General features: G+C 33.2%; 5 protein-coding genes and 4 long non-coding RNA genes across 13 annotated transcripts; all 9 read left to right on the forward strand.

Annotated features, from left to right (window-relative positions):
* Nucleotides 1-2,970: 2,970 nt before the first annotated feature.
* Nucleotides 2,971-5,185, forward strand: LOC131056127 (paired amphipathic helix protein Sin3-like 4). The gene is made up of 6 exons (XM_057990480.2): nt 2,971-3,328; nt 3,435-3,584; nt 3,682-3,967; nt 4,299-4,450; nt 4,688-4,794; nt 4,899-5,185. Exons 1-6 carry the CDS (start codon nt 3,279-3,281, stop codon nt 5,180-5,182), a joined length of 1,029 nt encoding a protein of 342 aa, XP_057846463.2. The 5' UTR covers nt 2,971-3,278; the 3' UTR covers nt 5,183-5,185.
* Nucleotides 5,186-14,038: 8,853 nt separating this feature from the next.
* LOC131054239 (uncharacterized) lies at nt 14,039-15,784 on the forward strand. 2 transcript variants are annotated; one of them, XR_009368445.1, is made up of 6 exons: nt 14,039-14,140; nt 14,250-14,413; nt 14,511-14,670; nt 14,961-15,032; nt 15,132-15,246; nt 15,352-15,784. It is a non-coding gene; the product is annotated as an uncharacterized LOC131054239 (long non-coding RNA). The 2 variants fall into 2 exon arrangements; XR_009368444.1 differs by lacking the exon at nt 14,039-14,140 and having other exon boundaries at nt 14,147-14,413.
* Nucleotides 15,785-21,663: 5,879 nt separating this feature from the next.
* LOC131058443 (paired amphipathic helix protein Sin3-like 4) lies at nt 21,664-23,959 on the forward strand. The gene is made up of 6 exons (XM_057992267.2): nt 21,664-22,021; nt 22,128-22,277; nt 22,375-22,660; nt 22,992-23,143; nt 23,381-23,487; nt 23,592-23,959. Exons 1-6 carry the CDS (start codon nt 21,972-21,974, stop codon nt 23,873-23,875), a joined length of 1,029 nt encoding a protein of 342 aa, XP_057848250.2. The 5' UTR covers nt 21,664-21,971; the 3' UTR covers nt 23,876-23,959.
* Nucleotides 23,960-47,908: 23,949 nt separating this feature from the next.
* Nucleotides 47,909-49,659, forward strand: LOC131054242 (uncharacterized). 2 transcript variants are annotated; one of them, XR_009368440.1, is made up of 6 exons: nt 47,909-48,009; nt 48,119-48,282; nt 48,380-48,539; nt 48,836-48,907; nt 49,007-49,121; nt 49,227-49,659. It is a non-coding gene; the product is annotated as an uncharacterized LOC131054242 (long non-coding RNA). The 2 variants fall into 2 exon arrangements; XR_009368439.1 differs by lacking the exon at nt 47,909-48,009 and having other exon boundaries at nt 48,019-48,282.
* A 5,897-nt stretch (nt 49,660-55,556) lies between these two features.
* Nucleotides 55,557-57,849, forward strand: LOC131870083 (paired amphipathic helix protein Sin3-like 4). The gene is made up of 6 exons (XM_059215789.1): nt 55,557-55,914; nt 56,021-56,170; nt 56,268-56,553; nt 56,885-57,036; nt 57,274-57,380; nt 57,485-57,849. Exons 1-6 carry the CDS (start codon nt 55,865-55,867, stop codon nt 57,766-57,768), a joined length of 1,029 nt encoding a protein of 342 aa, XP_059071772.1. The 5' UTR covers nt 55,557-55,864; the 3' UTR covers nt 57,769-57,849.
* Nucleotides 57,850-81,533: 23,684 nt separating this feature from the next.
* LOC131870084 (uncharacterized) lies at nt 81,534-83,284 on the forward strand. 2 transcript variants are annotated; one of them, XR_009368442.1, is made up of 6 exons: nt 81,534-81,634; nt 81,744-81,907; nt 82,005-82,164; nt 82,461-82,532; nt 82,632-82,746; nt 82,852-83,284. It is a non-coding gene; the product is annotated as an uncharacterized LOC131870084 (long non-coding RNA). The 2 variants fall into 2 exon arrangements; XR_009368441.1 differs by lacking the exon at nt 81,534-81,634 and having other exon boundaries at nt 81,644-81,907.
* A 6,164-nt stretch (nt 83,285-89,448) lies between these two features.
* Nucleotides 89,449-91,747, forward strand: LOC131870085 (paired amphipathic helix protein Sin3-like 4). The gene is made up of 6 exons (XM_059215790.1): nt 89,449-89,806; nt 89,913-90,062; nt 90,160-90,445; nt 90,777-90,928; nt 91,166-91,272; nt 91,377-91,747. Exons 1-6 carry the CDS (start codon nt 89,757-89,759, stop codon nt 91,658-91,660), a joined length of 1,029 nt encoding a protein of 342 aa, XP_059071773.1. The 5' UTR covers nt 89,449-89,756; the 3' UTR covers nt 91,661-91,747.
* A 23,940-nt stretch (nt 91,748-115,687) lies between these two features.
* Nucleotides 115,688-117,438, forward strand: LOC131054227 (uncharacterized). Of its 2 annotated transcripts, XR_009368443.1 has the most exons (6): nt 115,688-115,788; nt 115,898-116,061; nt 116,159-116,318; nt 116,615-116,686; nt 116,786-116,900; nt 117,006-117,438. It is a non-coding gene; the product is annotated as an uncharacterized LOC131054227 (long non-coding RNA). The 2 variants fall into 2 exon arrangements; XR_009107964.2 differs by lacking the exon at nt 115,688-115,788 and having other exon boundaries at nt 115,799-116,061.
* Nucleotides 117,439-123,623: 6,185 nt separating this feature from the next.
* LOC131870086 (paired amphipathic helix protein Sin3-like 4) lies at nt 123,624-125,913 on the forward strand. Its single transcript, XM_059215791.1, has 6 exons — nt 123,624-123,981; nt 124,088-124,237; nt 124,335-124,620; nt 124,952-125,103; nt 125,341-125,447; nt 125,552-125,913. Exons 1-6 carry the CDS (start codon nt 123,932-123,934, stop codon nt 125,833-125,835), a joined length of 1,029 nt encoding a protein of 342 aa, XP_059071774.1. The 5' UTR covers nt 123,624-123,931; the 3' UTR covers nt 125,836-125,913.
* The last annotated feature ends 18,266 nt before the right edge of the window (nt 125,914-144,179 follow it).

The raw sequence follows: 144,179 nt of genomic DNA on the forward strand, positions 1-144,179 counted from the left end.
GGTTGGATCAAAGCTAATTTTGATGGGGCAGCCAAGGGAAATCTGGGGCTGACTAGGTGTGGACAAGTGATAAGAAATGAAACACGCTATTGTATTGCGGCGGCAGCACTCCCCATGGGATCCCAGACCAACCACTTAGACAAGGCCATGGCAGCTTATCAAGCCCTTGCCCTTGCCAAATCTTTGGGATATAATAAAGTTTGGCTTGAGGGAGATTCTAATAACATTGTTAAATGCCTAAAGGGCCTATCCTCTCCATCAATGAACCTTCATTATAAGGTCATTTTTTTAACCTCTTCATTTTACCATTCATTCTTTTGATCATCCATGTTTTCAAAAAAAATTCTAAATTAGATATAGGAATTTAAAAATGTCACCATGAACCATAATTTACTTGATTGTATTTCTCATAAGAAACTTTTTAAAAAATATAGTATTTATTTTTTAATTTAATTATAATATTTATTTTCTATTTTCTATTAAACATATATTTTTTCTAAGCATGTAGAGCTCTAAATGAGCATGTGAAAAAATGGAAAAAATTTGTTAAAAACTAATCCTCTATCATACTGATGATCCTCTATATATATATATATACAAATAGAAACCCTCTTCACAAAGAAGAAAAGATAGTTAGTCACAATAAAATAAGTTGGAAAGAAGTTGTTAGTAACACATTACCCAAAGCAATAGGTAAAAAAAATTCCACCCAAGATATAATATATATTATTTATATTATATATATATAATTTATTATATAAAATAAATAATAAAAATTACATAGATTTCTTAATTATTGTTTTTATTGGTTTCTTAATTATTTATTTTATATTTTATATAATATAAAATAAAAATTATATATAAAAACAATGGATGCAAAGCATCATGTTCCTACCAATAGCTATGATAAAAGTAGATATGAAGATAAAGGGAAAGGGGGAGACAGAGAGATGATGTGAGAAATAGAGAGTTTTTATTTTAAATTTAAAAATATTTAAATACAAAAGATTAAGATTTTAAACATAATATTTAACAACAAGAGACGCAAGCGTAGAGTTCTTGCCGATTGTGAGTAAGGATAAGCAATGAGTGAAAAGAGACTTGTAGTAAGGGTGTAGATAGAATTAAGGAGTTTTGTGGAATTTGTTAGAGGCAGAAAGGTTTTATAATTGAAGAAAAAGATTTCAAAACTAGCAGCAATAGCATTGAAGATTGGTGACTACCCTTTAAAACAAAGAAGATTATTTGACAACAGAGAACCATTTTGCAAAGATTCAAATCTAATAGGCAAACATATGTGTCAATTAACACTCAACCATTAATGTCCATGACAAAGATGAAGCACTAGATTAAATACTTATGAATTAGATATACGAGATTAGCTCAATTCCACTCAAATAAATCATTTTTAAAATAAAGGCTCTGAATATTCCAAAATTGTAAAAAAATCAGTTTCACCATTTGAAAAAAAATAAAACATTAATCCCATCACTCTTTTCTACCAAAAATATATAGATCAAAATCTCCACTCAATGCCCCGTGGTACAATTTTTAACCCATACTTTTTTGTACCAAATTGGAACAGTTTTCTAAATAGATTTGTCATTTGAATGTACAGTTAGATATGTGTCAAACAATATCACGCGATCTAATCGAGCAAGAAAAGTAGTATAAAATTATAGATTGTGAAAATTTGATATCATTAATTTGATGAGTAGTTCAATTATTTTGAATATGGAAAACTATTTGTTGAAATGATTAAAGTTTTATTTTGTAAATGTTTATATTTGATCATCACACATATATTTGACTATATTATATTATATATTATATTTGATCATCCCAGCACAAACAATACGTGTACGTGTACACTCTTTAGCTTCTCCTTGAAGAAAGTAAGAAAGTACTAATGCGCTTATCATTGTGACCAAAGTATATAGTATATTAACTTTCAATAAATCAAGTTTATTTTTAATTACATTCTTTATTTTTTTTATGCAAATATATTTCAAATTATTTGATAATTAGTAATACTTGAAATTTTTCAAACTAAACAAATCGTTTACTATAAAAAAATACCATCCAAATGCTTCTCTATTTTCTGCTCTATGCTAACCACATTATTGGGAGGAACTTGATGCTTGAACTTGATGTTTTGTGTCTCTTGTATAATAAATATAAATATTCAAATTTAAAAGAATCATTTTATTCTCTATTTTATTTTGTTGTTCACATGGACTTTCTTTCTTTAATACATTTTCTTTATTTTTTTGCTTTTTAATAATGCATTGATCTATTAGAATAAAATAAGAAGATAAATAAACTAGCATGTAATTTATTTAATTTTAAATTAATAAATTATTTCATAATAAATGATTTTTTCTATTTTTTACAAAAATCTAAAATAGAGAATAATAAGATGTTAAAAGCACAATTTAATGTACCTAAAATTTATATTAAAAAAATAAATTATATTTCAAATATTATCAATATATATTTGGAAGAAATTAAATCTATCTAAAAAACAAATAAAATGTCTATTAGATTTACCAAACATTTACTGAGGAGTTAACACATGTGAGTAGATTTAATGTACATACTGATATTTTATTTAATGATTTGTATAAAAATTTAAATTTTTTTTTTTAGAAAAATTGAATTTTAGATTTATAGAAATCAGTAAGATCAAAGAGAAGTGACATTTCAGTAAAAATAGAAAATAAATTTAGACTATAATATTTTAGTTAATTTTTTAACTCTTTATAATCTATGATTAAATTAATTAAAGAATGAAATTTAATTAAAAAAACTAAAAATAAAAAAATGATATTTAATAAATAATATAAATATGTAATATAAGAAAATAAAAAATATGTGTCATAGTTTATGATATATAAAACAAAATAAAAACGATTTCATGCATTCACAGAAAACAATAGTGGGCGGCAAAAACTACACTTGATTTCCTCCGTTTTGTTAAAATGGATGTTATCAGATGTACGAGATGCCTGTTTTATCGGTTGGATAGCCGCGCATTACTGCACTTCACGTTAGTTCTAGTCTCAGCTTTTTGTCCCTCAAACTTGTAACGGCTAAAATGAGCATTTCGCGGGTAACTTCAGATTAGTTATTATTAGCGCAGATTTAAAACCAATCACAACTTACTCGACTCCGCGGGAGAAAAATAATTATATAATCGGATTTTATCGCCCATTTTTCATCATTTCTTGTGCGGGTTTGAATTCAAGGGAGAAATTATAGATTTTGAAGCTTATATAATGAAGAGAGCAGCGGAGAAGGAAAGATCAGAGATTCGGGGACCAAAACGGTAAGTTAGTTTTTATACTAAGCTGGAAATTAATTGCTTCTTTCAAGCTTGGGCAGAACATGAGATTTCTGACTATTTCTTGTCGTTTGTGCTGCGTTAATTTCAGTTGTAGGTTCGCCGAAGGTTATGAAGAGATGCCTTTGCCAACAGAGATAGACGCACAATCATATCTGATTTCAGTAAAAGAGCATTTCAAAGATGATATGGGAAAATTTGCAGAGTTTATTCAAATCCTCGATGATTTTAGGTCAAAGACGTATGTAATCCTTGCAAATCTTTACTTAGGGCTTCCGAATTTCTAATTGATAATGTATTTTACGCTCTTTGAACCGGCATTTTTGGTTAATTTGCAGATGTGATGCGATCAAGGTTATTGCCAGATTGAAACAGCTCGTTAAGAGCCATGAACTTCTTTTAGGTTTCAATAAATTTCTCCCAAAAGGCTTCGAAATCTTGCTCCCTTCCGAAGATTTTCTACGAGACGGACACAAGGATCAACATCACAAATCAAGGGCTATGTTGGGTAGCAATGCTTTGCCAGCTTCAAACAATGAGAAAATCACATACAAACCCAAATCAGAGATGGACCTTTCTCATTTGGAACAGTGTACTCCTAGATACCGTTTGATACCACAGAATGTAAGGAAAATCTCTCTTATTTTAATGGAAGAATCAATGTCTGGTGGGATTCATAAGCAAAGTTTAAACATGCATTATTACAATCCATCTGCATGAACTGCCGCTATTTTTTGCATACAATTATAAATCTTCAGTTGCAGTCTAAGCCACTATTTTGCATTCGAAATTCTTATTGTAAATACAATTCCTTTGTGCACTTCTTCTGAAGCTATCTACTGACCTCCCTAGATCTTGTTTCTTTTTTAGTTTATTTCATAATGTAGAGATGTATGATTGTTTTTTCTATTTAAAATTTGGCTGAAGAATCAACATTAATTTCATTATGTTGCAGTTCCTGAAACCCGTTGCCAGCTGTTCAACTGATCTTGACGCAGAGGTATTGAATGATATTTGTGTATCAGTAGCATCTGGTACAGAGGATTACCGAAGAAAAAGGCAATTTAACACTTATGAGCAGGCTATTCTCAATTGTGAGGATGACAGGTACCACATATATTGAAGTTAATCTTCTAGTTACATATAGGAGTACATTTTAAGGATTGTCAATTTGTAATTATTCGGTGGAAAATCATGAGTTTTCTGGAGTACTAATAAACTAACCAAGCATACTACATACAGAGAGCGAGAGCTTATCATTTGGTGTTAGGTGCTCCCTATCACTGAAGATAGTATACAGGTGTATTATTTTGTATTTAAGATTGTCAAATTTTGAATTTCCAGATTTGAGTTGGACATGCTCATAAAAAATTTAGAAGCTGCAATTGAGCGTGTACATGAGTTACTGGAAAAGCAACATGCTCATTTCAGAATTGAAGACCACCTGACAGGTAGCTTCTTTTTAAGAGTTTCTGTAATTATAGTCACAAGTTGGATATTTAGTTTGGTTGGTTGTAAATGTGACGAGTAATTTGTCAACATTTGGCCATTGCAGCTATGAATTTAAGGTGCATTGAGCTCATTTATGGAAATTGCGGGCTTCGTATAATAGATCTGCTGCTTGAAAAGCCAGATCGTTGTTTACCAGTAATTGTAAAACGTCTTCAACAGAAGCACGACGAATGGGTCGATTGTCGGACCAGATTCAACAAAGGCTGGGCAGATGTTTATACAAAGTACTATCAGAGATCTCTTGACCACCATAGCTCCCGCTTTAACCAAAGAGATGCAAAATGTTTGAGCCACTTGGAAAATATTATGGAGGATTGTTGTATATGATATTAATTTCTGACTTGTGAAAACAAGATTGAGGTTTTCCTCAATCGCTATGTGCTTCTTGACAATAGCCGTTATGTTGATTTTTTGTATTTAAACAGATGAAGATATTTTTTTGTTGATTGACAATAGCCGTTATGTTGTTTTTTTGTATTTATTTGAGATAACAAATATTGCATGACATCAAAACTATTGATTCCTATTTTAATGGGACACATTTTGTTTATTGGGTCGAACAAATTTTGCTTATTGCAATCCAAGAATGCAAAATTTGTTGAAATCTAAAGATTTAGGGCATATTATTAGTAATGGATATGAAGAACCTAAAAAATATTAATGCATTAACTCTAGAAAAATTCACAAAAAGACAATGAAGCTTTATTTCTAATTCAAGGTGCACTATGTCAATCAATTTTTCCTCAGATAAGTGATGTTGTACACATTCTAAAGAGGCATTGACTATTCTTGTAAATGCATATCAAAGTGTTCATATAGTTAAGTTACAAACACTATGGAAAAATTTTGAAAATGTTCAAATGGGTCAAAATGAATCAAATAACGAATTTCCAACAAAAGTTGAAGGGATGGTAAATCAAATAATCAACATGTGACACTACTACATAGAGTGAGGGTTTAAGACAAAAATTGAGTAAATTGTATTGACTTGAGACAAATAAATCTTAAGGAGAGATGTTTGAAAGCCATTCTTGCCCCCCAAAAAAGAGGTAAGATAAGATACAAAAATAGGCTATTATATTTCGATAGGTAAGCTACTAGTGTCACGTAATGAGGAGCAGTGTGATAGAAACTAATGTTATTTAAATATATGATATATTGGATGAAGAAATTGAATACAACATGTTAAATGATCTACAATCAATGAAAATAAAATCATACATAAAATGATAAGCATCAGAATGTCTTGATCAACATAATAGTCTCTAAAAGAATAATAGGCCTCTATGCCATGTTCCACTTTCACACAAACTTTCATATACATAAAAGAAACCTTAGGAAAGGGAAAAACATAATTCATTAGGGCCTCATTTCTATAAGTGAGGGTATTGGAATGAATAGAAGCTAAAGCCTCACAAATGGGATTGTCAGTCTTAATAACCACTAGGAAAGCCTCATAAAGGGACTTGTCAATCATCACCATTTCCTTATGAGTGTTGAGAGCTGAAGAGGATGATATAATTGAAATAAGGTCATCAAGGGTTTCATTTAACATAGCACAGTCATCACTGCTAAATATGGAATTCACATTGAGAGATGGTATTTTAGATGCTTCAGTGGGTTTTGAACTATTATATCCAAGTCTGAATGAGGTTTTACGTATCTTATTTTTTAAAGGAACTCTAATCCCTTGTCCACTTGTGCCACAACCATTTCCATTATAACTACTTTTAGCTAAAATGTGAAAACTCATACCATAAAGGGATTCCATATCGAAAAGAGATGGCATGGTCTCATAGGTCTCAATGTCATAATTAGATGAACTAGAAGAATATTTTGAAGAATACATTGAATTAGAAGAAGCCACAAAATTTTTACTAAGTTGTTTAGGCAAAGTTGATCGTTTATTAGGTTCCACCATATCATCACTATTTTTAGTCTTAGGCCCTATTGGGGTGATTTTATATTCTACTATAAAGGTAGGTGTAAAATCTAAGGACCCCCAATCATCATCTAAGAGTACCTCTTCGGATGAAGAAGTGTCTTTAGGAGGAGATGACGTTTAAACTTGAGTAGTAGAAGAATTAGAAAAATGTGAAGAAGATCTAGAATCAGATGAATTTTGCAAACAAACTTGTAATTTAGTATCAGTGTGCAAAGTATACATCTTGTTGTTATAAATAAATTTGACTTGATGATGAAGAGTGGAAGGGACAGATTGCATACGATGAATCTAAGGTCTCCCTAGAACAAGGTTGTAAGTAAGCTCATCAAGCATAATTTGAATAGGTGTAGCTAAAATAGCAAGTCCTATCTTAATGGGAAAGGTTACTGTACCTAAGGATGACCACAATAATATTATCCAACAGATCAATGCTACAAACATTAAGGCCAAATACATTGTCCACTGAGGTTCATCTTATAGAATTACCATTAATAGGGACAACTATCATAAAAGGATCATAATGATTTTGAATATCCTTAGAAGGTAACCCATCTTGAGAGAACACAATTTGAGCTTTAGGTAACTCATCTTGAAAATGTAATTGAAAAGATGTAAATTGAATGACAAACCTAGGGTAAGAAGGTAAATGCATGAAATAACAAGGTGGACTAATTATGCTAACTGATAATGAAACAAAAACATCGTGCAATAGGTAAAAAAATGGGAGGATAATCTGATTGTGTACCTATAATTGAAATTTGTAACCAAAGTGATAGGACCAGGGTGCTCAAACCAGAGCGCCTAGCGCCGATGTTTAAAAATATAGATTTTGAGATAATCCAAGAGACACCTATCAAATTTGAACCTGTTCTAGGAGGACCGGAGAACCTTGGTCCAGACACTTTCTATTGAAATTTGGTTGGATGCTCTATTTTTGGGTCATGATGTTGTTCTCATCTTCTTGGCTCCATTGGGTACTTGTAATTGTACACAAGAGGAAAGAAAGGGTTGTGGATAGGGGTTTGCCATAGGTCAAACATCGGGTTTGGAATTAAACCTAATTGAAATAAAAATAAAATTGTAACTAAATTGGAAAATATTACATTTTGAGGGAACAAATGAAATAATTGAAAGTAGATGATTGTACCTCCAATGGATGATGCAATGCTCTTAGGATAATTCCTTCATGTGTTGATTAAATAACATGAAAAATCACATAAAATTTATCATGAAATTATAATTGAAACATAATATGAAGATGCCTTGATGTATTTTTGCTCCTCCTTGACTCAGATTTGCTCTTGAGGAAGCATAATTGCTCTTGAGTTGATGATAACATTAGCATAAGGTGTAATTGTTGAAAATTAATTGAGAAGGATGCCTTATATAAGGATTTCATAATTAAAATCACCATTATGCTGACTTAGAATTGATATAGTCTTGCACAGAGCTAGATTTGAATAGGGTATGACCACCTTAATATTCTCTTGAAATTCAGGGAAAATGTTCAAGACCAAGTAGTATACTACCTGCTCCTATCAGCTTTTTTCCAATGTTCTAGGGATGTGAGATAGCATGATTCTAATCCTAAATCCAACTTGGTGTCTCAAAACAAAATGTGTAGATATGCAAAAATCTGCCTTGAAGATTGAAAATAGGGCAAGATTAGGATTAAATCGGGATTAAAAGAATAAAGGGCATGCGTATAATTAAGGCCTCAAATAAGAGTGTGATGATGTAATAAATTCAAAGAATAAGACCCTTAATATTAATTTAAGTCAATAAAGGTCCTATAATGCATAGAGGAAAGGGAAGTACTAAAATAGGTGCTAGGAGAGTGTGAAATTGAACATACTAATAAAGGTGTACAATTTGCGACCCTACATTTGGCCCCTACTTTATCAGAGTATGATCCCACGAGCATGCTCTTTAATAGGTAACTTTCAAGCATAAACAAAAGTAAACATCATTAGTACTAAAAGTTTCAAGTCAACTAGTTGAAGAGGCCTCGATAATCAAAATGCCTCAACCTCTAATATCATTATCGGCATGTTATTGCAAGAGAACAAGTGGACTTGTAGAAAGAACAAGAATGTACACCAATTTAAAGAACAATGAACCATGATCCAACACTAGCAAACTGTGTCATGCTATGGGTTCATGGGAGAGAAAGAAGGAACATGGATTCCACAGGCCAGCAAGTTGTGTTATGTTAGGTGATCCGTGGTGGGGAGGAGTGGCAGAATAGTCTAGCTATGTTTTGCTAATTCCACTCACCCTACTACATATGTCACTATCCGGTTTTAGAAGTTAAGCATCCCGTATAAGACATTGTTTTGTTTGGTTTTGAGCATGCAACAACCTGTATAGGACATGAAATAAAAATAGTATAAGACTTTTTTTTCTCTGGTTTAGAGCATGTCTACCCTATATAAGACATATTAAAAGGTTGTGTCTAGTTTCAGGCATGAAGCATCTCGTATAAGACTTCGTTTTGTCTTGTTTCAAGAATGAACGCCTCGTATAAGACATGCCAAATATAGAGCAAAAGTATAATATAAAAGGGGTGATATGTATGACCCCACTTAATATGTCAACATAGTCATATGTTGATGTCTTAAGGAATCTAGAAACAAGGTTGCACGCCTTCAACATAAAGGAGACCTCCTTTTGCCAACAATGTAGTGATTTCTTTAGTGGCTAATATTCGCCAATTCGCTATTTTTTAAAATTTGGAAATCAAAATTTGGCTAATAGTTCAAGTTTTAAGGTAACCTAAATCACCACATTTTTTACAAAATTTTATTTCAGTCTTATTTAAATCGCCAAATAATTTATTTTATTAAATTTTTGAACTCAAAGATTCGCCCAAATATTCGATACATGGTTGGATCAGATTCGCCAAAATTTTATTAGTTATTGTAAAAGATTAAATTAAATTGTCAATAATACATCATAATTATTAGTTACTTTAGGGTTCTACTAGCAATATTTAGTTGCCACCACTGATTCAAAATATAATCTAATGACCATCATTGCATTCCATGAGGTAAACTATACCTACAAGTTGTAATGCTCATGAGAGTTGAGTTTCTTTTCAATTGTTGGCCTCAATGGAAATCAATGGTATAAAAACAATTTTGGGACCCATGAGTATTACAAATTTTAAGTACATTTTATCTGACGAAATACAAAGATGGCTATTAGATTAATCTAAATTAATGCTAGTAACTAAATAAACTAGTGTTTACCCTTTAAACTCATTAATCATCTCCACCTTAAGCATCTACTTTTCTATAAGAATTTATTTTTCTAAATAAAATTATTTGAAATAGTAATTAATGCATACTTGTGTTATTTTCTAAGATTCGCCAAGATTTTCCACCAAAAAATTTTGACGTAAAAAAATTCGCTAATAAAATTAATATTTTTCTTTTAAAAAATGAAAGATTCGCCAATAAAAATTATTATTTGTATCCAAAATAGATAAAAATTTGCCAATATTTTATATCTTTCTTCGAGGGGGGGTTTCTTAAATTTATCACTTCAACAAAGTACATAATTTCAAGCCAAGGAGATTTAACTCATATAAGCGAGGAAAAGATAGTTGTAAAGAGATATCTTGTAACAAGGGTAAAGAAAATACTTGGAGGAGAAGAGATCTTTGGTCAAATACATCTACCTCCAATAGGGGATTTTTGAACAAAAATAACATCATCGGCCAAAAGAGAGGAAGGAAAACAAGAATGCATACCTTCCCCTTTTTACTAGGTGAAAAGAATTCTTGATAAGGATAACACACTTTTGACCAAAAGTGAAGGGTTTGTTTATAATAGATATACATCACCAAGTAAAGAAGAGGTTGTAGACAAGGATACACACCTCTTGCACAAGAGAGAATCCTTGAGTAAACAAACAACTTCACACAAGGAATGACATAACATCATAAGTAAACACCACTCAACAAAGAAAAAGTGGATCCTTATAATGGATAAGAGAAATCAATTCCCGCTAAGCATAGGGACAAATGTAAGGATTACAAAACCTCCAAACAGATATTATACGTAAAAGATATAATACTTCAAGAAAAGAAAGGTCCTAAATAAGGAACACACATGTACTCACATGAAAAAAGATCCAGTGCAAGAAAAGACATCAAGTTATGCAAGATAAAATTCAAAAGAAGAGGCAATATTCAAAAGAAGAGAAGGAGAATTGAAATATTATTCTTGCCCCACAAGCATGGAGACAAGGATACAAAAGACACACTCTTCTAAAATAAAGAAAAGACCCCCATTAGGAATTCATTTTCTTACAAGAGGGATGGGATCCTCAATAGGGATATGCATTTCCATAATATAGAAGACCTCATATTAAAGGAGACAATGTTGGAATCAATGAATACTTAGAGGGGGGGGTGGGGTGGGGGTGAATCAGTGTTCTATAATTTTTAACCTTGTTAACTTGTCCTTTAAACCACTTAATGCAAATGAATGGAAGATAGGTGCAGAGACATAAAGAAAACAACAACAACACCATAACACTAGGATTTTTACATTGAAACCCAGTTAAGGGAAAAAACACAGTGGGGATGAGACCCACAATATCAATATACTTTGCAGAAGTATAGAAATATTACATAAGGGGAATGCACATGGATTCAAGCACACTACCTAGAGCTCACTGTTCAAATTACAATAAGGGCTGCAACCCTAGAAGGCTCACTACCTTACAAAATGATTACAAATATAATTGGAATGTCTAAATAGATAAACAACACCTACAAATGCCAAAATACAGCTTCAGTTAAGCACAAAGTACACAATAGTACATTTCTATGCTATACTACATTGTTTTGTTGTATTCTGAAGCACAAATCCTTTACTTGTGCACATGAAACTATGCACAATCTCTTACAAACACTTTTCCAAATCAACTACACGTCTACAAGATTTCGGATTCGATAAGAAAGTGATTCAGCTGATTTCCCAACTGATCTCTACTCCCTCACTTTTAGGTATTGTCATTGGTTCTCCTACCCCCCTTTTCAAGTTGTCAAGAGGTCTGGGACAAGGGGATCCTATATCTCCTATTTTGTTTGTTATCTTGGCTGAAAGTCTGGCAGATATATCAGAAAATTTGTTTATGAATGTCAACCAAAAGGTTCCAAACCGTCGTCGGCTGAGAGGGTATGCTCCCATCAAAAATTTGTTGATGACATAGTGTTGATGGGCGCATCAACTATCAAGGAAGCCAGGACCCTTAAATCGATTCTGAATATCTACTGCCAAGCCTCGGGTCCCCTGATTAACTGGATGAAAAGTTCTCTCTTCTTCCTCAACACTCCTGAATATAGGTAGGGAAGAATTGCTAGAATTTTGGAATGTCAGATCAATTTGCTCCCCTCTATCTACTTGGGTCTCCCTCTATGCGAAAATCCTCCTGAGACATTTTGGAGTACCTTGGTGGACAGATTCCACAAAACAATTGCTGGCTGGAAAGAAGCCCTTATGAGCCAAGCGGGAAAAATCCAATTATTAAAATCCTCCCTCCAGAGCCTTCCTATGTATGCTTTAAGTCTATTTAGAATTCTGACCAATTTTGCTGAAGGTATTGAAAAGATTCAAAAGTCCTTCCTCTGGTTAGGGGTAGAGGAGAGGAAAAGGATTTCTCTAATATCCTGGGACAAAGTTTGTAGACCTAAAAAAATGGGTGGCGTTGGTCCGGATGGCTTCCCGATGTTATTCTTTCAATTGTTTTGGCACATTATTAGCCAGGACATTGTTAAGGGTGTTAAAGAATTTTTTTTTATCTAAGCTGATCTTGAAAGAGATAAATGCCACATTTTTTGTCCTTATCCCCAAGACTCCGAGCACTGACTCTATGGAGCTTTTCAGACCGATTAGTCTGTGCAATTCCTTTTATAAGATTATATCCCAGGTTCTCACCCTTAGATTTATTTCTATTCTTCCTGACATTATTTCTCCTCATCATACCAGCTTCATTCCTAAAAGGCATATTCTAGACTCCATCATCTCCATCCATGAGGTTATACACTCCCTGGAAGTCTCCAAAAACCAAGGTTTCCTGATGAAACTTGATTTGTCAAAGTCTTATGATCGGGTGGACTGGTGTTTTCTTCTCAGAATCCTTAAAGATTTTGGATTCGGTAAGAAAGTGATTCAGTTGATTTCCCAACTGATCTCTACTCCCTCGCTTTTAGTTATTGTTATTGGTTCTCCTACCCCCCTTTTCAAGTTGTCAAGAGGTCTGGGACAAGGGGATCCTATATCTCCTATTTTGTTTGTTATCTTGGCTGAAAGTCTGGAAGATATATCAGAAAACTTGTTTATGAATGTCAACTAAAAGGTCCCAAACCGTCGTTGGCTGAGAGGGTATGCTCCCATCAAAAATTTGTTGTTGACACGGTGTTGATGGGCACATCAACTATCAAGGAAGCCAGGACCCTTAAATCGATTCCGAATATCTGTTGCCAAGCCTTGGGTCACCTGATTAACTGGATGAAAAGTTCTCTCTTCTTCCTCAACACTCCTGAAGATAGGCAGGGAAGAATTGCTAGAATTTTGGAATGTCAGATCAGTTTGCTCCCCTCTATCTACTTGGGTCTCCCTCTATGCAAAAATCCTCTTGAGACGTTTTGGAGTACCTTGGTGGACAGATTCCACAAAACAATTGCTGGCTGGAAAGAAGCCCTTATGAGCCAAGCGGGGAAAATCCAATTATTAAAATCCTCCCTCTAGAGCCTTCCTATGTATGCTTTAAGTCTATTTAGAATTCCGACCAAGTTTGCTGAAGGTATTGAAAAGATTCAAAAGTCCTTCCTCTGGTTAGGGGTAGAGGAGAGGAAAAGGATTTCTCTGATATCCTAGGACAAAGTTTGTAGACCTAAAAAAATGGGTGGCCTTGGTTTGAGAAATATTAAAACTATTAATAAATCCCTTCTCGCTAAATAAATCCGAAGATTGTTTGGGAAAACCAGTGAATGGAATTCAATCTGGAAAGCCAAATAGATGCAACCTTAGATATCTCTTGCAGATTTTCTTAACTGCTATGAAGCCCCTTCTGGATCGGCAATTTGAAATAATGTTATCAAACGGATGTTATCAGTTGTACGAGATGCCGTTTCACGTTAGTTTTGGTCACGAGATGTTATCGAGATGCTTTTTGTCCCTCAAACAGCATTTCGCGGGTAAGTTGAGATTACCTAGTTATTAGCAAAAATCCAATTGACAAAATTAATTATATAATCGGATTTTGTCAAGCCCATCTTGCTTTAATTATATAATGAAGAGAGCAGCGGAGAAGGAGGGAACAAAACGGTAAGTTAGTTTTTATGCTAAGCTGGAAAATAATTAGTTTTTTAATCAAGCTTGTGCACTACATGAGATTTCTGACTATTTCTTGTCATTTGTGCTGCGTTAATGTCAGTTACGAAGAGATGCCTTTGCCAACAGAGATAGACGCACAATCGTATCTATTTCAGTAAAAGAGCATTTCAAGGATGATACAGGAGAATTTGCACAGTTTATTCAAATCTGCACAGAAGAATTTGCACAGTTTATTCAAATCCTCAATGATTTTGGGTCAAAGACGTATGTAATCATTTCAAATCTTTATTTAGGGCTTCCGAATTTTTAACTGATAATGTATTTTACGCTCTTTGAACGGGCATTTTTGCTTAATTTGCAGATGTGATGCGATTGGGGTTCAGCTGAGCCATGAACTTCTTTTAAGTTGCAATAAATTCCTCCCAAAAGGCTTCGAAATCTTGTGTCCTTCCAAAGATTGTCTACGAAACAAACAACGATTTCAGCTTAAGGAAACCCTAAGATATATTCAGAAGATTAAGGTAATTCTGAATATGATTTCTTCTCGTTTATTCATTTTGATGGTGGATTATAGAGTGGGGTGTGATTTGAAATGATATAAAGGAAAAATTATTGTGATATAGAAACTACATTGTCTTTAATTTTATTAAAAACTTTTTTTAACATTTGAAACCTACATTTTATATGCATTTCTTGTTTTGAATTGTTTGGATTTGTTCGAGTTATGATGAATTGGTATATAAGTGCTGAGTAAAATGTTCTTTTAACAATTGAAGATTCTGTAAGAGGATATTTTGATTTGTCATAGCAGACGCCCTTCCAAAATGAAGAATATATACGCAAGGGATTATTTGAAACAAATCAGGCATACTGGATACAGTGGGTGAGAGCTTATCATTCGGTGTTGGGTGCTCCCTATTTATGACAATAGTATACATGTTTATTATTTTGTATTTAACATTGTCAAATTGTGAATTTTCAGATTTGAGTTGGACATTCTCATAAAAAATTCAAGCGTGTACACGAGTTACTGGAAAAGCAACATGACTACGCAACTCAGACAAGTGCTCATTTCAGAATTGTAAACCACCTGACAGGTAGGTTCTTTGTAAGAGTTGTTGTACTTAGAGTCACAAGTTGGGTATTTAGTTTTGGTTGGTTGCAAATGTGATGAGTAATATGTCAACATTCGGCCATTGCAGCTATGAATTTAAGGTGCATTGAGCTCATTTATAGTAATTGCGGGCTTCGTATAATAGATCTGTTGCTTGAAAAGCCAGATCGTTGTTTACCAGTAATTGTGAAACGTCTTCAACAAAAGCATGAAGAATGGGTCAATTATCGGACCAGATTCAACAAAGGTTGGGCAGAAAGTACTATCAGAGATCTTTTGACCACCATAGTCCCTGCTTTAACCAAAGAGATGCAAAATGTTTGAGCAAAAAGAGGAGAACCCATTTCCATTTATGATTTGGAATATATTATGGGCAGATTGTTGTATATAATATTAATTTCTGACATCTGAATCTCTATGTGCTTCTTGTTGGAATATTTAATTTCTCTCATTTGGCATGAGAACAATTGTAACGAAATATTTATTTCTAAATTGTCAAACATGGTTGAGTTTTCTCTCAATCTCTATGTGATTCTTGCTGGAATATTTTATTTCTATCATTTAAAAAGAGAAGCATTGTAAGCGCAGTTTTTTTTTTTTAATAAGATTCGTAAATATACATTTTATACGTTAAGTTTGTAATTTATACGGACTTATATGATAAGTTTCTAGAATTTCTAAAATTTGTTGTTTATTAAAGACCTCTATTTATTGAGGTGATCGAAATGCATTCCTCATCTCTCATCGTTTGATCAATCAATCCTTGGTCATGATCAAGAACTTCCTATGATGTCTGAAATTGAATAAAAGAATCCTGTGCGTTAAAGAACGAAATTGAATAGAAGCATCTCTGCTGATGATCTGCAGATCATAATTAGTTCAGAACATTTATAACAGTATAATACCTTCAATTGGTATCGCACCTTAGAAAAAGACGAGAAGTTTTAGAAGAATAGAGAGAAGAATGAGAAGAACAGAGAAAAATATTAATGCATTAAATAATCAATTGAAACAAGAACTCAATTAAAATTAACAAAAAGACAATGAAACTGTATTTGTAATTCAAGACATGTCAATCAATTTCTCTTAGGATAAGTAGTGTTGTACGTGTTTTAAAGAGGCATGGACTATTCTTATAAATGCATATCAAAGTGTTCATATGGTTAGGTTGTAATCATTAAGGAATATTTTTGAAAACTTTCAAATGGGTCAAAATGAATCACTTAATGAGTTTGTAACAAAAGTTCAAGGAATGATAAATTAGATAATCAACATGTGATTGAGAAAATTTAATAAGTTATCATTCCAAATTTGATAATGTTGTTTCCATAATTGAAATTTCAAAAGAACTTACATCTATGAAAATTGATAAGTTGAGTGGCATTCTTTCCACTACAGAAGAACGAATGAAAAGTAGTGAAGAACCTATGTTATTCTTTCAATCGTTTTGGCACATTATTAGCCAAGACATTGTTAAGGGTGTTAAAGAATTTTTTTTATCTAAGCTGATCTTGAAAGAGATAAATGTCACATTTTCGGTCCTTATCCCCAAGACTCCGAGCGCTGACTCTATGGAGCTTTTCAGACCGATTAGTCCGTGCAATTCCTTTTATAAGATTATATCTCAGGTTCTCACCCTTAGATTTCTTTCTATTCTTCCTGACATTATTTCTCCTCATCGGACCAGCTTCATTCCTAAAAGGCATATTCTGGACTCCATCGTCTCCATCCACGAGGTTGTACACTCCCTGGAAGTCTCCAAAAACCAAGGTTTCCTATTGAAACTTGATTTATCGAAGTCTTATGATCGGGTGGACTGGTGTTTTCTTCTCAGAATCCTTAAAGATTTCGGATTCGGTAAGAAAGTGATTCAGCTGATTTCCCAACTGATCTCTACTCCCTCACTTTTAGGTATTGTCATTGGTTCTCCTACCCCCCTTTTCAAGTTGTCAAGAGGTTTGGGACAAGGGGATCCTATATCTCCTATTTTGTTTGTTATCAAAAAACTTGTTTATGAATGTCAACTAAAAGGTTCCAAACCGTCGTCGGTTGAGAGGGTATGCTCCCATCAAAAATTTGTTGATGACACGGTGTTGATGGGCGCATCAACTATCAAGGAAGCCAGGACCCTTAAATCGATTATAAATATCTATTGCCAAGCCTCGGGTCACCTGATTAACTGGATGAAAAGATTTCTCTTCTTCCTCAACACTCCTAAATATAGGCAGGGAAGAATTGCTAGAATTTTGGAATGTCAGATCAGTTTGCTCCCCTCTATCTACTTGGGTCTCCCTCTATGCAAAAATCCTCCTGAGACGTTTTGGAGTACCCTGGTGGACAGATTCCACAAAACAATTGTTGGCTGGAAAGAAGCCCTTATGAGCCAAGCAGGGAAAATCCAATTATTAAAATCCTCCCTTCTAGAGCCTTCCTATGTATGCTTTAAGTCTATTTAGAATTCCGACCAAGTTTGCTGAAGGTATTGAAAAGATTCAAAAGTCCTTCCTCTGGTTAGGGGTAGAGGAGAGGAAAAGGATTTCTCTGATATCATGGGACAAAGTTCGTAGACCTAAAAGAATGGGTGGCCTTGGTTTGAGAAACATTAAAACTCTTAATAAAGCCCTTCTCGCTAAATAAATCTGAAGATTGTTTGGGAAAACCAGTGAATGGGATTCAATTTGGAAAGCCAAATAGATGCAACCTCAGATATCTCTTGCAGATTTTCTTAATTGCTATGAAGCCCCTTCTGGATTGGCAATTTGAAATAATGTGGTCCAATCTAAAATGGTTGCTGGAAAAGGTAAAAGATGGATTATTGGTAATGGTAGAAAAGTCAATTTCTGGGAGGATACTTGGTTGATGGAGACCCCCCTCTCCAACAAGGTTTATTTTTACACCTTTATCTTTGTGTGCAAGGCCAGATTTTGTACTAAGATGGCTTACTGCTGGAGGGATAACCATTGGGTGAATCTGAGTGCCATAGACCCATCCATTAACCCTGTTATGATTCTGCTTAATTCTATTTTTTTGGACCCTTTGCTTGAAGATAAAATCTTTTGGGCGGGTACTTCCTCTGGTAGTTATTCGATGGTTTCTAATGTCCTCTTATTGTTCCACTCTCTTGAGCCTCCCCCTTGTTGGTCTAGAGCTTGGATTCGTGGTCTCATTCCCAAGATCAATATATTTTTTTGGATCATTCTGCAAAACAAAATCCGCACCATTGATAGTCTCTGCAAAAGAGGCTTCCATCTACCCAATAGGTGCTACCTTTTCCATAATGAGGAAGAAAATGTTAACCATATAACTATCCACTGCCCCTTCTCTCAAGCTATTTGGTCACAAATTTTGCAGCTTTGGAACATGAATTGGGTCTTTCCTGCTTCTATCCAAGAGTGTTTCACTTGTTGGAGATGCCCTTCCTTGAACGACTCTATCAACCTTCTATGGGACCTCATCCTGCCTCATGTGGTTTGGGGAATCTGGAAATAAAGGAACAACAGATTATTCAGAGAGTCCTTCTCCTCCCCTGAAGTGATGTTTACTAAAATTAAGTGGGCCATTGTGGAAAATTTGAAAGCTAATGGTAAGCCTCTTCTTTTCAGGAGCAAGGATGAATCGAAGCTCTTCAAAAACTGGAATGTTTCCTCTTCTATAGATATATGTGACGAAAAAAATAAGAGAGAAAGTAGTAGGTGGTTTTTTCCTTCGACTGGTTCGATCAAAGCTAATTTTGATGGGGCGGCCAAGGGAAATCTGGGGCTGACTAGGTGTGGACAAGTGTTAAGAAATGAAACACGCTATTGTATTGTGGCAGTGGCACTCCCCATGGGATCCCAGACCAACCACTTAGACGAGGCCATGGCAGCTTATCAAGCCCTTGCCCTTCCCAAATCTTTGGGATTTAATAAAGTTTGGCTTGAGGGAGATTCTAATAACATTGTTAAATGCCTAAAGGGCCTATCCTCTCCATCAACGAACCTTCATTATAAGGTCATTTTTTTAACCTCTTCATTTTACCATTCATTCTTTTGATCATCCATGTCTTCAAAAAAATTACTAAATTAGGTAAGTTTTGGGAATTTAAAAATGTCACCATGAACCATAATTTACTTGATTGTATTTCTCATAAGAAACTTTTTAAAAAATATAGTATTTATTTTTTTATTTAATTATAATATTTATTTTCTATTTTCTATTAAACATATATTTTTTCTAAGCATGTAGAGCTCTAAATGAGCATGTGAAAAAATGGAAAAAAATTGTTAAAAACTAATCCTCTATCATACTGATGATCCTATATATATATATATATATATATATATAGAAACCCTCTTCACAAAGAAGAAAAGATAGTTAGTCACAATAAAATAAGTTGGAAAGAAGTTGTTAGTAACACATTACCCAAAGCAATGGGTAAAAAAAATTCCACCCAAGATATAATATATATTATTTATATTATATATTTATATATAATTTATTATATAAAATAAATAATAAAAATTACATAGATTTCTTAATTATTGTTTTTATTGGTTTCTTAATTATTTATTTAATATTTTATATAATATAAAATAAAAATTATATATAAAAACAATGGATGCAAAGCATCATGTTCCTACCAATAGCTATGATAAAAGTAGATATGAAGATAAAGGGAAAGGGGGAGACAGAGAGATGATGTGAGAAATAGAGAGTTTTTATTTTAAATTTAAAAATATTTAAATACAAAAGATTAAGATTTTAAACATAATATTTAATAACAAGAGACGCAAGCGTAGAGTTCTTGCCAATTGTTAGTAAGGATAAGCAATGAGTGAAAAGAGACTTGTAGTAAGGGTGTAGATAGAATTAAGGAGTTTTGTGGAGCTCTGAATATTCCAAAATTGTAAAAATTCAATAAATCATTTTCAAAATAGCATGTGAATATTCCAAAATTGTAAAAAATCAGTTTCACCATTTGAAAAACAATAAAACATTAATCCCATCACTCTTTTCTACCAAAAATATATAGCTCAAAATCTCCACTCAATGCCCCATGGTACAATTTTTAACCCATACTTTTTTGTACCAAATTGGAACAGTTTTCTAAATAGATTTGTCATTTGAATGTACAATGTGAAAATTTGATATCATTAATTTGATGAGTAGTTCAATTATTTTGAATATGGAAAACTATTTGTTGAAATGATTAAAGTTTTATTTTGTAAATGTTTATATTTGATCATCACACATATATTTGACTATATTATATTATATATTATATTTGATCATCCCAGCACAAACAATACGTGTACGTGTACACTCTTTAGCTTCTCCTTGAAGAAAGTAAGAAAGTACTAATGCGCTTATCATTGTGACCAAAGTATATAGTATATTAACTTTCAATAAATCAAGTTTATTTTTAATTACATTCTTTATTTTTTTTATGCAAATATATTTCAAATTATTTGATAATTAGTAATACTTGAAATTTTTCAAACTAAACAAATCGTTTACTATAAAAAAATACCATCCAAATGCTTCTCTATTTTCTGCTCTATGCTAACCACATTATTGGGAGGAACTTGATGCTTGAACTTGATGTTTTGTGTCTCTTGTATAATAAATATAAATATTCAAATTTAAAAGAATCATTTTATTCTCTATTTTATTTTGTTGTTCACATGGACTTTCTTTCTTTAATACATTTTCTTTATTTTTTTGCTTTTTAATAATGCATTGATCTATTAGAATAAAATAAGAAGATAAATAAACTAGCATGTAATTTATTTAATTTTAAATTAATAAATTATTTCATAATAAATGATTTTTTCTATTTTTTACAAAAATCTAAAATAGAGAATAATAAGATGTTAAAAGCACAATTTAATGTACCTAAAATTTATATTAAAAAAATAAATTATATTTCAAATATTATCAATATATATTTGGAAGAAATTAAATCTATCTAAAAAACAAATAAAATGTCTATTAGATTTACCAAACATTTACTGAGGAGTTAACACATGTGAGTAGATTTAATGTACATACTGATATTTTATTTAATGATTTGTATAAAAATTTAAATTTTTTTTTTAAGAAAAATTGAATTTTAGATTTATAGAAATCAGTAAGATCAAAGAGAAGTGACATTTCAGTAAAAATAGAAAATAAATTTAGACTATAATATTTTAGTTAATTTTTTAACTCTTTATAATCTATGATTAAATTAATTAAAGAATGAAATTTAATTAAAAAAACTAAAAATAAAAAAATGATATTTAATAAATAATATAAATATGTAATATAAGAAAATAAAAAATATGTGTCATAGTTTATGATATATAAAACAAAATAAAAACGATTTCATGCATTCACAGAAAACAATAGTGGGCGGCAAAAACTACACTTGATTTCCTCCGTTTTGTTAAAATGGATGTTATCAGATGTACGAGATGCCTGTTTTATCGGTTGGATAGCCGCGCATTACTGCACTTCACGTTAGTTCTAGTCTCAGCTTTTTGTCCCTCAAACTTGTAACGGCTAAAATGAGCATTTCGCGGGTAACTTCAGATTAGTTATTATTAGCGCAGATTTAAAACCAATCACAACTTACTCGACTCCGCGGGAGAAAAATAATTATATAATCGGATTTTATCGCCCATTTTTCATCATTTCTTGTGCGGGTTTGAATTCAAGGGAGAAATTATAGATTTTGAAGCTTATATAATGAAGAGAGCAGCGGAGAAGGAAAGATCAGAGATTCGGGGACCAAAACGGTAAGTTAGTTTTTATACTAAGCTGGAAATTAATTGCTTCTTTCAAGCTTGGGCAGAACATGAGATTTCTGACTATTTCTTGTCGTTTGTGCTGCGTTAATTTCAGTTGTAGGTTCGCCGAAGGTTATGAAGAGATGCCTTTGCCAACAGAGATAGACGCACAATCATATCTGATTTCAGTAAAAGAGCATTTCAAAGATGATATGGGAAAATTCGCAGAGTTTATTCAAATCCTCGATGATTTTAGGTCAAAGACGTATGTAATCCTTGCAAATCTTTACTTAGGGCTTCCGAATTTCTAATTGATAATGTATTTTACGCTCTTTGAACCGGCATTTTTGGTTAATTTGCAGATGTGATGCGATCAAGGTTATTGCCAGATTGAAACAGCTCGTTAAGAGCCATGAACTTCTTTTAGGTTTCAATAAATTTCTCCCAAAAGGCTTCGAAATCTTGCTCCCTTCCGAAGATTTTCTACGAGACGGACACAAGGATCAACATCACAAATCAAGGGCTATGTTGGGTAGCAATGCTTTGCCAGCTTCAAACAATGAGAAAATCACATACAAACCCAAATCAGAGATGGACCTTTCTCATTTGGAACAGTGTACTCCTAGATACCGTTTGATACCACAGAATGTAAGGAAAATCTCTCTTATTTTAATGGAAGAATCAATGTCTGGTGGGATTCATAAGCAAAGTTTAAACATGCATTATTACAATCCATCTGCATGAACTGCCGCTATTTTTTGCATACAATTATAAATCTTCAGTTGCAGTCTAAGCCACTATTTTGCATTCGAAATTCTTATTGTAAATACAATTCCTTTGTGCACTTCTTCTGAAGCTATCTACTGACCTCCCTAGATCTTGTTTCTTTTTTAGTTTATTTCATAATGTAGAGATGTATGATTGTTTTTTCTATTTAAAATTTGGCTGAAGAATCAACATTAATTTCATTATGTTGCAGTTCCTGAAACCCGTTGCCAGCTGTTCAACTGATCTTGACGCAGAGGTATTGAATGATATTTGTGTATCAGTAGCATCTGGTACAGAGGATTACCGAAGAAAAAGGCAATTTAACACTTATGAGCAGGCTATTCTCAATTGTGAGGATGACAGGTACCACATATATTGAAGTTAATCTTCTAGTTACATATAGGAGTACTTTTTAAGGATTGTCAATTTGTAATTATTCGGTGGAAAATCATGAGTTTTCTGGAGTACTAATAAACTAACCAAGCATACTACATACAGAGAGCGAGAGCTTATCATTTGGTGTTAGGTGCTCCCTATCACTGAAGATAGTATACAGGTGTATTATTTTGTATTTAAGATTGTCAAATTTTGAATTTCCAGATTTGAGTTGGACATGCTCATAAAAAATTTAGAAGCTGCAATTGAGCGTGTACATGAGTTACTGGAAAAGCAACATGCTCATTTCAGAATTGAAGACCACCTGACAGGTAGCTTCTTTTTAAGAGTTTCTGTAATTATAGTCACAAGTTGGATATTTAGTTTGGTTGGTTGTAAATGTGACGAGTAATTTGTCAACATTTGGCCATTGCAGCTATGAATTTAAGGTGCATTGAGCTCATTTATGGAAATTGCGGGCTTCGTATAATAGATCTGCTGCTTGAAAAGCCAGATCGCTGTTTACCAGTAATTGTAAAACGTCTTCAACAGAAGCACGACGAATGGGTCGATTGTCGGACCAGATTCAACAAAGGCTGGGCAGATGTTTATACAAAGTACTATCAGAGATCTCTTGACCACCATAGCTCCCGCTTTAACCAAAGAGATGCAAAATGTTTGAGCCACTTGGAAAATATTATGGAGGATTGTTGTATATAATATTAATTTCTGACTTGTGAAAACAAGATTGAGGTTTTACTCAATCGCTATGTGCTTCTTGTTGGAATATTTAATCTCTCATTTGGCATGAGAAGAAATGTAATAAAATATTAATTTCTGACTTGTGAAAATATAATTGTGTTTTTTCTCAACCTATATGCTTCTTGTTGGAATATTTAATTTCTCTCATTTGGCATGAGAAGAATTGTATGCACAGTAATATTTTTTTTTTTTTTTTATTCTTTATTTTAATATGAAGCTAAAAATAAAATTAGATTATATATATTAAATTTGTCATAACCTTCTAGAATTTTAAAATCTGTTGTCCCTTAAAGTCTTCTATATTTACTGAGGTAATTTTAAAATTTGTTGTTTGTTAAAGGCCTCTATTCATTGAAGGGATTGTAATGCATTCCTCATTTCTGATAATTTGATCAATCAATCCTTGATCATATGAGCAAAAACTTCTTATAGCGTCTGATATTGAATAAAAGAATCTGTATCTCTTTATTGCTGTAGCAATTTCTGTATTTTCTGCTTTCTTCACTTCTACAGGAATAGCAGTGAAACATTGCTAGCTGATGTCAGTAAACCGTTTTGACTACTTAGTATTTGGTGTAACTAGTTGCTTGATTAGTTGGATTCAGTGGGTGAATTCTATAGTATTTTTTCTATGTGTCTTCCAATATTTTTGCATCTAATTAGTATTAGAATTGTATTTATAATAATTTAATACCTTCAATTGATATCAGAGCATAGAAAAAGACGAGATTATTATGTTTACAGAGTTGTTTTATAAGAGAAGAATAATAAGATCGCAATCACTCTTTTTCTTTAAAGGATCGCTGTTTTGAAGGAAGGTAATTGTATTTGTCCAGTCAAAAGAAAAGTTGTTGTTCCAAATAAAAGGAGGAAAGGAGACGGCTCTGAAGGTAAGTTTTATTGTTGTTTGTTCTTCACATTTCTATGTGAGACAGCAAGAGGAAAGATAATTTTTTCTTATGTTGTGGGCTGTAAGCTTTTTTTCAAATCATAACATAACGGCATTAAATCTAAAGATAAATATTTGTTGATTTTTTTTTTAAAATAAAAATTTTGGTTTATTTTTTTTATTTTTTTTTAAAGTGTCATATATTTAAACAGATGAAGATATTTTTTTGTTGATTGACAATAGCCGTTATGTTGTTTTTTTGTATTTATTTGAGATAACAAATATTGCATGACATCAAAACTATTGATTCCTATTTTAATGGGACACATTTTGTTTATTGGGTCGAACGAATTTTGCTTATTGCAATCCAAGAATGCAAAATTTGTTGAAATCTAAAGATTTAGGGCATATTATTAGTAATGGATATGAAGAACCTAAAAAATATTAATGCATTAACTCTAGAAAAATTCACAAAAAGACAATGAAGCTTTATTTCTAATTCAAGGTGCACTATGTCAATCAATTTTTCCTCAAATAAGTGATGTTGTACACATTCTAAAGAGGCATTGACTATTCTTGTAAATGCATATCAAAGTGTTCATATAGTTAAGTTACAAACACTGTGGAAAAATTTTGAAAATGTTCAAATGGGTCAAAATGAATCAAATAACGAATTTCCAACAAAAGTTGAAGGGATGATAAATCAGATAATCAACATGTGACACTACTACACAGAGTGAGGGTTTAAGACAAAAATTGAGTAAATTGTCTTGACTTGAGACAAATAAATCTTAAGGAGAGATGTTTGAAAGCCATTCTTGCCCCCCAAAAAAGAGGTAAGATGAGGTACAAAAATAGGCTATTATATTTCGATAGGTAAGCTACTAGTGTCACGTAATGAGGAGCATCATGCTAGAAACTAATGTTATTTAAATATATGATATATTGGATGAAGAAATGATCTACAATCAATGAAAATAAAATCATACATAAGATGATAAGCATCAGAATGTCTTGATCAACATAATAGTCTCTAAAAGAATAATAGGCCTCTATGTCATGTTCCACTTTCACACAAACTTTCATATACATAAAAGAAACCTTAGGAAAGGGAAAAACATAACTCATTAGGGCCTCATTTCTATAAGTGAGGGTATTGGAATGAATAGAAGCTAAAGCCTCACAAATGGGATTGTCAGTCTTAATAACCACTAGGAAAGCCTCATAAAGGGACTTGTCAATCATCACCATTTCCTTATGAGTGTTGAGAGCTGAAGAGGATGATATAATTGAAATAAGGTCATCAAGGGTTTCATTTAACATAGCACAGTCATCACTACTAAATATGGAATTCACATTGAGAGATGGTATTGTAGATGGTTCAGTGGGTTTTGAACTATTATATCCAAGTCTGAATGAGGTTTTACGTATCTTATTTTTTAAAGGAACTCTAATCCCTTGTCCACTTGTGCCACAACCATTTCCATTATAACTACTTTTAGCTAAAATGTGAAAACTCATACCATAAAGGGATTCCATATCGGAAAGAGATGGCATGGTCTCATAGGTCTCAATGTCATAGTTAGATGAACTAGAAGAATATTTTGAAGAATACATTGAATTAGAAGAAGCCACAAAATTTTTACTAAGTTGTTTAGGCAAAGTTGATCGTTTATTAGGTTCCACCATATCATCACTATTTTTAGTCTTAGGCCCTATTGGGGTGATTTTATATTCTACTATAAAGGTAGGTGTAAAATCTAAGCACCCCCAATCATCATCTAAGAGTACCTCTTCGGATGAAGAAGTGTATTTAGGAGGAGATGACGTTTAAACTTGAGTAGTAGGAGAATTAGAAAAAGCTGAAGAAGATCTAGAATCAGATGAATTTTGCAAACAAACTTGTAATTTAGTATCAGTGTGCAAAGTATACATCTTGTTGTTATAAATAAATTTGACTTGACGATGAAGAGTGGAAGGGACAGATTGCATACGATGAATCTAAGGTCTCCCTAGAACAAGGTTGTAAGTAAGCTTCTCAAGCATAATTTGAATAGGTGTAGCTAAAATAGCAAGTCCTATCTTAATGGGAAAGGTTACTGTACCTAAGGATGACCTATCAGCATTGTCAAAGCCATGAATAGAAAGAGATTCAAGTTGAATAAGAGAAGTGTCCACAATAATATTATCCAACAGATCAATGCTACAAACATTAAGGCCAAATACATTGTCCACTAAGGTTCGTCTTATAGAATTACCATTAATAGGGACAACTATCATACAAGGATCATAATGATTTTGAATATCCTTAGAAGGTAACCCATCTTGAGAGAACACAATTTGAGCTTTAGGTAACTCATCTTGAAATTGTAATTGAAAAGATGTAAATTGAATGACAAACCTAGGGTAAGAAGGTAAATGCATGAAATAACAAGGTGGACTAATTATGCTAACTGATAATGAAACAAAATCTTTGTGCAATAGGTAAAAAAATGGGAGGATAATCTGATTGTGTGCCTATAATTGAAATTTGTAACCAAACTGATAGGACCAGGGTGCTCAAACCAGAGCGCCTAGTGCCATTGTTTAAAAATATAGATTTTGAGATAATCCAAGAGACACCTATCAAATTTGAACCTATTCTAGGAGGACCGGAGAACCTTGGTCCAGACACTTTCTATTGAAATTTGGTTGGATGCTCTATTTTTGGGTCATGATGTTGTTCTCATCTTCTTGGCTCCATTGGGTACCTGTAGTTGTACACAAGAGGAAAGAAAGGGTTGTGGATAGGGGTTTGCCTTAGGTCAAACATCGGGTTTGGAATTAAACCTAATTGAAATAAAAATTAAATTGTAACTAAATTGGAAAATATTACATTTTGAGGGAACAAATGAAATAATTGAAAGTAGATGATTGTACCTCCAATAGATGATGCAATGCTCTTAGGATAATTCCTTCATGTGTTGATTAAATAACATGAAAAATCACATAAAATTTATCATGAAATTATAATTGAAACATAATATGAAGATGCCTTGATGTATTTTTGCTCCTCCTTGACTCAGATTTGCTCTTGAGGAAGAATAATTGCTCTTGAGTTGATGATAACATTAGCATAAGGTGTAATTGTTGAAAATGAATTGAGAAGGATGCCTTATATAAGGATTTCATAATTAAAATCACCATTATGCTGACTTAGAATTGATATATTTTTGCACAGAGCTAGATTTGAATAGGGTATGACCACCTTAATATTCTCTTGAAATTCAGGGAAAATGTTCAGGACCAAGTAGTATACTACCTGCTCCTATCAGCTTTTTTCCAATGTTCTAGGGATGTGAGATAGCATGATTCTAATCCTAAATCGATCTTGGTGTCTCAAAAAAAAATGTGTAGATATGCTAAAATCTGCCTTGAAGATTGAAAATAGGGCAAGATTAGGATTAAATTGGGATTAAAAGAATAAAGGGCATGCCTATAATTAAGGGCTCAAATAAGAGTGTGATGATGTAATAAATTCAAAGAATAAGACCCTTAATATTAATTTAAGTCAATAAAGGTCCTATAATGCATAGAGGAAAGGGAAGTACTAAAATAGGTGCTAGGAAAGTGTGAAATTGAACATACTAATAAAGGTGTACAATTTGCGACCCTACATTTGGCCCCTACTTTATCAAAGTATGATCTCATGAGCATGCTCCTTAATAAGTAACTTTCAAGCATAAACAAAAGTAAACATCATTAGAACTAAAAGTTTCAAGTCAACTAGTTGAAGAGGCCTCGATAATCAAAATGCCTCAACCTCTAATATCATTATCCGCATGTTATTGCAAGAGAACAAGTGGACTTGTAGAAAGAACAAAAATGTACACCAATTTAAAGAACAATGAACCATGATCCAACACTGGCAAAATGTGTCATGCTATGGGTTCATGGGAGAGAAAGAAGGAACATGGATTCCACAGGCCAGCAAGTTGTGTTATGTTAGGTGATCCATGGTGGGGAGGAGAGGCAGAATAGTCTAGCTATGTTTTGCTAATTCCACTCACCTTACTACATATGTCACTATCCGGTTTTAGAAGTTAAGCATCCCGTATAAGACATTGTTTTGTTTGGTTTTGAGCATGCAACAACCTGTATAGGACATGAAATAAAAATAGTATAAAACTTTTTTTTCTCTGGTTTAGAGCATGTCTACCCTATATAAGACATATTAAAAGGTTGTGTCTAGTTTCAGGCATGAAGCATCTCGTATAAGACTTCGTTTTGTCTTGTTTCAAGAATGAACGCCTCACATAAGACATGCCAAATATAGAGCAAAAGTATAATATAAAAGGGGTGATATGTATGGCCCCACTTAATATGTCAACATAGTCATATGTTGATGTCTTAAGGAATCTAGAAACAAGGTTACACGCCTTCAACATAAAGGAGACCTCCTTTCGCCAACAATGTAGTGATTTCTTTAGTGGCTAATATTCGCCAATTGGCTATTTTTTAAAATTTGGAAATCAAAATTTGGCTAATAGTTCAAGTTTTAAGGTAACCTAAATCACCACATTTTTTACAAAATTTTATTTCAGTCTTATTTAAATCGCCAGATAATTTATTTTATTAAATTTTTTAACTCAAAGATTCGCCCAAATATTCGATACATGGTTGGATCAGATTCGCCAAAATTTTATTAGTTATTGTAAAAGATTAAATTAATTTGTCAATAATACATCATAATTATTAGTTACTTTAGGGTTCTACCAGCAATATTTAGTTGCCACCACTGATTCAAAATATAATCTAATGACCATCATTGCATTCCATGAGGTAAACTATACCTACAAGTTGTAATGCTCATGAGAGTTGAGTTTCTTTTCAATTGTTGGCCTCAATGGAAATCAATGGTATAAAAACAATTTTGGGACCCATGAGTATTACAAATTTTAAGTACATTTTATCTGACGAAATACAAAGATGGCTATTAGATTAATCTAAATTAATGCTAGTAACTAAATAAACTAGTGTTTGCTCTCCACCTTAAGTATCAAGCACATAAGGGGAATGCACATGGATTCAAGCACACTACCTAGAGCTCACTGTTCAAATTACAATAAGGGTTGCAACCCTAGAAGGCTCACTACCTTACAAAATGATTACAAATATAATTGGAATGTCTAAACAGATAAACAACACCTACAAATGCCAAAATACAGCTTCAGTTAAGCATAAAGTACACAATATTACATTTCTATGCTATACTGCATTGTTTTGTTGTAATCTGAAGCACAAATCCTTTACTTGTGCACATGAAACTATGCACAATCTCTTACAAATACTTAACACACAATCATCGATATCCAAAATGATAATAGCAATCGCTCTTATATATCGACAACATCAAATTAGGCCATCTACATGTTGGCCCAAAAATGCATAACACACAAATGAAACGTGTTCTCCAAGTCGGCTCAATCCGAACTCCAATGCATATGCGGACGAAAAAGAATTGTCCACATGTTATCCATATGTCAGAAAATAATCCTCAAACACAATTACAGCCACCAAGATTAATCCGCATAATGAATATCCACATGTTACTGTTGATGAACATTGTTCTAACCAAAAACATGTAAATCGAATCTTTTATCTTACTCAAGAATCTTCACCAGAGCCCACAAACTTGGAATAAGGTAGATTACACATCCATAATGCTTCTCTGAGATCCACAACACAAAACATTCAACCAAAATGAACCGCTAATCAAAATACTACACACTCTATTGGATGTCTCGTTCTATCTCACCGGACCTCACCAAAGCTCAATCACACTTCCGATATGAACAAATCATGAACTGTGAATGGAATATTTGACATCATTTGTGTTACCCTCCTCATTCTCCTGAGGCATTTATGTTCTCATGTTATTTAAAAATAAGGAGTGTATATTTAGTCCGGGTTTGTGTGATTTTTGGTTTTTGTCTTATTAAATTTTATCTTGAACTGAGCCTCTCAATTGAACCTCATCTAAGTTCAAGGTTCAAGTTCAAGTGGAGCATGTTGTATCGCGGATTTGTTTTTAAAAAGAAAATTTAATGGTCTTAGTGTCAATTGTTATTGAACTTGAATTATTGAACATTTTCAAACGTTCAAGTTCAAAGTTGAGAAAGTCAAGTCTTGTCTGAGTCCCGTCCTTGTAACGCATAAGCTGCGGCATTTTGTTCTCTTTGTCTTAGTTTGTCCTTGTTATGTTCTTTTGAACTTGAACATTTGAACTACTTCTCAGAGGGTTCAAAGTTCAAAGTTCAAGGATTGAATAGCATTGGACATAAAAGTAGCGGACATAAAATTCACGAAGCATCACCATGGAGGGAGTATTCTAGATTTAAAAGGGTGAACTTCGAGGGAATGAGTCGAAAAGAAGATCCTACTTGAGAATAATTATTTCAGGGAAGGATGTGGAGGGAAAAGACTTGCAATTAATGAATTGTCAGAATTAAGTCTTTTCAGAATAATTTGGCATGGATAAGCATGCAGTTACAATCATATCAAATCCTGTGACCGATTTTTAAGCCTGTTCTCAAGTTTTGTTTTATTTAAAAAATAAAAAATAAATACTTGCCTTCTTCATTTGCCTAATTTGGTAAGTAAGGTATTTGCACAGGCGATATTTTTTGTTCTTGTCTCTTTGGATTTCGAGCTTTGCATAAAAGGTGAGTTCAAAATCTTCTTCTCATCTCTATGATTTCTTAAATTGGAAGCTTTTCTTGGTAGTTCAGTTGGTTTAGTTCGTCTCCCTTGCTGTATTTTTTTTTGTTGGCAAATTCAAAATCAGACCTAAATTGCCCAAGATAGACCAAAAGTCTTGGTTAGTTTGTACCTTGTCAGAGTTAGGGGACACTTTTATGTCGTCAGTAGACCTAGACGAATTCCATGAAAGGGCACGAAATCCCACTGGTCCTCCTTTAATGCAGAGGATTCTGGATAGTTGGTTAGTGGAAGCAGCAACTTTCCCTCCTGCGGTGTGATGTCCTGAGCTGGTTCTAGAATGCATGAATAGATATGACCCTATTGAGAGATGTGTAAGAAGCACAGATGGTGAGGTTCTGCTTAGGGTTAGTCAGGAGGTTGTTGTTGCCATTATGAAAAGACCTGAGAAGGAGCAATATGAGGATTGGACGGTGTGCAAGTCAAAAGGGATTTTCTCATAAAAGAAATCATTCTATAGGAATGTCATTGCAAGGAACTGGTTGTTAAAGTTTCAAAGAGGAGGTTCTTGACTGCCAAGTCCATTGACACAGGAACATCTAATCCAAGAAGTCAAGGCATAGTCATTTTGTTACATAGAGTAAGGGGGAACCAAATGGCCTTTTATTGGGAAGATTGGATGTACTTCTTCATACAAGTCATTTTTGGTGAGAAAAGATATATTGATTGGGAAAAATTAATTGCAGACAGGTTGCATGAAGGTTTGAGCTGCTTCGGTAAAAAAAACTTCTATATGTCATCATATCTTCTATATTGCTTGGCACATGTGTTAGACTGTGGCCTGGTTTGTACCATTAAGCGTAGGTGGACAATATGAGAATATTTGAATATCACCCGCATCTTCAACAACAAAGGTCCTGTGAAAATTATCATAAAGTGCATGGCATATTCCTAGGCAGGATGGTGTATGAATTGAAGGGAAACATTCATAAAAGATTGTCTAATGAATCTATGCAACTAATTGGTACTAATGGCAGCTTCTTCATACAGTTTCCCAAGTTTATCTACCTAAGGGTAGGGGGTTTTGAAGGAGAACCGTACAAGCTTCCTAGATATGCATTTGACAAACAGATTTTAATGGAAATATGCTGGCAGTTGGCCTATATTGATACAAAGTACAGAGCCAGACATCAACAAGTGTCTCATTTCTAATTGAATTAACTTATTTTATTTGTAGTAGTGTCTCTAATGAATTGAATTTGGAACTAGAATTTAAAAAATTGAATTTTCAATTATATGGTCCGTGAGCAAATTTTGATGCCAAAGGGTTTGTCGCCACCCATCTAAAATTAAGAAAAGATTTTATCCATGTGCCAAATATAGAGGATTTTTGGGCTGATTGATGTGATGAGTTTTAAGTTAGCAAGAGGACACACTAAAGGTTCACCCTACCGCAAGTCATGGCCTTTGAGTTGACAATGAATATTTCTAATGTCAAGGATGATGAGAGTGAACTGATGGATCCTTAGTTTGTGGATGATAGGAAGAAGGGAGTCATTCCAGAAGTGGACTAGGAAAAAGATGAAGAGGACCAGATTCAAACAAGGACATTCCCAGTTATCAAAATAATTGAAAGATGGCTAAGAGAGTGAAGAATCGGAAAGGTCTCTAAGAAAGATTCAACCTCATCCTCTGAAGTCCCATTGGCTAATTCCCATGTTACATCTTGTGTTGCAGGATCATCCAGAACAAAGACTAGAGTTAGTCAGAGTGCTAGGCCGATGGAAATAAAAAATGAACTAGCTCCTACTAGGATCATCAAGGCCATAACCAAAAGCGGAGCTAAGAAATCTCTTGTGTATTCAATGCTAGTTGATTTAGAAGCCTCTCCTAATATGGAAGATCCTTCAGCTCATCCAGACTTGGAGGTGCTAAATGTTGATGCTACAAATGACACTCAGCAAGTGGATAGTTTGGCAAACACTACTACCACATTGGTAGTAAGGAATGAAAAGGAAATTGTAGCTAGCTCTGATGAAACTTCTGTGCGCATTGAACCTCTAATGGTTAGAAAATACCCTAAATAGAAAGAAAAGGAATGTAGTTCCAGTTTTGGTCCCTTTGGAAGATATGGTGAACAAGTGCTTGGGGAAGACTCCCAAAGTGAAGAAACTGGAGACCATTTCAAGAATTGATTTTGATGCTGACAGTGGGAATTAGACTGTAGAGATAGCTTGCCCATTGACAGCTGAGAAAATAGAGGACCCTACAGTCATGTATTTTACTGTTGAAAAGGTGAATTTTGGTACTACTTCTCGGGCCACGGATGTTCTTCATCTTGAAGCTTCAATGAAAAAGATCATAACTAGGACTTGGAAAGATGAAAAGGATAAAAGGGAACTAAAATAAAACTTAAGAAAAATGGCGGAATATATTGACGCAATCCATGGACTAGATCCGGAACCACTATCTGCACAATGAGCATTCTTTGATCCCAAGTCCCCTAGCAATCAGAAGTTGCTCGTAGAAGTACAAAGGATTAAAATGGTACATGGTGTGGTCCTTGAATGGTTAGATATGATCATGAAATAGGGAAAAGAATACATTAGGTATTTGAGAAAGGTGTATGATGATGTTGCTTAAGTTATCCGAGAGTTGGGAAAGGAAAACACAACTTGGAAGAACAAAGAAGCCAAGTGGGCCCGAATAGTACCTCACATGGAAGAAGTTCAAAGAGATGGCGTAATGAAGTTCCTTGCAGAAAAGCCTTTATAGGGATTTAATAAAAATATTCTGTACATTTGCAAAAATAACATTGAATGGATAAATTCGGTAATAAAACTGGGCTATGAGGAATTTGTTAAACTTGAGCAAGAATCGTCTGAATTGTTACAAAACATGCTTAATGATCTAAAATGCATTGGAGTGAAATATATGAAAGAGGATGGAAAAACCGTTGACACTGGTGAAGCCATAAGAAAATATTCTGAAGTGCAAATTGATATGGTTAGGAGTGAAACGGTGGTCACCAAGAAAGATTTCTCCGCCATTGCTAAAACCGAATCCTTACTGTTTTTATGCATAGATCATTTGAACAACCATGTGGATAAAGTAAAACAGGTGCATAGTGATAAGGAGGTTTGGCAACAACGAATTTTACACGTAGTCATTCCGACTGAACCTGTCATCCAGTAATTAATGGAGGCATTCATGGAGTGGAAGACGGATCAAACTAGTCGCATGTTGCCATGAATTGGATAACCGTTCCTGTGTTTTTTTTACTTTCTGTTGTTTTTAGTCAGAAAATGGTTTTATAAGTTAGTTGTAAAAAAAACTATTTTACTTACCCTCAGGCAGAGCGATGTAACTCTGTGGTTACTGAGTGGTTAGGGTGGAAAGTTTAGCTATCCATAGCATGTTCATCTTCATCAAATGGGAGTCTTTTGCATCTGCACCTTGTCTGTATTACAGGTGGACATACATATAGGTAAACGCTCTTGATGATACTATGTCATCAACCTTCACCAGACTCCATCTCCAATCTCGTCATTCTCCTCTGACTCCCTCTGCTCAACCTTGCCTTCTCCCAGATCACCTTGGAACATATCTCAACCATTTTTTCAAAGAGACAAACCCATCCTTCTTCATCTGTATTGGCAACACAATATGCCTTCTCTGTCGGTCCAATGCATATCCCTGACCTTATGCACTTGAGGCATTCCTTTGATTTACCGGTAGTTCTAGTGTGAGCCTTTCAACACTTTCCTTTACCTCTTCTTCCTTATCTCTCAGAACTATGATGCACACTATGCATAATAGCTGATAATCTCCACTTGCCGATGGAGTGACACCTTGTCATCTGCATCATGTAATGCACTCATGTGACTTCCCTATTTGTGCAGCACATCTTCAAACAGGCACATGTGATCCGGTGTGGGCACATTCATTGTCAGTCATCTCTTCACATGGTGACTGCATCTTCATCCGGTGGGAGTCATGTTGTTCTACAACCACACAGCATACCAGTGACCAGCTCATTCTTCTCCTCTGGTGTTCATGTGATTTAGGTAACATTCTGCCTCTTCATCACAAACAACAGGTCAAGAACCTTGCCCATCCTGCTTGTACACTGGTCATGAGTTTTCCAATTGGCAACTACACACTATCAACACAACACTTATCCATTGACATCCATTCCTTATCAGTGATACACTGTACTGATAACCTTACCATTTCTTCCACACAAGTCAGGCACTAACTTGTGTACCGGTGACTCCAGTGATCATTCCTCTGAATGAAATTCTCTTCTTTACCTTAATGGTGCTCTGCAACACAAGGTGGTATCAAAGATATCTCATTTTGTACTCCTTCATGGCAGTGTTGCACATACATCTCTCATACCGGTTGACATCAATGACAACACAATGTCAACATTTCAGACTTCAAGGAGTAAGCCTGGGACAAGGTGGGCAGGATGTAGTGCCCCTCCTTGATTCATCTTTCCTTTTTGTGCATCGATAGACGACATGGTTATAACTTAGACTATTCTACAATGCTTTTGATAGATTTTATAGATTGATCTATGATTTGGATTCCCTATGGTTGATGACAGACGTGTCATATTTGCAGTTGACATTATGGTTTCATATGGAAGATGACATCCATGGATTATTATTATGATGGTCTATTATTTGCCGGTTTATATGCTTATGCAATATTCACATTTTATTTTGGTGATATGATGGTTGCATGCTATGTGCTAGCCTCACTTTATGATTACACTGGATGAGTTGATGCTATAATTCTCGTGACTATCTTATTTGTGTATTTGTGATAGAGACGATGTCATATCACTCATTGCGAGCACGATATGATCTTGTGATTCTCTTCACTTTCCTGATCATTTATGATATATGTTATTTCATATGTTGTCATCATCAACTCCACCTAGCTTGACAGGTCTAAGTGTGTCCATCACAATGGCAAGTTGATAGGAGGTAACATGAAATCGCATTCTACACTCTAGGTTTAGGTTGGTATTCTGTCAGTCGTGGTATTGTCGTTAGAGTTGTCTCGTGGTATTTTATGTTACCCTATGTTGGGTTGTCTTGAGGAGTTGTGATTATTGGTTAATTAAATTATTAAAAAATTAATTAGTTTATAATAATTAATTAAATCAATGATTGGCATTAATATTTAATATTAATGTGTGATAGCTATTATTAGGGATATTTTATTATCTATGCTTATTTTATGGATTTATATTTAATTGGTGATTTATATTGTTATTGTTATTTTGTTTAATGATTTATTATTTAATCCCTTTTGGATTTATTATTTATTTATATAGTTGTGGCTTTAATATTTGATTGGCCATTTATATCTTATTGTGCCTTGGTTTATTTACTTAATTGGTTGTTTATATTATTTTAATTCCTTTTACCCCTTTGGGTTATTTAATTAATTATTTATTCTACCTACCCTATTTTACTATTCCAGGTTGTGAGCTCGGTAAGTATAAATAATATTATTTTAATATATTTTGCCTCAAATTGAGGTAGGGGTTGGTATGAAATATATTTTATAGATTGCTTTCATTGGCCGACATATTTTCATGGTTTTTGTTTAATCCTCTACATATTGAGTTTCTGAGATTGTCGTGGGATTAGCCTGTGGTAGATTTTCTAGAAAACTATTGGTGATAAAATATTTCTATGAATTTGGATTGTGGAGTCTTGGCTTGGCTTGGATTTTGAATTGTTGCACTTCATCGAATTCATTTTCCATCACTTATATACTTCCAGGTTGGAGATATTACTCCCGTGTTATCTACATGTCAATTTTGAGACAAGCTTGTTTGCACTGTGTCTATGTAAAGATTGTTTGCAGGGGTTGGGAAAATTGATTATGTTGTAAGATTATTTACATGGTAAAGAAGAAATAAGTATATTGGGAATTATTGTTTATAATGGCTATACTTCTGGTGTTGTCGTCAATGGTTTTTGTATTTTTCACGGTGTGATATCATGCTTGGATTCTATATCCCTTGTGCGTATTTGTTGAGTTGTAAGAGTTGTCTTGTGTCTCTTCTAAGTCGAATTTATGTCATAATTAATAATTTAGTGTATCCTCAGCTGAGTCGTATCCTCTGATTTCCATATTTCTGAGTCTTGCTTTGCGTATACGCTTAACTATTGTACGAATACGTTGAAACTATATATTTTCTATTCTGGTAGGTGAATGCATTGTTTTAGTAAATATACGCGTTGCCAAAGTTTGCAAAGGCGTCATTATTTATGGTATATGTGCTATCATTATATTTTAATTCACCAGTCTAGGGGTCAAAGGCGCTCTTTGAAGCCTGAGTGTGTTGTTTCAGTTACCTAATGTGTTGATGTGGTTCACACAAGCATTGTTTCATTAGTCATATGTGCTAAAGTACCTTATGAAGGCATTGTTTTGGTTTCCATATGCACTACTTTGTTGAGAAAATGTATGAAACTGCTTTGCCTGGCTTTCTGAATCCTTTTTTATTTCTATATTTTGATTTTCAATATCCAAAGACTATCATTTTGGGTTTCCTGAGTTGTCCCAAGACTAGCTATTTGATCTAAATTGTGTATTTGTATTGTTGTATGGTTACAAGAAAGATGTTGTGCCTTGCATTTATTTTCTCTTGGGCTCATATTGAGTTTACTTTTGATATTATGATAATTGCATGATGTGTGCTCCATGTTGCTTGTGAGGTTGTGATTAAATGGCATATGGCATTCGTGTCTTTTGATTATAGCATATTGGTTGTTAAACCTCGGCTATCCAGTTATGCTGCATTGAGAGCCCTTGTTATGTGATATGTTACCCTAAGGTCTAGGTGCATGCTAGGGGGAGTGGGCTTCCAAGTGAGTGACTGGGGTCATGAGGATTAGACTACTAGGATTATTTATGTTTAGTACTACGGTCTAGACCACTAGGATAGCTCATTGAGAGTTTACCTTGTAATCAAACGATAACATAAGTAAACTAACCCTAGGTGGGATGGGTAGAGGTAAATCACCATAATAAGATAAGAGTTGACTTGTGGCCTCAAATCATATCCCTAGTGTAATTATATTAATCTGGGAATGGTTGGGAAGACCTTGGTTATTACAGGTAAGTCGAACTCCCTTGATATCCTCAAAGGTAGGGATGGCCTGGCATGTGTATCATGGATGTCGAGACATTTTCCCATTGGTTGCTTTATGGTGATAGTGTGTGATGGCACTCCTTCCCTACATGTAGGTCCTAGCACCTTAAGCCTTATTTATTGGAGAAGCCTCTGGAGATCTCATGCTTTTGATTTAGCCATATGGTGTGTTGGTGTATTGTTCTTGTGGATTTCACTTGAGGGAGTTTGGTTTCATCCTTTGGTTGTTAGGTTTCAGCCTAGATCTAGTGTGTGTGTGGGATCTTGTGTCATCTCCTAGCATGAGGGGTGGTTCCTTATGGTTCCACAAGTTCAGGTGGTTTGATGCCTTCTTCCATTAGGATGCTCTTCATTGGTTTCTCTTGTGCGTGGAAGTAGATTCCTTATCTCTTCAACTATTGGATGGATTCTCATAGTGGATTGATGTATTATGATACGTATGGCATTCATGATATAGTTGTATATGTAGATTGAGTATCATAAATTTGATATAATGGATATTTGATCCTTATGTAATATGTTATATTCATTGTTATATCTATGTTGTATCTTGGATATTGTTTAATTATGGAATATGGATCTAGATTCATGGTTGAATGAATTGCCATTTGATTAGGCTTAGTTGGGATAAAGTTAATTCTCTTCAATGTTCTAATCCTTATGAAATTAGTATTTGTTGGAGGTGTATATTTATTTAAGTAATGGTATCGAGATACCCTAGGGAATGTTACTGATGTATTGTATTTAATCTTGCTTGCATAATGTGATCTTATGTTCATGCTTAAGATGAATATGTGCATATTTAGTAGATAGATGTTTAATTCATATGTGCTCTTAGTTGATTATGTTGCATTAATAGATGAAGTTAAAAAATATTATTATCTCTGTTTGCATGTTACTTAGCTATGTTTTTCTAGGGTATTTTGGTAGGCATTACATGCTTTTACATTTTCTATCTCGGGAGACCCAACTTCTAGAGGTCATAACTTTTGACCTAGGTATCCAATTGACAAACCATTTGAATCTCCAAAAAGCTTGCAATGTGCTCTATCAAGAAAAAAAATTCTATTTTATTTATATACACTTTAGGACCACTTTGGAGCCTCTAAGACCTTCAAAATTGACTTCAAAAATTTAGTTGCCAATTAAAAAAAAACTTTAATATCTTTGAATATAGGCATGATCTTGCAACAAAAATTTATCAGCATGATTATCTAGACAATCCAAAGCTTCAAGGAAAATTTTGCATTAATTCATGCTCAAATGAAAAATCACTATAAATAGTAGCCTTATGTAAATGCAAGGTTGAGACACCATTTTCCTAACAAATTCTACCTACCAACTCATAAGATAGTTACTTGGATAATCGCAACACCCAAAATGAGGAGGAAAAAGAACATTAAAATTTAGATCTTGAGAGAATATGCAACTCCTGTGAAAAAGGATGGAAAAAGAGAGCAAAAAGTTGAAAACTAGAGGAATATGAAGAGGGCACCTTAGTTCCCAGACGGAGAGATTTAATATGAAAAAGTGTATAGCTTCAAATGTGAGGAGTTTCTTTTGTTTTTCTTGTATCGAATTTGTAGAGAATAAGTTTTTGTTGTAAGACAATTACAAAGCCTAAGAAAGTATGTTTTGATGTTTCTTATAACTAGTTGTTAAATGTAGGGATTTGTCTTAATTTATATAAAGTAGTCTCCAACAAGATTTCCTACAACAAATTGTTTCTTTGATTCATTTTTTATTCATTTAAGTGCTAATTTTTTCTTTAAAGTGTACTTCAAGTTAGGCAGATAGCTTCACTACTACAATGATTGACACCTATTGAGGATTATGAATTGTTCATATGCATCACAAAATCTATGACATTTGTGGTGGATTATATGACAATTGGCTATTCTTGGAGGTAGCATCCAATGCATGCAAGGGGTTTGCATGTATTTAAGCTCTCTACATGTTGACGGAAGTGTTTTCATGTAACATGGGTGCCCTAGTTGGAGATTTTGTGATGGGTATATAATCCTGATTCACATGCATGCAAGAATCGTGTAAGTCAGGAAAACACTTACAGTTGTTAGATTCTTGCCACATGGATCTTGGAATCTATCTTGGGCTCTTTCTCCTATGCAATGACAATAAAAATATTTTTTATATTTTATAGTTTGCATGAGACTATTTTCTATAGGTATTGTGATGATTCTAAGATCACTCTAGGATTTATGTGTTTGATTTAAAACTCTTGTGAAGAGTCTTGGTGCTTGGAATCTATTATAAACATGTGTATTTACTAAATACAAAGTATTGTTCTTTTGGAGTGTGTGGTTTTTTCCCAAAAGGGTTTTCCACAAGTATATTTGGAGTTCATGGTGTGATGATATTGTATGTTTATCCTTTGTTTCCATATGTGTTTTCTTCATATAATAACTAGTTAAATGTTTATACGAAAATTTGCATCATCTCTCCCACTAGATTAGTGTTTGGAAGCATTTTCCACACCTTTTCTTCCTTTTAGTGAAGTCATTTGATGCATTTACTATTCTCAAAAGACGCTCTCCAAGATGAGCATGGACTTTTTTGCATTATTTCGTGGTTTTTCTATTTATTATTTTGGTAAAATAATTTGTGGTTTTGGCCTCTCTTCTTTCATATAAATTGAAGGTATGAGATGGCGTTTTCATATCATTATTTACATATACATGGTTGTTGTTGTTTTTAGAGTTATTCAAAGTGCAAAGTGTTATTGTGTTGATATTATCTCATGTGCATTGAATATAAATACATATTTATCCTCTTTCTCTAGTGGACATTTTTTCCTCAAAAGGGTTTCCTCACATAAATCATCTGTTTATATTGTGTGTTATTTATTTATTTTAGTGTTTGTTTATGCATTTGCAAAATATTTTTTATGAAAATCATAAATAAATCATATTTTACATTTGGATTCACTTTATAGAGTATTTTATTATAGTAGTTTCACCTTGTTTCTCAACATTTGGTATTAGAGCTAATAGCTCTATATGGATTGGAACATATATTTTTAAAGTGTTCAAGGCTTTTTGGCTATATTAAAACCTTTTGCATTGTGTGGTTTTACAAATTTGGGTGGGATTGAAAAACATAGCCTTTGCCTCACTTTCATATATTGAGAATTTTGATGACATTGGATACAAGATATGAAATCTAAAGATTGAAGATGTTTCAGAGGAAAGAGATTTGTGGGTGCTAGTTGTAAATGAACCAAAACCATCCCAAAAGACACAATAAACCATTATTTTTGACATATATATCATTCTCTTGAATGTTTCTAAAGAGACTAGTACATACAAGCTATGGAAGAGGATAGATAATATTTACCAAACTCAAAGTCTAACAAATAAATTGTATCTCCAAAGATACTTATATTCTTAATAAGTAAAACATGGTGATTTGATTGTAGATCATTTAAATACTTCTAATTTAATTTTGATTCATCTTGTTCCAAAATATATTAAGTTGCAAATGGAAGATAAATGCATCTTATTGTTTAAAACCCTTGATAATATTTGTGTATTCCAATATTTTTGAGAAACTTACTTATTATATTAAAGTTGAATGATTCTAGTGTGCATCTAAAGTTTAACAAGTCTAGCTGCAAGTCGATGAGAGGAAACTTGAATTCCTCCACATTTTTAATTCTCCAATGTGACTAGATATTTTTTAAATGGATGTAATCATAGTACCAAATTTTGGATCACATAAGTGAAAATGTATTAGGGCCATTATTAATAAAAAAATAATTGATAACTTTTTATATTATTCTATTGAGAAAAATAACTTATAAATTGATGAGATTATAAGTTTATTGGTTTTTAGATCATTTATCCTATTATAGTGATACTTTAGTTTAACCTTTGTTCATATTCCTACCACTATTAGTATTATAAAATAAAAAATGCTTAATGTATTGAAAGAATAGAATATAGCCTTGGGGACGCTAATTCTCATGGTCACTTTTTATTAGGAAAGGAGAATAAAGTTCATCAAGTGGAAAAAGAAAATAAAAGTGGATGGTAGTTGAAGAAAGTTGTCCAGTTGTTTGCCATTTTATTGAAATGTTTAATATTAGCATATGTGGTTAAAACTAGAAATTTGAAAAGAGTGGTTACACATCAAACTCTTATTAATTGAATCCATGGATTTTGGTTATAAGCTATAAAGTAGTAACTCTTATATTTTTTGATAACTTGTTAAACAGAATGAATGGGTATATAAGTACAATCTGTGTATTATATAATATAGATAATGATATCTTAAAAATTCGATTAACAAGAGAAACGATTTATTTTGAACAATCTCTAAGAATCTTGTTTTCTCATTGGCAAATTAAAAGGAGGGCCACTCTTAGTAAATAGATATTTCATTTTGTTTATTATTTTCAATTTGCAGGTGTGTAGATTTCTAGATTTGATTAAATTTTTTTGTACCTTATTTGAGCTGATAATAATAATTATTTTGTGTTTAGATATTAGTAATAAACTCAAATTAATGTGCGTTGTAAATTGAGTTGATGATTATGAATTGAATTCTATTTTATTTTACAACAATGTGAACATACTTCATGTAGCCAAATTATAGTCTTTATAAGAATTCATGTAGCTAAGATTCTCAAGTCCTATCACCAATTTGTAATGTTTGTAATAGATTAGCATAAATCTAGTTATCTCAAATAGTAGATTTTATTTCATTAAGCTAATTGTCATTATGCCTTCGGCAAAGTTTACTCCCTAGAATTGAGATAGGATAAACTAAATCATAAACTAAAATATCAAAATATTGTTTAAATATAGAATGAATAATAGTTCCTTCAAATTGTTCCTAGCATTTTGGCATCGTTGCTCAAGAAAAGTGTTAAAGACGTGATATCCTAGCAAGTTTAGTTAGGACTAGGCAACTACCCTTAATTTGCATTATGCTAAATCATATAGATCCATTAATCAAATAAAAGATGAGAAACGTATATTTGTCAAACAAACTATAGTAAATAGTCTAATAACCCAAAAAAATTGAAACAAGAAGTGAGGCTACAATTAGTTAACAAACAAATGAAAAAAAAAAGATAATTAAACTTGATCTAAAGAAATCTGTGAATGAATCAATTACTATAAATCAACAAATGAACACAGAAAAATTATACCTTGAATCACCACCTAATATTCCATTAGTAAAACCAAAAATTCCAAAAACTTCAATTGTAGCCTCCAAGTGGTCTTTCAAAGACTATCACTTTTGAGTTTGCAAAACAATTTGAAGACTTATATAAATTACAAAGTGGTAGGATTTAAGAAAATAAAAAAAACAACATAACCTCACCTTCATCTTATTGGGTACCTTGAAAATTTGTAATTATGGTTGACGCATATAGAAAGAACAATAATTTAATGATCGATCCTTGGCCAATAATGATCTCATCTCATCCTATGCAGGAATCCCATTGAAGAATATAATTCATTTAGCTCTACCAATGTTTTGAGAACAATCTGTTGAAGATCTTGACATGTTCTTCTCTGACTTTGACGTTTTGTGTTGGAACTATAATTACCAAAGTGATGCTTAGAATCATAAGTTACTTCCAAAGATGTTGCATTAGACTTGGATGATACTCTATCTACACATGGGATATCAAGGAATGGTTTTTTATGAAATATATAGATTATAGAAAGACAAATGAATAAGGAGTATAAAATATCTAAAGAAATGTGTGAATGAATCAATTACTATAAATCAACAAATGAACACAGAAAAATTATACCTTGAATCACCACCTAATATTCCATTACTAAAACCAAAAATTCCAAAATCTTGAATTGTAGCCTCCAAGTGGTCTTTTAAAGACTATCACTTTTGAGTTTGCAAAACAATTCGAAGACTTATATAAATTACAAAGTGGTAGAATTTAAGAAAATAAAAAAAAAACATAACCTCACCTTCATCTTATTGGGTACCTTGAAAATTTGTAATTATGGTTTACGCATATAGAAAGAACAATAATTTAATGATCGATCCTTGGCCAATAATGATCTCATCTCATCCTATGCAGGAAGCCCATTGAAGAATATAATTCATTCAGCTCTACCAATGTTTTGAGAACAATATGTTGAAGATCTTGACATGTTCTTCTCTGACTTTGATGTTTTGTGTTGCAACTATAATTACCAAAGTGATGCTTAGAAGCATAAGTTACTTCCAAAGATGTTGGATATCAAGGAACGATTTTTTATGAAATATACAGATTATAGAAAGAAAAATGAATAAGGAGTATGAAATATAGATTATAGAAAGACAAATGAATGATGTTGGGAAGATAGGGAGAGCGAGGGAGAGATATTAATATAAAGAGGTAGAGATAGAGGGGGAAGAGTAAGAGAGGTAGGAGTAAGGAGATAGAGATAGGGGATAAAGTTAGAGAGGAAGATAGTTATGTATATATATAGGTAGAGATGGATATGGACATGAAGTGAGATATGAAGAGGAGAGGGGGAGATAAAAAGAGAGGAGAGAGTTTAAAAGAAGGATGGAGAGAGAGAATGAGAGAGGGAAGATATAGAAAAATAAAGATAGAGATAGGAAGTAATATATAGAGAGAGATGGAGAGAGGGAGATATATAAGAGGGGATAGAGATGGAGCGATAACAAGATATATATATATATATATATATATATATATATATATATAGAGAGAGAGAGAGAGAGAGAGAGAGAGAGAGAGAGAGAGAGGAAAAAAGAGAGGTAAAGATAGAAAGTTATGGAGATAGATAGGGAGAGATGAAGAAAGGTAAAATGATAGATAAAGATGGAGAGGTATGGATTTAAATAGGGAGAGATAGAGAGATGGAGATATAAGGAGATATAGAGAGAGGAATAGAGACATATAGAGAGATAAAAAGGTAGAAAGATCTACAAATAAAGAGAAGTAGAGATAGAGACATATAAGGAGAGAGAGAGAGAGAGAGAGAGAGAGAGAGAGAGAGAGAGAGAGAGAGAGAGATGATATGGAAAGATATACGTACAATAAAATATAATATTTAATGATAATATGTATAATAATAAAATAATTATATTATATATAATTTATTTTGTATCATTATAAATGTATATCATATATTGTATTATATTTATGTGTTAATTTAATTTGTACTTGGGGAAGGGGCCCAATTAACATTCATGTTCCACCAATGGTTCATTAGATTTCATTAATGAAGATAGTCCACTAAAAATCATCTAGTTGCCCACTAGTATACCCAATAAATTATTGGGGCATTTTTGCATAAATATTGGATAATTATACAATTTTTGTGGTGGTCAAAGCGAACAGTTAATGAGAAAATGTAAAATATGTATCAAGACCTCAACTTAAAATGAACACTTTCTTATCCTTGCATGCACAAATCCCATCACATTTTTCATAACTACCCAAAAGCCAAACAATAGCTATAAACACCTAAGTCTCATACTAAGAAAACAAAAAAAAAACATCTAAATTCAATGTATTGTTTAGAATCTTAAGGTGACTACTCGTACTCTTCCCCTCTATAAAAATATATTAACTATTAATTATAATAATTAACATACTTATATTTAATAGTTTTATTGTAAAATATAATATATATTAATATTTAATAATTTATAATATATATTAATAAATATAATTATAATATTATTTTTAATAATAAATAATACACTTATAAATTAATAAATAATTAAATTAAAAAATTAAACTATTCTCTTTATTAAAGCGGATAAGAGTAATATTTATATTATGACAATTTCATTAATAATAGGTAAATTTAATTTAAAAACATTTTTTTTATATTCACTATCGTGGAATCTTGAGGTGTCCTCGCCGAAGCGAGACTAATCTCCGCATGTGTACGACCCGCTCACAAGGTAGCAACACACACGACTCGAACTCAAGACCATGGGGAGCATACCCACACCTTAAGTTGCGATCCACGAAGGGGCGACCTAGGACCAAGCCCTTTTAAAAACAATTCATTAAAATTAATTATTAAAAAGGATAATAATATAACTTAAAAAATTAATATGTCCATTAATTTTTATAATTTTTATCCTTATTCTAATTAAGACCATTGGACTATTTGATATTCGTTCAACTATGAAATTTACAGTTAAGATAATTAATAGCAAAGAAAAAGAGGAACTCTTAGCTTCTGCCAAAAACTTTATACTGAAGCCGGGTGAAGGTTGAGGCCCTAACATTGCCATGATACAATCCCAAGAAAGTCCTATAACAACAGATATTAAATTATTTGAATTTGGAAGATTTCTATTTGTAATTAGACTTATGAACCCACTTCAATGTTATGTGGAGCAAATATCCAAATACGTATACAAGGCAGCAAAAATAATTTAAATGTCCTTAACTTCCATGTATATCATATCAGGCAGCAAAACTAATTTAAATGTCCTTAACTTCCACGTATACAAGATTTACATGACAAATTCACCTTCTTTTATTTTTCTCAGTTTTTAACAAATCGAGAATATTTAATACTCTCAAGTCAAATATCTTTTAACTCAGAAACTTATCCCACAGCCTTTTTGGCAAGCATAGTAAACAGATGGCAAAGAGACAGTTGGGAATGTTTGAAATTCGTGCCCTATCTTTTTATGAGTACGCTGAAAGACTCTTAGCATGCTCTGACAGAAGGCAAGGGGCTGACTGGACTTGAGGACCCACCATCACACAGATTTCAAAGGCAAATTGTTTTGGACCCGACAGTATTGGTAGAGTAATAACATCGATGGTACTAACGGCCCGGGGAAAATGTATCGGGTCGCCCACTGAGGCATCATTTATCCAGGAGTTAAACCGTCGAAGAAGATGAATTGACGGAAAGATGGACGATTGTGATTTATTGAATCATCTTCCATTCCGTGTAAAGAATTTTGTACCCTTGATATTTGAAGTGAGCTGCTCAACTTCATATAGAATACACCTTTCGTGTAAATAAAAATAAAAATTATCATAATGGGCGGCAAAAACTACAGTTAACATGTGAGAATTAAAAAGATTTCGTACACTTGGTTTTGTTCAAACGGATGTTATCAGTTGTACGAGATGCCGTTTCACGTTAGTTTTGGTCACGAGATGTTATCGAGATGCTTTTTGTCCCTCAAACAGCATTTCGCGGGTAAGTTGAGATTACCTAGTTATTAGCAAAAATCCAATTGACAAAATTAATTATATAATCGGATTTTGTCAAGCCCATCTTGCTTTAATTATATAATGAAGAGAGCAGCGGAGAAGGAGGGAACAAAACGGTAAGTTAGTTTTTATGCTAAGCTGGAAAATAATTAGTTTTTTAATCAAGCTTGTGCACTACATGAGATTTCTGACTATTTCTTGTCATTTGTGCTGCGTTAATGTCAGTTACGAAGAGATGCCTTTGCCAACAGAGATAGACGCACAATCGTATCTATTTCAGTAAAAGAGCATTTCAAGGATGATACAGGAGAATTTGCACAGTTTATTCAAATCTGCACAGAAGAATTTGCACAGTTTATTCAAATCCTCAATGATTTTGGGTCAAAGACGTATGTAATCATTTCAAATCTTTATTTAGGGCTTCCGAATTTTTAACTGATAATGTATTTTACGCTCTTTGAACGGGCATTTTTGCTTAATTTGCAGATGTGATGCGATTGGGGTTCAGCTGAGCCATGAACTTCTTTTAAGTTGCAATAAATTCCTCCCAAAAGGCTTCGAAATCTTGTGTCCTTCCAAAGATTGTCTACGAAACAAACAACGATTTCAGCTTAAGGAAACCCTAAGATATATTCAGAAGATTAAGGTAATTCTGAATATGATTTCTTCTCGTTTATTCATTTTGATGGTGGATTATAGAGTGGGGTGTGATTTGAAATGATATAAAGGAAAAATTATTGTGATATAGAAACTACATTGTCTTTAATTTTATTAAAAACTTTTTTTAACATTTGAAACCTACATTTTATATGCATTTCTTGTTTTGAATTGTTTGGATTTGTTCGAGTTATGATGAATTGGTATATAAGTGCTGAGTAAAATGTTCTTTTAACAATTGAAGATTCTGTAACTCCTCATTGATATTTTGATTTGTCATAGCAGACGCCCTTCCAAAATGAAGAATATATACGCAAGGGATTATTTGAAACAAATCAGGCATACTGGATACAGTGGGTGAGAGCTTATCATTCGGTGTTGGGTGCTCCCTATTTATGACAATAGTATACATGTTTATTATTTTGTATTTAACATTGTCAAATTGTGAATTTTCAGATTTGAGTTGGACATTCTCATAAAAAATTCAAGCGTGTACACGAGTTACTGGAAAAGCAACATGACTACGCAACTCAGACAAGTGCTCATTTCAGAATTGTAGACCACCTGACAGGTAGGTTCTTTGTAAGAGTTGTTGTACTTAGAGTCACAAGTTGGGTATTTAGTTTTGGTTGGTTGCAAATGTGATGAGTAATATGTCAACATTCGGCCATTGCAGCTATGAATTTAAGGTGCATTGAGCTCATTTATAGTAATTGCGGGCTTCGTATAATAGATCTGTTGCTTGAAAAGCCAGATCGTTGTTTACCAGTAATTGTGAAACGTCTTCAACAAAAGCATGAAGAATGGGTCAATTATCGGACCAGATTCAACAAAGGTTGGGCAGAAAGTACTATCAGAGATCTTTTGACCACCATAGTCCCTGCTTTAACCAAAGAGATGCAAAATGTTTGAGCAAAAAGAGGAGAACCCATTTCCATTTATGATTTGGAATATATTATGGGCAGATTGTTGTATATAATATTAATTTCTGACATCTGAATCTCTATGTGCTTCTTGTTGGAATATTTAATTTCTCTCATTTGGCATGAGAACAATTGTAACGAAATATTTATTTCTAAATTGTCAAACATGGTTGAGTTTTCTCTCAATCTCTATGTGATTCTTGCTGGAATATTTTATTTCTATCATTTAAAAAGAGAAGCATTGTAAGCGCAGTTTTTTTTTTTAAATAAGATTCGTAAATATACATTTTATACGTTAAGTTTGTAATTTATACGGACTTATATGATAAGTTTCTAGAATTTCTAAAATTTGTTGTTTATTAAAGACCTCTATTTATTGAGGTGATCGAAATGCATTCCTCATCTCTCATCGTTTGATCAATCAATCCTTGGTCATGATCAAGAACTTCCTATGATGTCTGAAATTGAATAAAAGAATCCTGTGCGTTAAAGAACGAAATTGAATAGAAGCATCTCTGCTGATGATCTGCAGATCATAATTAGTTCAGAACATTTATAACAGTATAATACCTTCAATTGGTATCGCACCTTAGAAAAAGACGAGAAGTTTTAGAAGAATAGAGAGAAGAATGAGAAGAACAGAGAAAAATATTAATGCATTAAATAATCAATTGAAACAAGAACTCAATTAAAATTAACAAAAAGACAATGAAACTGTATTTGTAATTCAAGACATGTCAATCAATTTCTCTTAGGATAAGTAGTGTTGTACGTGTTTTAAAGAGGCATGGACTATTCTTATAAATGCATATCAAAGTGTTCATATGGTTAGGTTGTAATCATTAAGGAATATTTTTGAAAACTTTCAAATGGGTCAAAATGAATCACTTAATGAGTTTGTAACAAAAGTTCAAGGAATGATAAATTAGATAATCAACATGTGATTGAGAAAATTTAATAAGTTATCATTCCAAATTTGATAATGTTGTTTCCATAATTGAAATTTCAAAAGAACTTACATCTATGAAAATTGATAAGTTGAGTGGCATTCTTTCCACTACAGAAGAACGAATGAAAATTAGTGAAGAACCTATGTTATTCTTTCAATCGTTTTGGCACATTATTAGCCAAGACATTGTTAAGGGTGTTAAAGAATTTTTTTTATCTAAGCTGATCTTGAAAGAGATAAATGTCACATTTTCGGTCCTTATCCCCAAGACTCCGAGCGCTGACTCTATGGAGCTTTTCAGACCGATTAGTCCGTGCAATTCCTTTTATAAGATTATATCTCAGGTTCTCACCCTTAGATTTCTTTCTATTCTTCCTGACATTATTTCTCCTCATCGGACCAGCTTCATTCCTAAAAGGCATATTCTGGACTCCATCGTCTCCATCCACGAGGTTGTACACTCCCTGGAAGTCTCCAAAAACCAAGGTTTCCTATTGAAACTTGATTTATCGAAGTCTTATGATCGGGTGGACTGGTGTTTTCTTCTCAGAATCCTTAAAGATTTCGGATTCGGTAAGAAAGTGATTCAGCTGATTTCCCGACTGATCTCTACTCCCTCACTTTTAGGTATTGTCATTGGTTCTCCTACCCCCCTTTTCAAGTTGTCAAGAGGTTTGGGACAAGGGGATCCTATATCTCCTATTTTGTTTGTTATCAAAAAACTTGTTTATGAATGTCAACTAAAAGGTTCCAAACCGTCGTCGGTTGAGAGGGTATGCTCCCATCAAAAATTTGTTGATGACACGGTGTTGATGGGCGCATCAACTATCAAGGAAGCCAGGACCCTTAAATCGATTATAAATATCTATTGCCAAGCCTCGGGTCACCTGATTAACTGGATGAAAAGTTTTCTCTTCTTCCTCAACACTCCTAAATATAGGCAGGGAAGAATTGCTAGAATTTTGGAATGTCAGATCAGTTTGCTCCCCTCTATCTACTTGGGTCTCCCTCTATGCAAAAATCCTCCTGAGACGTTTTGGAGTACCCTGGTGGACAGATTCCACAAAACAATTGTTGGCTGGAAAGAAGCCCTTATGAGCCAAGCAGGGAAAATCCAATTATTAAAATCCTCCCTTCTAGAGCCTTCCTATGTATGCTTTAAGTCTATTTAGAATTCTGACCAAGTTTGCTGAAGGTATTGAAAAGATTCAAAAGTCCTTCCTCTGGTTAGGGGTAGAGGAGAGGAAAAGGATTTCTCTGATATCATGGGACAAAGTTCGTAGACCTAAAAGAATGGGTGGCCTTGGTTTGAGAAACATTAAAACTCTTAATAAAGCCCTTCTCGCTAAATAAATCTGAAGATTGTTTGGGAAAACCAGTGAATGGGATTCAATTTGGAAAGCCAAATAGATGCAACCTCAGATATCTCTTGCAGATTTTCTTAATTGCTATGAAGCCCCTTCTGGATTGGCAATTTGAAATAATGTGGTCCAATCTAAAATGGTTGCTGGAAAAGGTAAAAGATGGATTATTGGTAATGGTAGAAAAGTCAATTTCTGGGAGGATACTTGGTTGATGGAGACCCCCCTCTCCAACAAGGTTTATTTTTACACCTTTATCTTTGTGTGCAAGGCCAGATTTTGTACTAAGATGGCTTACTGCTGGAGGGATAACCATTGGGTGAATCTGAGTGCCATAGACCCATCCATTAACCCTGTTATGATTCTGCTTAATTCTATTTTTTTGGACCCTTTGCTTGAAGATAAAATCTTTTGGGCGGGTACTTCCTCTGGTAGTTATTCGATGGTTTCTAATGTCCTCTTATTGTTCCACTCTCTTGAGCCTCCCCCTTGTTGGTCTAGAGCTTGGATTCGTGGTCTCATTCCCAAGATCAATATATTTTTTTGGATCATTCTGCAAAACAAAATCTGCACCATTGATAGTCTCTGCAAAAGAGGCTTCCATCTACCCAATAGGTGCTACCTTTTCCATAATGAGGAAGAAAATGTTAACCATATAACTATCCACTGCCCCTTCTCTCAAGCTATTTGGTCACAAATTTTGCAGCTTTGGAACATGAATTGGGTCTTTCCTGCTTCTATCCAAGAGTGTTTCACTTGTTGGAGATGCCCTTCCTTGAACGACTCTATCAACCTTCTATGGGACCTCATCCTGCCTCATGTGGTTTGGGGAATCTGGAAATAAAGGAACAACAGATTATTCAGAGAGTCCTTCTCCTCCCCTGAAGTGATGTTTACTAAAATTAAGTGGGCCATTGTGGAAAATTTGAAAGCTAATGGTAAGCCTCTTCTTTTCAGGAGCAAGGATGAATCGAAGCTCTTCAAAAACTGGAATGTTTCCTCTTCTATAGATATATGTGACCAAAAAAATAAGAGAGAAAGTAGTAGGTGGTTTTTTTCTTCGACTGGTTCGATCAAAGCTAATTTTGATGGGGCGGCCAAGGGAAATCTGGGGCTGACTAGGTGTGGACAAGTGTTAAGAAATGAAACACGCTATTGTATTGTGGCAGTGGCACTCCCCATGGGATCCCAGACCAACCACTTAGACGAGGCCATGGCAGCTTATCAAGCCCTTGCCCTTCCCAAATCTTTGGGATTTAATAAAGTTTGGCTTGAGGGAGATTCTAATAACATTGTTAAATGCCTAAAGGGCCTATCCTCTCCATCAACGAACCTTCATTATAAGGTCATTTTTTTAACCTCTTCATTTTACCATTCATTCTTTTGATCATCCATGTCTTCAAAAAAATTACTAAATTAGGTAAGTTTTGGGAATTTAAAAATGTCACCATGAACCATAATTTACTTGATTGTATTTCTCATAAGAAACTTTTTAAAAAATATAGTATTTATTTTTTTATTTAATTATAATATTTATTTTCTATTTTCTATTAAACATATATTTTTTCTAAGCATGTAGAGCTCTAAATGAGCATGTGAAAAAATGGAAAAAAATTGTTAAAAACTAATCCTCTATCATACTGATGATCCTATATATATATATATATATATATATATATATATATATATACAAATAGAAACCCTCTTCACAAAGAAGAAAAGATAGTTAGTCACAATAAAATAAGTTGGAAAGAAGTTGTTAGTAACACATTACCCAAAGTAATGGGTAAAAAAAATTCCACCCAAGATATAATATATATTATTTATATTATATATTTATATATAATTTATTATATAAAATAAATAATAAAAATTACATAGATTTCTTAATTATTGTTTTTATTGGTTTCTTAATTATTTATTTAATATTTTATATAATATAAAATAAAAATTATATATAAAAACAATGGATGCAAAGCATCATGTTCCTACCAATAGCTATGATAAAAGTAGATATGAAGATAAAGGGAAAGGGGGAGACAGAGAGATGATGTGAGAAATAGAGAGTTTTTATTTTAAATTTAAAAATATTTAAATACAAAAGATTAAGATTTTAAACATAATATTTAATAACAAGAGACGCAAGCGTAGAGTTCTTGCCAATTGTTAGTAAGGATAAGCAATGAGTGAAAAGAGACTTGTAGTAAGGGTGTAGATAGAATTAAGGAGTTTTGTGGAGCTCTGAATATTCCAAAATTGTAAAAATTCAATAAATCATTTTCAAAATAGCATGTGAATATTCCAAAATTGTAAAAAATCAGTTTCACCATTTGAAAAACAATAAAACATTAATCCCATCACTCTTTTCTACCAAAAATATATAGCTCAAAATCTCCACTCAATGCCCCATGGTACAATTTTTAACCCATACTTTTTTGTACCAAATTGGAACAGTTTTCTAAATAGATTTGTCATTTGAATGTACAATGTGAAAATTTGATATCATTAATTTGATGAGTAGTTCAATTATTTTGAATATGGAAAACTATTTGTTGAAATGATTAAAGTTTTATTTTGTAAATGTTTATATTTGATCATCACACATATATTTGACTATATTATATTATATATTATATTTGATCATCCCAGCACAAACAATACGTGTACGTGTACACTCTTTAGCTTCTCCTTGAAGAAAGTAAGAAAGTACTAATGCGCTTATCATTGTGACCAAAGTATATAGTATATTAACTTTCAATAAATCAAGTTTATTTTTAATTACATTCTTTATTTTTTTTATGCAAATATATTTCAAATTATTTGATAATTAGTAATACTTGAAATTTTTCAAACTAAACAAATCGTTTACTATAAAAAAATACCATCCAAATGCTTCTCTATTTTCTGCTCTATGCTAACCACATTATTGGGAGGAACTTGATGCTTGAACTTGATGTTTTGTGTCTCTTGTATAATAAATATAAATATTCAAATTTAAAAGAATCATTTTATTCTCTATTTTATTTTGTTGTTCACATGGACTTTCTTTCTTTAATACATTTTCTTTATTTTTTTGCTTTTTAATAATGCATTGATCTATTAGAATAAAATAAGAAGATAAATAAACTAGCATGTAATTTATTTAATTTTAAATTAATAAATTATTTCATAATAAATGATTTTTTCTATTTTTTACAAAAATCTAAAATAGAGAATAATAAGATGTTAAAAGCACAATTTAATGTACCTAAAATTTATATTAAAAAAATAAATTATATTTCAAATATTATCAATATATATTTGGAAGAAATTAAATCTATCTAAAAAACAAATAAAATGTCTATTAGATTTACCAAACATTTACTGAGGAGTTAACACATGTGAGTAGATTTAATGTACATACTGATATTTTATTTAATGATTTGTATAAAAATTTAAATTTTTTTTTTTAGAAAAATTGAATTTTAGATTTATAGAAATCAGTAAGATCAAAGAGAAGTGACATTTCAGTAAAAATAGAAAATAAATTTAGACTATAATATTTTAGTTAATTTTTTAACTCTTTATAATCTATGATTAAATTAATTAAAGAATGAAATTTAATTAAAAAAACTAAAAATAAAAAAATGATATTTAATAAATAATATAAATATGTAATATAAGAAAATAAAAAATATGTGTCATAGTTTATGATATATAAAACAAAATAAAAACGATTTCATGCATTCACAGAAAACAATAGTGGGCGGCAAAAACTACACTTGATTTCCTCCGTTTTGTTAAAATGGATGTTATCAGATGTACGAGATGCCTGTTTTATCGGTTGGATAGCCGCGCATTACTGCACTTCACGTTAGTTCTAGTCTCAGCTTTTTGTCCCTCAAACTTGTAACGGCTAAAATGAGCATTTCGCGGGTAACTTCAGATTAGTTATTATTAGCGCAGATTTAAAACCAATCACAACTTACTCGACTCCGCGGGAGAAAAATAATTATATAATCGGATTTTATCGCCCATTTTTCATCATTTCTTGTGCGGGTTTGAATTCAAGGGAGAAATTATAGATTTTGAAGCTTATATAATGAAGAGAGCAGCGGAGAAGGAAAGATCAGAGATTCGGGGACCAAAACGGTAAGTTAGTTTTTATACTAAGCTGGAAATTAATTGCTTCTTTCAAGCTTGGGCAGAACATGAGATTTCTGACTATTTCTTGTCGTTTGTGCTGCGTTAATTTCAGTTGTAGGTTCGCCGAAGGTTATGAAGAGATGCCTTTGCCAACAGAGATAGACGCACAATCATATCTGATTTCAGTAAAAGAGCATTTCAAAGATGATATGGGAAAATTCGCAGAGTTTATTCAAATCCTCGATGATTTTAGGTCAAAGACGTATGTAATCCTTGCAAATCTTTACTTAGGGCTTCCGAATTTCTAATTGATAATGTATTTTACGCTCTTTGAACCGGCATTTTTGGTTAATTTGCAGATGTGATGCGATCAAGGTTATTGCCAGATTGAAACAGCTCGTTAAGAGCCATGAACTTCTTTTAGGTTTCAATAAATTTCTCCCAAAAGGCTTCGAAATCTTGCTCCCTTCCGAAGATTTTCTACGAGACGGACACAAGGATCAACATCACAAATCAAGGGCTATGTTGGGTAGCAATGCTTTGCCAGCTTCAAACAATGAGAAAATCACATACAAACCCAAATCAGAGATGGACCTTTCTCATTTGGAACAGTGTACTCCTAGATACCGTTTGATACCACAGAATGTAAGGAAAATCTCTCTTATTTTAATGGAAGAATCAATGTCTGGTGGGATTCATAAGCAAAGTTTAAACATGCATTATTACAATCCATCTGCATGAACTGCCGCTATTTTTTGCATACAATTATAAATCTTCAGTTGCAGTCTAAGCCACTATTTTGCATTCGAAATTCTTATTGTAAATACAATTCCTTTGTGCACTTCTTCTGAAGCTATCTACTGACCTCCCTAGATCTTGTTTCTTTTTTAGTTTATTTCATAATGTAGAGATGTATGATTGTTTTTTCTATTTAAAATTTGGCTGAAGAATCAACATTAATTTCATTATGTTGCAGTTCCTGAAACCCGTTGCCAGCTGTTCAACTGATCTTGACGCAGAGGTATTGAATGATATTTGTGTATCAGTAGCATCTGGTACAGAGGATTACCGAAGAAAAAGGCAATTTAACACTTATGAGCAGGCTATTCTCAATTGTGAGGATGACAGGTACCACATATATTGAAGTTAATCTTCTAGTTACATATAGGAGTACTTTTTAAGGATTGTCAATTTGTAATTATTCGGTGGAAAATCATGAGTTTTCTGGAGTACTAATAAACTAACCAAGCATACTACATACAGAGAGCGAGAGCTTATCATTTGGTGTTAGGTGCTCCCTATCACTGAAGATAGTATACAGGTGTATTATTTTGTATTTAACATTGTCAAATTTTGAATTTCCAGATTTGAGTTGGACATGCTCATAAAAAATTTAGAAGCTGCAATTGAGCGTGTACATGAGTTACTGGAAAAGCAACATGCTCATTTCAGAATTGAAGACCACCTGACAGGTAGCTTCTTTTTAAGAGTTTCTGTAATTATAGTCACAAGTTGGATATTTAGTTTGGTTGGTTGTAAATGTGACGAGTAATTTGTCAACATTTGGCCATTGCAGCTATGAATTTAAGGTGCATTGAGCTCATTTATGGAAATTGCGGGCTTCGTATAATAGATCTGCTGCTTGAAAAGCCAGATCGCTGTTTACCAGTAATTGTAAAACGTCTTCAACAGAAGCACGACGAATGGGTCGATTGTCGGACCAGATTCAACAAAGGCTGGGCAGATGTTTATACAAAGTACTATCAGAGATCTCTTGACCACCATAGCTCCCGCTTTAACCAAAGAGATGCAAAATGTTTGAGCCACTTGGAAAATATTATGGAGGATTGTTGTATATAATATTAATTTCTGACTTGTGAAAACAAGATTGAGGTTTTACTCAATCGCTATGTGCTTCTTGTTGGAATATTTAATCTCTCATTTGGCATGAGAAGAAATGTAATAAAATATTAATTTCTGACTTGTGAAAATATAATTGTGTTTTTTCTCAACCTATATGCTTCTTGTTGGAATATTTAATTTCTCTCATTTGGCATGAGAAGAATTGTATGCACAGTAATATTTTTTTATTTTTTTTATTCTTTATTTTAATATGAAGCTAAAAATAAAATTAGATTATATATATTAAATTTGTCATAACCTTCTAGAATTTTAAAATCTGTTGTCCCTTAAAGTCTTCTATATTTACTGAGGTAATTTTAAAATTTGTTGTTTGTTAAAGGCCTCTATTCATTGAAGAGATTGTAATGCATTCCTCATTTCTGATAATTTGATCAATCAATCCTTGATCATATGAGCAAAAACTTCTTATAGCGTCTGATATTGAATAAAAGAATCTGTATCTCTTTATTGCTGTAGCAATTTCTGTATTTTCTGCTTTCTTCACTTCTACAGGAATAGCAGTGAAACATTGCTAGCTGATGTTAGTAAACCGTTTTGACTACTTAGTATTTGGTGTAACTAGTTGCTTGATTAGTTGGATTCAGTGGGTGAATTCTATAGTATTTTTTCTATGTGTCGTCCAATATTTTTGCATCTAATTAGTATTAGAATTGTATTTATAATAATTTAATACCTTCAATTGATATCAGAGCATAGAAAAAGACGAGATTATTATGTTTACAGAGTTGTTTTATAAGAGAAGAATAATAAGATCGCAATCACTCTTTTTCTTTAAAGGATCGCTGTTTTGAAGGAAGGTAATTGTATTTGTCCAGTCAAAAGAAAAGTTGTTGTTCCAAATAAAAGGAGGAAAGGAGACGGCTCTGAAGGTAAGTTTTATTGTTGTTTGTTCTTCACATTTCTATGTGAGACAGCAAGAGGAAAGATAATTTTTTCTTATGTTGTGGGCTGTAAGCTTTTTTTCAAATCAAAACATAACGGCATTAAATCTAAAGATAAATATTTGTTGATTTTTTTTTAAAAATAAAAATTTTGGTTTATTTTTTTTATTTTTTTTTAAAGTGTCATATATTTAAACAGATGAAGATATTTTTTTGTTGATTGACAATAGCCGTTATGTTGTTTTTTTGTATTTATTTGAGATAACAAATATTGCATGACATCAAAACTATTGATTCCTATTTTAATGGGACACATTTTGTTTATTGGGTCGAACGAATTTTGCTTATTGCAATCCAAGAATGCAAAATTTGTTGAAATCTAAAGATTTAGGGCATATTATTAGTAATGGATATGAAGAACCTAAAAAATATTAATGCATTAACTCTAGAAAAATTCACAAAAAGACAATGAAGCTTTATTTCTAATTCAAGGTGCACTATGTCAATCAATTTTTCCTCAAATAAGTGATGTTGTACACATTCTAAAGAGGCATTGACTATTCTTGTAAATGCATATCAAAGTGTTCATATAGTTAAGTTACAAACACTATGGAAAATTTTTGAAAATGTTCAAATGGGTCAAAATGAATCAAATAACGAATTTCCAAAAAAAGTTGAAGGGATGATAAATCAGATAATCAACATGTGACACTACTACACAGAGTGAGGGTTTAAGACAAAAATTGAGTAAATTGTCTTGACTTGAGACAAATAAATCTTAAGGAGAGATGTTTGAAAGCCATTCTTGCCCCCCAAAAAAGAGGTAAGATGAGGTACAAAAATAGGCTATTATATTTCGATAGGTAAGCTACTAGTGTCACGTAATGAGGAGCATCATGCTAGAAACTAATGTTATTTAAATATATGATATATTGGATGAAGAAATGATCTACAATCAATGAAAATAAAATCATACATAAGATGATAAGCATCAGAATGTCTTGATCAACATAATAGTCTCTAAAAGAATAATAGGCCTCTATGTCATGTTCCACTTTCACACAAACTTTCATATACATAAAAGAAACCTTAGGAAAGGGAAAAACATAACTCATTAGGGCCTCATTTCTATAAGTGAGGGTATTGGAATGAATAGAAGCTAAAGCCTCACAAATGGGATTGTCAGTCTTAATAACCACTAGGAAAGCCTCATAAAGGGACTTGTCAATCATCACCATTTCCTTATGAGTGTTGAGAGCTGAAGAGGATGATATAATTGAAATAAGGTCATCAAGGGTTTCATTTAACATAGCACAGTCATCACTACTAAATATGGAATTCACATTGAGAGATGGTATTGTAGATGGTTCAGTGGGTTTTGAACTATTATATCCAAGTCTGAATGAGGTTTTACGTATCTTATATTTTAAAGGAACTCTAATCCCTTGTCCACTTGTGCCACAACAATTTCCATTATAACTACTTTTAGCTAAAATGTGAAAACTCATACCATAAAGGGATTCCATATCGGAAAGAGATGGCATGGTCTCATAGGTCTCAATGTCATAGTTAGATGAACTAGAAGAATATTTTGAAGAATACATTGAATTAGAAGAAGCCACAAAATTTTTACTAAGTTGTTTAGGCAAAGTTGATCGTTTATTAGGTTCCACCATATCATCACTATTTTTAGTCTTAGGCCCTATTGGGGTGATTTTATATTCTACTATAAAGGTAGGTGTAAAATCTAAGCACCCCCAATCATCATCTAAGAGTACCTCTTCGGATGAAGAAGTGTATTTAGGAGGAGATGACGTTTAAACTTGAGTAGTAGAAGAATTAGAAAAATGTGAAGAAGATCTAGAATCAGATGAATTTTGCAAACAAACTTGTAATTTAGTATCAGTGTGCAAAGTATACATCTTGTTGTTATAAATAAATTTGACTTGACGATGAAGAGTGGAAGGGACAGATTGCATACGATGAATCTAAGGTCTCCCTAGAACAAGGTTGTAAGTAAGCTTCTCAAGCATAATTTGAATAGGTGTAGCTAAAATAGCAAGTCCTATCTTAATGGGAAAGGTTACTGTACCTAAGGATGACCTATCAGCATTGTCAAAGCCATGAATAGAAAGAGATTCAAGTTGAATAAGAGAAGTGTCCACAATAATATTATCCAAAAGATCAATGCTACAAACATTAAGGCCAAATACATTGTCCACTAAGGTTCGTCTTATAGAATTACCATTAATAGGGACAACTATCATACAAGGATCATAATGATTTTGAATATCCTTAGAAGGTAACCCATCTTGAGAGAACACAATTTGAGCTTTAGGTAACTCATCTTGAAATTGTAATTGAAAAGATGTAAATTGAATGACAAACCTAGGGTAAGAAGGTAAATGCATGAAATAACAAGGTGGACTAATTATGCTAACTGATAATGAAACAAAATCTTTGTGCAATAGGTAAAAAAATGGGAGGATAATCTGATTGTGTGCCTATAATTGAAATTTGTAACCAAACTGATAGGACCAGGGTGCTCAAACCAGAGCGCCTAGTGCCATTGTTTAAAAATATAGATTTTGAGATAATCCAAGAGACACCTATCAAATTTGAACCTATTCTAGGAGGACCGGAGAACCTTGGTCCAGACACTTTCTATTGAAATTTGGTTGGATGCTCTATTTTTGGGTCATGATGTTGTTCTCATCTTCTTGGCTCCATTGGGTACCTGTAGTTGTACACAAGAGGAAAGAAAGGGTTGTGGATAGGGGTTTGCCTTAGGTCAAACATCGGGTTTGGAATTAAACCTAATTGAAATAAAAATTAAATTGTAACTAAATTGGAAAATATTACATTTTGAGGGAACAAATGAAATAATTGAAAGTAGATGATTGTACCTCCAATAGATGATGCAATGCTCTTAGGATAATTCCTTCATGTGTTGATTAAATAACATGAAAAATCACATAAAATTTATCATGAAATTATAATTGAAACATAATATGAAGATGCCTTGATGTATTTTTGCTCCTCCTTGACTCAGATTTGCTCTTGAGGAAGAATAATTGCTCTTGAGTTGATGATAACATTAGCATAAGGTGTAATTGTTGAAAATGAATTGAGAAGGATGCCTTATATAAGGATTTCATAATTAAAATCACCATTATGCTGACTTAGAATTGATATATTTTTGCACAGAGCTAGATTTGAATAGGGTATGACCACCTTAATATTCTCTTGAAATTCAGGGAAAATGTTCAGGACCAAGTAGTATACTACCTGCTCCTATCAGCTTTTTTCCAATGTTCTAGGGATGTGAGATAGCATGATTCTAATCCTAAATCGATCTTGGTGTCTCAAAAAAAAATGTGTAGATATGCTAAAATCTGCCTTGAAGATTGAAAATAGGGCAAGATTAGGATTAAATTGGGATTAAAAGAATAAAGGGCATGCCTATAATTAAGGGCTCAAATAAGAGTGTGATGATGTAATAAATTCAAAGAATAAGACCCTTAATATTAATTTAAGTCAATAAAGGTCCTATAATGCATAGAGGAAAGGGAAGTACTAAAATAGGTGCTAGGAAAGTGTGAAATTGAACATACTAATAAAGGTGTACAATTTGCGACCCTACATTTGGCCCCTACTTTATCAGAGTATGATCTCATGAGCATGCTCCTTAATAAGTAACTTTCAAGCATAAACAAAAGTAAACATCATTAGAACTAAAAGTTTCAAGTCAACTAGTTGAAGAGGCCTCGATAATCAAAATGCCTCAACCTCTAATATCATTATCCGCATGTTATTGCAAGAGAACAAGTGGACTTGTAGAAAGAACAAAAATGTACACCAATTTAAAGAACAATGAACCATGATCCAACACTGGCAAAATGTGTCATGCTATGGGTTCATGGGAGAGAAAGAAGGAACATGGATTCCACAGGCCAGCAAGTTGTGTTATGTTAGGTGATCCATGGTGGGGAGGAGAGGCAGAATAGTCTAGCTATGTTTTGCTAATTCCACTCACCTTACTACATATGTCACTATCCGGTTTTAGAAGTTAAGCATCCCGTATAAGACATTGTTTTGTTTGGTTTTGAGCATGCAACAACCTGTATAGGACATGAAATAAAAATAGTATAAAACTTTTTTTTCTCTGGTTTAGAGCATGTCTACCCTATATAAGACATATTAAAAGGTTGTGTCTAGTTTCAGGCATGAAGCATCTCGTATAAGACTTCGTTTTGTCTTGTTTCAAGAATGAACGCCTCACATAAGACATGCCAAATATAGAGCAAAAGTATAATATAAAAGGGGTGATATGTATGGCCCCACTTAATATGTCAACATAGTCATATGTTGATGTCTTAAGGAATCTAGAAACAAGGTTACACGCCTTCAACATAAAGGAGACCTCCTTTCGCCAACAATGTAGTGATTTCTTTAGTGGCTAATATTCGCCAATTGGCTATTTTTTAAAATTTGGAAATCAAAATTTGGCTAATAGTTCAAGTTTTAAGGTAACCTAAATCACCACATTTTTTACAAAATTTTATTTCAGTCATATTTAAATCGCCAGATAATTTATTTTATTAAATTTTTTAACTCAAAGATTCGCCCAAATATTTGATACATGGTTGGATCAGATTCGCCAAAATTTTATTAGTTATTGTAAAAGATTAAATTAATTTGTCAATAATACATCATAATTATTAGTTACTTTAGGGTTCTACCAGCAATATTTAGTTGCCACCACTGATTCAAAATATAATCTAATGACCATCATTGCATTCCATGAGGTAAACTATACCTACAAGTTGTAATGCTCATGAGAGTTGAGTTTCTTTTCAATTGTTGGCCTCAATGGAAATCAATGGTATAAAAACAATTTTGGGACCCATGAGTATTACAAATTTTAAGTACATTTTATCTGACGAAATACAAAGATGGCTATTAGATTAATCTAAATTAATGCTAGTAACTAAATAAACTAGTGTTTGCTCTCCACCTTAAGTATCAAGCACATAAGGGGAATGCACATGGATTCAAGCACACTACCTAGAGCTCACTGTTCAAATTACAATAAGGGTTGCAACCCTAGAAGGCTCACTACCTTACAAAATGATTACAAATATAATTGGAATGTCTAAACAGATAAACAACACCTACAAATGCCAAAATACAGCTTCAGTTAAGCATAAAGTACACAATATTACATTTCTATGCTATACTGCATTGTTTTGTTGTAATCTGAAGCACAAATCCTTTACTTGTGCACATGAAACTATGCACAATCTCTTACAAATACTTAACACACAATCATCGATATCCAAAATGATAATAGCAATCGCTCTTATATATCGACAACATCAAATTAGGCCATCTACATGTTGGCCCAAAAATGCATAACACACAAATGAAACGTGTTCTCCAAGTCGGCTCAATCCGAACTCCAATGCATATGCGGACGAAAAAGAATTGTCCACATGTTATCCATATGTCAGAAAATAATCCTCAAACACAATTACAACCACCAAGATTAATCCGCATAATGAATATCCACATGTTACTGTTGATGAACATTGTTCTAACCAAAAACATGTAAATCGAATCTTTTATCTTACTCAAGAATCTTCACCAGAGCCCACAAACTTGGAATAAGGTAGATTACACATCCATAATGCTTCTCTGAGATCCACAACACAAAAAATTCAACCAAAATGAACCGCTAATCAAAATACTACACACTCTATTGGATGTCTCGTTCTATCTCACCGGACCTCACCAAAGCTCAATCACACTTCCGATATGAACAAATCATGAACTGTGAATGGAATATTTGACATCATTTGTGTTACCCTCCTCATTCTCCTGAGGCATTTATGTTCTCATGTTATTTAAAAATAAGGAGTGTATATTTAGTCCGGGTTTGTGTGATTTTTGGTTTTTGTCTTATTAAATTTTATCTTGAACTGAGCCTCTCAATTGAACCTCATCTAAGTTCAAGGTTCAAGTTCAAGTGGAGCATGTTGTATCGCGGATTTGTTTTTAAAAAGAAAATTTAATGGTCTTAGTGTCAATTGTTATTGAACTTGAATTATTGAACATTTTCAAACGTTCAAGTTCAAAGTTGAGAAAGTCAAGTCTTGTCTGAGTCCCGTCCTTGTAACGCATAAGCTGCGGCATTTTGTTCTCTTTGTCTTAGTTTGTCCTTGTTATGTTCTTTTGAACTTGAACATTTGAACTACTTCTCAGAGGGTTCAAAGTTCAAAGTTCAAGGATTGAATAGCATTGGACATAAAAGTAGCGGACATAAAAATCACGAAGCATCACCATGGAGGGAGTATTCTAGATTTAAAAGGGTGAACTTCGAGGGAATGAGTCGAAAAGAAGATCCTACTTGAGAATAATTATTTCAGGGAAGGATGTGGAGGGAAAAGACTTGCAATTAATGAATTGTCAGAATTAAGTCTTTTCAGAATAATTTGGCATGGATAAGCATGCAGTTACAATCATATCAAATCCTGTGACCGATTTTTAAGCCTGTTCTCAAGTTTTGTTTTATTTAAAAAATAAAAAATAAATACTTGCCTTCTTCATTTGCCTAATTTGGTAAGTAAGGTATTTGCACAGGCGATATTTTTTGTTCTTGTCTCTTTGGATTTCGAGCTTTGCATAAAAGGTGAGTTCAAAATCTTCTTCTCATCTCTATGATTTCTTAAATTGGAAGCTTTTCTTGGTAGTTCAGTTGGTTTAGTTCGTCTCCCTTGCTGTATTTTTTTTTGTTGGCAAATTCAAAATCAGACCTAAATTGCCCAAGATAGACCAAAAGTCTTGGTTAGTTTGTACCTTGTCAGAGTTAGGGGACACTTTTATGTCGTCAGTAGACCTAGATGAATTCCATGAAAGGGCACGAAATCCCACTGGTCCTCCTTTAATGCAGAGGATTCTGGATAGTTGGTTAGTGGAAGCAGCAACTTTCCCTCCTGCGGTGTCATGTCCTGAGCTGGTTCTAGAATGCATGAATAGATATGACCCTATTGAGAGATGTGTAAGAAGCACAGATGGTGAGGTTCTGCTTAGGGTTAGTCAGGAGGTTGTTGTTGCCATTATGAAAAGACCTGAGAAGGAGCAATATGAGGATTGGACGGTGTGCAAGTCAAAAGGGATTTTCTCATAAAAGAAATCATTCTATAGGAATGTCATTGCAAGGAACTGGTTGTTAAAGTTTCAAAGAGGAGGTTCTTGACTGCCAAGTCCATTGACACAGGAACATCTAATCCAAGAAGTCAAGGCATAGTCATTTTGTTACATAGAGTAAGGGGGAACCAAATGGCCTTTTATTGGGAAGATTGGATGTACTTCTTCATACAAGTCATTTTTGGCAGCTTCTTCATACAGTTTCCCAAGTTTATCTACCTAAGGGTAGGGGGTTTTGAAGGAGAACCGTACAAGCTTCCTAGATATGCATTTGACAAACAGATTTTAATGGAAATATGCTGGCAGTTGGCCTATATTGATACAAAGTACAGAGCCAGACATCAACAAGTGTCTCATTTCTAATTGAATTAACTTATTTTATTTGTAGTAGTGTCTCTAATGAATTGAATTTGGAACTAGAATTTAAAAAATTGAATTTTCAATTATATGGTCCGTGAGCAAATTTTGATGCCAAAGGGTTTGTCGCCACCCATCTAAAATTAAGAAAAGATTTTATCCATGTGCCAAATATAGAGGATTTTTGGGCTGATTGATGTGATGAGTTTTAAGTTAGCAAGAGGACACACTAAAGGTTCACCCTACCGCAAGTCATGGCCTTTGAGTTGACAATGAATATTTCTAATGTCAAGGATGATGAGAGTGAACTGATGGATCCTTAGTTTGTGGATGATAGGAAGAAGGGAGTCATTCCAGAAGTGGACTAGGAAAAAGATGAAGAGGACCAGATTCAAACAAGGACATTCCCAGTTATCAAAATAATTGAAAGATGGCTAAGAGAGTGAAGAATCGGAAAGGTCTCTAAGAAAGATTCAACCTCGTCCTCTGAAGTCCCATTGGCTAATTCCCATGTTACATCTTGTGTTGCAGGATCATCCAGAACAAAGACTAGAGTTAGTCAGAGTGCTAGGCCGATGGAAATAAAAAATGAACTAGCTCCTACTAGGATCATCAAGGCCATAACCAAAAGCGGAGCTAAGAAATCTCTTGTGTATTCAATGCTAGTTGATTTAGAAGCCTCTCCTAATATGGAAGATCCTTCAGCTCATCCAGACTTGGAGGTGCTAAATGTTGATGCTACAAATGACACTCAGCAAGTGGATAGTTTGGCAAACACTACTACCACATTGGTAGTAAGGAATGAAAAGGAAATTGTAGCTAGCTCTGATGAAACTTCTGTGCGCATTGAACCTCTAATGGTTAGAAAATACCCTAAATAGAAAGAAAAGGAATGTAGTTCCAGTTTTGGTCCCTTTGGAAGATATGGTGAACAAGTGCTTGGGGAAGACTCCCAAAGTGAAGAAACTGGAGACCATTTCAAGAATTGATTTTGATGCTGACAGTGGGAATTAGACTGTAGAGATAGCTTGCCCATTGACAGCTGAGAAAATAGAGGACCCTACAGTCATGTATTTTACTGTTGAAAAGGTGAATTTTGGTACTACTTCTCGGGCCACGAATGTTCTTCATCTTGAAGCTTCGATGAAAAAGATCATAACTAGGACTTGGAAAGATGAAAAGGATAAAAGGGAACTAAAATAAAACTTAAGAAAAATGGCGGAATATATTGACGCAATCCATGGACTAGATCCGGAACCACTATCTGCACAATGAGCATTCTTTGATCCCAAGTCCCCTAGCAATCAGAAGTTGCTCGTAGAAGTACAAAGGATTAAAATGGTACATGGTGTGGTCCTTGAATGGTTAGATATGATCATGAAATAGGGAAAAGAATACATTAGGTATTTGAGAAAGGTGTATGATGATGTTGCTTAAGTTATCCGAGAGTTGGGAAAGGAAAACACAACTTGGAAGAACAAAGAAGCCAAGTGGGCCCGAATAGTACCTCACATGGAAGAAGTTCAAAGAGATGGCGTAATGAAGTTCCTTGCAGAAAAGCCTTTATAGGGATTTAATAAAAATATTCTGTACATTTGCAAAAATAACATTGAATGGATAAATTCGGTAATAAAACTGGGCTATGAGGAATTTGTTAAACTTGAGCAAGAATCGTCTGAATTGGTACAAAACATGCTTAATGATCTAAAATGCATTGGAGTGAAATATATGAAAGAGGATGGAAAAACCGTTGACACTGGTGAAGCCATAAGAAAATATTTTGAAGTGCAAATTGATATGGTTAGGAGTGAAACGGTGGTCACCAAGAAAGATTTCTCCGCCATTGCTAAAACCGAATCCTTACTGTTTTTATGCATAGATCATTTGAACAACCATGTGGATAAAGTAAAACAGGTGCATAGTGATAAGGAGGTTTGGCAACAACGAATTTTACACGTAGTCATTCCGACTGAACCTGTCATCCAGTAATTAATGGAGGCATTCATGGAGTGGAAGACGGATCAAACTAGTCGCATGTTGCCATGAATTGGATAACCGTTCCCGTGTTTTTTTTACTTTCTGTTGTTTTTAGTCAGAAAATGGTTTTATAAGTTAGTTGTAAAAAAAACTATTTTACTTACCCTCAGGCAGAGCGATGTAACTCTGTGGTTACTGAGTGGTTAGGGTGGAAAGTTTAGCTATCCATAGCATGTTCATCTTCATCAAATGGGAGTCTTTTGCATCTGCACCTTGTCTGTATTACAGGTGGACATACATATAGGTAAACGCTCTTGATGATACTATGTCATCAACCTTCACCAGACTCCATCTCCAATCTCATCATTCTCCTCTGACTCCCTCTGCTCAACCTTGCCTTCTCCCAGATCACCTTGGAACATATCTCAACCATTTTTTCAAAGAGACAAACCCATCCTTCTTCATCTGTATTGGCAACACAATATGCCTTCTCTGTCGGTCCAATGCATATCCCTGACCTTATGCACTTGAGGCATTCCTTTGATTTACCGGTAGTTCTAGTGTGAGCCTTTCAACACTTTCCTTTACCTCTTCTTCCTTATCTCTCAGAACTATGATGCACACTATGCATAATAGCTGATAATCTCCACTTGCCGATGGAGTGACACCTTGTCATCTGCATCATGTAATGCACTCATGTGACTTCCCTATTTGTGCAGCACATCTTCAAACAGGCACATGTGATCCGGTGTGGGCACATTCATTGTCAGTCATCTCTTCACATGGTGACTGCATCTTCATCCGGTGGGAGTCATGTTGTTCTACAACCACACAGCATACCAGTGACCAGCTCATTCTTCTCCTCTGGTGTTCATGTGATTTAGGTAACATTCTGCCTCTTCATCACAAACAACAGGTCAAGAACCTTGCCCATCCTGCTTGTACACTGGTCATGAGTTTTCCAGTTGGCAACTACACACTGTCAACACAACACTTATCAATTGACATCCATTCCTTATCAGTGATACACTGTACTGATAACCTTACCATTTCTTCCACACAAGTCAGGCACTAACTTGTGTACCGGTGACTCCAGTGATCATTCCTCTGAATGAAATTCTCTTCTTTACCTTAATGGTGCTCTGCAACACAAGGTGGTATCAAAGATATCTCATTTTGTACTCCTTCATGGCAGTGTTGCACATACATCTCTCATACCGGTTGACATCAATGACAACACAATGTCAACATTTCAGACTTCAAGGAGTAAGCCTGGGACAAGGTGGGCAGGATGTAGTGCCCCTCCTTGATTCATCTTTCCTTTTTGTGCATCGATAGACGACATGGTTATAACTTAGACTATTCTACAATGCTTTTGATAGATTTTATAGATTGATCTATGATTTGGATTCCCTATGGTTGATGACAGACGTGTCATATTTGCAATTGACATTATGGTTTCATATGGAAGATGACATCCATGGATTATTATTATGATGGTCTATTATTTGCCGGTTTATATGCTTATGCAATATTCACATTTTATTTTGGTGATATGATGGTTGCATGCTATGTGCTAGCCTCACTTTATGATTACACTGGATGAGTTGATGCTATAATTCTCGTGACTATCTTATTTGTGTATTTGTGATAGAGACGATGTCATATCACTCATTGCGAGCACGATATGATCTTGTGATTCTCTTCACTTTCCTGATCATATATGATATATGTTATTTCATATGTTGTCATCATCAACTCCACCTAGCTTGACAGGTCTAAGTGTGTCCATCACAATGGCAAGTTGATAGGAGGTAACATGAAATCGCATTCTACACTCTAGGTTTAGGTTGGTATCCTGTCAGTCGTGGTATTGTCGTTAGAGTTGTCTCGTGGTATTTTATGTTACCCTATGTTGGGTTGTCTTGAGGAGTTGTGATTATTGGTTAATTAAATTATTAAAAAATTAATTAGTTTATAATAATTAATTAAATCAATGATTGGCATTAATATTTAATATTAATGTGTGATAGCTATTATTAGGGATATTTTATTATCTATGCTTATTTTATGGATTTATATTTAATTGGTGATTTATATTGTTATTGTTATTTTGTTTAATGATTTATTATTTAATCCCTTTTGGATTTATTATTTATTTATATAGTTGTGGCTTTAATATTTGATTGGCCACTTATATCTTATTGTGCCTTGGTTTATTTACTTAATTGGTTGTTTATATTATTTTAATTCCTTTTACCCCTTTGGGTTATTTAATTAATTATTTATTCTACCTACCCTATTTTACTATTCCAGGTTGTGAGCTCGGTAAGTATAAATAATATTATTTTAATATATTTTGCCTCAAATTGAGGTAGGGGTTGGTATGAAATATATTTTATAGATTGCTTTCATTGGCCGACATATTTTCATGGTTTTTGTTTAATCCTCTACATATTGAGTTTCTGAGATTGTCGTGGGATTAGCCTGTGGTAGATTTTCTAGAAAACTATTGGTGATAAAATATTTCTATGAATTTGGATTGTGGAGTCTTGGCTTGGCTTGGATTTTGAATTGTTGCACTTCATCGAATTCATTTTCCATCACTTATATACTTCCAGGTTGGAGATATTACTCCCGTGTTATCTACATGTCAATTTTGAGACAAGCTTGTTTGCACTGTGTCTATGTAAAGATTGTTTGCAGGGGTTGGGAAAATTGATTATGTTGTAAGATTATTTACATGGTAAAGAAGAAATAAGTATATTGGGAATTATTGTTTATAATGGCTATACTTCTGGTGTTGTCGTCAATGGTTTTTGTATTTTTCACGGTGTGATATCATGCTTGGATTCTATATCCCTTGTGCGTATTTGTTGAGTTGTAAGAGTTGTCTTGTGTCTCTTCTAAGTCGAATTTATGTCATAATTAATAATTTAGTGTATCCTCAGCTGAGTCGTATCCTCTGATTTCCATATTTCTGAGTCTTGCTTTGCGTATACGCTTAACTATTGTACGAATACGTTGAAACTATATATTTGCTATTCTAGTAGGTGAATGCATTGTTTTAGTAAATATACGCGTTGCCAAAGTTTGCAAAGGCATCATTATTTATGGTATATGTGCTATCATTATATTTTAATTCACCAGTCTAGGGGTCAAAGGCGCTCTTTGAAGCCTGAGTGTGTTGTTTCAGTTACCTAATGTGTTGATGTGGTTCACACAAGCATTGTTTCATTAGTCATATGTGCTAAAGTACCTTATGAAGGCATTGTTTTGGTTTCCATATGCACTACTTTGTTGAGAAAATGTATGAAACTGCTTTGCCTGGCTTTCTGAATCCTTTTTTATTTCTATATTTTGATTTTCAGTATCCAAAGACTATCATTTTGGGTTTCCTGAGTTGTCCCAAGACTAGCTATTTGATCTAAATTGTGTATTTGTATTGTTGTATGGTTACAAGAAAGATGTTGTGCCTTGCATTTATTTTCTCTTGGGCTCATATTGAGTTTACTTTTGATATTATGATAATTGCATGATGTGTGCTCCATGTTGCTTGTGAGGTTGTGATTAAATGGCATATGGCATTCGTGTCTTTTGATTATAGCATATTGGTTGTTAAACCTCGGCTATCCAGTTATGCTGCATTGAGAGCCCTTGTTATGTGATATGTTACCCTAAGGTCTAGGTGCATGCTAGGGGGAGTGGGCTTCCAAGTGAGTGACTGGGGTCATGAGGATTAGACTACTAGGATTATTTATGTTTAGTACTACGGTCTAGACCACTAGGATAGCTCATTGAGAGTTTACCTTGTAATCAAACGATAACATAAGTAAACTAACCCTAGGTGGGATGGGTAGAGGTAAATCACCATAATAAGATAAGAGTTGACTTGTGGCCTCAAATCATATCCCTAGTGTAATTATATTAATCTGGGAATGGTTGGGAAGACCTTGGTTATTACAGGTAAGTCGAACTCCCTTGATATCCTCAAAGGTAGGGATGGCCTGGCATGTGTATCATGGATGTCGAGACATTTTCCCATTGGTTGCTTTATGGTGATAGTGTGTGATGGCACTCCTTCCCTACATGTAGGTCCTAGCACCTTAAGCCTTATTTATTGGAGAAGCCTCTGGAGATCTCATGCTTTTGATTTAGCCATATGGTGTGTTGGTGTGTTGGTGTATTGTTCTTGTGGATTTCACTTGAGGGAGTTTGGTTTCATCCTTTGGTTGTTAGGTTTCAGCCTAGATCTAGTGTGTGTGTGGGATCTTGTGTCATCTCCTAGCATGAGGGGTGGTTCCTTATGGTTCCACAAGTTCAGGTGGTTTGATGCCTTCTTCCATTAGGATGCTCTTCATTGGTTTCTCTTGTGCGTGGAAGTAGATTCCTTATCTCTTCAACTATTGGATGGATTCTCATAGTGGATTGATGTATTATGATACGTATGGCATTCATGATATAGTTGTATATGTAGATTGAGTATCATAAATTTGATATAATGGATATTTGATCCTTATGTAATATGTTATATTCATTGTTATATCTATGTTGTATCTTGGATATTGTTTAATTATGGAATATGGATCTAGATTCATGGTTGAATGAATTGCCATTTGATTAGGCTTAGTTGGGATAAAGTTAATTCTCTTCAATGTTCTAATCCTTATGAAATTAGTATTTGTTGGAGGTGTATATTTATTTAAGTAATGGTATCGAGATACCCTAGGGAATGTTATTGATGTATTGTATTTAATCTTGCTTGCATAATGTGATCTTATGTTCATGCTTAAGATGAATATGTGCATATTTAGTAGATAGATGTTTAATTCATATGTGCTCTTAGTTGATTATGTTGCATTAATAGATGAAGTTAAAAAATATTATTATCTCTATTTGCATGTTACTTAGCTATGTTTTTCTAGGGTATTTTGGTAGGCATTACATGCTTTTACATTTTCTATCTCGGGAGACCCAACTTCTAGAGGTCATAACTTTTGACCTAGGTATCCAATTGAAAAACCATTTGAATCTCCAAAAAGCTTGCAATGTGCTCTATCAAGAAAAAAAATTCTATTTTATTTATATACACTTTAGGACCACTTTGGAGCCTCTAAGACCTTCAAAATTGACTTCAAAAATTTAGTTGCCAATTAAAAAAAAACTTTAATATCTTTGAATATAGGCATGATCTTGCAACAAAAATTTATCAGCATGATTATCTAGACAATCCAAAGCTTCAAGGAAAATTTTGCATTAATTCATGCTCAAATGAAAAATCACTATAAATAGTAGCCTTATGTAAATGCAAGGTTGAGACACCATTTTCCTGACAAATTCTACCTACCAACTCGTAAGATAGTTACTTGGATAATCTCAACACCCAAAATGAGGAGGAAAAAGAACATTAAAATTTAGATCTTGAGAGAATATGCAACTCCTGTGAAAAAGGATGGAAAAAGAGAGCAAAAAGTTGAAAACTAGAGGAATATGAAGAGGGCACCTTAGTTCCCAGACGGAGAGATTTAATATGAAAAAGTGTATAGCTTCAAATGTGAGGAGTTTCTTTTGTTTTTCTTGTATCGAATTTGTAGAGAATAAGTTTTTGTTGTAAGACAATTACAAAGCCTAAGAAAGTATGTTTTGATGTTTCTTATAACTAGTTGTTAAATGTAGGGATTTGTCTTAATTTATATAAAGTAGTCTCCAACAAGATTTCCTACAACAAATTGTTTCTTTGATTCATTTTTTATTCATTTAAGTGCTAATTTTTTCTTTAAAGTGTACTTCAAGTTAGGCAGATAGCTTCACTACTACAATGATTGACACCTATTGAGGATTATGAATTGTTCATATGCATCACAAAATCTATGACATTTGTGGTGGATTATATGACAATTGGCTATTCTTGGAGGTAGCATCCAACGCATGCAAGGGGTTTGCATGTATTTAAGCTCTCTACATGTTGACGGAAGTGTTTTCATGTAACATGGGTGCCCTAGTTGGAGATTTTGTGATGGGTATATAATCCTGATTCACATGCATGCAAGAATCGTGTAAGTCAGGAAAACACTTACAGTTGTTAGATTCTTGCCACATGGATCTTGGAATCTATCTTGGGCTCTTTCTCCTATGCAATGACAATAAAAATATTTTTTATATTTTATAGTTTGCATGAGACTATTTTCTATAGGTATTGTGATGATTCTAAGATCACTCTAGGATTTATGTGTTTGATTTAAAACTCTTGTGAAGAGTCTTGGTGCTTGGAATCTATTATAAACATGTGTATTTACTAAATACAAAGTATTGTTCTTTTGGAGTGTGTGGTTTTTTCCCAAAAGGGTTTTCCACAAGTATATTTGGAGTTCATGGTGTGATGATATTGTATGTTTATCCTTTGTTTCCATATGTGTTTTCTTCATATAATAACTAGTTAAATGTTTATACGAAAATTTGCATCATCTCTCCCACTAGATTAGTGTTTGGAAGCATTTTCCACACCTTTTCTTCCTTTTAGTGAAGTCATTTGATGCATTTACTATTCTCAAAAGACGCTCTCCAAGATGAGCATGGACTTTTTTGCATTATTTCGTGGTTTTTCTATTTATTATTTTGGTAAAATAATTTGTGGTTTTGGCCTCTCTTCTTTCATATAAATTGAAGGTATGAGATGGCGTTTTCATATCATTATTTACATATACATGGTTGTTGTTGTTTTTAGAGTTATTCAAAGTGCAAAGTGTTATTGTGTTGATATTATCTCATGTGCATTGAATATAAATACATATTTATCCTCTTTCTCTAGTGGACATTTTTTCCTCAAAAGGGTTTCCTCACATAAATCATCTGTTTATATTGTGTGTTATTTATTTATTTTAGTGTTTGTTTATGCATTTGCAAAATATTTTTTATGAAAATCATAAATAAATCATATTTTACATTTGGATTCACTTTATAGAGTATTTTATTATAGTAGTTTCACCTTGTTTCTCAACATTTGGTATTAGAGCTAATAGCTCTATATGGATTGGAACATATATTTTTAAAGTGTTCAAGGCTTTTTGGCTATATTAAAACCTTTTGCATTGTGTGGTTTTACAAATTTGGGTGGGATTGAAAAACATAGCCTTTGCCTCACTTTCATATATTGAGAATTTTGATGACATTGGATACAAGATATGAAATCTAAAGATTGAAGATGTTTCAGAGGAAAGATATTTGTGGGTGCTAGTTGTAAATGAACCAAAACCATCCCAAAAGACACAATAAACCATTATTTTTGACATATATATCATTCTCTTGAATGTTTCTAAAGAGACTAGTACATACAAGCTATGGAAGAGGATAGATAATATTTACCAAACTCAAAGTCTAACAAATAAATTGTATCTCCAAAGATACTTATATTCTTAATAAGTAAAACATGGTGATTTGATTGTAGATCATTTAAATACTTCTAATTTAATTTTGATTCATCTTGTTCCAAAATATATTAAGTTGCAAATGGAAGATAAATGCATCTTATTGTTTAAAACCCTTGATAATATTTGTGTATTCCAATATTTTTGAGAAACTTACTTATTATATTAAAGTTGAATGATTCTAGTGTGCATCTAAAGTTTAACAAGTCTAGCTGCAAGTCGATGAGAGGAAACTTGAATGCCTCCACATTTTTAATTCTCCAATGTGACTAGATATTTTTTAAATGGATGTAATTATAGTACCAAATTTTGGATCACATAAGTGAAAATGTATTAGGGCCATTATTAATAAAAAAATAATTGATAACTTTTTATATTATTCTATTGAGAAAAATAACTTATAAATTGATGAGATTATAAGTTTATTGGTTTTTAGATCATTTATCCTATTATAGTGATACTTTAGTTTAACCTTTGTTCATATTCCTACCACTATTAGTATTATAAAATAAAAAATGCTTAATGTATTGAAAGAATAGAATATAGCCTTGGGGACGCTAATTCTCATGGTCACTTTTTATTAGGAAAGGAGAATAAAGTTCATCAAGTGGAAAAAGAAAATAAAAGTGGATGGTAGTTGAAGAAAGTTGTCCAGTTGTTTGCCATTTTATTGAAATGTTTAATATTAGCATATGTGGTTAAAACTAGAAATTTGAAAAGAGTGGTTACACATCAAACTCTTATTAATTGAATCCATGGATTTTGGTTATAAGCTATAAAGTAGTAACTCTTATATTTTTTGATAACTTGTTAAACAGAATGAATGGGTATATAAGTACAATCTGTGTATTATATAATATAGATAATGATATCTTAAAAATTCGATTAACAAGAGAAACGATTTATTTTGAACAATCTCTAAGAATCTTGTTTTCTCATTGGCAAATTAAAAGGAGGGCCACTCTTAGTAAATAGATATTTCATTTTGTTTATTATTTTCAATTTGCAGGTGTGTAGATTTCTAGATTTGATTAAATTTTTTTGTACCTTATTTGAGCTGATAATAATAATTATTTTGTGTTTAGATATTAGTAATAAACTCAAATTAATGTGCGTTGTAAATTGAGTTGATGATTATGAATTGAATTCTATTTTATTTTACAACAATGTGAACATACTTCATGTAGCCAAATTATAGTCTTTATAAGAATTCATGTAGCTAAGATTCTCAAGTCCTATCACCAATTTGTAATGTTTGTAATAGATTAGCATAAATCTAGTTATCTCAAATAGTAGATTTTATTTCATTAAGCTAATTGTCATTATGCCTTCGGAAAAGTTTACTCCCTAGAATTGAGATAGGATAAACTAAATCATAAACTAAAATATCAAAATATTGTTTAAATATAGAATGAATAATAGTTCCTTCAAATTGTTCCTAGCATTTTGGCATCGTTGCTCAAGAAAAGTGTTAAAGACGTGATATCCTAGCAAGTTTAGTTAGGACTAGGCAACTACCCTTAATTTGCATTATGCTAAATCATATAGATCCATTAATCAAATAAAAGATGAGAAACGTATATTTGTCAAACAAACTATAGTAAATAGTCTAATAACCCAAAAAAATTGAAACAAGAAGTGAGGCTACAATTAGTTAACAAACAAATGAAAAAAAAAAGATAATTAAACTTGATCTAAAGAAATCTGTGAATGAATCAATTACTATAAATCAACAAATGAACACAGAAAAATTATACCTTGAATCACCACCTAATATTCCATTAGTAAAACCAAAAATTCCAAAAACTTCAATTGTAGCCTCCAAGTGGTCTTTCAAAGACTATCACTTTTGAGTTTGCAAAACAATTTGAAGACTTATATAAATTACAAAGTGGTAGGATTTAAGAAAATAAAAAAAACAACATAACCTCACCTTCATCTTATTGGGTACCTTGAAAATTTGTAATTATGGTTGACGCATATAGAAAGAACAATAATTTAATGATCGATCCTTGGCCAATAATGATCTCATCTCATCCTATGCAGGAAGCCCATTGAAGAATATAATTCATTTAGCTCTACCAATGTTTTGAGAACAATCTGTTGAAGATCTTGACATGTTCTTCTCTGACTTTGACGTTTTGTGTTGGAACTATAATTACCAAAGTGATGCTTAGAATCATAAGTTACTTCCAAAGATGTTGCATTAGACTTGGATGATACTCTATCTACACATGGGATATCAAGGAATGGTTTTTTATGAAATATATAGATTATAGAAAGACAAATGAATAAGGAGTATAAAATATCTAAAGAAATGTGTGAATGAATCAATTACTATAAATGAACAAATGAACACAGAAAAATTATATCTTGAATCACCACCTAATATTCCATTACTAAAACCAAAAATTCCAAAATCTTGAATTGTAGCCTCCAAGTGGTCTTTTAAAGACTATCACTTTTGAGTTTGCAAAACAATTCGAAGACTTATATAAATTACAAAGTGGTAGAATTTAAGAAAATAAAAAAAAAACATAACCTCACCTTCATCTTATTGGGTACCTTGAAAATTTGTAATTATGGTTTACGCATATAGAAAGAACAATAATTTAATGATCGATCCTTGGCCAATAATGATCTCATCTCATCCTATGCAGGAAGCCCATTGAAGAATATAATTCATTCAGCTCTACCAATGTTTTGAGAACAATATGTTGAAGATCTTGACATGTTCTTCTCTGACTTTGATGTTTTGTGTTGCAACTATAATTACCAAAGTGATGCTTAGAAGCATAAGTTACTTCCAAAGATGTTGGATATCAAGGAACGATTTTTTATGAAATATACAGATTATAGAAAGAAAAATGAATAAGGAGTATGAAATATAGATTATAGAAAGACAAATGAACGATGTTGGGAAGATAGGGAGAGCGAGGGAGAGATATTAATATAAAGAGGTAGAGATAGAGGGGGAAGAGTAAGAGAGGTAGGAGTAAGGAGATAGAGATAGGGGATAAAGTTAGAGAGGAAGATAGTTATGTATATATATAGGTAGAGATGGATATGGACATGAAGTCAGATATGAAGAGGAGAGGGGGAGATAAAAAGAGAGGAGAGAGTTTAAAAGAAGGATGGAGAGAGAGAATGAGAGAGGGAAGATATAGAAAAATAAAGATAGAGATAGGAAGTAATATATAGAGAGAGATGGAGAGAGGGAGATATATAAGAGGGGATAGAGATGGAGCGATAACAAGATATATATATATATATATATATATATATATATATATATATATAGAGAGAGAGAGAGAGAGAGAGAGAGAGAGAGAGAGAGAGAGAGAGAGAGAGAGAGAGAGAGAGAGAGAGAGAGAGAGAGAGAGAGAGAGAGAGAGGTAAAGATAGAAAGTTATGGAGATAGATAGGGAGAGATGAAGAAAGGTAAAATGATAGATAAAGATGGAGAGGTATGGATTTAAATAGGGAGAGATAGAGAGATGGAGATATAAGGAGATATAGAGAGAGGAATAGAGACATATAGAGAGATAAAAAGGTAGAAAGATCTACAAATAAAGAGAAGTAGAGATAGAGACATATAAGGAGAGAGAGAGAGAGAGAGAGAGAGAGAGAGAGAGAGAGAGAGAGAGAGAGAGAGAGATGATATGGAAAGATATACGTACAATAAAATATAATATTTAATGATAATATGTATAATAATAAAATAATTATATTATATATAATTTATTTTGTATCATTATAAATGTATATCATATATTGTATTATATTTATGTGTTAATTTAATTTGTACTTGGGGAAGGGGCCCAATTAACATTCATGTTCCACCAATGGTTCATTAGATTTCATTAATGAAGATAGTCCACTAAAAATCATCTAGTTGCCCACTAGTATACCCAATAAATTATTGGGGCATTTTTGCATAAATATTGGATAATTATACAATTTTTGTGGTGGTCAAAGCGAACAGTTAATGAGAAAATGTAAAATATGTATCAAGACCTCAACTTAAAATGAACACTTTCTTATCCTTGCATGCACAAATCCCATCACATTTTTCATAACTACCCAAAAGCCAAACAATAGCTATAAACACCTAAGTCTCATACTAAGAAAACAAAAAAAAAACATCTAAATTCAATGTATTGTTTAGAATCTTAAGGTGACTACTCGTACTCTTCCCCTCTATAAAAATATATTAACTATTAATTATAATAATTAACATACTTATATTTAATAGTTTTATTGTAAAATATAATATATATTAATATTTAATAATTTATAATATATATTAATAAATATAATTATAATATTATTTTTAATAATAAATAATACACTTATAAATTAATAAATAATTAAATTAAAAAATTAAACTATTCTCTTTATTAAAGCGGATAAGAGTAATATTTATATTATGACAATTTCATTAATAATAGGTAAATTTAATTTAAAAACATTTTTTTTATATTCACTATCGTGGAATCTTGAGGTGTCCTCGCCGAAGCGAGACTAATCTCCGCATGTGTACGACCCGCTCACAAGGTAGCAACACACACGACTCGAACTCAAGACCATGGGGAGCATACCCACACCTTAAGTTGCGATCCACGAAGGGGCGACCTAGGACCAAGCCCTTTTAAAAACAATTCATTAAAATTAATTATTAAAAAGGATAATAATATAACTTAAAAAATTAATATGTCCATTAATTTTTATAATTTTTATCCTTATTCTAATTAAGACCATTGGACTATTTGATATTCGTTCAACTATGAAATTTACAGTTAAGATAATTAATAGCAAAGAAAAAGAGGAACTCTTAGCTTCTGCCAAAAACTTTATACTGAAGCCGGGTGAAGGTTGAGGCCCTAACATTGCCATGATACAATCCCAAGAAAGTCCTATAACAACAGATATTAAATTATTTGAATTTGGAAGATTTCTATTTGTAATTAGACTTATGAACCCACTTCAATGTTATGTGGAGCAAATATCCAAATACGTATACAAGGCAGCAAAAATAATTTAAATGTCCTTAACTTCCATGTATATCATATCAGGCAGCAAAACTAATTTAAATGTCCTTAACTTCCACGTATACAAGATTTACATGACAAATTCACCTTCTTTTATTTTTCTCAGTTTTTAACAAATCGAGAATATTTAATACTCTCAAGTCAAATATCTTTTAACTCAGAAACTTATCCCACAGCCTTTTTGGCAAGCATAGTAAACAGATGGCAAAGAGACAGTTGGGAATGTTTGAAATTCGTGCCCTATCTTTTTATGAGTACGCTGAAAGACTCTTAGCATGCTCTGACAGAAGGCAAGGGGCTGACTGGACTTGAGGACCCACCATCACACAGATTTCAAAGGCAAATTGTTTTGGACCCGACAGTATTGGTAGAGTAATAACATCGATGGTACTAACGGCCCGGGGAAAATGTATCGGGTCGCCCACTGAGGCATCATTTATCCAGGAGTTAAACCGTCGAAGAAGATGAATTGACGGAAAGATGGACGATTGTGATTTATTGAATCATCTTCCATTCCGTGTAAAGAATTTTGTACCCTTGATATTTGAAGTGAGCTGCTCAACTTCATATAGAATACACCTTTCGTGTAAATAAAAATAAAAATTATCATAATGGGCGGCAAAAACTACAGTTAACATGTGAGAATTAAAAAGATTTCGTACACTTGGTTTTGTTCAAACGGATGTTATCAGTTGTACGAGATGCCGTTTCACGTTAGTTTTGGTCACGAGATGTTATCGAGATGCTTTTTGTCCCTCAAACAGCATTTCGCGGGTAAGTTGAGATTACCTAGTTATTAGCAAAAATCCAATTGACAAAATTAATTATATAATCGGATTTTGTCAAGCCCATCTTGCTTTAATTATATAATGAAGAGAGCAGCGGAGAAGGAGGGAACAAAACGGTAAGTTAGTTTTTATGCTAAGCTGGAAAATAATTAGTTTTTTAATCAAGCTTGTGCACTACATGAGATTTCTGACTATTTCTTGTCATTTGTGCTGCGTTAATGTCAGTTACGAAGAGATGCCTTTGCCAACAGAGATAGACGCACAATCGTATCTATTTCAGTAAAAGAGCATTTCAAGGATGATACAGGAGAATTTGCACAGTTTATTCAAATCTGCACAGAAGAATTTGCACAGTTTATTCAAATCCTCAATGATTTTGGGTCAAAGACGTATGTAATCATTTCAAATCTTTATTTAGGGCTTCCGAATTTTTAACTGATAATGTATTTTACGCTCTTTGAACGGGCATTTTTGCTTAATTTGCAGATGTGATGCGATTGGGGTTCAGCTGAGCCATGAACTTCTTTTAAGTTGCAATAAATTCCTCCCAAAAGGCTTCGAAATCTTGTGTCCTTCCAAAGATTGTCTACGAAACAAACAACGATTTCAGCTTAAGGAAACCCTAAGATATATTCAGAAGATTAAGGTAATTCTGAATATGATTTCTTCTCGTTTATTCATTTTGATGGTGGATTATAGAGTGGGGTGTGATTTGAAATGATATAAAGGAAAAATTATTGTGATATAGAAACTACATTGTCTTTAATTTTATTAAAAACTTTTTTTAACATTTGAAACCTACATTTTATATGCATTTCTTGTTTTGAATTGTTTGGATTTGTTCGAGTTATGATGAATTGGTATATAAGTGCTGAGTAAAATGTTCTTTTAACAATTGAAGATTCTGTAACTCCTCATTGATATTTTGATTTGTCATAGCAGACGCCCTTCCAAAATGAAGAATATATACGCAAGGGATTATTTGAAACAAATCAGGCATACTGGATACAGTGGGTGAGAGCTTATCATTCGGTGTTGGGTGCTCCCTATTTATGACAATAGTATACATGTTTATTATTTTGTATTTAACATTGTCAAATTGTGAATTTTCAGATTTGAGTTGGACATTCTCATAAAAAATTCAAGCGTGTACACGAGTTACTGGAAAAGCAACATGACTACGCAACTCAGACAAGTGCTCATTTCAGAATTGTAGACCACCTGACAGGTAGGTTCTTTGTAAGAGTTGTTGTACTTAGAGTCACAAGTTGGGTATTTAGTTTTGGTTGGTTGCAAATGTGATGAGTAATATGTCAACATTCGGCCATTGCAGCTATGAATTTAAGGTGCATTGAGCTCATTTATAGTAATTGCGGGCTTCGTATAATAGATCTGTTGCTTGAAAAGCCAGATCGTTGTTTACCAGTAATTGTGAAACGTCTTCAACAAAAGCATGAAGAATGGGTCAATTATCGGACCAGATTCAACAAAGGTTGGGCAGAAAGTACTATCAGAGATCTTTTGACCACCATAGTCCCTGCTTTAACCAAAGAGATGCAAAATGTTTGAGCAAAAAGAGGAGAACCCATTTCCATTTATGATTTGGAATATATTATGGGCAGATTGTTGTATATAATATTAATTTCTGACATCTGAATCTCTATGTGCTTCTTGTTGGAATATTTAATTTCTCTCATTTGGCATGAGAACAATTGTAACGAAATATTTATTTCTAAATTGTCAAACATGGTTGAGTTTTCTCTCAATCTCTATGTGATTCTTGCTGGAATATTTTATTTCTATCATTTAAAAAGAGAAGCATTGTAAGCGCAGTTTTTTTTTTTAAATAAGATTCGTAAATATACATTTTATACGTTAAGTTTGTAATTTATACGGACTTATATGATAAGTTTCTAGAATTTCTAAAATTTGTTGTTTATTAAAGACCTCTATTTATTGAGGTGATCGAAATGCATTCCTCATCTCTCATCGTTTGATCAATCAATCCTTGGTCATGATCAAGAACTTCCTATGATGTCTGAAATTGAATAAAAGAATCCTGTGCGTTAAAGAACGAAATTGAATAGAAGCATCTCTGCTGATGATCTGCAGATCATAATTAGTTCAGAACATTTATAACAGTATAATACCTTCAATTGGTATCGCACCTTAGAAAAAGACGAGAAGTTTTAGAAGAATAGAGAGAAGAATGAGAAGAACAGAGAAAAATATTAATGCATTAAATAATCAATTGAAACAAGAACTCAATTAAAATTAACAAAAAGACAATGAAACTGTATTTGTAATTCAAGACATGTCAATCAATTTCTCTTAGGATAAGTAGTGTTGTACGTGTTTTAAAGAGGCATGGACTATTCTTATAAATGCATATCAAAGTGTTCATATGGTTAGGTTGTAATCATTAAGGAATATTTTTGAAAACTTTCAAATGGGTCAAAATGAATCACTTAATGAGTTTGTAACAAAAGTTCAAGGAATGATAAATTAGATAATCAACATGTGATTGAGAAAATTTAATAAGTTATCATTCCAAATTTGATAATGTTGTTTCCATAATTGAAATTTCAAAAGAACTTACATCTATGAAAATTGATAAGTTGAGTGGCATTCTTTCCACTACAGAAGAACGAATGAAAATTAGTGAAGAACCTATGTTATTCTTTCAATCGTTTTGGCACATTATTAGCCAAGACATTGTTAAGGGTGTTAAAGAATTTTTTTTATCTAAGCTGATCTTGAAAGAGATAAATGTCACATTTTCGGTCCTTATCCCCAAGACTCCGAGCGCTGACTCTATGGAGCTTTTCAGACCGATTAGTCCGTGCAATTCCTTTTATAAGATTATATCTCAGGTTCTCACCCTTAGATTTCTTTCTATTCTTCCTGACATTATTTCTCCTCATCGGACCAGCTTCATTCCTAAAAGGCATATTCTGGACTCCATCGTCTCCATCCACGAGGTTGTACACTCCCTGGAAGTCTCCAAAAACCAAGGTTTCCTATTGAAACTTGATTTATCGAAGTCTTATGATCGGGTGGACTGGTGTTTTCTTCTCAGAATCCTTAAAGATTTCGGATTCGGTAAGAAAGTGATTCAGCTGATTTCCCGACTGATCTCTACTCCCTCACTTTTAGGTATTGTCATTGGTTCTCCTACCCCCCTTTTCAAGTTGTCAAGAGGTTTGGGACAAGGGGATCCTATATCTCCTATTTTGTTTGTTATCAAAAAACTTGTTTATGAATGTCAACTAAAAGGTTCCAAACCGTCGTCGGTTGAGAGGGTATGCTCCCATCAAAAATTTGTTGATGACACGGTGTTGATGGGCGCATCAACTATCAAGGAAGCCAGGACCCTTAAATCGATTATAAATATCTATTGCCAAGCCTCGGGTCACCTGATTAACTGGATGAAAAGTTTTCTCTTCTTCCTCAACACTCCTAAATATAGGCAGGGAAGAATTGCTAGAATTTTGGAATGTCAGATCAGTTTGCTCCCCTCTATCTACTTGGGTCTCCCTCTATGCAAAAATCCTCCTGAGACGTTTTGGAGTACCCTGGTGGACAGATTCCACAAAACAATTGTTGGCTGGAAAGAAGCCCTTATGAGCCAAGCAGGGAAAATCCAATTATTAAAATCCTCCCTTCTAGAGCCTTCCTATGTATGCTTTAAGTCTATTTAGAATTCCGACCAAGTTTGCTGAAGGTATTGAAAAGATTCAAAAGTCCTTCCTCTGGTTAGGGGTAGAGGAGAGGAAAAGGATTTCTCTGATATCATGGGACAAAGTTCGTAGACCTAAAAGAATGGGTGGCCTTGGTTTGAGAAACATTAAAACTCTTAATAAAGCCCTTCTCGCTAAATAAATCTGAAGATTGTTTGGGAAAACCAGTGAATGGGATTCAATTTGGAAAGCCAAATAGATGCAACCTCAGATATCTCTTGCAGATTTTCTTAATTGCTATGAAGCCCCTTCTGGATTGGCAATTTGAAATAATGTGGTCCAATCTAAAATGGTTGCTGGAAAAGGTAAAAGATGGATTATTGGTAATGGTAGAAAAGTCAATTTCTGGGAGGATACTTGGTTGATGGAGACCCCCCTCTCCAACAAGGTTTATTTTTACACCTTTATCTTTGTGTGCAAGGCCAGATTTTGTACTAAGATGGCTTACTGCTGGAGGGATAACCATTGGGTGAATCTGAGTGCCATAGACCCATCCATTAACCCTGTTATGATTCTGCTTAATTCTATTTTTTTGGACCCTTTGCTTGAAGATAAAATCTTTTGGGCGGGTACTTCCTCTGGTAGTTATTCGATGGTTTCTAATGTCCTCTTATTGTTCCACTCTCTTGAGCCTCCCCCTTGTTGGTCTAGAGCTTGGATTCGTGGTCTCATTCCCAAGATCAATATATTTTTTTGGATCATTCTGCAAAACAAAATCCGCACCATTGATAGTCTCTGCAAAAGAGGCTTCCATCTACCCAATAGGTGCTACCTTTTCCATAATGAGGAAGAAAATGTTAACCATATAACTATCCACTGCCCCTTCTCTCAAGCTATTTGGTCACAAATTTTGCAGCTTTGGAACATGAATTGGGTCTTTCCTGCTTCTATCCAAGAGTGTTTCACTTGTTGGAGATGCCCTTCCTTGAACGACTCTATCAACCTTCTATGGGACCTCATCCTGCCTCATGTGGTTTGGGGAATCTGGAAATAAAGGAACAACAGATTATTCAGAGAGTCCTTCTCCTCCCCTGAAGTGATGTTTACTAAAATTAAGTGGGCCATTGTGGAAAATTTGAAAGCTAATGGTAAGCCTCTTCTTTTCAGGAGCAAGGATGAATCGAAGCTCTTCAAAAACTGGAATGTTTCCTCTTCTATAGATATATGTGACCAAAAAAATAAGAGAGAAAGTAGTAGGTGGTTTTTTCCTTCGACTGGTTCGATCAAAGCTAATTTTGATGGGGCGGCCAAGGGAAATCTGGGGCTGACTAGGTGTGGACAAGTGTTAAGAAATGAAACACGCTATTGTATTGTGGCAGTGGCACTCCCCATGGGATCCCAGACCAACCACTTAGACGAGGCCATGGCAGCTTATCAAGCCCTTGCCCTTCCCAAATCTTTGGGATTTAATAAAGTTTGGCTTGAGGGAGATTCTAATAACATTGTTAAATGCCTAAAGGGCCTATCCTCTCCATCAACGAACCTTCATTATAAGGTCATTTTTTTAACCTCTTCATTTTACCATTCATTCTTTTGATCATCCATGTCTTCAAAAAAATTACTAAATTAGGTAAGTTTTGGGAATTTAAAAATGTCACCATGAACCATAATTTACTTGATTGTATTTCTCATAAGAAACTTTTTAAAAAATATAGTATTTATTTTTTTATTTAATTATAATATTTATTTTCTATTTTCTATTAAACATATATTTTTTCTAAGCATGTAGAGCTCTAAATGAGCATGTGAAAAAATGGAAAAAAATTGTTAAAAACTAATCCTCTATCATACTGATGATCCTATATATATATATATATATATATATACATACAAATAGAAACCCTCTTCACAAAGAAGAAAAGATAGTTAGTCACAATAAAATAAGTTGGAAAGAAGTTGTTAGTAACACATTACCCAAAGCAATGGGTAAAAAAAATTCCACCCAAGATATAATATATATTATTTATATTATATATTTATATATAATTTATTATATAAAATAAATAATAAAAATTACATAGATTTCTTAATTATTGTTTTTATTGGTTTCTTAATTATTTATTTAATATTTTATATAATATAAAATAAAAATTATATATAAAAACAATGGATGCAAAGCATCATGTTCCTACCAATAGCAGGATAAAAGTAGATATGAAGATAAAGGGAAAGGGGGAGACAGAGAGATGATGTGAGAAATAGAGAGTTTTTATTTTAAATTTAAAAATATTTAAATACAAAAGATTAAGATTTTAAACATAATATTTAATAACAAGAGACGCAAGCATAGAGTTCTTGCCAATTGTTAGTAAGGATAAGCAATGAGTGAAAAGAGACTTGTAGTAAGGGTGTAGATAGAATTAAGGAGTTTTGTGGAATTTGTTAGAGGCAGAAAGGTTTTATAATTGAAGAAAAAGATTTCAAAACTAGCAGCAATAGCATTGAAAATTGTTGACTACCCTTTAAAACACAGAAGATTATTTGACAACAGAGAACCATTTTGCAAAGATTCAAATCTAATAGGCAAACATATGTGTCAATTAACACTCAACCATTAATGTCCATGACAAAGATGAAGCACTAGATTAAATACTTATGACTTAGATATATGAGATTAGCTCAATTCCACTCAAATAAATCATTTTTAAAATAAAGGCTCTGAATATTCCAAAATTGTAAAAATTCAATAAATCATTTTCAAAATAGCATGTGAATATTCCAAAATTGTAAAAAATCAGTTTCACCATTTGAAAAACAATAAAACATTAATCCCATCACTCTTTTCTACCAAAAATATATAGCTCAAAATCTCCACTCAATGCCCCATGGTACAATTTTTAACCCATACTTTTTTGTACCAAATTGGAACAGTTTTCTAAATAGATTTGTCATTTGAATGTACAATGTGAAAATTTGATATCATTAATTTGATGAGTAGTTCAATTATTTTGAATATGGAAAACTATTTGTTGAAATGATTAAAGTTTTATTTTGTAAATGTTTATATTTGATCATCACACATATATTTGACTATATTATGTTATATATTATATTTGATCATCCCAGCACAAACAATACGTGTACGTGTACACTCTTTAGCTTCTCCTTGAAGAAAGTAAGAAAGTACTAATGCGCTTATCATTGTGACCAAAGTATATAGTATATTAACTTTCAATAAATCAAGTTTATTTTTAATTACATTCTTTATTTTTTTTATGCAAATATATTTCAAATTATTTGATAATTAGTAATACTTGAAATTTTTCAAACTAAACAAATCGTTTACTATAAAAAAATACCATCCAAATGCTTCTCTGTTTTCTGCTCTATGCTAACCACATTATTGGGAGGAACTTGATGCTTGAACTTGATGTTTTGTGTCTCTTGTATAATAAATATAAATATTCAAATTTAAAAGAATCATTTTATTCTCTATTTTATTTTGTTGTTCACATGGACTTTCTTTCTTTAATACATTTTCTTTATTTTTTTGCTTTTTAATAATGCATTGATCTATTAGAATAAAATAAGAAGATAAATAAACTAGCATGTAATTTATTTAATTTTAAATTAATAAATTATTTCATAATAAATGATTTTTTCTATTTTTTACAAAAATCTAAAATAGAGAATAATAAGATGTTAAAAGCACAATTTAATGTACCTAAAATTTATATTAAAAAAATAAATTATATTTCAAATATTATCAATATATATTTGGAAGAAATTAAATCTATCTAAAAAACAAATAAAATGTCTATTAGATTTACCAAACATTTACTGAGGAGTTAACACATGTGAGTAGATTTAATGTACATACTGATATTTTATTTAATGATTTGTATAAAAATTTAAATTTTTTTTTTTAGAAAAATTGAATTTTAGATTTATAGAAATCAGTAAGATCAAAGAGAAGTGACATTTCAGTAAAAATAGAAAATAAATTTAGACTATAATATTTTAGTTAATTTTTTAACTCTTTATAATCTATGATTAAATTAATTAAAGAATGAAATTTAATTAAAAAAACTAAAAATAAAAAAATGATATTTAATAAATAATATAAATATGTAATATAAGAAAATAAAAAATATGTGTCATAGTTTATGATATATAAAACAAAATAAAAACGATTTCATGCATTCACAGAAAACAATAGTGGGCGGCAAAAACTACACTTGATTTCCTCCGTTTTGTTAAAATGGATGTTATCAGATGTACGAGATGCCTGTTTTATCGGTTGGATAGCCGCGCATTACTGCACTTCACGTTAGTTCTAGTCTCAGCTTTTTGTCCCTCAAACTTGTAACGGCTAAAATGAGCATTTCGCGGGTAACTTCAGATTAGTTATTATTAGCGCAGATTTAAAACCAATCACAACTTACTCGACTCCGCGGGAGAAAAATAATTATATAATCGGATTTTATCGCCCATTTTTCATCATTTCTTGTGCGGGTTTGAATTCAAGGGAGAAATTATAGATTTTGAAGCTTATATAATGAAGAGAGCAGCGGAGAAGGAAAGATCAGAGATTCGGGGACCAAAACGGTAAGTTAGTTTTTATACTAAGCTGGAAATTAATTGCTTCTTTCAAGCTTGGGCAGAACATGAGATTTCTGACTATTTCTTGTCGTTTGTGCTGCGTTAATTTCAGTTGTAGGTTCGCCGAAGGTTATGAAGAGATGCCTTTGCCAACAGAGATAGACGCACAATCATATCTGATTTCAGTAAAAGAGCATTTCAAAGATGATATGGGAAAATTCGCAGAGTTTATTCAAATCCTCGATGATTTTAGGTCAAAGACGTATGTAATCCTTGCAAATCTTTACTTAGGGCTTCCGAATTTCTAATTGATAATGTATTTTACGCTCTTTGAACCGGCATTTTTGGTTAATTTGCAGATGTGATGCGATCAAGGTTATTGCCAGATTGAAACAGCTCGTTAAGAGCCATGAACTTCTTTTAGGTTTCAATAAATTTCTCCCAAAAGGCTTCGAAATCTTGCTCCCTTCCGAAGATTTTCTACGAGACGGACACAAGGATCAACATCACAAATCAAGGGCTATGTTGGGTAGCAATGCTTTGCCAGCTTCAAACAATGAGAAAATCACATACAAACCCAAATCAGAGATGGACCTTTCTCATTTGGAACAGTGTACTCCTAGATACCGTTTGATACCACAGAATGTAAGGAAAATCTCTCTTATTTTAATGGAAGAATCAATGTCTGGTGGGATTCATAAGCAAAGTTTAAACATGCATTATTACAATCCATCTGCATGAACTGCCGCTATTTTTTGCATACAATTATAAATCTTCAGTTGCAGTCTAAGCCACTATTTTGCATTCGAAATTCTTATTGTAAATACAATTCCTTTGTGCACTTCTTCTGAAGCTATCTACTGACCTCCCTAGATCTTGTTTCTTTTTTAGTTTATTTCATAATGTAGAGATGTATGATTGTTTTTTCTATTTAAAATTTGGCTGAAGAATCAACATTAATTTCATTATGTTGCAGTTCCTGAAACCCGTTGCCAGCTGTTCAACTGATCTTGACGCAGAGGTATTGAATGATATTTGTGTATCAGTAGCATCTGGTACAGAGGATTACCGAAGAAAAAGGCAATTTAACACTTATGAGCAGGCTATTCTCAATTGTGAGGATGACAGGTACCACATATATTGAAGTTAATCTTCTAGTTACATATAGGAGTACTTTTTAAGGATTGTCAATTTGTAATTATTCGGTGGAAAATCATGAGTTTTCTGGAGTACTAATAAACTAACCAAGCATACTACATACAGAGAGCGAGAGCTTATCATTTGGTGTTAGGTGCTCCCTATCACTGAAGATAGTATACAGGTGTATTATTTTGTATTTAACATTGTCAAATTTTGAATTTCCAGATTTGAGTTGGACATGCTCATAAAAAATTTAGAAGCTGCAATTGAGCGTGTACATGAGTTACTGGAAAAGCAACATGCTCATTTCAGAATTGAAGACCACCTGACAGGTAGCTTCTTTTTAAGAGTTTCTGTAATTATAGTCACAAGTTGGATATTTAGTTTGGTTGGTTGTAAATGTGACGAGTAATTTGTCAACATTTGGCCATTGCAGCTATGAATTTAAGGTGCATTGAGCTCATTTATGGAAATTGCGGGCTTCGTATAATAGATCTGCTGCTTGAAAAGCCAGATCGCTGTTTACCAGTAATTGTAAAACGTCTTCAACAGAAGCACGACGAATGGGTCGATTGTCGGACCAGATTCAACAAAGGCTGGGCAGATGTTTATACAAAGTACTATCAGAGATCTCTTGACCACCATAGCTCCCGCTTTAACCAAAGAGATGCAAAATGTTTGAGCCACTTGGAAAATATTATGGAGGATTGTTGTATATAATATTAATTTCTGACTTGTGAAAACAAGATTGAGGTTTTACTCAATCGCTATGTGCTTCTTGTTGGAATATTTAATCTCTCATTTGGCATGAGAAGAAATGTAATAAAATATTAATTTCTGACTTGTGAAAATATAATTGTGTTTTTTCTCAACCTATATGCTTCTTGTTGGAATATTTAATTTCTCTCATTTGGCATGAGAAGAATTGTATGCACAGTAATATTTTATTTTATTTTTTATTCTTTATTTTAATATGAAGCTAAAAATAAAATTAGATTATATATATTAAATTTGTCATAACCTTCTAGAATTTTAAAATCTGTTGTCCCTTAAAGTCTTCTATATTTACTGAGGTAATTTTAAAATTTGTTGTTTGTTAAAGGCCTCTATTCATTGAAGGGATTGTAATGCATTCCTCATTTCTGATAATTTGATCAATCAATCCTTGATCATATGAGCAAAAACTTCTTATAGCGTCTGATATTGAATAAAAGAATCTGTATCTCTTTATTGCTGTAGCAATTTCTGTATTTTCTGCTTTCTTCACTTCTACAGGAATAGCAGTGAAACATTGCTAGCTGATGTCAGTAAACCGTTTTGACTACTTAGTATTTGGTGTAACTAGTTGCTTGATTAGTTGGATTCAGTGGGTGAATTCTATAGTATTTTTTCTATGTGTCGTCCAATATTTTTGCATCTAATTAGTATTAGAATTGTATTTATAATAATTTAATACCTTCAATTGATATCAGAGCATAGAAAAAGACGAGATTATTATGTTTACAGAGTTGTTTTATAAGAGAAGAATAATAAGATCGCAATCACTCTTTTTCTTTAAAGGATCGCTGTTTTGAAGGAAGGTAATTGTATTTGTCCAGTCAAAAGAAAAGTTGTTGTTCCAAATAAAAGGAGGAAAGGAGACGGCTCTGAAGGTAAGTTTTATTGTTGTTTGTTCTTCACATTTCTATGTGAGACAGCAAGAGGAAAGATAATTTTTTCTTATGTTGTGGGCTGTAAGCTTTTTTTCAAATCAAAACATAACGGCATTAAATCTAAAGATAAATATTTGTTGATTTTTTTTTAAAAATAAAAATTTTGGTTTATTTTTTTTATTTTTTTTTAAAGTGTCATATATTTAAACAGATGAAGATATTTTTTTGTTGATTGACAATAGCCGTTATGTTGTTTTTTTGTATTTATTTGAGATAACAAATATTGCATGACATCAAAACTATTGATTCCTATTTTAATGGGACACATTTTGTTTATTGGGTCGAACGAATTTTGCTTATTGCAATCCAAGAATGCAAAATTTGTTGAAATCTAAAGATTTAGGGCATATTATTAGTAATGGATATGAAGAACCTAAAAAATATTAATGCATTAACTCTAGAAAAATTCACAAAAAGACAATGAAGCTTTATTTCTAATTCAAGGTGCACTATGTCAATCAATTTTTCCTCAAATAAGTGATGTTGTACACATTCTAAAGAGGCATTGACTATTCTTGTAAATGCATATCAAAGTGTTCATATAGTTAAGTTACAAACACTGTGGAAAAATTTTGAAAATGTTCAAATGGGTCAAAATGAATCAAATAACGAATTTCCAACAAAAGTTGAAGGGATGATAAATCAGATAATCAACATGTGACACTACTACACAGAGTGAGGGTTTAAGACAAAAATTGAGTAAATTGTCTTGACTTGAGACAAATAAATCTTAAGGAGAGATGTTTGAAAGCCAATCTTGCCCCCCAAAAAAGAGGTAAGATGAGGTACAAAAATAGGCTATTATATTTCGATAGGTAAGCTACTAGTGTCACGTAATGAGGAGCATCATGCTAGAAACTAATGTTATTTAAATATATGATATATTGGATGAAGAAATGATCTACAATCAATGAAAATAAAATCATACATAAGATGATAAGCATCAGAATGTCTTGATCAACATAATAGTCTCTAAAAGAATAATAGGCCTCTATGTCATGTTCCACTTTCACACAAACTTTCATATACATAAAAGAAACCTTAGGAAAGGGAAAAACATAACTCATTAGGGCCTCATTTCTATAAGTGAGGGTATTGGAATGAATAGAAGCTAAAGCCTCACAAATGGGATTGTCAGTCTTAATAACCACTAGGAAAGCCTCATAAAGGGACTTGTCAATCATCACCATTTCCTTATGAGTGTTGAGAGCTGAAGAGGATGATATAATTGAAATAAGGTCATCAAGGGTTTCATTTAACATAGCACAGTCATCACTACTAAATATGGAATTCACATTGAGAGATGGTATTGTAGATGGTTCAGTGGGTTTTGAACTATTATATCCAAGTCTGAATGAGGTTTTACGTATCTTATTTTTTAAAGGAACTCTAATCCCTTGTCCACTTGTGCCACAGCCATTTCCATTATAACTACTTTTAGCTAAAATGTGAAAACTCATACCATAAAGGGATTCCATATCGGAAAGAGATGGCATGGTCTCATAGGTCTCAATGTCATAGTTAGATGAACTAGAAGAATATTTTGAAGAATACATTGAATTAGAAGAAGCCACAAAATTTTTACTAAGTTGTTTAGGCAAAGTTGATCGTTTATTAGGTTCCACCATATCATCACTATTTTTAGTCTTAGGCCCTATTGGGGTGATTTTATATTCTACTATAAAGGTAGGTGTAAAATCTAAGCACCCCCAATCATCATCTAAGAGTACCTCTTCGGATGAAGAAGTGTATTTAGGAGGAGATGACGTTTAAACTTGAGTAGTAGAAGAATTAGAAAAAGCTGAAGAAGATCTAGAATCAGATGAATTTTGCAAACAAACTTGTAATTTAGTATCAGTGTGCAAAGTATACATCTTGTTGTTATAAATAAATTTGACTTGACGATGAAGAGTGGAAGGGACAGATTGCATACGATGAATCTAAGGTCTCCCTAGAACAAGGTTGTAAGTAAGCTTCTCAAGCATAATTTGAATAGGTGTAGCTAAAATAGCAAGTCCTATCTTAATGGGAAAGGTTACTGTACCTAAGGATGACCTATCAGCATTGTCAAAGCCATGAATAGAAAGAGATTCAAGTTGAATAAGAGAAGTGTCCACAATAATATTATCCAACAGATCAATGCTACAAACATTAAGGCCAAATACATTGTCCACTAAGGTTCGTCTTATAGAATTACCATTAATAGGGACAACTATCATACAAGGATCATAATGATTTTGAATATCCTTAGAAGGTAACCCATCTTGAGAGAACACAATTTGAGCTTTAGGTAACTCATCTTGAAATTGTAATTGAAAAGATGTAAATTGAATGACAAACCTAGGGTAAGAAGGTAAATGCATGAAATAACAAGGTGGACTAATTATGCTAACTGATAATGAAACAAAATCTTTGTGCAATAGGTAAAAAAATGGGAGGATAATCTGATTGTGTGCCTATAATTGAAATTTGTAACCAAACTGATAGGACCAGGGTGCTCAAACCAGAGCGCCTAGTGCCATTGTTTAAAAATATAGATTTTGAGATAATCCAAGAGACACCTATCAAATTTGAACCTATTCTAGGAGGACCGGAGAACCTTGGTCCAGACACTTTCTATTGAAATTTGGTTGGATGCTCTATTTTTGGGTCATGATGTTGTTCTCATCTTCTTGGCTCCATTGGGTACCTGTAGTTGTACACAAGAGGAAAGAAAGGGTTGTGGATAGGGGTTTGCCTTAGGTCAAACATCGGGTTTGGAATTAAACCTAATTGAAATAAAAATTAAATTGTAACTAAATTGGAAAATATTACATTTTGAGGGAACAAATGAAATAATTGAAAGTAGATGATTGTACCTCCAATAGATGATGCAATGCTCTTAGGATAATTCCTTCATGTGTTGATTAAATAACATGAAAAATCACATAAAATTTATCATGAAATTATAATTGAAACATAATATGAAGATGCCTTGATGTATTTTTGCTCCTCCTTGACTCAGATTTGCTCTTGAGGAAGAATAATTGCTCTTGAGTTGATGATAACATTAGCATAAGGTGTAATTGTTGAAAATGAATTGAGAAGGATGCCTTATATAAGGATTTCATAATTAAAATCACCATTATGCTGACTTAGAATTGATATATTTTTGCACAGAGCTAGATTTGAATAGGGTATGACCACCTTAATATTCTCTTGAAATTCAGGGAAAATGTTCAGGACCAAGTAGTATACTACCTGCTCCTATCAGCTTTTTTCCAATGTTCTAGGGATGTGAGATAGCATGATTCTAATCCTAAATCGATCTTGGTGTCTCAAAAAAAAATGTGTAGATATGCTAAAATCTGCCTTGAAGATTGAAAATAGGGCAAGATTAGGATTAAATTGGGATTAAAAGAATAAAGGGCATGCCTATAATTAAGGGCTCAAATAAGAGTGTGATGATGTAATAAATTCAAAGAATAAGACCCTTAATATTAATTTAAGTCAATAAAGGTCCTATAATGCATAGAGGAAAGGGAAGTACTAAAATAGGTGCTAGGAAAGTGTGAAATTGAACATACTAATAAAGGTGTACAATTTGCGACCCCACATTTGGCCCCTACTTTATCAGAGTATGATCTCATGAGCATGCTCCTTAATAAGTAACTTTCAAGCATAAACAAAAGTAAACATCATTAGAACTAAAAGTTTCAAGTCAACTAGTTGAAGAGGCCTCGATAATCAAAATGCCTCAACCTCTAATATCATTATCCGCATGTTATTGCAAGAGAACAAGTGGACTTGTAGAAAGAACAAAAATGTACACCAATTTAAAGAACAATGAACCATGATCCAACACTGGCAAAATGTGTCATGCTATGGGTTCATGGGAGAGAAAGAAGGAACATGGATTCCACAGGCCAGCAAGTTGTGTTATGTTAGGTGATCCATGGTGGGGAGGAGAGGCAGAATAGTCTAGCTATGTTTTGCTAATTCCACTCACCTTACTACATATGTCACTATCCGGTTTTAGAAGTTAAGCATCCCGTATAAGACATTGTTTTGTTTGGTTTTGAGCATGCAACAACCTGTATAGGACATGAAATAAAAATAGTATAAAACTTTTTTTTCTCTGGTTTAGAGCATGTCTACCCTATATAAGACATATTAAAAGGTTGTGTCTAGTTTCAGGCATGAAGCATCTCGTATAAGACTTCGTTTTGTCTTGTTTCAAGAATGAACGCCTCACATAAGACATGCCAAATATAGAGCAAAAGTATAATATAAAAGGGGTGATATGTATGGCCCCACTTAATATGTCAACATAGTCATATGTTGATGTCTTAAGGAATCTAGAAACAAGGTTACACGCCTTCAACATAAAGGAGACCTCCTTTCGCCAACAATGTAGTGATTTCTTTAGTGGCTAATATTCGCCAATTGGCTATTTTTTAAAATTTGGAAATCAAAATTTGGCTAATAGTTCAAGTTTTAAGGTAACCTAAATCACCACATTTTTTACAAAATTTTATTTCAGTCTTATTTAAATCGCCAGATAATTTATTTTATTAAATTTTTTAACTCAAAGATTCGCCCAAATATTCGATACATGGTTGGATCAGATTCGCCAAAATTTTATTAGTTATTGTAAAAGATTAAATTAATTTGTCAATAATACATCATAATTATTAGTTACTTTAGGGTTCTACCAGCAATATTTAGTTGCCACCACTGATTCAAAATATAATCTAATGACCATCATTGCATTCCATGAGGTAAACTATACCTACAAGTTGTAATGCTCATGAGAGTTGAGTTTCTTTTCAATTGTTGGCCTCAATGGAAATCAATGGTATAAAAACAATTTTGGGACCCATGAGTATTACAAATTTTAAGTACATTTTATCTGACGAAATACAAAGATGGCTATTAGATTAATCTAAATTAATGCTAGTAACTAAATAAACTAGTGTTTGCTCTCCACCTTAAGTATCAAGCACATAAGGGGAATGCACATGGATTCAAGCACACTACCTAGAGCTCACTGTTCAAATTACAATAAGGGTTGCAACCCTAGAAGGCTCACTACCTTACAAAATGATTACAAATATAATTGGAATGTCTAAACAGATAAACAACACCTACAAATGCCAAAATACAGCTTCAGTTAAGCATAAAGTACACAATATTACATTTCTATGCTATACTGCATTGTTTTGTTGTAATCTGAAGCACAAATCCTTTACTTGTGCACATGAAACTATGCACAATCTCTTACAAATACTTAACACACAATCATCGATATCCAAAATGATAATAGCAATCGCTCTTATATATCGACAACATCAAATTAGGCCATCTACATGTTGGCCCAAAAATGCATAACACACAAATGAAACGTGTTCTCCAAGTCGGCTCAATCCGAACTCCAATGCATATGCGGACGAAAAAGAATTGTCCACATGTTATCCATATGTCAGAAAATAATCCTCAAACACAATTACAACCACCAAGATTAATCCGCATAATGAATATCCACATGTTACTGTTGATGAACATTGTTCTAACCAAAAACATGTAAATCGAATCTTTTATCTTACTCAAGAATCTTCACCAGAGGCCACAAACTTGGAATAAGGTAGATTACACATCCATAATGCTTCTCTGAGATCCACAACACAAAACATTCAACCAAAATGAACCGCTAATCAAAATACTACACACTCTATTGGATGTCTCGTTCTATCTCACCGGACCTCACCAAAGCTCAATCACACTTCCGATATGAACAAATCATGAACTGTGAATGGAATATTTGACATCATTTGTGTTACCCTCCTCATTCTCCTGAGGCATTTATGTTCTCATGTTATTTAAAAATAAGGAGTGTATATTTAGTCCGGGTTTGTGTGATTTTTGGTTTTTGTCTTATTAAATTTTATCTTGAACTGAGCCTCTCAATTGAACCTCATCTAAGTTCAAGGTTCAAGTTCAAGTGGAGCATGTTGTATCGCGGATTTGTTTTTAAAAAGAAAATTTAATGGTCTTAGTGTCAATTGTTATTGAACTTGAATTATTGAACATTTTCAAACGTTCAAGTTCAAAGCTGAGAAAGTCAAGTCTTGCCTGAGTCCCGTCCTTGTAACGCATAAGCTGCGGCATTTTGTTCTCTTTGTCTTAGTTTGTCCTTGTTATGTTCTTTTGAACTTGAACATTTGAACTACTTCTCAGAGGGTTCAAAGTTCAAAGTTCAAGGATTGAATAGCATTGGACATAAAAGTAGCGGACATAAAAATCACGAAGCATCACCATGGAGGGAGTATTCTAGATTTAAAAGGGTGAACTTCGAGGGAATGAGTCGAAAAGAAGATCCTACTTGAGAATAATTATTTCAGGGAAGGATGTGGAGGGAAAAGACTTGCAATTAATGAATTGTCAGAATTAAGTCTTTTCAGAATAATTTGGCATGGATAAGCATGCAGTTACAATCATATCAAATCCTGTGACCGATTTTTAAGCCTGTTCTCAAGTTTTGTTTTATTTAAAAAATAAAAAATAAATACTTGCCTTCTTCATTTGCCTAATTTGGTAAGTAAGGTATTTGCACAGGCGATATTTTTTGTTCTTGTCTCTTTGGATTTCGAGCTTTGCATAAAAGGTGAGTTCAAAATCTTCTTCTCATCTCTATGATTTCTTAAATTGGAAGCTTTTCTTGGTAGTTCAGTTGGTTTAGTTCGTCTCCCTTGCTGTATTTTTTTTTGTTGGCAAATTCAAAATCAGACCTAAATTGCCCAAGATAGACCAAAAGTCTTGGTTAGTTTGTACCTTGTCAGAGCTAGGGGACACTTTTATGTCGTCAGTAGACCTAGACGAATTCCATGAAAGGGCACGAAATCCCACTGGTCCTCCTTTAATGCAGAGGATTCTGGATAGTTGGTTAGTGGAAGCAGCAACTTTCCCTCCTGCGGTGTGATGTCCTGAGCTGGTTCTAGAATGCATGAATAGATATGACCCTATTGAGAGATGTGTAAGAAGCACAGATGGTGAGGTTCTGCTTAGGGTTAGTCAGGAGGTTGTTGTTGCCATTATGAAAAGACCTGAGAAGGAGCAATATGAGGATTGGACGGTGTGCAAGTCAAAGGGGATTTTCTCATAAAAGAAATCATTCTATAGGAATGTCATTGCAAGGAACTGGTTGTTAAAGTTTCAAAGAGGAGGTTCTTGACTGCCAAGTCCATTGACACAGGAACATCTAATCCAAGAAGTCAAGGCATAGTCATTTTGTTACATAGAGTAAGGGGGAACCAAATGGCCTTTTATTGGGAAGATTGGATGTACTTCTTCATACAAGTCATTTTTGGTGAGAAAAGATATATTGATTGGGAAAAATTAATTGCAGACAGGTTGCATGAAGGTTTGAGCTGCTTCGGTAAAAAAAACTTCTATATGTCATCATATCTTCTATATTGCTTGGCACATGTGTTAGACTGTGGCCTGGTTTGTACCATTAAGCGTAGGTGGACAATATGAGAATATTTGAATATCACCCGCATCTTCAACAACAAAGGTCCTGTGAAAATTATCATAAAGTGCATGGCATATTCCTAGGCAGGATGGTGTATGAATTGAAGGGAAACATTCATAAAAGATTGTCTAATGAATCTATGCAACTAATTGGTACTAATGGCAGCTTCTTCATACAGTTTCCCAAGTTTATCTACCTAAGGGTAGGGGGTTTTGAAGGAGAACCGTACAAGCTTCCTAGATATGCATTTGACAAACAGATTTTAATGGAAATATGCTGGCAGTTGGCCTATATTGATACAAAGTACAGAGCCAGACATCAACAAGTGTCTCATTTCTAATTGAATTAACTTATTTTATTTGTAGTAGTGTCTCTAATGAATTGAATTTGGAACTAGAATTTAAAAAATTGAATTTTCAATTATATGGTCCGTGAGCAAATTTTGATGCCAAAGGGTTTGTCGCCACCCATCTAAAATTAAGAAAAGATTTTATCCATGTGCCAAATATAGAGGATTTTTGGGCTGATTGATGTGATGAGTTTTAAGTTAGCAAGAGGACACACTAAAGGTTCACCCTACCGCAAGTCATGGCCTTTGAGTTGACAATGAATATTTCTAATGTCAAGGATGATGAGAGTGAACTGATGGATCCTTAGTTTGTGGATGATAGGAAGAAGGGAGTCATTCCAGAAGTGGACTAGGAAAAAGATGAAGAGGACCAGATTCAAACAAGGACATTCCCAGTTATCAAAATAATTGAAAGATGGCTAAGAGAGTGAAGAATCGGAAAGGTCTCTAAGAAAGATTCAACCTCATCCTCTGAAGTCCCATTGGCTAATTCCCATGTTACATCTTGTGTTGCAGGATCATCCAGAACAAAGACTAGAGTTAGTCAGAGTGCTAGGCCGATGGAAATAAAAAATGAACTAGCTCCTACTAGGATCATCAAGGCCATAACCAAAAGCGGAGCTAAGAAATCTCTTGTGTATTCAATGCTAGTTGATTTAGAAGCCTCTCCTAATATGGAAGATCCTTCAGCTCATCCAGACTTGGAGGTGCTAAATGTTGATGCTACAAATGACACTCAGCAAGTGGATAGTTTGGCAAACACTACTACCACATTGGTAGTAAGGAATGAAAAGGAAATTGTAGCTAGCTCTGATGAAACTTCTGTGCGCATTGAACCTCTAATGGTTAGAAAATACCCTAAATAGAAAGAAAAGGAATGTAGTTCCAGTTTTGGTCCCTTTGGAAGATATGGTGAACAAGTGCTTGGGGAAGACTCCCAAAGTGAAGAAACTGGAGACCATTTCAAGAATTGATTTTGATGCTGACAGTGGGAATTAGACTGTAGAGATAGCTTGCCCATTGACAGCTGAGAAAATAGAGGACCCTACAGTCATGTATTTTACTGTTGAAAAGGTGAATTTTGGTACTACTTCTCGGGCCACGGATGTTCTTCATCTTGAAGCTTCGATGAAAAAGATCATAACTAGGACTTGGAAAGATGAAAAGGATAAAAGGGAACTAAAATAAAACTTAAGAAAAATGGCGGAATATATTGACGCAATCCATGGACTAGATCCGGAACCACTATCTGCACAATGAGCATTCTTTGATCCCAAGTCCCCTAGCAATCAGAAGTTGCTCGTAGAAGTACAAAGGATTAAAATGGTACATGGTGTGGTCCTTGAATGGTTAGATATGATCATGAAATAGGGAAAAGAATACATTAGGTATTTGAGAAAGGTGTATGATGATGTTGCTTAAGTTATCCGAGAGTTGGGAAAGGAAAACACAACTTGGAAGAACAAAGAAGCCAAGTGGGCCCGAATAGTACCTCACATGGAAGAAGTTCAAAGAGATGGCGTAATGAAGTTCCTTGCAGAAAAGCCTTTATAGGGATTTAATAAAAATATTCTGTACATTTGCAAAAATAACATTGAATGGATAAATTCGGTAATAAAACTGGGCTATGAGGAATTTGTTAAACTTGAGCAAGAATCGTCTGAATTGGTACAAAACATGCTTAATGATCTAAAATGCATTGGAGTGAAATATATGAAAGAGGATGGAAAAACCGTTGACACTGGTGAAGCCATAAGAAAATATTCTGAAGTGCAAATTGATATGGTTAGGAGTGAAATGGTGGTCACCAAGAAAGATTTCTCCGCCATTGCTAAAACCGAATCCTTACTGTTTTTATGCATAGATCATTTGAACAACCATGTGGATAAAGTAAAACAGGTGCATAGTGATAAGGAGGTTTGGCAACAACGAATTTTACACGTAGTCATTCCGACTGAACCTGTCATCCAGTAATTAATGGAGGCATTCATGGAGTGGAAGATGGATCAAACTAGTCGCATGTTGCCATGAATTGGATAACCGTTCCCGTGTTTTTTTTACTTTCTGTTGTTTTTAGTCAGAAAATGGTTTTATAAGTTAGTTGTAAAAAAAACTATTTTACTTACCCTCAGGCAGAGCGATGTAACTCTGTGGTTACTGAGTGGTTAGGGTGGAAAGTTTAGCTATCCATAGCATGTTCATCTTCATCAAATGGGAGTCTTTTGCATCTGCACCTTGTCTGTATTACAGGTGGACATACATATAGGTAAACGCTCTTGATGATACTATGTCATCAACCTTCACCAGACTCCATCTCCAATCTCGTCATTCTCCTCTGACTCCCTCTGCTCAACCTTGCCTTCTCCCAGATCACCTTGGAACATATCTCAACCATTTTTTCAAAGAGACAAACCCATCCTTCTTCATCTGTATTGGCAACACAATATGCCTTCTCTGTCGGTCCAATGCATATCCCTGACCTTATGCACTTGAGGCATTCCTTTGATTTACCGGTAGTTCTAGTGTGAGCCTTTCAACACTTTCCTTTACCTCTTCTTCCTTATCTCTCAGAACTATGATGCACACTATGCATAATAGCTGATAATCTCCACTTGCCGATGGAGTGACACCTTGTCATCTGCATCATGTAATGCACTCATGTGACTTCCCTATTTGTGCAGCACATCTTCAAACAGGCACATGTGATCCGGTGTGGGCACATTCATTGTCAGTCATCTCTTCACATGGTGACTGCATCTTCATCCGGTGGGAGTCATGTTGTTCTACAACCACACAGCATACTAGTGACCAGCTCATTCTTCTCTTCTGGTGTTCATGTGATTTAGGTAACATTCTGCCTCTTCATCACAAACAACAGGTCAAGAACCTTGCCCATCCTGCTTGTACACTGGTCATGAGTTTTCCAGTTGGCAACTACACACTGTCAACACAACACTTATCAATTGACATCCATTCCTTATCAGTGATACACTGTACTGATAACCTTACCATTTCTTCCACACAAGTCAGGCACTAACTTGTGTACCGGTGACTCCAGTGATCATTCCTCTGAATGAAATTCTCTTCTTTACCTTAATGGTGCTCTGCAACACAAGGTGGTATCAAAGATATCTCATTTTGTACTCCTTCATGGCAGTGTTGCACATACATCTCTCATACCGGTTGACATCAATGACAACACAATGTCAACATTTCAGACTTCAAGGAGTAAGCCTGGGACAAGGTGGGCAGGATGTAGTGCCCCTCCTTGATTCATCTTTCCTTTTTGTGCATCGATAGACGACATGGTTATAACTTAGACTATTCTACAATGCTTTTGATAGATTTTATAGATTGATCTATGATTTGGATTCCCTATGGTTGATGACAGACGTGTCATATTTGCAGTTGACATTATGGTTTCATATGGAAGATGACATCCATGGATTATTATTATGATGGTCTATTATTTGCCGGTTTATATGCTTATGCAATATTCACATTTTATTTTGGTGATATGATGGTTGCATGCTATGTGCTAGCCTCACTTTATGATTACACTGGATGAGTTGATGCTATAATTCTCGTGACTATCTTATTTGTGTATTTGTGATAGAGACGATGTCATATCACTCATTGCGAGCACGATATGATCTTGTGATTCTCTTCACTTTCCTGATCATTTATGATATATGTTATTTCATATGTTGTCATCATCAACTCCACCTAGCTTGACAGGTCTAAGTGTGTCCATCACAATGGCAAGTTGATAGGAGGTAACATGAAATCGCATTCTACACTCTAGGTTTAGGTTGGTATCCTGTCAGTCGTGGTATTGTCGTTAGAGTTGTCTCGTGGTATTTTATGTTACCCTATGTTGGGTTGTCTTGAGGAGTTGTGATTATTGGTTAATTAAATTATTAAAAAATTAATTAGTTTATAATAATTAATTAAATCAATGATTGGCATTAATATTTAATATTAATGTGTGATAGCTATTATTAGGGATATTTTATTATCTATGCTTATTTTATGGATTTATATTTAATTGGTGATTTATATTGTTATTGTTATTTTGTTTAATGATTTATTATTTAATCCCTTTTGGATTTATTATTTATTTATATAGTTGTGGCTTTAATATTTGATTGGCCATTTATATCTTATTGTGCCTTGGTTTATTTACTTAATTGGTTGTTTATATTATTTTAATTCCTTTTACCCCTTTGGGTTATTTAATTAATTATTTATTCTACCTACCCTATTTTACTATTCCAGGTTGTGAGCTCGGTAAGTATAAATAATATTATTTTAATATATTTTGCCTCAAATTGAGGTAGGGGTTGGTATGAAATATATTTTATAGATTGCTTTCATTGGCCGACATATTTTCATGGTTTTTGTTTAATCCTCTACATATTGAGTTTCTGAGATTGTCGTGGGATTAGCCTGTGGTAGATTTTCTAGAAAACTATTGGTGATAAAATATTTCTATGAATTTGGATTGTGGAGTCTTGGCTTGGCTTGGATTTTGAATTGTTGCACTTCATCGAATTCATTTTCCATCACTTATATACTTCCAGGTTGGAGATATTACTCCCGTGTTATCTACATGTCAATTTTGAGACAAGCTTGTTTGCACTGTGTCTATGTAAAGATTGTTTGCAGGGGTTGGGAAAATTGATTATGTTGTAAGATTATTTACATGGTAAAGAAGAAATAAGTATATTGGGAATTATTGTTTATAATGGCTATACTTCTGGTGTTGTCGTCAATGGTTTTTGTATTTTTCACGGTGTGATATCATGCTTGGATTCTATATCCCTTGTGCGTATTTGTTGAGTTGTAAGAGTTGTCTTGTGTCTCTTCTAAGTCGAATTTATGTCATAATTAATAATTTAGTGTATCCTCAGCTGAGTCGTATCCTCTGATTTCCATATTTCTGAGTCTTGCTTTGCGTATACGCTTAACTATTGTACGAATACGTTGAAACTATATATTTGCTATTCTGGTAGGTGAATGCATTGTTTTAGTAAATATACGCGTTGCCAAAGTTTGCAAAGGCGTCATTATTTATGGTATATGTGCTATCATTATATTTTAATTCACCAGTCTAGGGGTCAAAGGCGCTCTTTGAAGCCTGAGTGTGTTGTTTCAGTTACCTAATGTGTTGATGTGGTTCACACAAGCATTGTTTCATTAGTCATATGCGCTAAAGTACCTTATGAAGGCATTGTTTTGGTTTCCATATGCACTACTTTGTTGAGAAAATGTATGAAACTGCTTTGCCTGGCTTTCTGAATCCTTTTTTATTTCTATATTTTGATTTTCAGTATCCAAAGACTATCATTTTGGGTTTCCTGAGTTGTCCCAAGACTAGCTATTTGATCTAAATTGTGTATTTGTATTGTTGTATGGTTACAAGAAAGATGTTGTGCCTTGCATTTATTTTCTCTTGGGCTCATATTGAGTTTACTTTTGATATTATGATAATTGCATGATGTGTGCTCCATGTTGCTTGTGAGGTTGTGATTAAATGGCATATGGCATTCGTGTCTTTTGATTATAGCATATTGGTTGTTAAACCTCGGCTATCCAGTTATGCTGCATTGAGAGCCCTTGTTATGTGATATGTTACCCTAAGGTCTAGGTGCATGCTAGGGGGAGTGGGCTTCCAAGTGAGTGACTGGGGTCATGAGGATTAGACTACTAGGATTATTTATGTTTAGTACTACGGTCTAGACCACTAGGATAGCTCATTGAGAGTTTACCTTGTAATCAAACGATAACATAAGTAAACTAACCCTAGGTGGGATGGGTAGAGGTAAATCACCATAATAAGATAAGAGTTGACTTGTGGCCTCAAATCATATCCCTAGTGTAATTATATTAATCTGGGAATGGTTGGGAAGACCTTGGTTATTACAGGTAAGTCGAACTCCCTTGATATCCTCAAAGGTAGGGATGGCTTGGCATGTGTATCATGGATGTCGAGACATTTTCCCATTGGTTGCTTTATGGTGATAGTGTGTGATGGCACTCCTTCCCTACATGTAGGTCCTAGCACCTTAAGCCTTATTTATTGGAGAAGCCTCTGGAGATCTCATGCTTTTGATTTAGCCATATGGTGTGTTGGTGTGTTGGTGTATTGTTCTTGTGGATTTCACTTGAGGGAGTTTGGTTTCATCCTTTGGTTGTTAGGTTTCAGCCTAGATCTAGTGTGTGTGTGGGATCTTGTGTCATCTCCTAGCATGAGGGGTGGTTCCTTATGGTTCCACAAGTTCAGGTGGTTTGATGCCTTCTTCCATTAGGATGCTCTTCATTGGTTTCTCTTGTGCGTGGAAGTAGATTCCTTATCTCTTCAACTATTGGATGGATTCTCATAGTGGATTGATGTATTATGATACGTATGGCATTCATGATATAGTTGTATATGTAGATTGAGTATCATAAATTTGATATAATGGATATTTGATCCTTATGTAATATGTTATATTCATTGTTATATCTATGTTGTATCTTGGATATTGTTTAATTATGGAATATGGATCTAGATTCATGGTTGAATGAATTGCCATTTGATTAGGCTTAGTTGGGATAAAGTTAATTCTCTTCAATGTTCTAATCCTTATGAAATTAGTATTTGTTGGAGGTGTATATTTATTTAAGTAATGGTATCGAGATACCCTAGGGAATGTTATTGATGTATTGTATTTAATCTTGCTTGCATAATGTGATCTTATGTTCATGCTTAAGATGAATATGTGCATATTTAGTAGATAGATGTTTAATTCATATGTGCTCTTAGTTGATTATGTTGCATTAATAGATGAAGTTAAAAAATATTATTATCTCTATTTGCATGTTACTTAGCTATGTTTTTCTAGGGTATTTTGGTAGGCATTACATGCTTTTACATTTTCTATCTCGGGAGACCCAACTTCTAGAGGTCATAACTTTTGACCTAGGTATCCAATTGACAAACCATTTGAATCTCCAAAAAGCTTGCAATGTGCTCTATCAAGAAAAAAAATGCTATTTTATTTATATACACTTTAGGACCACTTTGGAGCCTCTAAGACCTTCAAAATTGACTTCAAAAATTTAGTTGCCAATTAAAAAAAAACTTTAATATCTTTGAATATAGGCATGATCTTGCAACAAAAATTTATCAGCATGATTATCTAGACAATCCAAAGCTTCAAGGAAAATTTTGCATTAATTCATGCTCAAATGAAAAATCACTATAAATAGTAGCCTTATGTAAATGCAAGGTTGAGACACCATTTTCCTAACAAATTCTACCTACCAACTCGTAAGATAGTTACTTGGATAATCTCAACACCCAAAATGAGGAGGAAAAAGAACATTAAAATTTAGATCTTGAGAGAATATGCAACTCCTGTGAAAAAGGATGGAAAAAGAGAGCAAAAAGTTGAAAACTAGAGGAATATGAAGAGGGCACCTTAGTTCCCAGACGGAGAGATTTAATATGAAAAAGTGTATAGCTTCAAATGTGAGGAGTTTCTTTTGTTTTTCTTGTATCGAATTTGTAGAGAATAAGTTTTTGTTGTAAGACAATTACAAAGCCTAAGAAAGTATGTTTTGATGTTTCTTATAACTAGTTGTTAAATGTAGGGATTTGTCTTAATTTATATAAAGTAGTCTCCAACAAGATTTCCTACAACAAATTGTTTCTTTGATTCATTTTTTATTCATTTAAGTGCTAATTTTTTCTTTAAAGTGTACTTCAAGTTAGGCAGATAGCTTCACTACTACAATGATTGACACCTATTGAGGATTATGAATTGTTCATATGCATCACAAAATCTATGACATTTGTGGTGGATTATATGACAATTGGCTATTCTTGGAGGTAGCATCCAATGCATGCAAGGGGTTTGCATGTATTTAAGCTCTCTACATGTTGACGGAAGTGTTTTCATGTAACATGGGTGCCCTAGTTGGAGATTTTGTGATGGGTATATAATCCTGATTCACATGCATGCAAGAATCGTGTAAGTCAGGAAAACACTTACAGTTGTTAGATTCTTGCCACATGGATCTTGGAATCTATCTTGGGCTCTTTCTCCTATGCAATGACAATAAAAATATTTTTTATATTTTATAGTTTGCATGAGACTATTTTCTATAGGTATTGTGATGATTCTAAGATCACTCTAGGAATTATGTGTTTGATTTAAAACTCTTGTGAAGAGTCTTGGTGCTTGGAATCTATTATAAACATGTGTATTTACTAAATACAAAGTATTGTTCTTTTGGAGTGTGTGGTTTTTTCCCAAAAGGGTTTTCCACAAGTATATTTGGAGTTCATGGTGTGATGATATTGTATGTTTATCCTTTGTTTCCATATGTGTTTTCTTCATATAATAACTAGTTAAATGTTTATACGAAAATTTGCATCATCTCTCCCACTAGATTAGTGTTTGGAAGCATTTTCCACACCTTTTCTTCCTTTTAGTGAAGTCATTTGATGCATTTACTATTCTCAAAAGACGCTCTCCAAGATGAGCATGGACTTTTTTGCATTATTTCGTGGTTTTTCTATTTATTATTTTGGTAAAATAATTTGTGGTTTTGGCCTCTCTTCTTTCATATAAATTGAAGGTATGAGATGGCGTTTTCATATCATTATTTACATATACATGGTTGTTGTTGTTTTTAGAGTTATTCAAAGTGCAAAGTGTTATTGTGTTGATATTATCTCATGTGCATTGAATATAAATACATATTTATCCTCTTTCTCTAGTGGACATTTTTTCCTCAAAAGGGTTTCCTCACATAAATCATCTGTTTATATTGTGTGTTATTTATTTATTTTAGTGTTTGTTTATGCATTTGCAAAATATTTTTTATGAAAATCATAAATAAATCATATTTTACATTTGGATTCACTTTATAGAGTATTTTATTATAGTAGTTTCACCTTGTTTCTCAACATTTGGTATTAGAGCTAATAGCTCTATATGGATTGGAACATATATTTTTAAAGTGTTCAAGGCTTTTTGGCTATATTAAAACCTTTTGCATTGTGTGGTTTTACAAATTTGGGTGGGATTGAAAAACATAGCCTTTGCCTCACTTTCATATATTGAGAATTTTGATGACATTGGATACAAGATATGAAATCTAAAGATTGAAGATGTTTCAGAGGAAAGAGATTTGTGGGTGCTAGTTGTAAATGAACCAAAACCATCCCAAAAGACACAATAAACCATTATTTTTGACATATATATCATTCTCTTGAATGTTTCTAAAGAGACTAGTACATACAAGCTATGGAAGAGGATAGATAATATTTACCAAACTCAAAGTCTAACAAATAAATTGTATCTCCAAAGATACTTATATTCTTAATAAGTAAAACATGGTGATTTGATTGTAGATCATTTAAATACTTCTAATTTAATTTTGATTCATCTTGTTCCAAAATATATTAAGTTGCAAATGGAAGATAAATGCATCTTATTGTTTAAAACCCTTGATAATATTTGTGTATTCCAATATTTTTGAGAAACTTACTTATTATATTAAAGTTGAATGATTCTAGTGTGCATCTAAAGTTTAACAAGTCTAGCTGCAAGTCGATGAGAGGAAACTTGAATGCCTCCACATTTTTAATTCTCCAATGTGACTAGATATTTTTTAAATGGATGTAATTATAGTACCAAATTTTGGATCACATAAGTGAAAATGTATTAGGGCCATTATTAATAAAAAAATAATTGATAACTTTTTATATTATTCTATTGAGAAAAATAACTTATAAATTGATGAGATTATAAGTTTATTGGTTTTTAGATCATTTATCCTATTATAGTGATACTTTAGTTTAACCTTTGTTCATATTCCTACCACTATTAGTATTATAAAATAAAAAATGCTTAATGTATTGAAAGAATAGAATATAGCCTTGGGGACGCTAATTCTCATGGTCACTTTTTATTAGGAAAGGAGAATAAAGTTCATCAAGTGGAAAAAGAAAATAAAAGTGGATGGTAGTTGAAGAAAGTTGTCCAGTTGTTTGCCATTTTATTGAAATGTTTAATATTAGCATATGTGGTTAAAACTAGAAATTTGAAAAGAGTGGTTACACATCAAACTCTTATTAATTGAATCCATGGATTTTGGTTATAAGCTATAAAGTAGTAACTCTTATATTTTTTGATAACTTGTTAAACAGAATGAATGGGTATATAAGTACAATCTGTGTATTATATAATATAGATAATGATATCTTAAAAATTCGATTAACAAGAGAAACGATTTATTTTGAACAATCTCTAAGAATCTTGTTTTCTCATTGGCAAATTAAAAGGAGGGCCACTCTTAGTAAATAGATATTTCATTTTGTTTATTATTTTCAATTTGCAGGTGTGTAGATTTCTAGATTTGATTAAATTTTTTTGTACCTTATTTGAGCTGATAATAATAATTATTTTGTGTTTAGATATTAGTAATAAACTCAAATTAATGTGCGTTGTAAATTGAGTTGATGATTATGAATTGAATTCTATTTTATTTTACAACAATGTGAACATACTTCATGTAGCCAAATTATAGTCTTTATAAGAATTCATGTAGCTAAGATTCTCAAGTCCTATCACCAATTTGTAATGTTTGTAATAGATTAGCATAAATCTAGTTATCTCAAATAGTAGATTTTATTTCATTAAGCTAATTGTCATTATGCCTTCGGCAAAGTTTACTCCCTAGAATTGAGATAGGATAAACTAAATCATAAACTAAAATATCAAAATATTGTTTAAATATAGAATGAATAATAGTTCCTTCAAATTGTTCCTAGCATTTTGGCATCGTTGCTCAAGAAAAGTGTTAAAGACGTGATATCCTAGCAAGTTTAGTTAGGACTAGGCAACTACCCTTAATTTGCATTATGCTAAATCATATAGATCCATTAATCAAATAAAAGATGAGAAACGTATATTTGTCAAACAAACTATAGTAAATAGTCTAATAACCCAAAAAAATTGAAACAAGAAGTGAGGCTACAATTAGTTAACAAACAAATGAAAAAAAAAAGATAATTAAACTTGATCTAAAGAAATCTGTGAATGAATCAATTACTATAAATCAACAAATGAACACAGAAAAATTATACCTTGAATCACCACCTAATATTCCATTAGTAAAACCAAAAATTCCAAAAACTTCAATTGTAGCCTCCAAGTGGTCTTTCAAAGACTATCACTTTTGAGTTTGCAAAACAATTTGAAGACTTATATAAATTACAAAGTGGTAGGATTTAAGAAAATAAAAAAAACAACATAACCTCACCTTCATCTTATTGGGTACCTTGAAAATTTGTAATTATGGTTGACGCATATAGAAAGAACAATAATTTAATGATCGATCCTTGGCCAATAATGATCTCATCTCATCCTATGCAGGAAGCCCATTGAAGAATATAATTCATTTAGCTCTACCAATGTTTTGAGAACAATCTGTTGAAGATCTTGACATGTTCTTCTCTGACTTTGACGTTTTGTGTTGGAACTATAATTACCAAAGTGATGCTTAGAATCATAAGTTACTTCCAAAGATGTTGCATTAGACTTGGATGATACTCTATCTACACATGGGATATCAAGGAATGGTTTTTTATGAAATATATAGATTATAGAAAGACAAATGAATAAGGAGTATAAAATATCTAAAGAAATGTGTGAATGAATCAATTACTAGAAATCAACAAATGAACACAGAAAAATTATACCTTGAATCACCACCTAATATTCCATTACTAAAACCAAAAATTCCAAAATCTTGAATTGTAGCCTCCAAGTGGTCTTTTAAAGACTATCACTTTTGAGTTTGCAAAACAATTCGAAGACTTATATAAATTACAAAGTGGTAGAATTTAAGAAAATAAAAAAAAAACATAACCTCACCTTCATCTTATTGGGTACCTTGAAAATTTGTAATTATGGTTTACGCATATAGAAAGAACAATAATTTAATGATCGATCCTTGGCCAATAATGATCTCATCTCATCCTATGCAGGAAGCCCATTGAAGAATATAATTCATTCAGCTCTACCAATGTTTTGAGAACAATATGTTGAAGATCTTGACATGTTCTTCTCTGACTTTGATGTTTTGTGTTGCAACTATAATTACCAAAGTGATGCTTAGAAGCATAAGTTACTTCCAAAGATGTTGGATATCAAGGAACGATTTTTTATGAAATATATAGATTATAGAAAGAAAAATGAATAAGGAGTATGAAATATAGATTATAGAAAGACAAATGAACGATGTTGGGAAGATAGGGAGAGCGAGGGAGAGATATTAATATAAAGAGGTAGAGATAGAGGGGGAAGAGTAAGAGAGGTAGGAGTAAGGAGATAGAGATAGGGGATAAAGTTAGAGAGGAAGATAGTTATGTATATATATAGGTAGAGATGGATATGGACATGAAGTGAGATATGAAGAGGAGAGGGGGAGATAAAAAGAGAGGAGAGAGTTTAAAAGAAGGATGGAGAGAGAGAATGAGAGAGGGAAGATATAGAAAAATAAAGATAGAGATAGGAAGTAATATGTAGAGAGAGATGGAGAGAGGGAGATATATAAGAGGGGATAGAGATGGAGCGATAACAAGATATATATATATATATATATATATATATATATAGAGAGAGAGAGAGAGAGAGAGAGAGAGAGAGAGAGAGAGAGAGAGAGAGAGAGAGAGGAAAAAAGAGAGGTAAAGATAGAAAGTTATGGAGATAGATAGGGAGAGATGAAGAAAGGTAAAATGATAGATAAAGATGGAGAGGTATGGATTTAAATAGGGAGAGATAGAGAGATGGAGATATAAGGAGATATAGAGAGAGGAATAGAGACATATAGAGAGATAAAAAGGTAGAAAGATCTACAAATAAAGAGAAGTAGAGATAGAGACATATAAGGAGAGAGAGAGAGAGAGAGAGAGAGAGAGATGATATGGAAAGATATACGTACAATAAAATATAATATTTAATGATAATATGTATAATAATAAAATAATTATATTATATATAATTTATTTTGTATCATTATAAATGTATATCATATATTGTATTATATTTATGTGTTAATTTAATTTGTACTTGGGGAAGGGGCCCAATTAACATTCATGTTCCACCAATGGTTCATTATATTTCATTAATGAAGATAGTCCACTAAAAATCATCTAGTTGCCCACTAGTATACCCAATAAATTATTGGGGCATTTTTGCATAAATATTGGATAATTATACAATTTTTGTGGTGGTCAAAGCGAACAGTTAATGAGAAAATGTAAAATATGTATCAAGACCTCAACTTAAAATGAACACTTTCTTATCCTTGCATGCACAAATCCCATCACATTTTTCATAACTACCCAAAAGCCAAACAATAGCTATAAACACCTAAGTCTCATACTAAGAAAACAAAAAAAAAACATCTAAATTCAATGTATTGTTTAGAATCTTAAGGTGACTACTCGTACTCTTCCCCTCTATAAAAATATATTAACTATTAATTATAATAATTAACATACTTATATTTAATAGTTTTATTGTAAAATATAATATATATTAATATTTAATAATTTATAATATATATTAATAAATATAATTATAATATTATTTTTAATAATAAATAATACACTTATAAATTAATAAATAATTAAATTAAAAAATTAAACTATTCTCTTTATTAAAGCGGATAAGAGTAATATTTATATTATGACAATTTCATTAATAATAGGTAAATTTAATTTAAAAACATTTTTTTTATATTCACTATCGTGGAATCTTGAGGTGTCCTCGCCGAAGCGAGACTAATCTCCGCATGTGTACGACCCGCTCACAAGGTAGCAACACACACGACTCGAACTCAAGACCATGGGGAGCATACCCACACCTTAAGTTGCGATCCACGAAGGGGCGACCTAGGACCAAGCCCTTTTAAAAACAATTCATTAAAATTAATTATTAAAAAGGATAATAATATAACTTAAAAAATTAATATGTCCATTAATTTTTATAATTTTTATCCTTATTCTAATTAAGACCATTGGACTATTTGATATTCGTTCAACTATGAAATTTACAGTTAAGATAATTAATAGCAAAGAAAAAGAGGAACTCTTAGCTTCTGCCAAAAACTTTATACTGAAGCCGGGTGAAGGTTGAGGCCCTAACATTGCCATGATACAATCCCAAGAAAGTCCTATAACAACAGATATTAAATTATTTGAATTTGGAAGATTTCTATTTGTAATTAGACTTATGAACCCACTTCAATGTTATGTGGAGCAAATATCCAAATACGTATACAAGGCAGCAAAAATAATTTAAATGTCCTTAACTTCCATGTATATCATATCAGGCAGCAAAACTAATTTAAATGTCCTTAACTTCCACGTATACAAGATTTACATGACAAATTCACCTTCTTTTATTTTTCTCAGTTTTTAACAAATCGAGAATATTTAATACTCTCAAGTCAAATATCTTTTAACTCAGAAACTTATCCCACAGCCTTTTTGGCAAGCATAGTAAACAGATGGCAAAGAGACAGTTGGGAATGTTTGAAATTCGTGCCCTATCTTTTTATGAGTACGCTGAAAGACTCTTAGCATGCTCTGACAGAAGGCAAGGGGCTGACTGGACTTGAGGACCCACCATCACACAGATTTCAAAGGCAAATTGTTTTGGACCCGACAGTATTGGTAGAGTAATAACATCGATGGTACTAACGGCCCGGGGAAAATGTATCGGGTCGCCCACTGAGGCATCATTTATCCAGGAGTTAAACCGTCGAAGAAGATGAATTGACGGAAAGATGGACGATTGTGATTTATTGAATCATCTTCCATTCCGTGTAAAGAATTTTGTACCCTTGATATTTGAAGTGAGCTGCTCAACTTCATATAGAATACACCTTTCGTGTAAATAAAAATAAAAATTATCATAATGGGCGGCAAAAACTACAGTTAACATGTGAGAATTAAAAAGATTTCGTACACTTGGTTTTGTTCAAACGGATGTTATCAGTTGTACGAGATGCCGTTTCACGTTAGTTTTGGTCACGAGATGTTATCGAGATGCTTTTTGTCCCTCAAACAGCATTTCGCGGGTAAGTTGAGATTACCTAGTTATTAGCAAAAATCCAATTGACAAAATTAATTATATAATCGGATTTTGTCAAGCCCATCTTGCTTTAATTATATAATGAAGAGAGCAGCGGAGAAGGAGGGAACAAAACGGTAAGTTAGTTTTTATGCTAAGCTGGAAAATAATTAGTTTTTTAATCAAGCTTGTGCACTACATGAGATTTCTGACTATTTCTTGTCATTTGTGCTGCGTTAATGTCAGTTACGAAGAGATGCCTTTGCCAACAGAGATAGACGCACAATCGTATCTATTTCAGTAAAAGAGCATTTCAAGGATGATACAGGAGAATTTGCACAGTTTATTCAAATCTGCACAGAAGAATTTGCACAGTTTATTCAAATCCTCAATGATTTTGGGTCAAAGACGTATGTAATCATTTCAAATCTTTATTTAGGGCTTCCGAATTTTTAACTGATAATGTATTTTACGCTCTTTGAACGGGCATTTTTGCTTAATTTGCAGATGTGATGCGATTGGGGTTCAGCTGAGCCATGAACTTCTTTTAAGTTGCAATAAATTCCTCCCAAAAGGCTTCGAAATCTTGTGTCCTTCCAAAGATTGTCTACGAAACAAACAACGATTTCAGCTTAAGGAAACCCTAAGATATATTCAGAAGATTAAGGTAATTCTGAATATGATTTCTTCTCGTTTATTCATTTTGATGGTGGATTATAGAGTGGGGTGTGATTTGAAATGATATAAAGGAAAAATTATTGTGATATAGAAACTACATTGTCTTTAATTTTATTAAAAACTTTTTTTAACATTTGAAACCTACATTTTATATGCATTTCTTGTTTTGAATTGTTTGGATTTGTTCGAGTTATGATGAATTGGTATATAAGTGCTGAGTAAAATGTTCTTTTAACAATTGAAGATTCTGTAACTCCTCATTGATATTTTGATTTGTCATAGCAGACGCCCTTCCAAAATGAAGAATATATACGCAAGGGATTATTTGAAACAAATCAGGCATACTGGATACAGTGGGTGAGAGCTTATCATTCGGTGTTGGGTGCTCCCTATTTATGACAATAGTATACATGTTTATTATTTTGTATTTAACATTGTCAAATTGTGAATTTTCAGATTTGAGTTGGACATTCTCATAAAAAATTCAAGCGTGTACACGAGTTACTGGAAAAGCAACATGACTACGCAACTCAGACAAGTGCTCATTTCAGAATTGTAGACCACCTGACAGGTAGGTTCTTTGTAAGAGTTGTTGTACTTAGAGTCACAAGTTGGGTATTTAGTTTTGGTTGGTTGCAAATGTGATGAGTAATATGTCAACATTCGGCCATTGCAGCTATGAATTTAAGGTGCATTGAGCTCATTTATAGTAATTGCGGGCTTCGTATAATAGATCTGTTGCTTGAAAAGCCAGATCGTTGTTTACCAGTAATTGTGAAACGTCTTCAACAAAAGCATGAAGAATGGGTCAATTATCGGACCAGATTCAACAAAGGTTGGGCAGAAAGTACTATCAGAGATCTTTTGACCACCATAGTCCCTGCTTTAACCAAAGAGATGCAAAATGTTTGAGCAAAAAGAGGAGAACCCATTTCCATTTATGATTTGGAATATATTATGGGCAGATTGTTGTATATAATATTAATTTCTGACATCTGAATCTCTATGTGCTTCTTGTTGGAATATTTAATTTCTCTCATTTGGCATGAGAACAATTGTAACGAAATATTTATTTCTAAATTGTCAAACATGGTTGAGTTTTCTCTCAATCTCTATGTGATTCTTGCTGGAATATTTTATTTCTATCATTTAAAAAGAGAAGCATTGTAAGCGCAGTTTTTTTTTTTAAATAAGATTCGTAAATATACATTTTATACGTTAAGTTTGTAATTTATACGGACTTATATGATAAGTTTCTAGAATTTCTAAAATTTGTTGTTTATTAAAGACCTCTATTTATTGAGGTGATCGAAATGCATTCCTCATCTCTCATCGTTTGATCAATCAATCCTTGGTCATGATCAAGAACTTCCTATGATGTCTGAAATTGAATAAAAGAATCCTGTGCGTTAAAGAACGAAATTGAATAGAAGCATCTCTGCTGATGATCTGCAGATCATAATTAGTTCAGAACATTTATAACAGTATAATACCTTCAATTGGTATCGCACCTTAGAAAAAGACGAGAAGTTTTAGAAGAATAGAGAGAAGAATGAGAAGAACAGAGAAAAATATTAATGCATTAAATAATCAATTGAAACAAGAACTCAATTAAAATTAACAAAAAGACAATGAAACTGTATTTGTAATTGAAGACATGTCAATCAATTTCTCTTAGGATAAGTAGTGTTGTACGTGTTTTAAAGAGGCATGGACTATTCTTATAAATGCATATCAAAGTGTTCATATGGTTAGGTTGTAATCATTAAGGAATATTTTTGAAAACTTTCAAATGGGTCAAAATGAATCACTTAATGAGTTTGTAACAAAAGTTCAAGGAATGATAAATTAGATAATCAACATGTGATTGAGAAAATTTAATAAGTTATCATTCCAAATTTGATAATGTTGTTTCCATAATTGAAATTTCAAAAGAACTTACATCTATGAAAATTGATAAGTTGAGTGGCATTCTTTCCACTACAGAAGAACGAATGAAAATTAGTGAAGAACCTATGTTATTCTTTCAATCGTTTTGGCACATTATTAGCCAAGACATTGTTAAGGGTGTTAAAGAATTTTTTTTATCTAAGCTGATCTTGAAAGAGATAAATGTCACATTTTCGGTCCTTATCCCCAAGACTCCGAGCGCTGACTCTATGGAGCTTTTCAGACCGATTAGTCCGTGCAATTCCTTTTATAAGATTATATCTCAGGTTCTCACCCTTAGATTTCTTTCTATTCTTCCTGACATTATTTCTCCTCATCGGACCAGCTTCATTCCTAAAAGGCATATTCTTGACTCCATCGTCTCCATCCACGAGGTTGTACACTCCCTGGAAGTCTCCAAAAACCAAGGTTTCCTATTGAAACTTGATTTATCGAAGTCTTATGATCGGGTGGACTGGTGTTTTCTTCTCAGAATCCTTAAAGATTTCGGATTCGGTAAGAAAGTGATTCAGCTGATTTCCCAACTGATCTCTACTCCCTCACTTTTAGGTATTGTCATTGGTTCTCCTACCCCCCTTTTCAAGTTGTCAAGAGGTTTGGGACAAGGGGATCCTATATCTCCTATTTTGTTTGTTATCAAAAAACTTGTTTATGAATGTCAACTAAAAGGTTCCAAACCGTCGTCGGTTGAGAGGGTATGCTCCCATCAAAAATTTGTTGATGACACGGTGTTGATGGGCGCATCAACTATCAAGGAAGCCAGGACCCTTAAATCGATTATAAATATCTATTGCCAAGCCTCGGGTCACCTGATTAACTGGATGAAAAGTTTTCTCTTCTTCCTCAACACTCCTAAATATAGGCAGGGAAGAATTGCTAGAATTTTGGAATGTCAGATCAGTTTGCTCCCCTCTATCTACTTGGGTCTCCCTCTATGCAAAAATCCTCCTGAGACGTTTTGGAGTACCCTGGTGGACAGATTCCACAAAACAATTGTTGGCTGGAAAGAAGCCCTTATGAGCCAAGCAGGGAAAATCCAATTATTAAAATCCTCCCTTCTAGAGCCTTCCTATGTATGCTTTAAGTCTATTTAGAATTCCGACCAAGTTTGCTGAAGGTATTGAAAAGATTCAAAAGTCCTTCCTCTGGTTAGGGGTAGAGGAGAGGAAAAGGATTTCTCTGATATCATGGGACAAAGTTCGTAGACCTAAAAGAATGGGTGGCCTTGGTTTGAGAAACATTAAAACTCTTAATAAAGCCCTTCTCGCTAAATAAATCTGAAGATTGTTTGGGAAAACCAGTGAATGGGATTCAATTTGGAAAGCCAAATAGATGCAACCTCAGATATCTCTTGCAGATTTTCTTAATTGCTATGAAGCCCCTTCTGGATTGGCAATTTGAAATAATGTGGTCCAATCTAAAATGGTTGCTGGAAAAGGTAAAAGATGGATTATTGGTAATGGTAGAAAAGTCAATTTCTGGGAGGATACTTGGTTGATGGAGACCCCCCTCTCCAACAAGGTTTATTTTTACACCTTTATCTTTGTGTGCAAGGCCAGATTTTGTACTAAGATGGCTTACTGCTGGAGGGATAACCATTGGGTGAATCTGAGTGCCATAGACCCATCCATTAACCCTGTTATGATTCTGCTTAATTCTATTTTTTTGGACCCTTTGCTTGAAGATAAAATCTTTTGGGCGGGTACTTCCTCTGGTAGTTATTCGATGGTTTCTAATGTCCTCTTATTGTTCCACTCTCTTGAGCCTCCCCCTTGTTGGTCTAGAGCTTGGATTCGTGGTCTCATTCCCAAGATCAATATATTTTTTTGGATCATTCTGCAAAACAAAATCTGCACCATTGATAGTCTCTGCAAAAGAGGCTTCCATCTACCCAATAGGTGCTACCTTTTCCATAATGAGGAAGAAAATGTTAACCATATAACTATCCACTGCCCCTTCTCTCAAGCTATTTGGTCACAAATTTTGCAGCTTTGGAACATGAATTGGGTCTTTCCTGCTTCTATCCAAGAGTGTTTCACTTGTTGGAGATGCCCTTCCTTGAACGACTCTATCAACCTTCTATGGGACCTCATCCTGCCTCATGTGGTTTGGGGAATCTGGAAATAAAGGAACAACAGATTATTCAGAGAGTCCTTCTCCTCCCCTGAAGTGATGTTTACTAAAATTAAGTGGGCCATTGTGGAAAATTTGAAAGCTAATGGTAAGCCTCTTCTTTTCAGGAGCAAGGATGAATCGAAGCTCTTCAAAAACTGGAATGTTTCCTCTTCTATAGATATATGTGACGAAAAAAATAAGAGAGAAAGTAGTAGGTGGTTTTTTCCTTCGACTGGTTCGATCAAAGCTAATTTTGATGGGGCGGCCAAGGGAAATCTGGGGCTGACTAGGTGTGGACAAGTGTTAAGAAATGAAACACGCTATTGTATTGTGGCAGTGGCACTCCCCATGGGATCCCAGACCAACCACTTAGACGAGGCCATGGCAGCTTATCAAGCCCTTGCCCTTCCCAAATCTTTGGGATTTAATAAAGTTTGGCTTGAGGGAGATTCTAATAACATTGTTAAATGCCTAAAGGGCCTATCCTCTCCATCAACGAACCTTCATTATAAGGTCATTTTTTTAACCTCTTCATTTTACCATTCATTCTTTTGATCATCCATGTCTTCAAAAAAATTACTAAATTAGGTAAGTTTTGGGAATTTAAAAATGTCACCATGAACCATAATTTACTTGATTGTATTTCTCATAAGAAACTTTTTAAAAAATATAGTATTTATTTTTTTATTTAATTATAATATTTATTTTCTATTTTCTATTAAACATATATTTTTTCTAAGCATGTAGAGCTCTAAATGAGCATGTGAAAAAATGGAAAAAAATTGTTAAAAACTAATCCTCTATCATACTGATGATCCTATATATATATATATATATATATATATATATATATATATATACATACATACAAATAGAAACCCTCTTCACAAAGAAGAAAAGATAGTTAGTCACAATAAAATAAGTTGGAAAGAAGTTGTTAGTAACACATTACCCAAAGCAATGGGTAAAAAAAATTCCACCCAAGATATAATATATATTATTTATATTATATATTTATATATAATTTATTATATAAAATAAATAATAAAAATTACATAGATTTCTTAATTATTGTTTTTATTGGTTTCTTAATTATTTATTTAATATTTTATATAATATAAAATAAAAATTATATATAAAAACAATGGATGCAAAGCATCATGTTCCTACCAATAGCTACGATAAAAGTAGATATGAAGATAAAGGGAAAGGGGGAGACAGAGAGATGATGTGAGAAATAGAGAGTTTTTATTTTAAATTTAAAAATATTTAAATACAAAAGATTAAGATTTTAAACATAATATTTAATAACAAGAGACGCAAGCGTAGAGTTCTTGCCAATTGTTAGTAAGGATAAGCAATGAGTGAAAAGAGACTTGTAGTAAGGGTGTAGATAGAATTAAGGAGTTTTGTGGAATTTGTTAGAGGCAGAAAGGTTTTATAATTGAAGAAAAAGATTTCAAAACTAGCAGCAATAGCATTGAAAATTGTTGACTACCCTTTAAAACACAGAAGATTATTTGACAACAGAGAACCATTTTGCAAAGATTCAAATCTAATAGGCAAACATATGTGTCAATTAACACTCAACCATTAATGTCCATGACAAAGATGAAGCACTAGATTAAATACTTATGACTTAGATATATGAGATTAGCTCAATTCCACTCAAATAAATCATTTTTAAAATAAAGGCTCTGAATATTCCAAAATTGTAAAAATTCAATAAATCATTTTCAAAATAGCATGTGAATATTCCAAAATTGTAAAAAATCAGTTTCACCATTTGAAAAACAATAAAACATTAATCCCATCACTCTTTTCTACCAAAAATATATAGCTCAAAATCTCCACTCAATGCCCCATGGTACAATTTTTAACCCATACTTTTTTGTACCAAATTGGAACAGTTTTCTAAATAGATTTGTCATTTGAATGTACAATGTGAAAATTTGATATCATTAATTTGATGAGTAGTTCAATTATTTTGAATATGGAAAACTATTTGTTGAAATGATTAAAGTTTTATTTTGTAAATGTTTATATTTGATCATCACACATATATTTGACTATATTATATTATATATTATATTTGATCATCCCAGCACAAACAATACGTGTACGTGTACACTCTTTAGCTTCTCCTTGAAGAAAGTAAGAAAGTACTAATGCGCTTATCATTGTGACCAAAGTATATAGTATATTAACTTTCAATAAATCAAGTTTATTTTTAATTACATTCTTTATTTTTTTTATGCAAATATATTTCAAATTATTTGATAATTAGTAATACTTGAAATTTTTCAAACTAAACAAATCGTTTACTATAAAAAAATACCATCCAAATGCTTCTCTATTTTCTGCTCTATGCTAACCACATTATTGGGAGGAACTTGATGCTTGAACTTGATGTTTTGTGTCTCTTGTATAATAAATATAAATATTCAAATTTAAAAGAATCATTTTATTCTCTATTTTATTTTGTTGTTCACATGGACTTTCTTTCTTTAATACATTTTCTTTATTTTTTTGCTTTTTAATAATGCATTGATCTATTAGAATAAAATAAGAAGATAAATAAACTAGCATGTAATTTATTTAATTTTAAATTAATAAATTATTTCATAATAAATGATTTTTTCTATTTTTTACAAAAATCTAAAATAGAGAATAATAAGATGTTAAAAGCACAATTTAATGTACCTAAAATTTATATTAAAAAAATAAATTATATTTCAAATATTATCAATATATATTTGGAAGAAATTAAATCTATCTAAAAAACAAATAAAATGTCTATTAGATTTACCAAACATTTACTGAGGAGTTAACACATGTGAGTAGATTTAATGTACATACTGATATTTTATTTAATGATTTGTATAAAAATTTAAATTTTTTTTTTTAGAAAAATTGAATTTTAGATTTATAGAAATCAGTAAGATCAAAGAGAAGTGACATTTCAGTAAAAATAGAAAATAAATTTAGACTATAATATTTTAGTTAATTTTTTAACTCTTTATAATCTATGATTAAATTAATTAAAGAATGAAATTTAATTAAAAAAACTAAAAATAAAAAAATGATATTTAATAAATAATATAAATATGTAATATAAGAAAATAAAAAATATGTGTCATAGTTTATGATATATAAAACAAAATAAAAACGATTTCATGCATTCACAGAAAACAATAGTGGGCGGCAAAAACTACACTTGATTTCCTCCGTTTTGTTAAAATGGATGTTATCAGATGTACGAGATGCCTGTTTTATCGGTTGGATAGCCGCGCATTACTGCACTTCACGTTAGTTCTAGTCTCAGCTTTTTGTCCCTCAAACTTGTAACGGCTAAAATGAGCATTTCGCGGGTAACTTCAGATTAGTTATTATTAGCGCAGATTTAAAACCAATCACAACTTACTCGACTCCGCGGGAGAAAAATAATTATATAATCGGATTTTATCGCCCATTTTTCATCATTTCTTGTGCGGGTTTGAATTCAAGGGAGAAATTATAGATTTTGAAGCTTATATAATGAAGAGAGCAGCGGAGAAGGAAAGATCAGAGATTCGGGGACCAAAACGGTAAGTTAGTTTTTATACTAAGCTGGAAATTAATTGCTTCTTTCAAGCTTGGGCAGAACATGAGATTTCTGACTATTTCTTGTCGTTTGTGCTGCGTTAATTTCAGTTGTAGGTTCGCCGAAGGTTATGAAGAGATGCCTTTGCCAACAGAGATAGACGCACAATCATATCTGATTTCAGTAAAAGAGCATTTCAAAGATGATATGGGAAAATTCGCAGAGTTTATTCAAATCCTCGATGATTTTAGGTCAAAGACGTATGTAATCCTTGCAAATCTTTACTTAGGGCTTCCGAATTTCTAATTGATAATGTATTTTACGCTCTTTGAACCGGCATTTTTGGTTAATTTGCAGATGTGATGCGATCAAGGTTATTGCCAGATTGAAACAGCTCGTTAAGAGCCATGAACTTCTTTTAGGTTTCAATAAATTTCTCCCAAAAGGCTTCGAAATCTTGCTCCCTTCCGAAGATTTTCTACGAGACGGACACAAGGATCAACATCACAAATCAAGGGCTATGTTGGGTAGCAATGCTTTGCCAGCTTCAAACAATGAGAAAATCACATACAAACCCAAATCAGAGATGGACCTTTCTCATTTGGAACAGTGTACTCCTAGATACCGTTTGATACCACAGAATGTAAGGAAAATCTCTCTTATTTTAATGGAAGAATCAATGTCTGGTGGGATTCATAAGCAAAGTTTAAACATGCATTATTACAATCCATCTGCATGAACTGCCGCTATTTTTTGCATACAATTATAAATCTTCAGTTGCAGTCTAAGCCACTATTTTGCATTCGAAATTCTTATTGTAAATACAATTCCTTTGTGCACTTCTTCTGAAGCTATCTACTGACCTCCCTAGATCTTGTTTCTTTTTTAGTTTATTTCATAATGTAGAGATGTATGATTGTTTTTTCTATTTAAAATTTGGCTGAAGAATCAACATTAATTTCATTATGTTGCAGTTCCTGAAACCCGTTGCCAGCTGTTCAACTGATCTTGACGCAGAGGTATTGAATGATATTTGTGTATCAGTAGCATCTGGTACAGAGGATTACCGAAGAAAAAGGCAATTTAACACTTATGAGCAGGCTATTCTCAATTGTGAGGATGACAGGTACCACATATATTGAAGTTAATCTTCTAGTTACATATAGGAGTACTTTTTAAGGATTGTCAATTTGTAATTATTCGGTGGAAAATCATGAGTTTTCTGGAGTACTAATAAACTAACCAAGCATACTACATACAGAGAGCGAGAGCTTATCATTTGGTGTTAGGTGCTCCCTATCACTGAAGATAGTATACAGGTGTATTATTTTGTATTTAACATTGTCAAATTTTGAATTTCCAGATTTGAGTTGGACATGCTCATAAAAAATTTAGAAGCTGCAATTGAGCGTGTACATGAGTTACTGGAAAAGCAACATGCTCATTTCAGAATTGAAGACCACCTGACAGGTAGCTTCTTTTTAAGAGTTTCTGTAATTATAGTCACAAGTTGGATATTTAGTTTGGTTGGTTGTAAATGTGACGAGTAATTTGTCAACATTTGGCCATTGCAGCTATGAATTTAAGGTGCATTGAGCTCATTTATGGAAATTGCGGGCTTCGTATAATAGATCTGCTGCTTGAAAAGCCAGATCGCTGTTTACCAGTAATTGTAAAACGTCTTCAACAGAAGCACGACGAATGGGTCGATTGTCGGACCAGATTCAACAAAGGCTGGGCAGATGTTTATACAAAGTACTATCAGAGATCTCTTGACCACCATAGCTCCCGCTTTAACCAAAGAGATGCAAAATGTTTGAGCCACTTGGAAAATATTATGGAGGATTGTTGTATATAATATTAATTTCTGACTTGTGAAAACAAGATTGAGGTTTTACTCAATCGCTATGTGCTTCTTGTTGGAATATTTAATCTCTCATTTGGCATGAGAAGAAATGTAATAAAATATTAATTTCTGACTTGTGAAAATATAATTGTGTTTTTTCTCAACCTATATGCTTCTTGTTGGAATATTTAATTTCTCTCATTTGGCATGAGAAGAATTGTATGCACAGTAATATTTTTTTTTTTTTTTTATTCTTTATTTTAATATGAAGCTAAAAATAAAATTAGATTATATATATTAAATTTGTCATAACCTTCTAGAATTTTAAAATCTGTTGTCCCTTAAAGTCTTCTATATTTACTGAGGTAATTTTAAAATTTGTTGTTTGTTAAAGGCCTCTATTCATTGAAGGGATTGTAATGCATTCCTCATTTCTGATAATTTGATCAATCAATCCTTGATCATATGAGCAAAAACTTCTTATAGCGTCTGATATTGAATAAAAGAATCTGTATCTCTTTATTGCTGTAGCAATTTCTGTATTTTCTGCTTTCTTCACTTCTACAGGAATAGCAGTGAAACATTGCTAGCTGATGTCAGTAAACCGTTTTGACTACTTAGTATTTGGTGTAACTAGTTGCTTGATTAGTTGGATTCAGTGGGTGAATTCTATAGTATTTTTTCTATGTGTCGTCCAATATTTTTGCATCTAATTAGTATTAGAATTGTATTTATAATAATTTAATACCTTCAATTGATATCAGAGCATAGAAAAAGACGAGATTATTATGTTTACAGAGTTGTTTTATAAGAGAAGAATAATAAGATCGCAATCACTCTTTTTCTTTAAAGGATCGCTGTTTTGAAGGAAGGTAATTGTATTTGTCCAGTCAAAAGAAAAGTTGTTGTTCCAAATAAAAGGAGGAAAGGAGACGGCTCTGAAGGTAAGTTTTATTGTTGTTTGTTCTTCACATTTCTATGTGAGACAGCAAGAGGAAAGATAATTTTTTCTTATGTTGTGGGCTGTAAGCTTTTTTTCAAATCATAACATAACGGCATTAAATCTAAAGATAAATATTTGTTGATTTTTTTTTAAAAATAAAAATTTTGGTTTATTTTTTTTATTTTTTTTTAAAGTGTCATATATTTAAACAGATGAAGATATTTTTTTGTTGATTGACAATAGCCGTTATGTTGTTTTTTTGTATTTATTTGAGATAACAAATATTGCATGACATCAAAACTATTGATTCCTATTTTAATGGGACACATTTTGTTTATTGGGTCGAACGAATTTTGCTTATTGCAATCCAAGAATGCAAAATTTGTTGAAATCTAAAGATTTAGGGCATATTATTAGTAATGGATATGAAGAACCTAAAAAATATTAATGCATTAACTCTAGAAAAATTCACAAAAAGACAATGAAGCTTTATTTCTAATTCAAGGTGCACTATGTCAATCAATTTTTCCTCAAATAAGTGATGTTGTACACATTCTAAAGAGGCATTGACTATTCTTGTAAATGCATATCAAAGTGTTCATATAGCTAAGTTACAAACACTGTGGAAAAATTTTGAAAATGTTCAAATGGGTCAAAATGAATCAAATAACGAATTTCCAACAAAAGTTGAAGGGATGATAAATCAGATAATCAACATGTGACACTACTACACAGAGTGAGGGTTTAAGACAAAAATTGAGTAAATTGTCTTGACTTGAGACAAATAAATCTTAAGGAGAGATGTTTGAAAGCCATTCTTGCCCCCCAAAAAAGAGGTAAGATGAGGTACAAAAATAGGCTATTATATTTCGATAGGTAAGCTACTAGTGTCACGTAATGAGGAGCATCATGCTAGAAACTAATGTTATTTAAATATATGATATATTGGATGAAGAAATGATCTACAATCAATGAAAATAAAATCATACATAAGATGATAAGCATCAGAATGTCTTGATCAACATAATAGTCTCTAAAAGAATAATAGGCCTCTATGTCATGTTCCACTTTCACACAAACTTTCATATACATAAAAGAAACCTTAGGAAAGGGAAAAACATAACTCATTAGGGCCTCATTTCTATAAGTGAGGGTATTGGAATGAATAGAAGCTAAAGCCTCACAAATGGGATTGTCAGTCTTAATAACCACTAGGAAAGCCTCATAAAGGGACTTGTCAATCATCACCATTTCCTTATGAGTGTTGAGAGCTGAAGAGGATGATATAATTGAAATAAGGTCATCAAGGGTTTCATTTAACATAGCACAGTCATCACTACTAAATATGGAATTCACATTGAGAGATGGTATTGTAGATGGTTCAGTGGGTTTTGAACTATTATATCCAAGTCTGAATGAGGTTTTACGTATCTTATTTTTTAAAGGAACTCTAATCCCTTGTCCACTTGTGCCACAACCATTTCCATTATAACTACTTTTAGCTAAAATGTGAAAACTCATACCATAAAGGGATTCCATATCGGAAAGAGATGGCATGGTCTCATAGGTCTCAATGTCATAGTTAGATGAACTAGAAGAATATTTTGAAGAATACATTGAATTAGAAGAAGCCACAAAATTTTTACTAAGTTGTTTAGGCAAAGTTGATCGTTTATTAGGTTCCACCATATCATCACTATTTTTAGTCTTAGGCCCTATTGGGGTGATTTTATATTCTACTATAAAGGTAGGTGTAAAATCTAAGCACCCCCAATCATCATCTAAGAGTACCTCTTCGGATGAAGAAGTGTATTTAGGAGGAGATGACGTTTAAACTTGAGTAGTAGAAGAATTAGAAAAATGTGAAGAAGATCTAGAATCAGATGAATTTTGCAAACAAACTTGTAATTTAGTATCAGTGTGCAAAGTATACATCTTGTTGTTATAAATAAATTTGACTTGACGATGAAGAGTGGAAGGGACAGATTGCATACGATGAATCTAAGGTCTCCCTAGAACAAGGTTGTAAGTAAGCTTCTCAAGCATAATTTGAATAGGTGTAGCTAAAATAGCAAGTCCTATCTTAATGGGAAAGGTTACTGTACCTAAGGATGACCTATCAGCATTGTCAAAGCCATGAATAGAAAGAGATTCAAGTTGAATAAGAGAAGTGTCCACAATAATATTATCCAACAGATCAATGCTACAAACATTAAGGCCAAATACATTGTCCACTAAGGTTCGTCTTATAGAATTACCATTAATAGGGACAACTATCATACAAGGATCATAATGATTTTGAATATCCTTAGAAGGTAACCCATCTTGAGAGAACACAATTTGAGCTTTAGGTAACTCATCTTGAAATTGTAATTGAAAAGATGTAAATTGAATGACAAACCTAGGGTAAGAAGGTAAATGCATGAAATAACAAGGTGGACTAATTATGCTAACTGATAATGAAACAAAATCTTTGTGCAATAGGTAAAAAAATGGGAGGATAATCTGATTGTGTGCCTATAATTGAAATTTGTAACCAAACTGATAGGACCAGGGTGCTCAAACCAGAGCGCCTAGTGCCATTGTTTAAAAATATAGATTTTGAGATAATCCAAGAGACACCTATCAAATTTGAACCTATTCTAGGAGGACCGGAGAACCTTGGTCCAGACACTTTCTATTGAAATTTGGTTGGATGCTCTATTTTTGGGTCATGATGTTGTTCTCATCTTCTTGGCTCCATTGGGTACCTGTAGTTGTACACAAGAGGAAAGAAAGGGTTGTGGATAGGGGTTTGCCTTAGGTCAAACATCGGGTTTGGAATTAAACCTAATTGAAATAAAAATTAAATTGTAACTAAATTGGAAAATATTACATTTTGAGGGAACAAATGAAATAATTGAAAGTAGATGATTGTACCTCCAATAGATGATGCAATGCTCTTAGGATAATTCCTTCATGTGTTGATTAAATAACATGAAAAATCACATAAAATTTATCATGAAATTATAATTGAAACATAATATGAAGATGCCTTGATGTATTTTTGCTCCTCCTTGACTCAGATTTGCTCTTGAGGAAGAATAATTGCTCTTGAGTTGATGATAACATTAGCATAAGGTGTAATTGTTGAAAATGAATTGAGAAGGATGCCTTATATAAGGATTTCATAATTAAAATCACCATTATGCTGACTTAGAATTGATATATTTTTGCACAGAGCTAGATTTGAATAGGGTATGACCACCTTAATATTCTCTTGAAATTCAGGGAAAATGTTCAGGACCAAGTAGTATACTACCTGCTCCTATCAGCTTTTTTCCAATGTTCTAGGGATGTGAGATAGCATGATTCTAATCCTAAATCGATCTTGGTGTCTCAAAAAAAAATGTGTAGATATGCTAAAATCTGCCTTGAAGATTGAAAATAGGGCAAGATTAGGATTAAATTGGGATTAAAAGAATAAAGGGCATGCCTATAATTAAGGGCTCAAATAAGAGTGTGATGATGTAATAAATTCAAAGAATAAGACCCTTAATATTAATTTAAGTCAATAAAGGTCCTATAATGCATAGAGGAAAGGGAAGTACTAAAATAGGTGCTAGGAAAGTGTGAAATTGAACATACTAATAAAGGTGTACAATTTGCGACCCCACATTTGGCCCCTACTTTATCAGAGTATGATCTCATGAGCATGCTCCTTAATAAGTAACTTTCAAGCATAAACAAAAGTAAACATCATTAGAACTAAAAGTTTCAAGTCAACTAGTTGAAGAGGCCTCGATAATCAAAATGCCTCAACCTCTAATATCATTATCCGCATGTTATTGCAAGAGAACAAGTGGACTTGTAGAAAGAACAAAAATGTACACCAATTTAAAGAACAATGAACCATGATCCAACACTGGCAAAATGTGTCATGCTATGGGTTCATGGGAGAGAAAGAAGGAACATGGATTCCACAGGCCAGCAAGTTGTGTTATGTTAGGTGATCCATGGTGGGGAGGAGAGGCAGAATAGTCTAGCTATGTTTTGCTAATTCCACTCACCTTACTACATATGTCACTATCCGGTTTTAGAAGTTAAGCATCCCGTATAAGACATTGTTTTGTTTGGTTTTGAGCATGCAACAACCTGTATAGGACATGAAATAAAAATAGTATAAAACTTTTTTTTCTCTGGTTTAGAGCATGTCTACCCTATATAAGACATATTAAAAGGTTGTGTCTAGTTTCAGGCATGAAGCATCTCGTATAAGACTTCGTTTTGTCTTGTTTCAAGAATGAACGCCTCACATAAGACATGCCAAATATAGAGCAAAAGTATAATATAAAAGGGGTGATATGTATGGCCCCACTTAATATGTCAACATAGTCATATGTTGATGTCTTAAGGAATCTAGAAACAAGGTTACACGCCTTCAACATAAAGGAGACCTCCTTTCGCCAACAATGTAGTGATTTCTTTAGTGGCTAATATTCGCCAATTGGCTATTTTTTAAAATTTGGAAATCAAAATTTGGCTAATAGTTCAAGTTTTAAGGTAACCTAAATCACCACATTTTTTACAAAATTTTATTTCAGTCTTATTTAAATCGCCAGATAATTTATTTTATTAAATTTTTTAACTCAAAGATTCGCCCAAATATTCGATACATGGTTGGATCAGATTCGCCAAAATTTTATTAGTTATTGTAAAAGATTAAATTAATTTGTCAATAATACATCATAATTATTAGTTACTTTAGGGTTCTACCAGCAATATTTAGTTGCCACCACTGATTCAAAATATAATCTAATGACCATCATTGCATTCCATGAGGTAAACTATACCTACAAGTTGTAATGCTCATGAGAGTTGAGTTTCTTTTCAATTGTTGGCCTCAATGGAAATCAATGGTATAAAAACAATTTTGGGACCCATGAGTATTACAAATTTTAAGTACATTTTATCTGACGAAATACAAAGATGGCTATTAGATTAATCTAAATTAATGCTAGTAACTAAATAAACTAGTGTTTGCTCTCCACCTTAAGTATCAAGCACATAAGGGGAATGCACATGGATTCAAGCACACTACCTAGAGCTCACTGTTCAAATTACAATAAGGGTTGCAACCCTAGAAGGCTCACTACCTTACAAAATGATTACAAATATAATTGGAATGTCTAAACAGATAAACAACACCTACAAATGCCAAAATACAGCTTCAGTTAAGCATAAAGTACACAATATTACATTTCTATGCTATACTGCATTGTTTTGTTGTAATCTGAAGCACAAATCCTTTACTTGTGCACATGAAACTATGCACAATCTCTTACAAATACTTAACACACAATCATCGATATCCAAAATGATAATAGCAATCGCTCTTATATATCGACAACATCAAATTAGGCCATCTACATGTTGGCCCAAAAATGCATAACACACAAATGAAACGTGTTCTCCAAGTCGGCTCAATCCGAACTCCAATGCATATGCGGACGAAAAAGAATTGTCCACATGTTATCCATATGTCAGAAAATAATCCTCAAACACAATTACAACCACCAAGATTAATCCGCATAATGAATATCCACATGTTACTGTTGATGAACATTGTTCTAACCAAAAACATGTAAATCGAATCTTTTATCTTACTCAAGAATCTTCACCAGAGGCCACAAAATTGGAATAAGGTAGATTACACATCCATAATGCTTCTCTGAGATCCACAACACAAAACATTCAACCAAAATGAACCGCTAATCAAAATACTACACACTCTATTGGATGTCTCGTTCTATCTCACCGGACCTCACCAAAGCTCAATCACACTTCCGATATGAACAAATCATGAACTGTGAATGGAATATTTGACATCATTTGTGTTACCCTCCTCATTCTCCTGAGGCATTTATGTTCTCATGTTATTTAAAAATAAGGAGTGTATATTTAGTCCGGGTTTGTGTGATTTTTGGTTTTTGTCTTATTAAATTTTATCTTGAACTGAGCCTCTCAATTGAACCTCATCTAAGTTCAAGGTTCAAGTTCAAGTGGAGCATGTTGTATCGCGGATTTGTTTTTAAAAAGAAAATTTAATGGTCTTAGTGTCAATTGTTATTGAACTTGAATTATTGAACATTTTCAAACGTTCAAGTTCAAAGTTGAGAAAGTCAAGTCTTGCCTGAGTCCCGTCCTTGTAACGCATAAGCTGCGGCATTTTGTTCTCTTTGTCTTAGTTTGTCCTTGTTATGTTCTTTTGAACTTGAACATTTGAACTACTTCTCAGAGGGTTCAAAGTTCAAAGTTCAAGGATTGAATAGCATTGGACATAAAAGTAGCGGACATAAAAATCACGAAGCATCACCATGGAGGGAGTATTCTAGATTTAAAAGGGTGAACTTCGAGGGAATGAGTCGAAAAGAAGATCCTACTTGAGAATAATTATTTCAGGGAAGGATGTGGAGGGAAAAGACTTGCAATTAATGAATTGTCAGAATTAAGTCTTTTCAGAATAATTTGGCATGGATAAGCATGCAGTTACAATCATATCAAATCCTGTGACCGATTTTTAAGCCTGTTCTCAAGTTTTGTTTTATTTAAAAAATAAAAAATAAATACTTGCCTTCTTCATTTGCCTAATTTGGTAAGTAAGGTATTTGCACAGGCGATATTTTTTGTTCTTGTCTCTTTGGATTTCGAGCTTTGCATAAAAGGTGAGTTCAAAATCTTCTTCTCATCTCTATGATTTCTTAAATTGGAAGCTTTTCTTGGTAGTTCAGTTGGTTTAGTTCGTCTCCCTTGCTGTATTTTTTTTTGTTGGCAAATTCAAAATCAGACCTAAATTGCCCAAGATAGACCAAAAGTCTTGGTTAGTTTGTACCTTGTCAGAGTTAGGGGACACTTTTATGTCGTCAGTAGACCTAGACGAATTCCATGAAAGGGCACGAAATCCCACTGGTCCTCCTTTAATGCAGAGGATTCTGGATAGTTGGTTAGTGGAAGCAGCAACTTTCCCTCCTGCGGTGTGATGTCCTGAGCTGGTTCTAGAATGCATGAATAGATATGACCCTATTGAGAGATGTGTAAGAAGCACAGATGGTGAGGTTCTGCTTAGGGTTAGTCAGGAGGTTGTTGTTGCCATTATGAAAAGACCTGAGAAGGAGCAATATGAGGATTGGACGGTGTGCAAGTCAAAAGGGATTTTCTCATAAAAGAAATCATTCTATAGGAATGTCATTGCAAGGAACTGGTTGTTAAAGTTTCAAAGAGGAGGTTCTTGACTGCCAAGTCCATTGACACAGGAACATCTAATCCAAGAAGTCAAGGCATAGTCATTTTGTTACATAGAGTAAGGGGGAACCAAATGGCCTTTTATTGGGAAGATTGGATGTACTTCTTCATACAAGTCATTTTTGGTGAGAAAAGATATATTGATTGGGAAAAATTAATTGCAGACAGGTTGCATGAAGGTTTGAGCTGCTTCGGTAAAAAAAACTTCTATATGTCATCATATCTTCTATATTGCTTGGCACATGTGTTAGACTGTGGCCTGGTTTGTACCATTAAGCGTAGGTGGACAATATGAGAATATTTGAATATCACCCGCATCTTCAACAACAAAGGTCCTGTGAAAATTATCATAAAGTGCATGGCATATTCCTAGGCAGGATGGTGTATGAATTGAAGGGAAACATTCATAAAAGATTGTCTAATGAATCTATGCAACTAATTGGTACTAATGGCAGCTTCTTCATACAGTTTCCCAAGTTTATCTACCTAAGGGTAGGGGGTTTTGAAGGAGAACCGTACAAGCTTCCTAGATATGCATTTGACAAACAGATTTTAATGGAAATATGCTGGCAGTTGGCCTATATTGATACAAAGTACAGAGCCAGACATCAACAAGTGTCTCATTTCTAATTGAATTAACTTATTTTATTTGTAGTAGTGTCTCTAATGAATTGAATTTGGAACTAGAATTTAAAAAATTGAATTTTCAATTATATGGTCCGTGAGCAAATTTTGATGCCAAAGGGTTTGTCGCCACCCATCTAAAATTAAGAAAAGATTTTATCCATGTGCCAAATATAGAGGATTTTTGGGCTGATTGATGTGATGAGTTTTAAGTTAGCAAGAGGACACACTAAAGGTTCACCCTACCGCAAGTCATGGCCTTTGAGTTGACAATGAATATTTCTAATGTCAAGGATGATGAGAGTGAACTGATGGATCCTTAGTTTGTGGATGATAGGAAGAAGGGAGTCATTCCAGAAGTGGACTAGGAAAAAGATGAAGAGGACCAGATTCAAACAAGGACATTCCCAGTTATCAAAATAATTGAAAGATGGCTAAGAGAGTGAAGAATCGAAAAGGTCTCTAAGAAAGATTCAACCTCATCCTCTGAAGTCCCATTGGCTAATTCCCATGTTACATCTTGTGTTGCAGGATCATCCAGAACAAAGACTAGAGTTAGTCAGAGTGCTAGGCCGATGGAAATAAAAAATGAACTAGCTCCTACTAGGATCATCAAGGCCATAACCAAAAGCGGAGCTAAGAAATCTCTTGTGTATTCAATGCTAGTTGATTTAGAAGCCTCTCCTAATATGGAAGATCCTTCAGCTCATCCAGACTTGGAGGTGCTAAATGTTGATGCTACAAATGACACTCAGCAAGTGGATAGTTTGGCAAACACTACTACCACATTGGTAGTAAGGAATGAAAAGGAAATTGTAGCTAGCTCTGATGAAACTTCTGTGCGCATTGAACCTCTAATGGTTAGAAAATACCCTAAATAGAAAGAAAAGGAATGTAGTTCCAGTTTTGGTCCCTTTGGAAGATATGGTGAACAAGTGCTTGGGGAAGACTCCCAAAGTGAAGAAACTGGAGACCATTTCAAGAATTGATTTTGATGCTGACAGTGGGAATTAGACTGTAGAGATAGCTTGCCCATTGACAGCTGAGAAAATAGAGGACCCTACAGTCATGTATTTTACTGTTGAAAAGGTGAATTTTGGTACTACTTCTCGGGCCACGGATGTTCTTCATCTTGAAGCTTCGATGAAAAAGATCATAACTAGGACTTGGAAAGATGAAAAGGATAAAAGGGAACTAAAATAAAACTTAAGAAAAATGGCGGAATATATTGACGCAATCCATGGACTAGATCCGGAACCACTATCTGCACAATGAGCATTCTTTGATCCCAAGTCCCCTAGCAATCAGAAGTTGCTCGTAGAAGTACAAAGGATTAAAATGGTACATGGTGTGGTCCTTGAATGGTTAGATATGATCATGAAATAGGGAAAAGAATACATTAGGTATTTGAGAAAGGTGTATGATGATGTTGCTTAAGTTATCCGAGAGTTGGGAAAGGAAAACACAACTTGGAAGAACAAAGAAGCCAAGTGGGCCCGAATAGTACCTCACATGGAAGAAGTTCAAAGAGATGGCGTAATGAAGTTCCTTGCAGAAAAGCCTTTATAGGGATTTAATAAAAATATTCTGTACATTTGCAAAAATAACATTGAATGGATAAATTCGGTAATAAAACTGGGCTATGAGGAATTTGTTAAACTTGAGCAAGAATCGTCTGAATTGGTACAAAACATGCTTAATGATCTAAAATGCATTGGAGTGAAATATATGAAAGAGGATGGAAAAACCGTTGACACTGGTGAAGCCATAAGAAAATATTCTGAAGTGCAAATTGATATGGTTAGGAGTGAAACGGTGGTCACCAAGAAAGATTTCTCCGCCATTGCTAAAACCGAATCCTTACTGTTTTTATGCATAGATCATTTGAACAACCATGTGGATAAAGTAAAACAGGTGCATAGTGATAAGGAGGTTTGGCAACAACGAATTTTACACGTAGTCATTCCGACTGAACCTGTCATCCAGTAATTAATGGAGGCATTCATGGAGTGGAAGACGGATCAAACTAGTCGCATGTTGCCATGAATTGGATAACCGTTCCCGTGTTTTTTTTACTTTCTGTTGTTTTTAGTCAGAAAATGGTTTTATAAGTTAGTTGTAAAAAAAACTATTTTACTTACCCTCAGGCAGAGCGATGTAACTCTGTGGTTACTGAGTGGTTAGGGTGGAAAGTTTAGCTATCCATAGCATGTTCATCTTCATCAAATGGGAGTCTTTTGCATCTGCACCTTGTCTGTATTACAGGTGGACATACATATAGGTAAACGCTCTTGATGATACTATGTCATCAACCTTCACCAGACTCCATCTCCAATCTCGTCATTCTCCTCTGACTCCCTCTGCTCAACCTTGCCTTCTCCCAGATCACCTTGGAACATATCTCAACCATTTTTTCAAAGAGACAAACCCATCCTTCTTCATCTGTATTGGCAACACAATATGCCTTCTCTGTCGGTCCAATGCATATCCCTGACCTTATGCACTTGAGGCATTCCTTTGATTTACCGGTAGTTCTAGTGTGAGCCTTTCAACACTTTCCTTTACCTCTTCTTCCTTATCTCTCAGAACTATGATGCACACTATGCATAATAGCTGATAATCTCCACTTGCCGATGGAGTGACACCTTGTCATCTGCATCATGTAATGCACTCATGTGACTTCCCTATTTGTGCAGCACATCTTCAAACAGGCACATGTGATCCGGTGTGGGCACATGCATTGTCAGTCATCTCTTCACATGGTGACTGCATCTTCATCCGGTGGGAGTCATGTTGTTCTACAACCACACAGCATACCAGTGACCAGCTCATTCTTCTCCTCTGGTGTTCATGTGATTTAGGTAACATTCTGCCTCTTCATCACAAACAACAGGTCAAGAACCTTGCCCATCCTGCTTGTACACTGGTCATGAGTTTTCCAGTTGGCAACTACACACTGTCAACACAACACTTATCAATTGACATCCATTCCTTATCAGTGATACACTGTACTGATAACCTTACCATTTCTTCCACACATGTCAGGCACTAACTTGTGTACTGGTGACTCCAGTGATCATTCCTCTGAATGAAATTCTCTTCTTTACCTTAATGGTGCTCTGCAACACAAGGTGGTATCAAAGATATCTCATTTTGTACTCCTTCATGGCAGTGTTGCACATACATCTCTCATACCGGTTGACATCAATGACAACACAATGTCAACATTTCAGGCTTCAAGGAGTAAGCCTGGGACAAGGTGGGCAGGATGTAGTGCCCCTCCTTGATTCATCTTTCCTTTTTGTGCATCGATAGACGACATGGTTATAACTTAGACTATTCTACAATGCTTTTGATAGATTTTATAGATTGATCTATGATTTGGATTCCCTATGGTTGATGACAGACGTGTCATATTTGCAGTTGACATTATGGTTTCATATGGAAGATGACATCCATGGATTATTATTATGATGGTCTATTATTTGCCGGTTTATATGCTTATGCAATATTCACATTTTATTTTGGTGATATGATGGTTGCATGCTATGTGCTAGCCTCACTTTATGATTACACTGGATGAGTTGATGCTATAATTCTCGTGACTATCTTATTTGTGTATTTGTGATAGAGACGATGTCATATCACTCATTGCGAGCACGATATGATCTTGTGATTCTCTTCACTTTCCTGATCATTTATGATATATGTTATTTCATATGTTGTCATCATCAACTCCACCTAGCTTGACAGGTCTAAGTGTGTCCATCACAATGGCAAGTTGATAGGAGGTAACATGAAATCGCATTCTACACTCTAGGTTTAGGTTGGTATCCTGTCAATCGTGGTATTGTCGTTAGAGTTGTCTCGTGGTATTTTATGTTACCCTATGTTGGGTTGTCTTGAGGAGTTGTGATTATTGGTTAATTAAATTATTAAAAAATTAATTAGTTTATAATAATTAATTAAATCAATGATTGGCATTAATATTTAATATTAATGTGTGATAGCTATTATTAGGGATATTTTATTATCTATGCTTATTTTATGGATTTATATTTAATTGGTGATTTATATTGTTATTGTTATTTTGTTTAATGATTTATTATTTAATCCCTTTTGGATTTATTATTTATTTATATAGTTGTGGCTTTAATATTTGATTGGCCACTTATATCCTATTGTGCCTTGGTTTATTTACTTAATTGGTTGTTTATATTATTTTAATTCCTTTTACCCCTTTGGGTTGTTTATATTTCTATGAATTTGGATTGTGGAGTCTTGGCTTGGCTTGGATTTTGAATTGTTGCACTTCATCGAATTCATTTTCCATCACTTATATACTTCCAGGTTGGAGATATTACTCCCGTGTTATCTACATGTCAATTTTGAGACAAGCTTGTTTGCACTGTGTCTATGTAAAGATTGTTTGCAGGGGTTGGGAAAATTGATTATGTTGTAAGATTATTTACATGGTAAAGAAGAAATAAGTATATTGGGAATTATTGTTTATAATGGCTATACTTCTGGTGTTGTCGTCAATGGTTTTTGTATTTTTCACGGTGTGATATCATGCTTGGATTCTATATCCCTTGTGCGTATTTGTTGAGTTGTAAGAGTTGTCTTGTGTCTCTTCTAAGTCGAATTTATGTCATAATTAATAATTTAGTGTATCCTCAGCTGAGTCGTATCCTCTGATTTCCATATTTCTGAGTCTTGCTTTGCGTATACGCTTAACTATTGTACGAATACGTTGAAACTATATATTTGCTATTCTGGTAGGTGAATGCATTGTTTTAGTAAATATACGCGTTGCCAAAGTTTGCAAAGGTGTCATTATTTATGGTATATGTGCTATCATTATATTTTAATTCACCAGTCTAGGGGTCAAAGGCGCTCTTTGAAGCCTGAGTGTGTTGTTTCAGTTACCTAATGTGTTGATGTGGTTCACACAAGCATTGTTTCATTAGTCATATGCGCTAAAGTACCTTATGAAGGCATTGTTTTGGTTTCCATATGCACTACTTTGTTGAGAAAATGTATGAAACTGCTTTGCCTGGCTTTCTGAATCCTTTTTTATTTCTATATTTTGATTTTCAGTATCCAAAGACTATCATTTTGGGTTTCCTGAGTTGTCCCAAGACTAGCTATTTGATCTAAATTGTGTATTTGTATTGTTGTATGGTTACAAGAAAGATGTTGTGCCTTGCATTTATTTTCTCTTGGGCTCATATTGAGTTTACTTTTGATATTATGATAATTGCATGATGTGTGCTCCATGTTGCTTGTGAGGTTGTGATTAAATGGCATATGGCATTCGTGTCTTTTGATTATAGCATATTGGTTGTTAAACCTCGGCTATCCAGTTATGCTGCATTGAGAGCCCTTGTTATGTGATATGTTACCCTAAGGTCTAGGTGCATGCTAGGGGGAGTGGGCTTCCAAGTGAGTGACTGGGGTCATGAGAATTAGACTACTAGGATTATTTATGTTTAGTACTACGGTCTAGACCACTAGGATAGCTCATTGAGAGTTTACCTTGTAATCAAACGATAACATAAGTAAACTAACCCTAGGTGGGATGGGTAGAGGTAAATCACCATAATAAGATAAGAGTTGACTTGTGGCCTCAAATCATATCCCTAGTGTAATTATATTAATCTGGGAATGGTTGGGAAGACCTTGGTTATTACAGGTAAGTCGAACTCCCTTGATATCCTCAAAGGTAGGGATGGCCTGGCATGTGTATCATGGATGTCGAGACATTTTCCCATTGGTTGCTTTATGGTGATAGTGTGTGATGGCACTCCTTCCCTACATGTAGGTCCTAGCACCTTAAGCCTTATTTATTGGAGAAGCCTCTGGAGATCTCATGCTTTTGATTTAGCCATATGGTGTGTTGGTGTGTTGGTGTATTGTTCTTGTGGATTTCACTTGAGGGAGTTTGGTTTTATCCTTTGGTTGTTAGGTTTCAGCCTAGATCTAGTGTGTGTGTGGGATCTTGTGTCATCTCCTAGCATGAGGGGTGGTTCCTTATGGTTCCACAAGTTCAGGTGGTTTGATGCCTTCTTCCATTAGGATGCTCTTCATTGGTTTCTCTTGTGCGTGGAAGTAGATTCCTTATCTCTTCAACTATTGGATGGATTCTCATAGTGGATTGATGTATTATGATACGTATGGCATTCATGATATAGTTGTATATGTAGATTGAGTATCATAAATTTGATATAATGGATATTTGATCCTTATGTAATATGTTATATTCATTGTTATATCTATGTTGTATCTTGGATATTGTTTAATTATGGAATATGGATCTAGATTCATGGTTGAATGAATTGCCATTTGATTAGGCTTAGTTGGGATAAAGTTAATTCTCTTCAATGTTCTAATCCTTATGAAATTAGTATTTGTTGGAGGTGTATGTTTATTTAAGTAATGGTATCGAGATACCCTAGGGAATGTTATTGATGTATTGTATTTAATCTTGCTTGCATAATGTGATCTTATGTTCATGCTTAAGATGAATATGTGCATATTTAGTAGATAGATGTTTAATTCATATGTGCTCTTAGTTGATTATGTTGCATTAATAGATGAAGTTAAAAAATATTATTATCTCTATTTGCATGTTACTTAGCTATGTTTTTCTAGGGTATTTTGGTAGGCATTACATGCTTTTACATTTTCTATCTCGGGAGACCCAACTTCTAGAGGTCATAACTTTTGACCTAGGTATCCAATTGACAAACCATTTGAATCTCCAAAAAGCTTGCAATGTGCTCTATCAAGAAAAAAAATTCTATTTTATTTATATACACTTTAGGACCACTTTGGAGCCTCTAAGACCTTCAAAATTGACTTCAAAAATTTAGTTGCCAATTAAAAAAAAACTTTAATATCTTTGAATATAGGCATGATCTTGCAACAAAAATTTATCAGCATGATTATCTAGACAATCCAAAGCTTCAAGGAAAATTTTGCATTAATTCATGCTCAAATGAAAAATCACTATAAATAGTAGCCTTATGTAAATGCAAGGTTGAGACACCATTTTCCTGACAAATTCTACCTACCAACTCGTAAGATAGTTACTTGGATAATCTCAACACCCAAAATGAGGAGGAAAAAGAACATTAAAATTTAGATCTTGAGAGAATATGCAACTCCTGTGAAAAAGGATGGAAAAAGAGAGCAAAAAGTTGAAAACTAGAGGAATATGAAGAGGGCACCTTAGTTCCCAGACGGAGAGATTTAATATGAAAAAGTGTATAGCTTCAAATGTGAGGAGTTTCTTTTGTTTTTCTTGTATCGAATTTGTAGAGAATAAGTTTTTGTTGTAAGACAATTACAAAGCCTAAGAAAGTATGTTTTGATGTTTCTTATAACTAGTTGTTAAATGTAGGGATTTGTCTTAATTTATATAAAGTAGTCTCCAACAAGATTTCCTACAACAAATTGTTTCTTTGATTCATTTTTTATTCATTTAAGTGCTAATTTTTTCTTTAAAGTGTACTTCAAGTTAGGCAGATAGCTTCACTACTACAATGATTGACACCTATTGAGGATTATGAATTGTTCATATGCATCACAAAATCTATGACATTTGTGGTGGATTATATGACAATTGGCTATTCTTGGAGGTAGCATCCAATGCATGCAAGGGGTTTGCATGTATTTAAGCTCTCTACATGTTGACGGAAGTGTTTTCATGTAACATGGGTGCCCTAGTTGGAGATTTTGTGATGGGTATATAATCCTGATTCACATGCATGCAAGAATCGTGTAAGTCAGGAAAACACTTACAGTTGTTAGATTCTTGCCACATGGATCTTGGAATCTATCTTGGGCTCTTTCTCCTATGCAATGAAAATAAAAATATTTTTTATATTTTATAGTTTGCATGAGACTATTTTCTATAGGTATAAACTAAAATATCAAAATATTGTTTAAATATAGAATGAATAATAGTTCCTTCAAATTGTTCCTAGCATTTTGGCATCGTTGCTCAAGAAAAGTGTTAAAGACATGATATCCTAGCAAGTTTAGTTAGGACTAGGCAACTACCCTTAATTTGCATTATGCTAAATCATATAGATCCATTAATCAAATAAAAGATGAGAAACGTATATTTGTCAAACAAACTATAGTAAATAGTCTAATAACCCAAAAAAATTGAAACAAGAAGTGAGGCTACAATTAGTTAACAAACAAATGAAAAAAAAAAAGATAATTAAACTTGATCTAAAGAAATTTGTGAATGAATCAATTACTATAAATCAACAAATGATCACAGAAAAATTATACCTTGAATCACCACCTAATATTCCATTAGTAAAACCAAAAATTCCAAAATCTTCAATTGTAGCCTCCAAGTGGTCTTTCAAAGACTATCACTTTTGAGTTTGCAAAACAATTTGAAGACTTATATAAATTACAAAGTGGTAGGATTTAAGAAAATTAAAAAACAACATAACCTCACCTTCATCTTATTGGGTACCTTGAAAAATTTTAATTATGGTTGACGCATATAGAAAGAACAATAATTTAATGATCGATCCTTGGCCAATAATGATCTCATCTCATCCTATGCAGGAAGCCCATTGAAGAATATAATTCATTTAGCTCTACCAATGTTTTGAGAACAATCTGTTGAAGATCTTGACATGTTCTTCTCTGACTTTGACGTTTTGTGTTGGAACTATAATTACCAAAGTGATGCTTAGAATCATAAGTTACTTCCAAAGATGTTGCATTAGACTTGGATGATACTCTATCTACACATGGGATATCAAGGAATGGTTTTTTATGAAATATATAGATTATAGAAAGACAAATGAATAAGGAGTATAAAATATCTAAAGAAATGTGTGAATGAATCAATTACTATAAATCAACAAATGAACACAGAAAAATTATACCTTGAATCACCACCTAATATTCCATTAGTAAAACCAAAAATTCCAAAATCTTGAATTGTAGCCTCCAAGTGGTCTTTTAAAGACTATCACTTTTGAGTTGGCAAAACAATTTGAAGACTTATATAAATTACAAAGTGGTAGAATTTAAGAAAATTAAAAAAAAACATAACCTCACCTTCATTTTATTGGGTACCTTGAAAATTTGTAATTATGGTTTACACATATAGAAAGAACAATAATTTAATGATCGATCCTTGGCCAATAATGATCTCATCTCATCCTATGCAGGAAGCCCATTGAAGAATATAATTCATTCAGCTCTACCAATGTTTTGAGAACAATATGTTGAAGATCTTGACATGTTCTTCTCTGAATTTGATGTTTTGTGTTGCAACTGTAATTACCAAAGTGATGCTTAGAAGCATAAGTTACTTCCAAAGATGTTGGATATCAAGGAATGATTTTTTATGAAATATACAGATTATAGAAAGACAAATGAATAAGGAGTATGAAATATAGAATTTACTTCCAAAAATTATAAAATATCTGACAGTAGGAGTATGACCAAACCATAATTCATAAGGAGT

Source organism: Cryptomeria japonica, unplaced genomic scaffold (assembly GCF_030272615.1).
Source record: "Cryptomeria japonica unplaced genomic scaffold, Sugi_1.0 HiC_scaffold_282, whole genome shotgun sequence".
NCBI lineage: Eukaryota > Viridiplantae > Streptophyta > Pinopsida > Cupressales > Cupressaceae > Cryptomeria > Cryptomeria japonica.

What these genes read in the sequence shown, in the direction of transcription:
- LOC131870083 (XM_059215789.1), top strand. Translation starts at nt 55,865, where the DNA reads ATGAAGAGAGCAGCGGAGAAGGAAAGATCAGAGATTCGGGGACCAAAA. An exon ending in GAGATTCGGGGACCAAAACG is followed by an intron (nt 55,915 to 56,020) that starts GTAAGTTAGTTT and finishes CGTTAATTTCAG; the next exon opens with TTGTAGGTTCGCCGAAGGTT. An exon ending in GATGATTTTAGGTCAAAGAC is followed by an intron (nt 56,171 to 56,267) that starts GTATGTAATCCT and finishes GTTAATTTGCAG; the next exon opens with ATGTGATGCGATCAAGGTTA.
- LOC131056127 (XM_057990480.2), top strand. Translation starts at nt 3,279, where the DNA reads ATGAAGAGAGCAGCGGAGAAGGAAAGATCAGAGATTCGGGGACCAAAA. An exon ending in GAGATTCGGGGACCAAAACG is followed by an intron (nt 3,329 to 3,434) that starts GTAAGTTAGTTT and finishes CGTTAATTTCAG; the next exon opens with TTGTAGGTTCGCCGAAGGTT. An exon ending in ACCGTTTGATACCACAGAAT is followed by an intron (nt 3,968 to 4,298) that starts GTAAGGAAAATC and finishes ATTATGTTGCAG; the next exon opens with TTCCTGAAACCCGTTGCCAG.
- LOC131058443 (XM_057992267.2), top strand. Translation starts at nt 21,972, where the DNA reads ATGAAGAGAGCAGCGGAGAAGGAAAGATCAGAGATTCGGGGACCAAAA. An exon ending in GATGATTTTAGGTCAAAGAC is followed by an intron (nt 22,278 to 22,374) that starts GTATGTAATCCT and finishes GTTAATTTGCAG; the next exon opens with ATGTGATGCGATCAAGGTTA. An exon ending in ACCGTTTGATACCACAGAAT is followed by an intron (nt 22,661 to 22,991) that starts GTAAGGAAAATC and finishes ATTATGTTGCAG; the next exon opens with TTCCTGAAACCCGTTGCCAG.
- LOC131870086 (XM_059215791.1), top strand. Translation starts at nt 123,932, where the DNA reads ATGAAGAGAGCAGCGGAGAAGGAAAGATCAGAGATTCGGGGACCAAAA. An exon ending in GATGATTTTAGGTCAAAGAC is followed by an intron (nt 124,238 to 124,334) that starts GTATGTAATCCT and finishes GTTAATTTGCAG; the next exon opens with ATGTGATGCGATCAAGGTTA. An exon ending in ACCGTTTGATACCACAGAAT is followed by an intron (nt 124,621 to 124,951) that starts GTAAGGAAAATC and finishes ATTATGTTGCAG; the next exon opens with TTCCTGAAACCCGTTGCCAG.
- LOC131870085 (XM_059215790.1), top strand. Translation starts at nt 89,757, where the DNA reads ATGAAGAGAGCAGCGGAGAAGGAAAGATCAGAGATTCGGGGACCAAAA. An exon ending in GATGATTTTAGGTCAAAGAC is followed by an intron (nt 90,063 to 90,159) that starts GTATGTAATCCT and finishes GTTAATTTGCAG; the next exon opens with ATGTGATGCGATCAAGGTTA. An exon ending in AATTGAAGACCACCTGACAG is followed by an intron (nt 91,273 to 91,376) that starts GTAGCTTCTTTT and finishes TGGCCATTGCAG; the next exon opens with CTATGAATTTAAGGTGCATT.